Here is a 139260-nt window from a genome sequence, read left to right as displayed (position 1 = left end):
GGGAGAGGTTTCCACTCCCTTGTAAAAAAATGTTTCGTTCCCCTTCCCAACTGACGTAGGATCTCATAATCCACCCCCCTCCAGGGCTTAGTGTCTTCGCTGGCACACGCTCCCTTTTCTCCAATCGATGTTGGACCCCCAATCCACCCCCTTCAGGGCTCAGTGTCTTCGTTGGCACACGTTCTCTTTTCTCCAATCGATGTTGGACCCCTCAATCCACCCCCTTCGAAACCTAGAGTCCTTACTGGCACACCGTCTCGTGTCCACCCCCTTTAGAGCTCAACCTCCTCGCTAGCACATCGCCCAATGTCTGTCTCCGATACTATTACTTATAAGGGTGTAGAAACCTCTCTCTAGCATACTCGTTTTAAAAACCTTAGCGGTAGACTTGGGTTGTTACATCTACCTAGGTTGCGGGTCAAACAAAACGACCAACTCTCTCCCACTTTGTGTGCTTTTTCCTTCTACTCATTGCATTGTACTGCAGTACACGGGTGGTGAAGCCAAGCCCCACCATTTTTTTATCATTGCTTTAACCACTTAGAAAGTGATGAATTTTTTTTTACAGGGAATGCAATAGTTTTAAGTATTTAGTAACAGGGTCTCCATTTATGCCATGTTTCATAAAATATGGAAATGGTTGTGTTAAATAATCCTTCCATTCTAAATTTCAATTAAAGAATATGTAAAACATTTGATCAAAATTGTGGAAACCATATGAAAAGCTCGAAGACTATAGACAATGGTGACCGGTGTGACTATACGACGGGTACCGATATGGATATCGGTACAGACACCTCGCTAGGGAAGCTCGAATCCCTGTTAGGGGTCGAGTTACTTGCATAGGCATAATGCATTGTGACTTGCTCGCATCTTTGGAACACTCTAGCTAGCGAAGCAGCCTTTCTTCTTGCTCGCTTGGTACCGGTAAATAGGAGCATTTGGAGCAACCCAGCCAATGCAGGAGCCTTGAACACCTGCTCGGTCGTGGCAGCTCCGCCACTCCGGCATAACTCGAGCAAAGCTGCTACTGCGTTCTCTTTTCCTCTTGGTGTTCCACATCGCATCATTGCCATCAATCCTGCTACAGCTCTCTCGTCTTTACCGACTGCTTCAGCCCCTATCGGCTGTCGAACAACCAAGGCCAATGCACCTGCTGCTTCTTCAGCAACACCTTCATTCCCCAGTGCTTCTACGAGAGCTGTTACTGCCCCAGCGTCGATCATCCGAACGCAATTCTCCGTGTGAGTCGAGAGGTTAAATAAAGCTGTTACAGCATCCTTCTTTCCTCTTGGGGTACCATCTCTCAACAACCCTGCTAAGGCTTCAACTGCACCACCCTCCTCTGCTATTCTCTTCTTGTAGTCATGAACTGCAGAGAGGCTGAATAACGTAGCCGCAGCGTTTTCCCGTGCTTCGGTACTATGTCCAGATCTCAACACTTCGGTTATCGATCCTAAGCACCCTACCTCGCTCATAATCAAACTTTTGTTCTTGTCATATATTGAAAGGTTAAGCATAGCTGTTACAGAATTCTCCTGTGCTACTGGGTTTGGGGAAGTCAGCAACTTTTGAAGATGAGGGATGGCACCAGCTTCGGCAATGAAAGCGCGGTTTTCTTTCCCCGTTTTCGCCAACAAACGAATCTCCCGAGCAGCAATCGTCTTCGCATCCTGTGACCCAATTGATAACTGTTGAATAAGAATCATAGCTGTTGCTCGGTTGGCTTCGAGAGCAGCTCGTGTAGGTGAAGCCATTGCATAACTTTCTACAGATGCATCCATCCCCTCTGGTGGATCATAAGGAACTCCATGTGCTATACACCATTGCATGATCAAATTCCCTAACGCACGGTTCGGAGCGAGACGGGTATGGACGAGCATTTGCCCTGATTTCGGGCAAGTGTTGTGCCCTTCTTCCAACCATCTCGTGATCGAACTACGATCATATGTTTGACCTGTAGAAATGATCACTGGATCTTTCATCAAATCCAGAGATATTGGGCAGCAAAAATCCCTTGGAATTGTTAAGAACGTATCAGCAATCTCCTGCATAATCAAATTCTTCTTCAGCTTCTTCTGGTTTGCTGCTCCTGAATCAATATCATCTTCCTCGAATCCAAAGAGGAAAAACCTGCTATATCTCGTAAAAGCAACGAAACCGTTCAACACCGCTACGGTGGGCTCGACGTCGCCATCATGATTGACAATCTGCTCCTCCAGAAACTCAATTTCAGTTCTACAACTCTTCGCATTCCGAATCCCCAACTTATCCACGAAAAACTCCCTCAATTCCCTCTGATTTGGAAGCCGACCGTTCTCAAACTCGTCAAGAAACGAAAGGAAGCGAGTCCTCAACGTCTCGACGTGTTCATCGACGAACATCCTCGTCCTTCTCAATTGCTTCTGCAAAAGCTCAACCTGTTCTCTAACATCCACTCCTAATTCCACTTCCTCAAGAGGAAAAACATCTAAAAATGTCAATAACTCCAAATTCAAATCATTGAAATGCCCTGAAATCGTCTGGTTCTGAAGCAACAGCCATAACTTACTTGATTCAGAGCAATAATCAAGAAGTATTTTAGATCGATACAACAATAAATAAAGCTCTTTCAAACAGAGCAACGCAGTGTGAGGCAAAGTCGCATCAATATCCTTCAAGCAATCCAAAAATACGAGACAAACCTCAAGTTTCCTAATCAGAGATCGGGAATTTCTTCGCTGAAAGAAGAAAGACTTCTCTGAAAATCGCGAAACGAGCTCCGTCGCAACGATCCCTAGAGTTTGAACTAAGGCGACATTGGAGAGATCAACGGGAGCCAAAAACGCCTCCAACGATGGCGATCTCCTTCTTCGTAAAGACGAGAAAATCGCAGCAGCAGCCATAAATAATCCACCAACCCCCAAATTCTAGGGTTTCCAGAATAAAAAACAGACAACCGCAAATCAGAACTGAAAACTCAAAAATCTTCGAGGAGAAAGAAAAGGCTGAATCGAAATCAGAGTTGAAGGAGACGAAGAACTGTGATTTGTACAAAGGATACTCCAAAATCTGCGAGTTGTTGATCGTCTGAGAGTTGAAAAACGCTACGAGATTGAATTGGAATGGGAAGGGATTTTAAAAAATTAGAGTAAAGGAGGATTCCGCGTACGAGCAATGGAAGTGAGAAATTGTAAGAGCTTGGATGAGTTAGCAATGGCGGTCACCATTGGAGATTGATGTTCCAAAGGTTTGACGATAAATTTATGAGAGATTCTTGTCCATTCGTTCCTTCTTTTTCTTAATAACACCTTTGAAAAAAAAAAAACTATTTTCAAACTAACACAAATACCCAAAATTTGAATATCTAATTTCCGGGTCGAGATTACACCGATGCTCTGTAAATTATACTTAGTTTCTTTCTATTCAACATAGAACGGGATGAGACTTTCGGTCCCCATCTTCATCCTCACTGCCTATTTCAATAATGGACCGCTAGCAAGCTCGTTCTGATATTGGATGTAGTATATTGGAATCATGTTCTGATAAGTCTCCGTTTAACAGTCCCTAGCATAACTCATTTTACGTGCTTAGACCTGCCCAAGTAGAGCAACCCGAAAATAGAGGACAAGGAACAACGGTGCTTTACTCGATTGGGAGAGTGCTCGTAACGATTTAGGGTTTGAAAAGATTATAAAATATTATAATCAAAATAATAATGTTTTAAAATAAAAATATATATAATTATAACCCATAACCAATAAATTTTTTTTTAAAAATTCAAATTTTAATATTACAAAATTATTATTATAACGTGGGTAATATAATTATCGACCAATCAAATTTTTTCCTTCTCTCAATTAAATGAATATTTTTATTATATATATATATATATATATATATATATATTTTTTTTTATTGAATAAAATTTATTTCTTTATCTTATATTCTTCCTTTCACCTAACTTTTCTTTTAATGTGGGGAAAAAAATAGAGAAAAAAAGAAAAGGGAATTATATTTATATATAAATAAATAAATAAATAAATAAAAAGCGTTGACTAAGAGATATGGGGCCTAGGAGTTAGTGTGGTTGAGCTGGCCAATGGCATAAAATTTGTCGACAGGATGGGCCGGTGGGGACCACGACGCTCTTGGGTTGACTTCTAAATTAATTATTTTAATTTTATTTTATAATTTACATTTATAGCCTTTTCAGCTTTTCTTTTTTTATTTAATTTATTTTCCTTACGAAAACTCCTTTCCATATTACTTTTTTTTTTTTTCTCAAATCATTTTAATATTTTATAGGTAATGATTTTATAATATTTATATATATAGTTTTACAAAATATAATCTCATATTATTAAATATAATCAAACATTTACGGAACATAAACACGGTATCATACTGTTTTGAAAAAAAAATCTTACTGTAATGCTATAAAAGCAGTTCACAAGTGACTAACATAATTCAAAGGTCGCTCTCTTAGGTAACTCCAAGACTACTCTCTTTCATTAGTGACATTCAAACACGAGCATACTCACATGACATTCCCTTGTCTTCGACAACAATGCGACTTCGAGTGGTCCTCGTCTCTAAGGATGTTGCAATCACACACGATATAAGCTCTTCCTTATAGCAATGAAAATCTACTGTTTGACTACTGACAAGACCTATACGTAATGTCAAATATGACTCGTGACCAACCATAACAATTATTATATGTTTCGTTTATTATTCTGTAATCATCTTGATGCTACATTGTATTTTTATTTTATAGTTTGATATTAATAGTTTCCTCCTGTAATAAAAGCTATGGAAAAAGTATAGTTGAGATTGTATCATATCGTAGCAGCTATTTAATTGAAAGCTCATATTTGTACGATGGTCGACAAGAATCAAAATTCGAAGTGTACACGGGTAGAGTTGGCCTGAGTTTAAGAAAATTATTTAACTCAATCCAACTATACTTTTTCTTTTTAGGTTAGATTGTCGGGTTGTTTATTTAATTATCTCTTAAAAATATTACTTATTTACTGTGCATATTACGCTAATAACTAAAATTTCATAAAACTCAAATATCAATCAGAAATAATGTTTAAAGTACGGTAGAGTTGAGTTGGGTTGTAGCCTTGTTTTCAAGTTGGTTGGATCGACCAGACCAAAAAAAAATGTTAACCCACGAACGGTTTTGAATTTTTTTTGTTTTCAAAAAATTCAACCCAGCCTAAATTGAAAAAATTTACCTAACTTTTATGATCCCGGTTTCGGGTCATATGAATACCCTTTAACAAAACACTAATTTGAAAAAAATAAAAAAAAATAAAAAAAATTTGAAATCTTTTTATTTTTTATTTTGAAATTTGACTATTTTTTTAAGAAAAAAGATAATTTAAAAAGAAAAGGAAAAAGAAAAAAAAGGATAGTCAAGGAGTTAATGAAGAGTGAAGTATGGGAGGGGCAAGGGCGAAATATTCAAATTAAAAGGGTACAATAATAAATTTTTATTTTTCCCATTCCACGATAAGTTTGACTAGACTAACAGCCAATTAGAAGCTTCCACGTTTCAAATTCCTACCCGTCCACGTAGTTGCGTCTTGATCCGATAATTTTCTACCATTAGAAAAGCGCCACGTAGTATAATGTCAGCGGGAAACCCCAAAGTCAAAATCTTGCCGGCTGACGTCAGATATTAATTTTTTTAAAAAGAAAATAAACGCATGGGAACCCGTGCTTCTGACTGGACTCAATCAAATGACCTGTCGCCGTTGACTTTATTCTCGTTTTCAGATTGATGACGTGGCGTGATTCTATTTGGTTGTTGTTATCTAGCTGGCTAGGCTAACCCGTTGAGTCTATATTGGATTGGTAGATAAGCTTGGACTTCAACGAATGTTGTAGCTTATGGCCGGTAATAGTGCAAGGGTATTTTGGTCATTTTAACGAAGATTGAGAGAAAGTAGATGAAGTAAAGTGGTGATCTTGAGACTTCAACTTAAGTGGTCGCTTATGTCCGTTAATAGTGTGAGAATATTTTGGTCATTTTAACTCACGGTTGAGGAAAGTAGATGAGTAAACGTGTTGATCTTGAGACTTCAACAACTGTTGTCGCTTATGGCAATTAATCGTATGAGGGTATTTTAGTCATTTTGACTCAATATTTAGAGAAAGTAGATGAGTAAAAGTGTTGATCTTTTAGACTTCAACAAAGGTGGTCACTTGTGGCCCTTAATAATGTAAGGGTATTTTGGTCATTTTAACTCAAGATTGAAGAAACATAGATGAATAAAAGTGTTGATCTCGAGACTTCAACAAAGGTTATCGCTTCTAGGTGTTAATAGTATGAGGGTATTTTAGTCATTTAACTCAAGATTGAGAGAAAGTAGATGAGTAAAAATAAAGTAGCAAAGATGTCTATTCATTGAACATAGACACCAACACAAGAACAAACATAAACAAGAATTGCTTTGCTTGTGTTCATACTTCATGACCTTCAACATTTAGAATCAATTCTTGTTAAGTATATTTTAATCTTAAATTTGAATGAGAAAAATAAAAAATAAAAATAAAGTCGAGCTGAAGCACGAGCCGACCAAGGGACCTTCAAAACTATGGTAGATATATTATTTCCTGTGTTCATATTTTTATTTTAATGTATTTCTTTTACAAACAAAACGTTAGTTTACGTTAAATTACAAATTCAGTCTCTATGGTTTTGAGAAAATTAGAATTTAATCCTTAAGAAAGAAGCAGACACATTAGGGAAAGTTAATACTCGATCGACCCAGTTTAATTCTTCCAGATACCTTTGGAAGCATGATAGGACCATGATATCTTGTTTCTCGTTCGAGCCAACTTGTACGCAGCTCAACTATTCTCCCTGGACAACTTAAAAGATACTAAATTCTAGATAGATGGTCACGATGACCTAAATCAACTCGTGGTGGTTAAACCATGTAATATTTACGTGGTATTTATTGACCACTAGATACCAACTTGTGGTCGTTTTCTCTCTTCTACTTCTAATGGTATAAAACTATAAGGTACACTATAGTTGTAATAGAACAAGCCTATTGCCACCAGATATTGTCCTCTTTGGCTTTTTCTTTCGAGCTTCCTCTCAAGGTTTTAAAACACGTCTTCCAGGGAGAGTTTTTCATATCTTTATAAAAAAATGCTTCGTTCTTACTATCCAATCGATGTGGAATCCGAGCGTTCTTACGGGCACTTGTTCCCCTATCCAATCAATGTGGGATCCCACAATCCACTTCCATTTGGGACCCAGCGTCCATGCTGGTACTTGTTTCTCTCTCCAATCGACGTAGGATCTCACAATCCACCCCCTTCAGGGCCCAACATCCTCGCTGGCACACTGCCTGGTGTCTGACTCTAATACCATTTGTAACAGTCCAAACCCACCACTAGCAGATATTATCCTCGCTTAGCTTTCCCTTTTGGGTTTACCCTCAAGATTTTTAAAACGCGTCTACTAGGGAGATATTTCTACACCCTTATAAAGAATGCTTCGTTTCCCTCTCCAACCGATGTGGAATTTCATAATTCACCCCCCTTCGAGGCCGGCGTTCTCGTTGGCACTCGTTCCCCTCTCCAATTAACGTGAGATCTCACAGTCCACCTCCCTTTAGGGCTAACATCCTGTTGGCACTCATTCCTCTCTCCAATCGATGTGGGTTCTCACAATACTAGCTTCATCAATTCATTTCTTCTCGAACTTAGTTCAAAAGGCTATAACAAAAAAACTATTCACGAACAGATAAAAAAAAAAAACATAGAGACGTAACACAAACATATCGAAAAACGACATTCAAGTTGGTTAGTTCATCACTTCAAATTATAAGAATTCGTTACTTGAACGAAACTATTAAAGTGTGAATACATGAGAGACAAAACGTGAAAAAGGGAAACGCGTATTTGAATAAACAATAAAAGCAAAAACAAAAACAGACAAAAACACTTTGATTAGCATCTTTGTGTTCTCACTCTGCAAAAACAGACAAAAACATTCATGAAATTATGCCAAAACATATAGGAATCAACAAATTTTAATGAATTTGTGACCCTCCATCGTGTTTTTGACTACACAGTTTAGATTGCGTGAAGAATTTCATAGAACACTCAATGCTTTCATATCAGTAAGCAACCGATATAAGAATTTTGACCAATTGGATGAGTGAAAGTAACATGCACTCAAAATACTAAATCTTGACAACAACGTGATAAGAACCAAATGATTTACGGTAAAGTTGCAAATATAATATTGTCCTCTTTGGATTTTCCTTTTCAAGTTTTCTTTTAAGGTTTTTAAAACACGTCAGCCTCGGGAGAAGTTTCTACACTCTTGTAAGGAATGTTTCGTTCTCCTCTCCAACCGATGTGGGATCTCACAATCCACCCCCCTTCGAGATCCAATGTTCTCGCTAACACACCGCCTGGTGTCTGGCTCTAATAACATTTGTAACAGCTCAAACCCACCACGAGTAGATACTGTTCTCTTTGGGTTCTCCCTTTCAGATTTTCCTTTGTTTTTAAAACGAGTCAGCTAAGGAGAGGTTTTCACACCCGTGTAAGAAATGTTTTATTCTCTCCTTCAACCAAGGTTCAAAAGTTACCCTTCTTTTTTTTTTTTAACATTGCCCCATTCTGTAGACAATATGCTAAATGACATATAAAGTAGATGGAGTAAAAAGTTATATCTCATACAACTATATTTGGTAGATAGTTATATATAGTAGATCTGATAAAACTACATAGTGTAAGCTGAACCATAAATATATACCCTATGCACAGCTTTGAAATTGTAATTTCTATATTCTCTGTATTTTCTCCTACTGCACATATCTGTAGTCATCTTGAAATTGTAATTTTTATATTCTTTGTATTTTGTACATATCTGTAATCATCGATACAAAACCTTTAGCCAATATTTTACTTGCATTTCTCTATCCTGTTCTTTGTATTCATCTAGATCGAGTGTGTGCATTGTTGTACGATCTTAACATATTTCTCCCAACTTAAGGCATCAAAATGAAGATCAATCCATTGTGTTTTGAACATCTAATTTTTTTATGGAAGAAATATCTTAATCCAGTTTCAAATGGGCAGTTTATGATTGTGTGTTTTTTAATTTATAGTTCAACTATATTTGAGACTTGGACTTGGACTATTAGTATACCGACTCGATTTTCTAAAACTCTAAACTGGTTCGGGCTCGTTCATATTTTAAAGTGGAAGAACAAAAGCATGCAAAAAAAAAAAAAAAAAAATTCAATTTATTTAAAAGGAATAGAAAACTTCATAGCATCAAATCTACAAAACAAAACGAAAGAAAAGTCTAGAAAAATTCAAAATAAATAATGAAGAAGATACGAAGGTACAAATAATACATGCCGACGACCTTTCGTGGCAACTAATAGTTCTTCGAGTTTTGTGTCACAATCGCACCCTTGCAGCAGCGAGACAGTGATTATGTGGCACTTGTTCTAACCCAGCAAACAAATCAGTGTGAGTAATTCGGACTTCGCGGACAACGTCGGTGTATGTTCAAGCCTCGAGTCACATTTGAGAGAAATATTTTAGAAAAAGTGAGAAAGGAAATATGTTGAAAAAATCTGAAAGAAAGTATTGTTATAAGTTAAAAGTGAGTAAGCAACAACAACGACCTTGATAGCATATAACTTGGGTAGGAAGAATTGACAACTAGTCATATCCTCTTCTACATTTTGGAGCATTTTAGCCCTTGCGAGTGTAGACATGATTTCGATAAATATTCATACCAATAAGGTAACCCTAATCTTTAGCCCAATCATCCAAGCTTTTGTTGAAACAAGAACCTTGAATCAATTGCCTCCTTATACAAAATTCAGATCCAAGAGATATGACTAAAATTAGATTAACTCTTACGATCGAAGATCTAAAAGCAAGATTCGGAAACATTGTTCTAAATTGAGTCACTCCACAATCGAATTTGATCAAGACTTAATTGAATGGCTCGGATGCAATTCTACACAAGAATTGCTTGAAACTTAAAAATGACAAAATTGATGCTCAGATTTATAACTTAGAAATGACAAAATTGATGCTCAGATTTATAAGGGAAACGTCTGATCTGAATTACATTGATCCACCAATCTGATTTTTACCTAACATAGTGTGGGTATTTATAGTCTCCCGACAAAAGAACCAAAATTGAATCCCGATTCCCTTTAATCTCCACACAAGATCAAATTGACCATTTGACCCTTACAAACTTTATACCATTAAAAATAAAACTTTCTAACCAAGGTTGATGTGTTCAGTGGCTAAGGAGACAGATTTGAAATCAATTGTGCTTTGCCTGTGTAGGTTTGAACCTTGTTCTTGGCATTTTTGAATCTCTTGGCGTTGGATCGTGTAATAGGTCCATTTGGACCACCGTGATTCTTATCACATACACCCCTATTTTGACATAACTGAAACAGTAAAGGTCTATCTAAGATGATAGCATGTAAAAGAGGTTTGGAATCAGTATGCGATTATGAACAACCCATCTTAAACAAGCATGATCAGGACGTCATACATGCGGTTATAGACAACATGTCTTGGACAAGCATGACCGTGACACCCTACCATCAATAAGAGTATTTTTGAGATTTTTTTTAAAAATTTAAATTCGAGGATATATATAAAAATTTTAAGCTACCTCTCCCTCTCTTATTAATAATAAATTTATTGCTCTAAATGGTTGTAGGGACAATGGGACAATTTTGGAGCCTTTACTTTATGATTCCCTTACACAAAAGGCATTAAATTTCCATATATTTATGATTTGACATTCATATAAATAATAAAATGAATTTTTTTATTATCCCACAAAATATAAAATAGCTTTAATATGAACATAATCTTAATAATAAGAAATCTAACTTATTTGAAAATGATATATTTTTTTTAATATTTTTTAATAACTATTTATCAATTTTATTTTTATAAAATTCAAATGTTAACATTTTCCACGTTTTCATTTAACCCGTGACATGATCGGTCTCAACTAAAGTTGAGAATCTCTATTTAAACGAATCTCTATTTAAACGAAAAATGAAAAAGAGAGTGAAGAGAATTCTTTTTTTCTCATGAGCTAAACTTGGTCGAGGACGGGGATTATATTCTCCGTCCCTAGCCTCGTCCTAGTATCCATCATTTTTATATATAAAGCAAGTTTATTATTGGATTTATTATATTTTTTTTTATTTTTTGTTTATATATAAATTATATTGAAAATAGAAATTATCTCGATATAAAAACGAAGAACATGATTTTTCATAAATCTTTTCGACCCAAAAAAAATAAATGAAGAAGAAGGGATGGAGACGAGTAATACGTCTGTCCCACTCTTGTGGACATTTCTAATTACTACTAAGCTATATATACTCGAGCTATAAAATTATCAATTAAATAATTAAAACTCGAGAAATTCATCTAATTAATGTAGAGATATTCAAATTTTTTGTAATATTGTAAATAAAATAAATAAATAAAAAAAAGGGATAAATATTAATTGCTTGTTAAATAAGTCAACATGGTGTGTAATTGACGCAATTTTAATTACTTTATAGGAGGAGTCTAGTGGGGATCCAATTAATTAATGGAATGAGAATGAAACAAAGAAAATAAGATATTTTTTATTTATTAAGTATTAAGCTTCAAATTTTATAAAACTAAATTAAAATTAAAATTAAATTATTTAACTACGACGATACGTAACGAGTCAAAACAGACAATATCTGCTAGCAGCGGCCCGAATTGTTACAAATAGTATCAGAGCCGACACTGGGTGGTGTAGCAACAGTCCCTTAAGTGGGATGGATTGTGAGATCCCACATTGGTTTGAGAGGAGAACGAAACATTTCTTCTACAGGTTTGAAAACCTCTTCCTAGTAGACACGTTTTAAAGTTGTGAGGCTAACGACGATATGTAACAGACCAAAACAGACAATATCTGCTAGCGACAGCCCGAGCTGTTACAAATAGTATCAGAGCCAAACATTGGGCGGTGTGACAACAGTCCTCCAAGTGGGATGGATTGTGAGATCCCACATCGGTTGGAGGGGAGAACGAAACATTTCTTATAAGGGTTTGAAAACCTCTTCTCAGTAGACATGTTTTAAAGTCGTGAGACTAACAACGATACATAACAGACAATATCTGCTAGCGGCGGCCTAAGCTGTTACAAATAGTATTAGAGCCAGACATTGGACGATGTAGCAACAGTCCCCCAAGTGGGATGGATTGTGAGATCTCACGTGGGTTGGAGAGGAGAAAGAAATATTCCTGATAAGGGTTTGAAAACCTCTTCTCAATAGACATGTTTTAAAATCGTGAGGCTGACGACAATATGTAACGAACCAAAACGAACAATATCTGCTAATAGTGGATTTGAGTTGTCATGGTGCTCAAATCATATGATGAAAAATTATTACGTCGTGTTCCTCGAGGGGATGGATTCAAAATAATTCACCTATCTTAATCACGTATTAAGAGTTAAATAGACTAAGGATACGGATCGTAATTATTACATAGAACCTGCTCGTCTTGATTTTTATCGTTCTAAATATTAGAATTAATTTAGATGGAACAAAAATTATAATTAAATTGAATGATCAAAACTAAAAGGGTCTCTTTTTTTCTACACACTGATAACCCTAATCATAACACAAAATCCAATTCCCAAAATTTGATGAAAGAAAAAGAAGAAAAAAAATTACAAAATATGAAATAATGATTGGGTTTGTGTACTGTGGAAGCTGTTAATGGCCGACACCGGGGCTGGGGACGGAGCGGAGAATACGATCGCTGTCGTAATAAAAATAATAATGTCGGGGATGTGCGGCGGCGATGAGGCGGCGGCCACGGAGGAGCGTCTGGTCGGAGTGGATGGCATGGGCTTTCTGGCTGGGAGACGACGGCGGCGTGTGGCCTTTGGGGAGGGCGGCGAAGAAGAGGTTGTTGTTGTGAAGAAGAAGAAGAAGAAGAAGAAGAAGAAGAAGGAAGAAGATGAGCAATAGGGTTTTGTTGGTTGAAGCAGCCATGAAGAGAGAGCTTGGAGATGAACAAAATGTGTCAAAGTTCTTGACTACTTTTAAGTGGGGATGTTTTGTTTTTTTTTTTTTTTAATGATCTCGAGCTCTAGGTCTCGACAAATTCAAAATTTATAAAAATTAATTGATCGGTATAGTTTTTCTATATAGTTAGTCAAATTTTTAACGATATTTGCACCAATCAAACGAGTCGAAGAAGGGTGGAATAGTCGAGCTCCTCATCTTTAACATGACATGCTATTTAGCACCTGGTTGAGCGTCGAGCTGACCTATGTGTCAACCATTGGTGAAATTTTATGTTGGTAATGTTGTGTCCGGTATATAGAATGGTTTTCGGGAACTCTCTATGTGAGATTCCACACCATTTGGAGAGAGGAACAAGTGTTAGTGAGGACGCTGAGCCTCGAAAGGAGGTGTATTGTGGGATCTCACGTCGATTGAAGAGGGGAATGAAACATTCTTTATAAGGGTGCGGAAACCTCTCCCTACTAGATGCGTTTTAAAATCTTGAGGGGAAGCCCACAAGGGAAAGGCCAAAGAGGATTGCTAGTGGTAAGCTTTGGCGTTTTGGAGATCCCACATCGGTTGGGGAGGAGAACAAAGCATTATAAGGGTGTGAAAACCTCTCTCTAGCTCGAGAGGGAAAACCTAAAATGGACAATATCTGCTAGAGGTGGGCTTAGGCGTTTTATGTGAGATCCCACATCAGTTCGGGAGGAGAACAAAACATTTATAAAAGTGTGGAAACCTCTCCGTAGTATATCGTTTTAAAAACCTTAAAGGGAAGCTCGGAAAAGCCCAAAGAGGACAATATCTACTAAAACATTGAGAGGAAGTTCAAAAGGGAAAGCCCGGAAAGGGTAATATCTGCTAAGGTGGGTTGAGCTGTTACATACTATGAATACTCTAACTTCACAAATTTTTCTTAGACTCGATACGAATTAACCTGAATTCATTGACTTATGTATCGAAATGTGTTAGTCATAATAACATACCAATACGGGCTCTAAGCACATGTCCACAACTCGACCAGCTCATCTTCACATTTAACCGTACGTTAGTTTAGACTTCTTTTTTGCTTGAATAACACGTAACCATTGAGACGTGGGGCATTTGATTTAATTAACGTAAAGTAGAGAGTAGGGGGAAAAGAGTAATGTTTGGAGGATTTGGGGACATGTGATAGTGATAGAAGGATAGGGAAGATTTTTAAATTATATTATTTTTTGGTAAAATTATAAATCTTATTTTCAATTTTCAATTTCTAATATTTATTCTATTTTATAATTTTAAATTTTAATTAAAAACATTTTTTTTTATACTTTCAAAAATAAACTAACATTTAGTTTTACTTTTATTTATTTATATTTTTTTTTCATATTTGGTAGGTGTATTTATTTACTCAAAACTTTCCAATTTTACCTCAAAAATTAGAAGTAACTAAATATTTATCATATATTAGAGCCTCAATTAAGGAGATGTTGTTCGAGCCTCAATTAAGGAGATGTTGCTCGAGAGCTTCAGTGTAATGGCAAAAAAAAATAATAATAATAAAAAAAAAATAACTTGCACCAAAAAAGGGGAAGAGAGAAAAAGTCATCGAAAAATCGTGAGGAATTCGGGTGAAGAAGATGACCTCCTGAGTTAGATCCCGGATTGGGTACCCAACCGCTTATCCAATACATAACCTCTTAATCCACGACTCAAAATCAAGACTCGGCCCAACACCGCAACAGCCTAGACCAGTACCCTCGACCATAACCCACGACCCGCTGGCAACCAATCGTCGTGCCCAAAACCTGTAGTGGTCCAAACCTAAGGCTCGTAAACTTAGCCCAACCTTAGGGGCCGCGACCTGCGCCTTGACCTAGGTATGACCTACACATGCGTCAGTGTCTCATTGTGCCACGTGTCGCACCTACAACCAGCAGTTGCACACGCGCCAACGACTCGATTAGTATATGACATTTTTACTTTATGTCTTTCAATTTTTGTTGTTTTATTTAAAGATCTTCTAGAAAATATGCAAGTCCATGACTATGTTTTTATGATAAAGTTTTAAATGAAGTATTTCCACATAAAATGTCTATGATATGTATACAATAGCGACATTAGGTTAAGTATACATCTAGGGTTGTTACGTTGAAGTCTCACATTCACTGTTTCTAACATTAATACGCTGGAAAAGGTATCCTTGCCATTATTAATATTTATTGATAAGTGTGTACAAACCAGCGTTTGTAGTCCAACGGTTAGGATAATTGCCTTCCAAGCAATAGACCCGGGTTCGACTCCCGGCAAACGCATATTTTTCCTGTTTTTAGGCACACATCCATTAATTAATCTAATTAAACTTAATTTTTAAATAGAAGCCACAATTCATACCAGCGGCTTTACCAAGCAATAGACCCGGGTTATATTTAATTAAAATTAATTTTTAAAATGATAACCATTTACATATCAGCGTTTGTAGTCCAACGGTTAGGATAATTGCCTTCCAAGCAATAGACCCGGGTTCGACTCCCGGCAAACGCATATTTGTTTCCTTTTTGGCCCATAAGCATTAATTAAAATAATTAAACATAATTATTAATTGGTTATTGATAACTGTGTATATACCAGCGTTTGTAGTCCAACGGTTAGGATAATTGCCTTCCAAGCAATAGATCCGGGTTCGACTCCCGGCAAACGCATGTTTTTTTCCTTTTTGGCCCATAACCATTAATTAAAATAATTAAAATTAATTATTAATTAGTTATTGATAACTGTGCATATACTAGCGTTTGTAGTCCAACGGTTAGGATAATTGCCTTCCAAGCAATAGACCCGGGTTCGACTCCCGGCAAACGCATATTTGTTTCCTTTTTGGCCCATAAGCATTAATTAAAATAATTAAACATAATTATTAATTGGTTATTGATAACTGTGTATATACCAGCGTTTGTAGTCCAACGGTTAGGATAATTGCCTTCCAAGCAATAGATCCGGGTTCGACTCCCGGCAAACGCATGTTTTTTTCCTTTTTGGCCCATAACCATTAATTAAAATAATTAAAATTAATTATTAATTAGTTATTGATAACTGTGCATATACTAGCGTTTGTAGTCCAACGGTTAGGATAATTGCCTTCCAAGCAATAGACCCGGGTTCGACTCCCGGCAAACGCATGATTTCTTTTTTGCACACATCCATTAATGAATCTAATTAAACTTAATTTTTAATTAGAAGCCGCTTAATCCATAATTTTTTCTGCTCTTCCAGAAAGCGAGGGAAGGCTTCTAACGACTGTGTGGTCTATATTTGTTTCTAATTCGAAAATTATCATAAAAAGAGAACAGAATATGAATCGATATTTCTCAAACTTTCCCTTGTTTCTATCTCACTTGAAGAATGGAAATGGGCTGTGTTTGCCTCCAATTCTCATCTCAATCTTCGTCTTCCATCGTTCTAAAGGTGATCACATTTGAAGAAATTGATATCAATCTTTAATCTGATATACCCATGTCGATTATTCTCTAAATCCATCTTGATTTGCCCTTTTGCAGAGTACTACAACATCACCATCGCCCATTGGTCGAAGGAAGTTCTTGGTACCATCTATAATTTCTAATCCGTTCCTCCAAGTTTTCGGCGGAAATCACTCTTTGATCCATTTAAACATCTCAAAATCCTGCTCTGTGAGACTGTCACCCAAACCCATTTCTTCGGAGGCTTGGGATTTTGGTAGGTTTTTGAGAACGTTGTACTATTTCAACGGACCTCCATCTCCTGCTAAGGTTGGATTAGTTTCTTAATGTTATGGGTTTTGTTGAATTGATCGATTGACTGAATGTTTGTTCGTTAATGGTGAAGTTTTTTGAGTCTCTGATTGCTAAATTGTCGGGTCCATCTACGAACAAACCTGTTGAAGAAATGGAAACTTCTGGATTCATTCTTGTAGCTGGAGCAACGGGTGGTGTTGGTAGAAGGGTTGTTGATATCTTGAGGAAAAAAGGGTTGCCTGTTCGAGCTTTGGTATGTTATTAGCCTTGTTATTTGTTGAACTTTTGAGAAGAGATAGAAAAGTAGTGATGAGTTCTTTCTTTTTTTCTTGTTTTAAACAGATTTTCACGTTCTTTGTTGTTCATGAAACCTCTTTCAGGTTAGAAATGAAGAGAAAGCAAGAAAGATGCTAGGCCCTGATATTGACTTGGTCAGTTGTTGTAAATGCTTTTTGATTTATTGGTTATGCTTTTGCTCTTTGCTTTATAGTAAATTCATTGTGTTTTGGATGGTAATTGGTGAGCGAAATGAAAGTCTGTGCCAAGTAACTTAATCGACTCTGCTGTGAAGCGAATGGAAAAACATGTCTTAGGAAGTTGGATCATTAACTCTTAATCATTTGGCACTTCTTCAACCGTTTCCAAATGGTATGACTCACATAAACGTATAGTAGCGGCCCTAGCACACTCCTAGCAAATATTGTTCTCTTTGGGTTTTCCCTTTCAAGCTTCTCCTCAAGGTTTTTAAAACGGGTATGCTAGGGAGAGTTTTCCACACCTTTATAAAGAATGCTTTGTTCTCCTCCCCAACCGATGTGGGATCTCACAATCCACCCGCCTTCAAGGCTCAGCGTTCTCGATGGCACTCGTTCCCTCTCCAATCGATGTGGGACCCCCAATCCACCCTTCTTCGGGGCTCAGCGTCCTTGCTGGTACACCACCTTGTGTCCACCCCCCCTTCGGAGCTTAGCCTCTTTGCTGGCACATTGTCCGATGTCTGGCTATGATACCATTTGTTGTAACGGCCCAAGCCCACCGCTAGTAAATATTGTCCTCTTTGGGCTCTTTTTCAGGCTTCCCCTTGAGGTTTTTAAAACGCATCTGCTAGGGAGAGGTTTCCACACTTTTATGAAGAATGCTTCGTCCTCCTCCCCAATCGATGTGAGATCTCACAATTCACCCTCCTTCAAGGCCCAATGTCCTCTTTGGTACTCGTTCCCTTCTCCAATCGATGTAGGACCCCCCAATCCACCCCTTCTTCGGGGCCTAGCGTCCTTGCTGGCACACCGCCTCGTGTCCACCTGCCTTTGGGGCTTAGCCTCCCCCTGGCACATCGCCCAGGGAGAGGTTTCCACACCCTTATAAAAAATGCCTCGTTCTCCTCCCCAACCGATGTGGGATCTCACAGGTCACCCTCTTTTGGGGCCCAGCGTCCTTGCTAGCACTCGATTCATTCTCCAATCGATGTGGAATCCCTCAATCCACCCTCCTTCGGGGCCCAACGTCCTTGTTGGCATATTGCCTCGTGTCCACTCCCCTTCGGAGCTTAGCTTCCTTGCCAACACATCGCCTATGGAGAGGTTTCCACAACCTTATAAAGAATGCTTCGTCTCCTCTCCAACTGATGTGGGATCTCACAATCCACCCTCTTTCGGGGGCCCAGCATCCTCGCTGACACTCATTCCCTTCTCCAATCGATGTGGGATCTCCCGTTCTTGTTGGCACACCGCCTCGTGTTCACTCCCTTCAGGGTTAACCTCCTCGTAGGCACATCGCCCAGTGTTTGGCTCTGATACCATTTGTAATGACCCAAGCCCACCGTTAGTAGATATTGTCCTCTTTAGGCTTTTCCTTTCAAGTTCCCCTCAAGGCTTTTAAAACGCGTCTGCTGGGAAGAGATTTCCACACTCTTATAAAAAATGCTTCATTCTCCTCCCCAACCAATATGGGATCTCTGACGTATTATTTTTCTTCATTTCTCACTTCACATCAACCCGTGCTGTCAGATGTATCCTAATATCTCATTTAGCTAGATATAAATTTTAGCCATAAAACTGAACTTGTCTAAAAACCCAATAGCCATATACGATATGTTCACTAACGTGGAGCCGGGAGGAGCGGATATGCGAAATGATAGAAAATAAGTATACTAGATTTTGGTACTTCACAATAGGTAGTTTGTAATATTAAGAAATCACATTCTGCTTCTGGTTGGTTCATTCTTTAAATTATTTTCCTTCCCTTGGAATGTTAGATTGTTGGGGATGTTACAAAGGGGAGCACTTTGGCACCTCATAACTTTAAGGGAGTGAGGAAAGTTATTAATGCTGTCTCCGTCATTGTTGGGCCAAAGGAAGGAGACACTCCAGACAGAGCAAAGTATAGCCAAGTATGTATATGGCTGACTATGCGGTAGTTGTATTAATATTTTGAAGTAGCTCACCATTTTGTCAACTTCACAAACTTCTGGTTTAATCTGTATACTCGCCTTCCGACGGCTTTCTGATTCAATCTTTGATATGGTGCAGGGAGTCAAGTTCTTTGAACCCGAGGTGATGAACTAAATGTCCGAGTCAGATTTGAATTTGTTTCGGGAGTTGAACAAAATTTTAGTTTACTTGATCATGTGTTCTAGCCAATGTAAGAAATGATACTTACTGGCAAGATTATTTAATGGTGGACTAATGCAGATCAAAGGTGATTCACCAGAATTGGTGGAGTTTATTGGAATGCAAAATTTGATCAATGCTGTGAAAGCTAGCGTTGGACTCCGAGATGGGAAGTTACTTTTTGGATTTGAAGGTACTATTTTATTGAGTTTTTGGTGATTTTTTTCCTTTTCCTTTGCTTCTGTGTGGCACTTAGATTCTTGTGAGATCCCACATCGGTTGGAGAGGGGAACGAAACATTCCTTATAAGGGTGGAAACCTCTCCCTATGGACATGTTTTAAAACCTTGAGGGGAAGCCCGGAAGGGAAAGCCCAAAGAGGACAATATCTGCTAGCGGTGGGGTTAGGCTGTTACAAATGGTATTAGAGCCAGACATTGTCGGTGTGCTAGCGAGGACGCTGGGCTCTCAAGGGGGGTGGATTGTGAGATCCCACATCGGTTGGAGAGGGGAACGGAGCATTTCTTATAAGGGTGTGGAAACTTCTCCCTAGTGGATGCGTTTTAAAGCCTTGAGGGGAAGCCTGGAAGGGAAAGCCAAAGAGGACAATATCTGCTAGCGGTGGGGTTAGGCTGTTACAAATGGTATCAGAGCCAGACATTGTCGGTGTGCTAGCGAGGACGCTGGGCTCTCAAGGGGGGTGGATTGTGAGATCCCACATCGGTTGGAGAGGGGAACAAAGCATTTCTTATAAGGGTGTGGAAACTTCTCCCTAGTGGATGCGTTTTAAAGCCTTGAGGGGAAGCCTGGAAGGGAAAGCCAAAGAGGACAATATCTGTTAGCAGTGAGCTTAGGCTGTTACAATTCTTTATTACGATACGTATGGGATTAAAAATTCGAAGATTACTAGTACTGAGGGAAAGAAAAAAGTGAGTTACCCAATACGATGATTTTAGCAACAATGACGAATGCATGTGTATCATGTACCGAATGCAAGAAACATGTTCCACGAGTAATCGAGCTTTCTTTTTGTAATTCGCAGGCAATAATCTCAAAGAAATTCCTTGGGGTGCTTTAGATGACGTTGTAATGGGTGGAGTGAGTGAAAGTTCATTTCAAATTGACTTCAAAGGTGGCGAAAATGGTGGACCAACTGGAGTTTTTAAAGGTTTCTTCCATTAAGCCTTTAGACAGTGTACAAGTCCAAGATTACCTCACTGTTAATAGAATGAACACATTATGATCATGAATCTAACTTTGGATGCATATGCTTTAGGTGTTCTTTCAACTGCAAACAATGGTGGCTTTACTAGTGTTCGGACGCGGGTAATTTACATATTTTGAATATTTTCTTCGTCCGTGCTTTACATTCTCAGATATCTAAAACTAATGCAGTCGCCTCTTCTGTACCGAATGCTCGACGGTCATTCCTAAGTTAGGATTATGAAAACAATTGAAATAACTCTATAAAAGTCAGGGATTGGTGACAAAATCTTGTCTTACAGAACTTTTTTACCATTCATTTTATTTTTAAGCTTATTATGAATGAAATGTACTGTTCTTCCTCATAAGCTTGTCCTTCAAATGAGCCATTTCTGATCCTTGATCTTCTCCGAGTCTTTTGAATTAAGGTGGTTGCTCCCTTTCATTCCCCTATCTAATGTCATAGCTATTCCATTTTTTGTATTTATACAGAACTTTTCTGTACCAGAAGATCTTTCTGCTTATGATGGATTGGAATTGCGTCTCAAAGGCGATGGCCGTCGGTATAAACTGATCGTGCGCACCAGCACTGATTGGGATACTATTGGTTATACAGCCGGCTTCGACACTGTCAAAGGCCAATGGCAGTCTGTGAGTAACACCATTTGACCTTGATTGGGGCTTTTCTTTTACTAACAATCGAACTACCAATGACTGGTTATATTTCCCGTTTCCTCAGGTTCGTGTGCCATTTTCTTCTTTGAGGCCAATATTTCGAGCTCGAACTGTTGTAGATGCCCCACCTTTTGACCCTACAAATATTGTGTCACTGCAGGTAAGATTACTTTGTTAGGAATCACGACTCTCTACAATGGTATGATATCGTCCACTTTGAGCATAAGCTCTCGTGGATTTGTTTTTGGTTTTCCCAAAAGGCCTCATACCAATGAAGATGTATTTCTTACATATAATCTCATGATTAACCGCTTAATTAGTCGATGTGACTCCTCTTCCAACAATCCTCAACAATCCTCCCCTCGAACAAAGTACACTATAGAGCCTCCCCTGAGGCCTATGGAGCCCTGAATAAAATACACCCTTTGTTCGACACTTTGAGTCACTTTTGACTACACTTTCGAGGTTCACTACTTCTTTGTTCGACACTTGAGGATACTATTGACATGGCTAAGTTAAGGGCCTGACTCTAATACCATGGTAGGAATCACGACTCTCCACAATGGTATGATATTGTCCACTTTGAGCATAAGTTCTCATGAATTTGTTTTTTGTTTTACCAAAAGGTCTCGTACCAATGAAGATGTATTCCTTACTTATAATCTCATGATTAACTGCTTAATTAGCCGAATCCTCACCCTACTTTTCTCCTAGTTCATTCTCATTCTCATAATATTTTTCACACGCACTTCTGATGCACTGATAGTCATATGCAGCTCATGTTTAGCAAGTTTGAGTATGATGGGAAACTCAACCCAACTTTTGTAGAAGGTGCATTTCAGCTTCCATTATCAAGTATAAGGGCTTATATTAAAGATCCCATAACTCCCAGGTTTACCAAAATGCCATCTTTTAGAACTACTAAGCTGATTTCGATCTTTTCCGATTCTCTTACACGGTTCGTCTATCTGTTCGTCTACTTTAGGTTTGTGCATGTGAGTTCTGCTGGAGTCACACGACCTGATAGGCCAGGGCTCGATCTCAGCAAGCAACCTCCTGCCGTCCGATTGAATAAAGAATTGGATTTTATTCTTACATTCAAATTGAAGGTTTAAGACCAACTCTATTCATACAATCTTCCACACATTAGTTTCAGCTACTTTTTAGTTTTTATGTTTAGTTTCATTTCAATATTGGCCATTTCCTCTACAGGGAGAGGACTTAATTCGAGAAAGTGGAATTCCTTATGCAATTGTAAGACCTTGTGCGTTAACCGAGGAGCCCGCTGGTGCCGATCTCATTTTCGATCAAGGAGATAATATAACGGTATCACAACAGCAAATAAACAATGCCTAGAGTTTAGAGATACTGTCATTGATTTCTTATGAGAGTATTCTTTTCTTTTCGTGCAGGGAAAGATATCGAGGGAAGAGGTTGCTCGTATTTGCATCGCTGCTTTGGAAAGTCCGTATACGTGTGACAAAACATTCGAGGTAATACCCTCCCTCCATCCCTCCCTCTCTACTTTATTTTACTCTCGAGTGATAAAACAATCCTACTCTCCATTTAATCCCTTCATGATCTGTCTAATGTCCCTTTATTCTTCCCGTCCCGGGTGTTATGGTTGTTGAGGATTGTTGGGAGGGAGTGCCACATTAGCTAATTAAAGGAACGATCATGGGTTTATAAGTAAGGAATACATCTCCACTAGTAGGAGGCCTTTTGAAAAACCAAAAGCAAAGCCATAAGAGCTTATGCTCAAAGTGGACAATATCATACCATTGTGAACGTTCGTGGTTCCTAACAATGGTTCTAGCTATAGAATTAAAATACAGGTCCATTGACTTGTTTGTTCTTCATACGTAGAAAAAATTCCTGATGCCACTAATTTCATTGACCATAATAGAACAATAAATCACATTTTCACCCATTATTTTTCATTAGCACGTCTTAAGATCGTTTGGGACCGAGTCCAAACAAAATAACAAAAGTCCAAAAGATCGAGTCCCCCCTCCCTTCAGCCCCTAAGCGAACCGAAAAAAGGAAGAAAACGGCCAATGCCAGTGCATTAGGGGTAAGAATCTCTCTCTTTTCTGAAAGACAGCGTATTGAACCTGGGATTTTGATCATATAGCTGATCCATTGTAGTTAGCATTCAAGTTTTTAGCGATGTTCTTATTCATTTGCAGGTTAAAAGTGTGATTCCATTTAGTGAGCCATTCAGTGTGGACCCTGAGAATCCCCCCCCGGAAAAGGACTACAATATTTACTTCAAAACCTTGAAGGATGGTATTACTGGGAAAGAACTCCTTGAGAAAAGCCCTGCTCCTGTTTGAAACATGTATTATAGAGAGGAGGTAGAGTTCATTTTTGGTACACCAAATTTGGTAGGGGCTTTTAAATGGAAGATCTTGTCTGTAACTTTGTCTGTAACAGCCTTATTACTTTCTATGCATTCACAGCCACTTCTGTATATCAGGATTATCATTACTTAGTTAGCTATTGTGGCCATTTGGAATCTGTTTTGCATTGTTTACAATAGCAACTCGTCTGTGAAATCGTTGTCGATGAGTTGATAATCTTGGACGAGATAGGTTCGACAAGACTGCATGCCTTCTAGTAACTACTTTCTATAGATTTGAAGTGATTTTGTGGTTTTTCTCTGATAAAACATACCCACAAAGAGATTGTCACGTATATGACTTAACACTTGATTAGGGGTGTCTCGAACTTAGTAGACGACCAGATTCCTTATTCTTGTAATTTGTATAGTTATAGATCTCGATTCAATATAATATAGTTGTTACACTAGCTAGATTGTCACATACATGGCCGAGACTGAACTAGGAGCTGAATTAGGAGTGTCTCAATCATAGAGTGGATTTAATATACCATAGTTACAGTAGCTAGATTGTCACATATATATGGCTGAGACTGAATTAGGAGCGTCTCAATCGTAGAGTTGAAATGGAAAACTAAGACTCTTTATTGTTCTACAGGTATAAATCTCAATTCAATACACCATAGTTATAGTAGCTACCTTGTCACATACATGACTGAGACTTAATTCAGAGCTGAATTACGAACGTTTCCATCATAGAGTGGAAAACTAAGACTCTTTATTGTTCTACAACTATAGATCTCGATTCAATATACCATGGTTACAGTAGCTAAATTGTCACATACATGATTGAGACTCTACTGTTCTATAGCTACAGATCTCGATTCAGTACACTATAGTTACGATAGCTATAGCTACAGATCTCGATTCAGTACACTATAGTTACGACAGCTATAGCTGGATTGAAAGGTTTATATTAATGTTTCATTTACTTTTATATGATCCCACCACATTCCTCAAGCACATGAACGAAATAAATTCCATTAAGTCATGGTAGTTTTCACAAATTTGAAACCAAAAATCAAACCAAACTTGAAAGAAAACTCAAAAGCTTCAAACTTTTTCCCACCAACAAATTCCAAATTTATTTCCCTATGCTTTGGATGAGTGGCATGCAAAATGACAAAAATGACCTTACTTACCCAATGCAAGAAGCTAGAATAGTCTTGACAATGAGTCCATGACCAAGGACATGGACGTCAATTCAACAATTTGTAGAGCTCAAAATCCAAAGCGATTTCATAGGAATTCCAAAATTTGAAAAGGAGACGCATCGTCGTCCAGCCCAGCGCAGCGGCAAACACAGCGGTCTCTCCCATTTCCAACTCCCACTGTCTCGAAACAAGAGGAACAAAGAAAAGAACCCCCCAAAAAGCGCACACTCGCAGAGATCTGATCCAACCAAAGTTCTTCTTCTTGTTCTTCAGAAGGGGGACTGCGATGGCCGGCTACCGAGCTGAAGATGACTATGATTATCTCTTTAAGGTCGTTTTAATTGGAGATTCTGGTGTGGGTAAGTCTAATTTGCTCTCCAGGTTCACCAAAAACGAGTTTAGCCTCGAATCTAAGTCCACTATTGGGGTTGAGTTTGCTACTCGGAGCTTGAATGTTGATAGCAAGGTCGTCAAGGCCCAGATTTGGGATACTGCTGGCCAGGAAAGGTTCGTATATTTCCTCATCTTTGAACTCTGGCTTTTTCAAGATCTGGGTATTTCTTAATTTTGCTATATGTGGTTGTTGATGAACAGCTAATGTGGTTTTTGGATGATCTTACTGATGGCATTGTCTCTGTATTAGCTTTAATTGTATGAGTTAAATCATGTCTTTACTCATCCAATAAATCGGTTTTTTATGCATTGAACTGCAATGGTTGCTTACAAAATTAGTGGATCTAATGGAAGCTACTTAGAGTTGCTTGTATGGTTACGTTTCTGTAATTCTGTATGAAATGTTGAAGTGAAGTGACAGATTTTAGTATGACTTTTGGAAACATTTCATTAGTGGGATTTTCTTTTCACAATTGTAAATGACTGCCCTGTGTTCTAGAACAATTGTAATCGGATTTGGTAGTTCCCAAGCCCACCGCTAGTAGATATTATCCGCTTTGGCCCATTACGTATCGCTGTCTGTCTCACGGTTTTAAAACGCGTTTGCTAGAGAATGTTTTGTTCTTCTCTCCAACCGACGTAGGATCTCACAATCCACCCCACTTTAGGTTCCAGTATCCTTGCTGGCACTCATTGTCCTCTCTAACCGATGTGAGATCTCACAATCCACCCCCTTCGGGGCCCAGCGTCCTAAGTGGCCTACCGCTCGGTGCCTAGCTTTGATATTATTTGTAATAACCCAAATCCACCGCTAGTAGATATTGTCCTCTTTGGCTCGTAATGTATCGTCGTCAATTTGTAATAACCCAAATCCACCGCTAGTAGATATTGTCCTCTTTGGCTCGTAATGTATCGTCGTCAACCTCATGGTTTTAAAACACGTTTGATAGGGAGATGTTTCCACACCCTTCGTAATGTATCGTCGTCAACCTCATGGTTTTAAAACACGTTTGATAGGGAGATGTTTCCACACCCTTATAAAGAATGCTTCATTCCCCTCTCCAACCGATGTGGGATCTCACAATCCACCCCCTTCGGGGCCCAACGTCCTAAGTGGCCCACCGCTCGGTGCCTAGCTTTGATATCATTTGTAATAACCCAAATCCACCGCTAGTAGATATTGTCCTCTTTGGCTCGTAATGTATCGTCGTCAACCTCATGGTTTTAAAACACGTTTGATAGGGAGATGTTTCCACACCCTTATAAAGAATGCTTCATTCCCCTCTCCAACCGATGTGGGATCTCACAATCCACCCCCTTCGGGGCCCAACGTCCTAAGTGGCCCACCGCTCGGTGCCTAGCTTTGATATCATTTGTAATAACCCAAGTCCACCGCTAGTAGATATTGTCCTCTTTGGCTCGTAATGTATCGTCGTCAACCTCATGGTTTTAAAACACGTTTGATAGGGAGATGTTTCCACACCCTTATAAAGAATGCTTCATTCCCCTCTCCAACCGATGTGGGATCTCACAATCCACCCCCTTCAGGGCCCAACGTCCTAAGTGGCCCACCGCTCGGTGCCTAGCTTTGATATCATTTGTAATAACCCAAGTCCACCGCTAGTAGATATTGTCCTCTTTGGCTCGTAACGTATCATCGTCAACCTCATGATTTTAAAACACGTCTAATAGGAAGATGTTTCCACACCATTATAAAGAATGCTTCGTTCCCCTCTCCAACCGATGTGGGATCTCACAATCCACCCCCTTCGGGGTCTAGTATCCTAAGTGGCCCACTGCTAGGTGCCTAGCTCTGATATCATTTGTAATAACCCAAGTCCACTGCTAGTAGATATTGTCCTCTTTGGCCCGTTCTGTATCACCGTCAACCTCAAGTTTTAAAACACGTCTGATGAGAGGTTTCCACACCCTTATAAAGAATGTTTCGTTCCCCTCTCCAAGTGACGAGGGATCTCACAGAACTTGAGAAGGAGCCCAAGTTCTTGAAGAATGGTGATGCAAGTATGGTTAAGATGATTCTGATTCTTTTGTTCGTTATCTCGACAAACATAAGTTGATGCGCCTTTTCCGTCGTTATTGTTGCTGAGTTTAGTACTCTGCCATGGATTCTTCAAATCATGAACATTTTTATGTGCGAAAAGGCACATCAACTTATGTTCGTCGAGATAACAAATCCCGAGGCAAATGTGACTGTGCTTGCTTCACTCGTGATTTAGTACTTCATGTTGTGCTTGCTTCACGCTTTTCGTGAACTGACCATCTCGTTTGGGGCATAGGTATCGTGCAATAACCAGTGCATACTACCGAGGCGCTGTAGGTGCACTGCTCGTCTATGATGTCACACGACATTCCACTTTCGAAAACGTCGAGAGGTGGTTACGAGAGTTACGAGACCATACAGATCCCAACATCGTCGTCATGCTTGTTGGTAACAAATCAGATCTTCGACACCTGGTGGCAGTCTCAACAGAGGATGGAAAATCTTTTGCTGAGAAGGAGTCTCTGTATTACATGGAAACATCTGCACTTGAAGCAACCAACGTCGAGAACGCGTTCGCCGAAGTCCTCACTCAAATCTATCACATTGTAAGCAAGAAAGCCATGGAGGCTGGCGAGGACGCAGCTGCTGCTTCGGTTCCTTCGAAAGGAGAGAAAATCGACGTCGGTAAGGACGTTTCTGCTGTAAAGAAAGGCGGCTGCTGTTCGAGTTAGGCTTTTGATTTGCATATTTTTCTTATGAGCTCCATAGTTTAGTAGAAATTCTTCAGAGATGTGTTTTATAGGATATTGGTATTGCCTGGATTGGATTTTATCTACTTTCCAATATTTTTTATATTTTTTAGTCTGAAAATTTTAAGTTTGAGCTCAGAGAGAGCTTGATTTAAAGGATTGTTAGCATCAAATCTATTGATTTCATTTAGCTGTTGTGTTGATTCAGGTTCTTGTTTAACTCGATTGGTTTAGATAGCTCCGACCAACGAGTTGAAGGTTCGAGTTTTTCCGCTCCAAAATTTTTGTACCTTATTGATACGTTTAGAGGATCTAAGTCTTGAAAGTTTATACGCTTCGAGTGCATTAAACCTGTCTTAAAAAATTTTCAGGTATTCGTAGATACGTTGGTAAGGGTTTTAGTATTATTCCTCTCATGAATTGTAGTCGGACGTTTTTGTTTGTGAAATTTTAATTCTACTTTAAAGGAAATGCTTTGGATTCTTTAGAAATTTTCTCCCGTGTAGGATGTGAAGTTGGTAAAATAATTGTTTTATGTATGACGACACGTGTTTTATGGCTCCTACACGTACATGTGTATGATATGTTTCTAATATGATGTGTTATGTTATGTAATGCTACGATACGTCATGTCATGTTATGCTATAATATGTCATAATATGCTAACATATGTCATGTTATGCTATGTTATGCCATGATAAGCTATGCTAAGCATAAAAGTTCTGTCAAAATGTTGCATGTGTTTGCATTTTTCGACCCCAGTGGGTCAGACTCACCACAAAATATTTTTAAAGTACTCAAGTTATGTACTACTCTCGTACTTCAGTAAAGACAAACTTTTTATTTTTTATTTTTTTTAAGTTCACCGACCAACTTAAAAACTTATAATTAACTATTTTTTCTTACTTTTTCAACCTCTTTTTTTTAAGAATCCTCGAAAAACAAACTCCAAAAAAAAAAAAAACATTATATTATAATGGCTAAATTAATAAAAATACTCTTAACTTTTTTAAAATTTTGATAATATTATTCGACTTTCAAAAAAAGGTTAAAAAAAAAAAAAAAACTCTAATAGCTTCGTTATTTTAAAAAGGTATTTTAAAATTTTTTTTGAAAAATTCAAGGGTATTTATGAAACAAAGTATTAAGTTTTTTTCTTTCATTCAAAACTTGGGTGACGATATTCTTATTTTTATTTTTTTTTTTAAATTTAAGAATATTATTCAACGATATTTTTGATATAAAATATAAATTTCATTGATATATTTTTTTATAATTAATTTTATATTATGTATTGAAAATCCCCATCTTTATTTTAATTGAGAGATTTCAATCACATATTATATTATTTATTGAAAAGCCTACTCAACCACCTTTTATTTTATTTTATTTTATTTTCTTAATACCTAAGCATTTAGACCGTTGATGTTATTTTAATGTAATGATTTAATCCCTTGGAATATTTATAAAATATAGTTTCTTACACCTAATTTTCTAATAATTATAAATTTATAAAAAAAAGTCTTTGGGATTTTTATCTCAATTTTGACTCTTATAGGCTTTGGCCGCCTTCACATTTCCAGCCATTTATGGATAATTATTTTTATTCCTTAATTTGGTAATAAATACAAATTTTATAAATTCAATTAATTTATTAGCTTTTTTTTTTTTAATTAGTTTGATTTGAATGTAACCACTCCCATTTATTATATATATATATATAATTATTCGAAGATAATTTTTGCATTTTAATGGGTTTGATTTATTAAAACAAAAATTTGAATGAATGATGTAAATAAATTGAGCCCATCAAATTAAAATATTTTATGGTCAGATTAAGTTGGATTTGGTTGAATTCTATCGAGTTTGAATTAAAAAATATATTTTAATTTGAGTTTTTTTTTTATTAAAAAAAAAAGTGTATGCACAGATGTTCTTGTTGTTTTATTATCGTGGTCTTAACTCTTAATATTTTCTTTTATTATTTTTAAATTATCCGTTTTTTTTTGTTCTTTTATGTCGGCATTATTTGTTTTTCTTTATTAAAAATAGATTTATATTCTTAAGTTGTAGAAAAAAAAATTAAAATTTTAAAAAAGTTGGATTAAATTGTAAATTTAATACCAACCATTTAGCGAAAATTATAATTTAATTTCTACGATTTTAAAAGTTAAATTTTATTTTTTAGATTGAATAAAATTCATATAATATAGTTATAAATGTTTTATCAAACTCGTCGGATTTAATCATAAAAATTAAATTCTAATTTATTTTTCAAATAATAATGACCAAATTTTTAGTTTAAATTAACTTTTTAAAATTAAAAATGTCTATTAATTCTCGAATTTTAATAAATATTATTTAATTCTTTATCATTATTATTTTTTTTTAATAAAAGTTGTATGATATCTAATTCATTCTAATGCAACTAACTCCCATTTTTAATTATAATAATTTTTTTTCTAAAGAATTATAATTTAAATTTATATAATAATTAAATTTAAATTTATATATATATATATATATATATATATATATATATATATATATATCACAAGCATATAAATAAGAATTTATAATTTTCGATTTATTCGCTAAATTTTTTAAAATATTATTAATTAAAATAAGAATTTAGCCTTAGAATTAAATGAAGCAAGATTTTTTTTTTTTTCTTATAATGCAAATTCGTAAAATATATAGGAAGAAATAAATAAGTTTTAAAAAAAAAAAAACTTCCCGGCATCAATGGCGGACGATGGAGAAGTCCAGCTCATGTGGTGGTTCCGCACCAGGGAGTGATCCGCCGCTGCCCGGCAGCCGGTTGTTCATCCGCCGCCAATCCCCGGGCTCCGCCGTGCCGGAACACCAACGAACACTCCGGCAACTCCCCGAGATCCGCAAACAGTGAGTCGTCCACGTCATTATCTCCCATCGGAAAAAGCATTGCCACGTCACTTGAAATCGAATCTCCCAATCCACTCGAGCATCCAGAAAAAATGGAGTTCTCGAGAACAGTGGACGACGTCGTTTCCATTTCCCCGAACCAACTGAACTCGTCCCCCGTTATCAACGACTCCTCTCCCATATCCACGAACTTCTCTTCCACTTCCGGTTCCGGTTCTGGGTGAACCGGTACACTCTCCGGCGAACCGGGTTTCTCCACGGCGGCGGCTTGGTGGTGATTATTGATGTTTCTAGAAACTGGACCGGAGTGATTATGTTCACACGAATATGAAATCACCAACATGGTTGGATCAAGCCGATTCCTCTCTACTTGTTTCCTCGCCGGACATCCCTTTGAACTACTACACCTATAATACGCCCTAAAAAAAAATTGAAACTTTTAAAATTATAAGAATGTGAGATTCCACGTCAATTAGGTAGGAAAATGAAACATCGTTTACAAGGGTGTGAAAATCTAGCGGACGCATTTTAGGGGAAGCCCAAAAAGACAAATAAACGTTAGCGGTGGGCTTGAGATGTTACAAATGGTATTAGAGCTAGACACAGTTTGATGTGCGAGCGAGGAGGATGAGTCTCAGAGGGGTGGACATGAGGTGATGTGCCACGATGCTAGACCCTGAAAGGGGAGATGGTGGGGGTCCCACATCGATTGAAGAAAGGGACGAGTACTAGCAAGGATGCTGGACATTGAAGAGAATGAATTGTGAGATTCAACATCGGTTGGAAAGAGAATGAAACATTCCTCGTAAGAGCGTGGAAACCTCTCCCTACTAATCACATTTTAAAAACCTTGAGAAAAATCTCAAAACAGAAAGCACAAAACTGACAATATCTGCTCGTTGTAGATTTGGGCCCTTGTATATAAAAGATCAAATCGAAACGAAATATCGAAACCCAAATAAGAACAACCAAATTGAAACAAAACCCATATCATAAAATTTGAAATTGAGCTCACCTTGGATAAGGGGAGCCTTTGATGGGTTTTTGACCATACTTTCTCCAAGCCCAAGAATCAGGAGGAGGAGTAGTAGAACCAGAAGAATTCCTTGGGGTATCACCATTAATTCTCACCGACACCACTTTCTTCTTCATCCCTCTTCTACAAATCACATATACATAAATAAAGAAAAAAAATGAAACCCCATGGAATTAAGCAATTGGGTTAATCAAAATAGGAGCTGACCTGCCCTTCTTGGCGGCGGCGGCGGCGGCGGAAGTAGAAGGCGGAGAATCAGGGCCTTTCTCGTCGCTATCATCTAAGGGATCACCGGAATAGAATTGGTGGCGGTTGTTGTTGAAGGTGGCATCCATGTTATTACGGCGGCCGCCGGAGTAGCCACAGATGGGATGTTGTTTTTTTTAAGGTAATGGCTGCCGGAAAAGTTTACGATGAAGAAGAAGGAGGCGGAGGGGGAAATTAATGTGGTTTTTTGAGGAATTAAAAAAATGGGGTTTGGAGTTGACGAATATATTAGCGGAGGGACGTGCGATTATCTAATCTCTCTTCAATTTGGTGATATTATAATCCATAATTTGTCGCTATTTTGATTCTGACAAATAAGAACAAATTTCTATTTTTCAATTTCCATTTCATTAAAATTAATTTCATTTTTTTAATTAAAAAAATTTGGGGTTGGGAGGAAAATGATGGAGGCTTGTGGGGTCTTAATTCGGAGAATTGGGACTACATTACGAGAGCTGCACGGGTTGAATTGGGTTGGGTCAAATTTTTTTTTTTTTTTGGACCAACTCAAGATTTCAAGTTGGGTTGGATTAAGTTGTTTTTAAAAATTATTTACTGTACATGTTACAAAGCCAGTAGTGCGAAGCGACCATGCGTTGGATTATGACTGAACGCCTCTAAGTCAGAATCTGGGCTAGAAATGCTCCCATAGCTTGATTGCCGACCAGCATCGTATGACCGTTCGAAAAAATCGTATCTAGATCTGACCGACCAAAAATACCTCAAAATGTAGTATATAGGGGGTGACTAGTCTACATGGGCTGGGCATGGGGGTACCCTTATATCTTCTGCCACACCTTTTGGCGTGCTCCTGGCACCGGCCTATGGGCTCCCCATTCGACTCGTTTTGAAACACAGACCAAGGAGTTTGACATGAGTGCAAGTTAACGGGTGAGTAAACTTAGGTGTTTGGTCAATTAAGACAGCAGGACGGTGGTCATGGAAGTCGAAACCTACTAAGGAGTGTGTAACAACTCACCTGCCGAATCAACTAGCCTGATAGCTATAACTAAAATCTTATAAAATTCAAATATTAAATATTTAAGTCACAATATACCATTTAATATTAGTTATAAACATAAAAATAAGGTAAAGTTGGGTTGAGTTGTAACCCTATTTTGAGGTGTAAGGTAACGAACTTTTGAATTTTAAAAAATTCAACCCAACCCAAAGTGTAAAAATATAACTCAACCTAACCTTTATGGTTTGAATTGGATAATCCGAACTAATCGGATCATTGAGTCATACGAATACCTCTACTATGTTTGACGGTAAATAGTTTGATAACGAATTATGTAAAAAAGTAGATAATAAAGTACGAAAACTTGCTCTGTAAAAAAAAAAATTTCATAGAGGAAGTTTTATTGTACATGCATCAAATTAACGAACCAATACTATGTAATGCCTAATGCTCGAGATTTAGATGGGCCCAACATTTTCCTACTTCCCTTGAAACATGACCAATTTACATACTTATCTCGAGGTGCTTCTAAAATTGAAAACAATTCTCATAAACAAAGGCGAGTTATTTATGCATGCTTTTTTTTCTTACTAACACGCTTTCTAGAATTTTTTTTAATAATAGATCACTCAGTATAGAATTACTCTAAGCCAAACACGTTTAACTTTCAACTTATTACGATCGAGCCACTAAAACGAAATGTGCACCTTTTAAGTCTTTTTTAACCATTATTCTCGAAATTGCTCTCATTTGAACGTAGTTTTGGTTCGTTCATGTGTCACTTCTTTACTCAGATGTCACACAGGATGAATTGTTCCATACAAATTGCAATTTTATGAACCTAATCATTTGTTTGCTAAATTAATAAAAATACCTTTGAATTTTTCAAGTTCTCTCATAAATAATTTTAAACTTCCAAAAAATTTCAAAAATACTTAGTTTGGATACTTTCAAAATATTTAAAAAAATACTCTTCCATTTTCAAAAGTTTGGCTAATACTTATGAACTTTTATTTATAAAAAAAAAAACTTAAAAAATACTATTAAATTTTTTTAAAAAAATTTAAAAACATTTTTAATGTCGGTACCACGTTTCAAAATACTCGTGAATTTTTTAAAATAACATTAAAATATTTGTAGACAATCTATAAGGTGTCGATTTTTTTATAAAAGTAAAAAATGTTAATGTTACTTTCAAAATTTTATGGATAATTTTTACCATAGACTAATGGTAAAAGTATTTTTTTTAATTTTTTTTTAAAAAGCTGAAGGGTATTAATGCTTCTAAAGTTCAAGGGTATTTTTGAAACACAGGCAAAATACCATATATTCCTAAATTTTTAAAGAAAAACATAAAAATCAAATAAATACAAATAAGATTATAAAATTTTTAAAAGTCAAAACTATAAATTAACGAAAATATTAGTAATCTAATCAGGGGCAAATTGTGAAATTAGGCAATTTTCAAAATTGTTTGGCCAAAAATTTCAAAGATATTATATAATAATAAACATTGGAGTAAAGTTATGTATACTTTTAGCCGTAAATTAATCTTACAAGTAAACCATAATTAAATATAAGTAATTATGAAAGATAATGTTAATTTTATGTTAAAAAAAGTAGACTTTAAGCCACATTTAATTACCTTAACTACCCCTAACTTAAGGTAATTAAATATAACCTAAATTAATAAAAACATCCTTCAATTTTTCATTTTTCTTCCAAAGTTTTAATAATATCTTCAAATAAACTAAAAAAAATTTAAAAAATACTCTTAAATTATCCAAAAAAAACTAAAAAAATATTATTACCGTTTGTTTGGGACGGTTAATACTTCATTTTAAAAATATCCTTAAATTTTCCCAAATGTTTCAAATATACTGTACCAGTTTTCAAAAGTTTCATTTAATACTATTAAAAAAATTTAAAAAAAGACTTAAAAAATACCATTAAATGTTTTTAAAAAAATTTAAAAATACTTGAACAGTTGGTACTTGTTTCAAACATATTCATAAACTTTTGGAAATACATTAAAACGTTTGTAAATAATTTATGAGATGTGACGTTAATATTGATTTTTAAGGGTAATATTTAAACCTAATATTAATGGTAAATATATCTTTTAATTTTTTTAAAATGGGTTGAAAAGGGTATTAATGATTTTTTTTTTTAAGTTTTAAATTATTTTTTAAATAAAGAATTAACCAAAATTTATTATTAAAACTTTTGAAAAATTTATCCGTATTTTTTGACATTTTTTTAATTTAAAGTTTTTATAAATATTTTTTTTTAGATAAAGTACAAATTTCGAGAGTATTTTTATTAAATTAATTACAACTACCCTAATTAATTAAGGATTAATCACATGGTGTTGGCTACAATGAAGGAGAAGAGAGATTCTTCCAAAGAAGAATCTTTTATTTCATTGGCATAAATCTTAGTTGTAATATTAAACATAATTAATGAGCTTTTAAATGGTGCAATTAGCATAAAGATGAGTAACATTAGTATATATTTGTCACAATATTCACATATTTTTAAATCCTTAATCAAAATTATTTAAAAGAGTCAACTATAATGCGAACTACCATTACTATTGTTTAATGTGGCTCAAATCGAATAATAACACGTGGTTGTAGTCGTGGCAGATCCAAAACTTTATGATAACGACATGATTCATTTATATTAGGTTACGTTTTTAGAGAAATACCCGTCTTTGCTTCCTGTTTCAGTTATTATTCTCACAAAATTATAGATCTGTGAAAAATGTTCTATTAGACCGATTTTGTGTGTAATAAGTCCTACTTGCATCCTACCAACACGAGCCCTGCCAACATGGTCATATCACTTAGAAAAATTCTCCTGCATCCCCACAGGCCAACACGAGTTCTTCCAGCATGCTTTGTATTCACTCACAAAACTTAACCATGAAGTTTTTATGATTGGACCATTGAAAAAGAAGGTGCACCTCGATAGTATGAGTAGTGACCTTTTAAATCTTTATTAGCTTGTTTATCATTAGAACCGCTCTCATTTGGATATAGTACTCCTTCTTTACTCGGGTGTCATAAATAATAATTTAAGGAAACATAAACCGGTGCGTTAAAAAAATTATATAAATTTTTTTTCAAGACAATTTAATTTTTTTAAAAAATAAATGAAAAATGAAATAAGTGACAGAAATGAAAATGAAAATGAAAAAGCTTCTCGTTGTTGTCTGTGGACATCTCTAATAGTAGCGACTCTTGTGAACATGTCTGTTGTGGTGTCGATCTTAAGAGAGAGAAACCGTCAATCTAATTATTTTTTAATTAATGGATGCGTGAAGCAATCAATCAAAACCAATCATATAAATTAATTATATAGTTTGACTAGGTCGGATTAATACCAAATTCAAATCCCTTTGTTTTAATTAAAAACCCTAAACGGAATGGATCCATCTTGGAAATGGCACCCAATGGATTTAATTCAATAATCGACTTTTCTTCTACGCCATCCTTAATTGCTAAGTCATTTCTTAATTTTGTCCCTATTAGACATTAATATTATATTTATATTTTCATTATCGTACACAAAATAAAATCATTTTATATAATTTTGAAGATGAGCGCACGGGTTAAGACACGTACTCTCGATCGAAAATTCATAGGTTGAAGTTTGCAGCACTATGATTTACTCAAGTCTATGCGTTGTGTTGCCTTTCTCGCTTACCGTCTATAACATTGCTTTCAACCTTTCTTTTAATCTTACTTTGGAGCTCTCTTTCAAAAATCTATCTGCCTCTGTTATCTTAAAAACTTTATTCTCAAACCGAGCTAGAAACTTAAGCATACATCGTCAAGCTGTAGGCGAAGCAATTTTGAGTTGGCTGACTCACTTGGTCTTGAGAGTGAGTGTTGCACAATTACTTGTAAACGTTACGAGGAATGCGATTATGACATCTAGCACAGTCTTGATCCATTGGATCATTGTTGGGTCTGAATTAAATAAAGAAATGGGAAAATGTGATGTGATGTTCATGCAAAGACGCTCTAAGCTAAAAGGAAAAAGGAATTGAGACACCTCATAATACGAACGTTAAGGATGAAAGGAATTGTGCTAAATGCCCAACTCCTCACCTTAGCCTCGACACGTCGTTGAGGATCCCGCCAGATTCTAAGAGGCAGTCATCTTGCATGTCTTCAACAGATCTTACATGCATTAATGTGCAGGTTTCTCTTGTTTTACTAACCACATCTTTTCATTCTCAAACATATTTTACCATTGTTGTCACGGGAAGGTCATTATGATCATTACCATGTCCAAATTTTAAAAACAACATAGATGAATCAATGATGAACATACAACTACAAGAAGGAAGGCCAGTTAGTATACATCTACATCTATACATACATATATGATATACATACACTATTTATAAGATGTGGAAACCTTACCCTTATATATATATATATATATATATATGATATATATACAGGACAACGAAACACTATTTATAAGGGTGTGGAAACCTTTCCCAAGCATATACGTTTAAAAGCTTTGAGGGGAAGCCCGAGAAGGAAAGTCCAAAGAGGACAATATCTGCTAGCGGTGTGCTTGAACCGTTACAAATGGTATCAGAGCTAGACCTGGTGGTGGGGTCCCACATCGATGGGAGAAGGGAACAAGTGCTAGCTCGGACGTTGAGCCCCGAAATAGATTGTGAGAATTCATGTTGGTTGGGGAGGAGAACGAAACCCCTTAAGATATGGAGAACTTTCCCACGTAGTTACATTATATATATATAAATAAATGGGTTTGTAAATTGACATAAAATATACAGATGAGGTGAGAGTAGCATTATGAAGCAGATCTCCTTTTGACAGAGAATTCCATTTAATGAAGCTACCGATCGCCAAAGATGTGGCCGCCGCAGCCGCCGTCATTTGCGGCGGCGGAGGAGGAGGAGGTGGGTGATCTGTGTGTTAATGTCCTGCAATTCTGCTGCAACAGTTTGCCTTCTTAAGTAACAAGGTATGTGGGTTTGGTTTTTTCTTCTTTTCATTATTATTATTATTATTTTTGAAAAAATAAAAATAAAAAAACAATTACTGATTTAGAGTGGACTTTGTATAGCTTCCAAATGATTTAGCAATAATTAAAAATTATTATTGAAAAAACCAATATTAATTTTAAAATTCTCTTTTACTATTTAATAATAAAAATAAAAAAAGCATAATTAAATATGTTTTATTGGACAAAAAATATTTAAATTAAAAGGCATGTGAAACTCATCCTAATAAATTATTAAATTATTTTAATATTTTATATAATTGGTTGGGGAAGGCATCTTATTTATCATCTAAACAAATCTTCCATTTTTTTTGGTGAACTATGCTATATTGCTTTTTTCATCCTATTTTTAGAATATTTAGATCATATTTGAATCTAACATTCTTATTAATAATAATAATAATAATAATAATAATAATAATAATAATAATAATAAAATCTCGGGTTTGAAGGGTAGTCCTACTTGTTAATAAATGTTTCAAAACTACCGGTAAGAAATTTGATAGAATATTAGACAGAAAATCAACATAATAGCGATGGGGACATTGTGATGTGAGTAAGAAAAAAATATGTTAAAGAAACTATATTAATTTATGCGGAGGATAGTATTTTCTTTTAGTAGCGGTTCGGTAGGGGATGCAAGTGAATATTAGGGCTATTAGTGCAACTCCGAATTTCAAATTTTAGTTTGAATCTTGGATATGGAACGTTATATATGCTTTTCTAGACTATTACACTTTATTTTGTTTGGAATTTCTTGGGATTGTCGGGATGAAAAACTTAGTAGTATGATTTTTATTCTAAAAAATACCTAAATTCTTATCATAAAATTATTGGGTTTGACCTGTTAGGCTAGTGGTGATATTTTAACAATTCCTGTCGGACATAAGACATTATAGATTAATTTGAAAGAACGACATTTCATTTGGGCATGAGAAGTTACCGGCACTTTCCTAGATGAAGTTTAAAATAATGATATTCTATCACATCGACTTTTCATCCAACCTTTGAACCTATTTTGTAGATCAAAAAACTATATTCTATCTCATTGACTTTTCTTCCAATCTTTAGACCTATTTTCTAGATCAAAGTTAGTGTAAAAGTTGTTTCTTTGGGCTTTTACTCTCGGGCTTCCCCTCAAAATTTTAAAACGTATTTGACATGAAAAGATTTCTTTTGCTCTGATGTGAGATCTCATAATCTACCCCAAAGAAAATGTGTCTACTAGGGAAAGGTTTTCACATCCCTTCTCCAATCGACGTGGGATCTCACAATCCACCCCCTTGAGAGTCCAGCTTTCTCGCTGGCACACCGCCCGGTATCTGACTCTGATGATACCATTTATAACAGCTCTCAAGTTCACCGCTAGCAGATATTGTCCTCTTTAGACTTTTGTATTCGAGTTTCTCCTTAGAATGTTTCGTTTTTCACTCCAACGATAGGTTCTCACAGTTAATTTTAGAACATTTTGTAAGTGTAAACTAAACAAGAGTGAAGAATCGATTGGAAAGGTCCGTATATTCTTGGGATTTCTCATATGAATGAGATAAAAAGAACTAAAGAAGCATCTTCCTCAACTTTCCGACCATCTGCAGCACCAAGAACTTGGAGCCTCACAAATCCAGCCTGAAATATATGTCAGAACCGACGTGGGATCTCACAATCCATCCCCTTGAGGTCCCAATCCATCCCCTTGAGGTCCTGCGACCTCAGTGTCACTTGTTCCTTTCTCCAAGCTCACCGTTAGCAAATATTTTTCTCTTTGAGCTTTCTCTCCTGGGTTTCCCTTCAAAATTTTTAAATCGCGTATGTTAGGAAGAGGTTTTCACACCCTTATAAAAAATGATTTGTTCTCCACCACCAATGTGGGATCTCACACATCCTTTCAATGTAGTATCGGTAATTAATTCATATACCCTTTATGAGTCCCTAGACTTACTCATGTTCAACTAATGTAAAATCCTAATCTTTCAATTTTGTCTCGAGTAGATCTATGAATTTCAAAAATTGACGAATAAGTCAATGATTTATATTACGGCCGATAGCGAGGAGGCTGAGCCTTGAAGGGGGTAGACATGAGACGATGTGCTAGCAAGGACGCTAGGCTCGAAAGGGGGTAAATTTAGGGGTCCCACATCAATTGAAGAAGAGAATGAGTATCAGCAAGATGATGTCCTCGAAGGAGGTGGATTGTGAGATCCCATATCGGTTGGAGAGAAGAACGAAACATTCTTTATAAGGGTGTGAAAACCTCTCCTTACCCAACCCATTTTAAAAATCTTGAGGGGAATACTAAAATGGAAAGCCCAAAAAGACAATATCCACTGACTTTGAGCTTGTGGTGTTACAATTTATTAGACAAAACTTTAAAAGTTTAAAAATCCAGAGACCAAATAAGTACACGTTGAATGGAGAAAGAGAAGATTTGAAGAGACTCTACTCGACAAACGGTTCGATTATCGAACCATATTGTGATTGTTGTAGGTCCCACACTTTCATCCCCTCCATGTGTTGTTGAAGTTGTATGGGAGAGTAAATGGCAGGGCAATTCTCCTTTGGCAAAGAAACAAACAAATGCATTGTCATTAGCATTTGGAATGAATCAAATGAATGGTTTGATCATGTTCTTGCCAAAGGAGAATTACACTGTCATTCCTCAACCCCAACCCTATGATTTTGCTATCTCTTGGTGCACTCATGAGTAGCCTTTTAAATCCTCATGATCCGCACCTCCCCTTGGATATGCTAATGAAATAAACCAATGGCATAGAAGCATATGCCACTTTTGCTATTCCTTCAGTCCCTTTACTTCTTTTTGTCCATCATTTTCATTGCCATGAAGATTTAAGGTAAGAATATTCGAGATTAGGAACAAAGTTCTTGAGCCAAAGCTTTATCCATGTTTCAATCATTACACAAACTAAGCACCAAATTTCCCAAATCTTTTCTTCATCTGTCTCCTTCAAGCAGTGGAAGGATTGCTGAGTGGCTATCTAAGAAACTCATATATATCTCAGTGCAGATTAAGCCTAACCCTTCTACCCCGGCTTCGTGTAACGGTCCAGATCCACGCTACCAGATATTGTCCTTTTTGGGCTTTCCCTTTTGGGCTTCCCCTCAAGGCTTTAAAACGCGTATGCTAGAAAAGGTTTCCACATCTTTATAAAGGGTGTTTCGTTCTCCTCCCCAACCAATGTGAGACTCTCACACTTGGTCTAAAAAAATATCACTCAACTTTCAAAAGTTTCAATATGAACTTTAGAAAGTTTCAATATGAACTTTAAAAAATAGTTTGACGGTTAATTTTGGTTGGATACTGTTGATACTTTGTTTCAAAAAATATTTTCAACTGTGGAAAAGGTTTCAAAAATACCAATTTTAACTTTAAAAGTGTATTATGGTTTGACACGATACTTTATTTAAAAAATCAACATTATAGTTTGACATGATCAATTTTGCTTGTGGAGTGATTCAAATTTCAAATAAGTTTTTTTTGTCTTGAGATATTTGATCAACAAGGTAATCTAAATTTTACTTTCACTTGACGTGATTCTTTATCGTTTTGGGGTTTTTTGGTATTTTCGATTTAAAGGTCTTGTTCTTCAATAAGGTTGTTAGATCAATCTCTTAAGAGTAGGTACGGATTTTAGCATTTGTGATCCAGAGATTTGCATATCCACGAGAGTTCTTAAATCCAATTGGTTAAAATTTTCATATCATTAAAAGGAAATGAAATTTGTCCATTATGCTTCTTAACTCATGAACTTGTTCCTTTACGTTTCTTGTGTTTAGATTTGCATACTAGCCTCGTTCAAGTAAACTTACTCAAGCTATCTTGTAGAGTGATTTGAAATTGAGTTTAGAAACAAATTTTCTATATTTTTGATCAAATTATGTGAGATCTCATATCAGTTAGAGAGGTGAACAAAACATCCCTTAAAAGGGTGTGTAAATCTCTCCCTAACATACGCGGTTTAAAACATTAAGTGAAAGTCCGAAAGGGTAAACCCAAAGACGACAATACCTGCTCGCAATAGGCTTGTACTGTTACATATTGATCATTAAAGTAAATGTAGGGTTGATTCCTCGTCATTTTTAGAGTTCTTAAATATTTTAGATTTAAAGATCTTGTCCTTCGACAGACGGAATGATTTCAATTTTTTCTTCGTTTTTTATATTTACAACTCTTTCATAAGGCTGTTGATTAAAGACATGAAAAGGGCCAAAAGAAAAAGGTGGCCAAAGGGCAAAGAAAAGAAGCCAAGGGGCAGCATAACCCAAAGGCCAAAAGGAGGATAAGAATAAGAACTCATGAACAGAATATAGTGTTCTGTGTGACATAGTTGTTTTACTTGGTTGATTCTCATGATTTGTAAGTACAATTATTACAGTGACAGTAATAATATAAGGGTTGTGAGCTGCAACCAAAAGGGATTATTCCAAGAGCATATAATTTTATGTTTCTTGGCTTTACAAAGTGTTGAAATTCTTGCACCAAAAAAGTGGTCTGAAAGTATCACCTCTTCCTCCTTCCCTTTACTTTTTCTCTTTAAAAAGTGGATTACTTGAAGCGTTTTCGTAACCATCGTTTATATCGAAACTTTACGCGTATTTCGTCGTGAATTTGAATGAGAATACATTTGGTCATGGTAAAAAAAAAAAAAAAAAAACATAGTATGTTTTCGTGGAAATTGAGTAAATAGAATAAACAAGAGTAGTTAAATGAGTTATTGAAGGAAATTAAGTAAAATGAGAAGTGCGGAAAAATCAAAGAAATTGAGTAAATAGAATAAACAAGAGTAGTTAAATGAGTTATCGAAGGAAATTAAGTAAAATGAGAAGGGCGGAAAAATCAAAGAAATCAATAGAGAAAGGAGGCAATACGACGTTTGTAATAGCCCAAGCACACCGCTAGCAGATATTGTTCGCTTTAGCCCATTACGTATCGTTGTCAGTTTTCCGGTTTTAAAACAGGTCTGTTAGGGAGAGATTTAACACAAAGAAATGTTTTGTTCTCATTTCCAACCAATGTGGGATCTCACAATCTACACCCTTGGGGGCCAGCGTCCTCGCGAGCACACGACCTAGTGTCGGGCTCTATTACTATTTGTAACGGCCCAAGTTTACCACTAACAAATATTGTCTGCTTTTACTCGTTACGTATCACTATCAGCCTCACGTTTTCTAAAACACGTCTGTTAGGGAGAGATTTCAACACCTTTATAAGAAATGTTTTCTTCCCATTTCCAACGGACGTGAGATCTCACAATCTACCCCTTGGGGGTCAGCTTCCTTGCTAGCACACCACCCAGTATCTGGTTCTAATACCATTTGTAATAGTCCAAGTTTACCGCTAACAGATATTGTCTACTTTTGCCCGTTACATATCGTCATTAGCCTCACGTTTTCTAAAATACGTCTGTTAGGGAGAGATTTACACACCCTTATAAAAAAAATGTTTCGTTCTTCTCTCCAATCGATGTGGGATCTCACAACGTCCCAACGCTACAAAAAAACCAAAGAAAAAATATAGCTTCATGGTACTACATCGCAACAACACTATGCTAGCTAATGTGCGTAAAAATAGCACTAAAACTCGGCACACGTAAAAATGCTTACCACAAATATACGAATCAAGTTTTAATATAGTGTACAAATAATTACGAGTGTCATGTCATTAAAATTGGATTTACAAGTTAAATTTTATATAGTCTTGTTTATTTCATGTCTCCATTTCGAAAAAGGAAAATCCCGATTTCTAATCTCGAACACGATTTGGAACCGAGCCATGTGGTTGAATGATTTAGGGAAGTGGAGAGTTGAGAAGGGAATCTCATCCCCAAGTAGCATTATACTAATATACACATATTTCAAAGGGGTAGCATTGTGCTTGGAATATGCTGATCTCTCCACATCATCAACATTGGCGATGTGAAGGTTTGTTCAAAAGCTTTATATAGAGATGGAAGGTAATGAAAGAAAGTGCATTGAAATGAAGATGAACAATGAGCATGAAGTGCATTGGATGGATTTCTGGGCAATTACTCCATTGGCAGATGGTTTTTGATTAATGCCCAATCAACTTACTGCCAAAGGAGATTTGCCCCGTAATGCACCTATGCAAGTTACTCGATATAGGTGTCTCAATTGTTCAAGACTCGAGTCAAGACATAGGCAAGTTCTTTCTGTGATATCCCACGTTAGTTGGGGTGGAGAACGAAACACCCTTTATAATAGTGTGGAAACCTTTCACTAAAACTTTTAGGAGAAGTCCGGAAGGGAAAACCCAAAGAGAACAATATCTCCTAGTGGTGGGCTTGGGCCGTTAAAAATGGTATCAGAGCTAGACACCAGACTATGTGTGAGGTTGTTCCCCAAAGAGGGTAGACATGAGGCGGTGTGCCAGTAAGGATGTTGGGCCTCAATGGGGGTGGGGTGGATTTGGTGGTGGTCCCACATCAATTGGAGAAAGAACGAGTGCCAGCGAGGACGCTGGGCCCTAAAGGTGGGTGGATTGTGATATCCCACATTGGTCGGGGAGGAAAACGAAACGCCCTTTGTAGTGGTGTGGAAAGCTTTCCCTAGCATACGCGTTTTAAAGTCTTGAGGGGAAGCCCGGAAGGAAAAACCCAAAGAGAATAATATCTACTAGCGGTGGATCTAGACCATCAAATGCTCAATATACGTCTTCTAGACAAGGTATTTTGAAATTATTTATAAGCATGACTTTTTTTCTTCTTTAATATTTGTCTTTTGATGATGTAAATGCATTTGTTGGTATTTATGTCATAAAATTTGGTAATTAAATATTTATTTTTAATTATTTTATTTTCAATTTAATATTATGCATGATATAAAAAATTCAATATTATTAGTATAATGTTGAATAGTACGTGGTTGATATATATTAGGATCTATAGTACACGGATAATGTTGAGTGACTTGTCGTGGTCAAACTGTTGATACAATCCACTTTGTAGTTGTTACAAATGATTTGATTCTAATCGTTCATGTGAATACATGTGAGTGGAGGTATCCTATAATGAGTTTATACAAGACAACCACGAAATATTTAGTCTCTTTTTCTAAATCTGTTAATTGAGAATATTAATATTTCATAAGATGATCATATGTCACTCCATCTTAATATTGAGTCGGTTATGAATTCTTACCCGTGGTAGCTTGTCCTTTGATTTTCATGGGTGAGAATGACTTTCATAACTGATTCAATATGTCTATCATTTTGGAGACTTGACCATAACTGTATGTTCACGTGCATCGAGATACTTCCCCATTACTATGAGTACGGATGTGTACACTATGAGACTGAAATGACCATTTGTTTACTATGATACTACAAAGGTTGCTATTCCCCTTGGGTGTCCAACAACAGCCCATCAACGAGTGCTAGCACGACGAGCAGGTCCAAGGAGTGTGCGAACCCGCCTGATGGGCCCACGCTCGCACGTGTAAGTCGAGAAGTACTACACATCCAACTTAGCCCGGACTGAAAATCTGTCTAAGAGAATGAAATGATGCTTTAAATTATAGGTCTCACCATATTGCATGTGTTTGCATTTCATGACTCCAATAGTAAGATCACCTACTATATTTCTTAAAATACTCAAGTCATGTGCTACTCTTACATTTAAGGTAAAAGCAAGACACTCGTGTATGGGTGGCGGAGGCGACGCGTGAAGACCATGGAACCGGTGTTAGGGTAGCTGCATTCATGTTTATTTTGTAGCCCTTAGGTTAGATTAGGACATAGTGTTATTCTGGTTTCTTATATGTTTTTGGATTGATTTAAGGATTTTATTTTCAAACAGTTTAAGTTCATGGCATGATTTTTGGCTCGGGAGGGACTTAGTTTATGTTGACCGAATGACTTCATGTCCTTGTAACAGCCACGTTGACGTCATTTATTTAATTTCAACCATAAAGAAATTATTATTAAAATTCAACCTTGGTTTTTTAATTTTAAGGTTCAAGCAATCCTACACGCTTTTCTGACAATTATTTTTTAAAAAATCTCATCGAAAAAACGAGTGGAAATAAATGGTAAAAAGAATTAGGAAAAATAATTTTCATTATAATAAAAGTCATTTACATGTTTCATTTTACAATTATTGAGCTAAAATAAAATAAAATAAGGATTAAATTATTGATTTATTCAAGAGATTAAGGACTAATATAAATATTTTAAATGTTTAAATATATACAAAATGGAACCAATTTAAACGTTTTTAAAAGGAACCTAATGTGACACCCGTTCGTGTGATCCTAGTCGATGTGACACTCGAATAAAAGTGGGACCCATGAATGAATCAATACCACATCCGAATGAGAATGATCGTGAAAATAAATGATTAAAGAAAAAATTTAAAAGAATTTAAAGTCACGATTTATACTAAAAAGTCATTTCTTTTTTAGTGGTCAACCATAGGAACTTCATGGTTAAGCATTTACTCGGAGTAACTCTATGTTGAGTGACGTTTTAGGAGTTTTCCTTGGATGCATGTAAACGTGGACAGAGTATGTTGGAAAGACTCGTGTTGGTCTATAGATAGTTTTCACTCTTAAAAAGCGAAAAGTAAGTAACGTGACCATGTCGTAGAAGAATGTCGAGGTCATCCGGTGTCGAATTTAGATTCCTAACCCTGATCCGAATCCTGGGCATGAGATGTTTTGATCTAATTCAAGGAGCTAACGAAAACCCTAAAAGGAATAAACACTCTTCTTCAACTTGAAAATGAAAATTCTTCCTAATTCCTTACATCATTGTAACATTAAATTCCTCGTAGCCAACTCAAACATATAAATCTGTTAGGCAAACACCACATACATACGGACGTTCTTTTGTCTTTAAATAACTTTTATCGTTGTTGTCACGTAAAGGTTAAACGTATTATCCTTTTGAATTTCGACAACAACAAATGATGCATTAATTTTGATTGGTAGTTGAAAGGTTTGGTTTTTGAGTAATTTTGAAGCAATAAACCATCTAATTTCAAGTAATATTATATCATAACGCACAATATAATGTTATTATCATTTAATTTTATAAGAACCAAGTTTAAAAGTGTAATTTTTATATAAAATAGTAATGATTATTTTGTGATAAAATGAAATTGATTCGATTCGTAAAGTGACCTGAAGTTAATTCGTTTATCCTTGACTCAAACACTTTCAATAGTTATTAAGGATATTACGTTCATACTTAAGATCACGACGACGTAAAATAACTCTAAAAGCAAAATTAAATACTTTTATATGCTTAATTTAAAAAGTTAAAAATTTTAAAAATTAAATAGTTATAGAACAAAATCTAAATAATATTTTTATATCTCCCAAGTGGCCAACTTTTTCTTATGATAACTAGCATGAACTTTCAATAAAAAAAATTTAAGGTTCAAATTTTTGTTTGAGTGGAAAAACATATTTTGTAAGAGTGTTAATATGACCTAATAACTCGACCGCCTCGAATTATCTAAAAATAATGGAGGTTGAGCGGGGTTATTTTTTTTTTTGTCCAGACTGAATTGAATTTTTTAGAAATCAAAATTTGGGGTCACTTTGTAGGTTGACATTTTTTTATTGGGTCAACCCGACCAATAAGAAAATAGGGTTATAACCTAATCTAACCCTATCCTACTTATAAATTAGTATGAAGATTAAGAATATTTAAACGTTTATACCAATGTTAGTGATGTATTGTGACTTATGAATGTTTGATGTTTGAATTTTATAAGATTTTAGTTATTTACGTAACATGCATCATGGATAAGTGAGATTTCTTTTAAATAATTAAAAAAAAAACCGACAACCCAACCCAACTTAACTCGAATATAAAGAGTTTTGTCGGATTTACTTGTGAACTCTATCCGAATGGTTCATATCACCAACTCAATCAGGTCCAAAAACACATTCCTAAATGCAATAAATTAAGACAAATTCCACGCCATTTTACATGTGACGCCCACACAATTTACCCACACATACTTTCTTCGAAAATCAATGTAATTCAACGGAAATTTCTAGACACATCAATGTCTTTACCCTCTTCACATATAAAATCACATTCATTTGTCAAAAACCCAATTAACCAAACAACCCGACATAGAATCCTCTGTTCTCAGCCGCCATTGATGGACCTTGAGCAACTTCTAAATCTCTTCAATTCCGTCTGGTTTGAGCGTGAAATCTTCAACAACCACCCCTTTTCATCTAACCCCCAAAACCCACAACCAGAAAATCCCTTAAAAAACCCGCCGCCGCCGGAGGAGGAGGAGGAGGAGCCTTTCGTCCGACAGATTCGAACGAGGTCAATAAGCGAATACTTAGCCTCCAAATTGAGCTTTATGTCCAATTCCAACTCACCCAATTCAGTTCTGTTTTCGCCAAAGCTTCAAACGATGGCCGGAAACGAGTCGCCGGAGAACAGCCAGAGAGGAAATGAACGGCGGCCGGAAACAGAGTTGAGAATGAAGTGGTCGGAAAGTAAGAGCTTGTCGGAGCTGGAATTCGAGGAGCTAAAAGGGTTTATGGATATGGGATTTGTTTTCACGGAGGAGGATAAAGATTCTAGCTTGGCGTGGATTGTTCCGGCATTGAACAGAGGCCGGAAGGAAGGAGAAGAAGAGATGGGTGGGGAAATTTTGAGGCCTTATCTTTCGGAAGCTTGGGAAGCTATGGAGTTGAGGATGCCATTGATGAAGAAATGGAGGTTTCCTGGTAATGAGACTGATATGAAGGATAATCTCAAATGGTGGGCTCATGCAGTGGCTTCTACTGTTAGATGACATTACTTTCATTCATTGTTCTTCTTTTTCTTTGTAATTTCTTGGGTTTTTGTCTTAAATTTTGATCTTAGTTTCAAAGTCAATGTGAATATATTTTTGGAAATTATTGCTATTTATTTAGTGTATAGTTTTGAAGGAGTGAGGATTTATTCATATTCATATTCATATTCATAGAATATAGTTATGATTAGGGAGGAAATGGCATATGGGGAAATCAAAATAAGGTTAAATTTGAACATAATTAAGCGATAATTAGTATTGAGAGAGTAACGAGTGCCAGTAAAGACGTTGGGCACTGAAGGGGTTGGATTGTGAGATTTCACATCGATTGGAGAGAAGAACGAAACATTCTTTGTAAGGGTGTGGAAACCTCTCCCTAGGAGACACGTTCTAAAAATCTTGAGGGGAAGTGCGAAAGAGAGAGCTGAAAGAGGATAATATCTGTTAGTGGTGGGTCTAAGGGAAAGCTCAAAGAGGACAATATCTGTTACTCGTGGGTCTAGGAAAAGCTCAAAGAGAACAATATCTGTTACTCGTGGGTCTAGGAAAAGCTCAGGACAATATCGGCTAGTGGTGGGTCTAAGAGAAAGCTTAAAGAGGACAATATCTGGGTGAGTCGAGGGAAAGCAATATCTGTTAGTGGTGGGTCTAAGAGAAAGCTTAAAGATGACAATATTTGGGTGAGCTAGGAAAAGCTCAAAGAGGACAATATCTACTAGTGGTGGGTCTAAGGGAAAGCTCAAAGAGGACAATATCTGCAGTGGGTCCAAGGGAAAGCTCAAAGAGGACAATATTTACGGTGATTTCAAGGGAAAGCTCAAAGAGAACAATATCTACTAGTGGTGGGTTTGGGTTGTTATATTTAATATATACTCTTGACTGAGAAATGCTTAAAGAAAACGAAAGTTAATGCCTATACTAACAATGTGCACATTTTTTTTTCGTGGCTAGATCATAGATATTCCATGATTAAACGTATTTTACTTAGAACAATTCTATTTTAGGTGATCTCTTAGGAATTTTTCTGTAGTGCATGTGAGTGAAGGCAAAACATGTTAGAAGAACCCATGTTGATCTCTGGGGATAGTCTTCGCTTTTATGAAGCGAAGAGTAGGTAACATAACCATGTTGCACGAGATGTAGAGGAAAGGTGAGGCCATCAAGTGTCAAATCCTAGGCATAGGTGGTTATTTTTGTTGTACCAAAAATATCTCAAACTACTTCTTGAGTTTTGATGAGTTTGACGATCCTTCTTTTCTATGATGGGCTTCCTCGTTCCAACGTCTAGCATGAAGCAGCCTTCTCTGTTGTTGTACACAAACGAAAGAAAAAAAGAATAAAGGTCAACCCTCAATGGCGAGCTCACTCGACGATAGAGCAAATCCTCTTCAAGATGTAATGTTAAAAAGAAAGTAGATATATTGTTGGATTGTTTTTTTCAATTGAGCGTTTACATGAGATTTCACGTCAATTGGAGAGAGGGGAACAAAACATTTCTTAGTGTTAGATGAACACGACTCTCCACAATGGTATGATATTGTCCACTTTGAGCATAAGTTCTCATGACTTTGTTTTGAGTTCCCAAAAGGTAGAGTCTTATTCATCTAACATAGTATCAGAGTCATGCACTAAACTTAGTCATGCCAATAGAATTCTCAAATGTCAAACAAAGACTCCAAAAGAAAAGAAGTAGAGACTATGAAAGTCTCGCATTTGCTAATTTAGAGAATGATCATGGGTTTATAATCAAGGAATACTATCCCGTTGCTATGAGGCCTTCTAGGGAATCCTAAAGTAAAGTCATGACAGCTTATGCTCAAAGTGGACAATATCATGCCATTGTGGAGAGTCGTGTTCATCTAACACTTAAAAATGCTCAAAGTGGAATACTATCTCCGTTGGTACGAGACTTTTTTTTTTTTATTTTAATTTTAGTGATATTTTTTATTTTATGAAAGTGTTTTATTAATTTAGTTTATTTATATTTAAGAGCACGATATTCTCCCATTGCAAAAGTGGGGTCCCCCAAAAACGCGTAATAATTGTCTTTTTGCACGATTTTATTTCGACCGTTGGAGCATCTTTCCGTTTACTTTGACAGAGTTACTAACGGTCCTATCAAAAAGTCCATGGTTTCACGGCACAACAGAACAAAGACACCTACCTCAAAAGAACTACTCGTCACGGTTCACGGTAACGGTAACGACAGAATGGTATTTTAGTCATTTACCACAATCGATTTAAAAACTTGGTTATTAATTGTTTTAAAGCCCCATGGAATTTTCGGGCGTCAAGTACAATGGAAAGCCAACAGGTTATAGAGAGTTTAGATTCTCTCTGGTTCTTCGCCACCGTATTTACCAACAGAGCGCCGCCGCCGGTCGTCGAAAAGCTGGAAATTCCGGCTCAAAACGACGCCGTTGAGCCTCCCGGAGAAGAAATTTCGACACCCATTGTAGATGTGAGTTATGGTGTGAAGGAGATTTGTGAATGTTGGGTGGTTCAAGAGAGAATTAGAAATGAGAGGAAGAAGAAGGTGTGTGGCTATGAAGATAGTACAATTATGAAAGAACATATAAGATTGTGGGCTTATGCTGTGGCTTCTACTGTTAGATGAACAACATATGAAGGTTTAGTTTTGGGGTATTTATTTGAAGGGAGATTAAAATTACAAGATCTTGAATTCATGTATGAACTTGTCTTTTTGCTACACTTTCAAACATAACATTTGGAATAACATTTGTAATGTTTTTCTTTTCGACTCAGTTAGAAGATATTTGCTTTCTTACAATAGGTATCTTTCTATTTATTACTATTTTCATATCTTTCTAATTCACTTATTATAAATTGAGAACTTTCACACACCATTTAGGTGTGGTGGATTAAGCAAACATTCTTCGGGTATTTGGGCGCCGAAAACATACAGAATTCTCATGAGTGTTCCCATCGAAAACATACAAATCTTGAGAAACCTATCGACCTTCTGTAAAGATTTACCTTTGGAATCTGGGTGCCACACTGGCCTCTTCGCCAACCAAGTCGCCATCGCCCTTCTCGCCAAAATTGGCTTCTTCGCTCACTGTGGCGACTCTTTCGGCTTCAATATTGTCTTTGTTCTTTGCTCTAGGTTTCCCCCTTCTACTTCTTGAGTTAGAAATATAATCACCGGAGCCATGGCAGCATCGTTGTTGAGCGATGATCCCTTTTCATGGATTAGACATATTCTCGCTGAAGCCAAGGCAGCATTGCCGCTAAGCGTCGATCCCTCTACAGTTTTCGATGGCCAATAAAGTGTTTCTCTATGCCTTCTCCGAACTAGGTTGTTGACATTTTCACGAAAAGTGTTTTTCGACCTCTCTTTGAATTTCAAATCCAAGCTTCACGTTCGTTCAAATCCGACGCTTAGCTTACGGGAAGAGGAGGCGTTAAGGATATTTAATACCATTTAGGATAATTGTTATTAGTTATTAAGTAGAATAAGTTTAGAAAAATTGTTAGTCTTTTGTTTATGAAAATTGTTGGTTTTTTGGTTAGGAGGATTGTTAGTAGTTGCTAACTTGTGGATAAAATTTAGGAAATCGATTAGTGCTTTCTCTCCCATAAATAATCTTGAGAGGTAGGCTTTGTTTATAACAACATAGAGAATTGAGAAGCATAGTGCTTAAGGTTTTTTTTGTTCAAAGAAACTTTTCCCCAAATTTTTTTTCATGATTTTTTATTTGTTCGGCATATTTTGATTGTGGACCATATCCAACATTTGATATCGGAGCTAGGATGCTGAAACAAATGTCATTACCATATACAGTCACCGGATGAGATATGACAATGATAAAGAGTGGGAAGGAGGGGAGTATAACAATCTAGTACTTGTTACTCCCGAAAAGTAACTAGTAGCATGGTTGATAAAGATGTGTGTTAACTTACATATACAAAGTGTGTGGGATGTCATTGAGCTTGGTGATGACATTGGGGAGCGTAAGGATAGGATGACTCTTGCAGTCATCTACCAAGCAGTCTTGGAGGACGTTCTTCTCATGTTGGCAGAGAAAGACTTGACAAAGGCAGCATGAGAGACATTGCAAACTATGCATGTAGGTGTGAAACGTGTCAAGAAAGCAAAGGTGCAGGCCTTGAAGAGTGAGTTCGGTTATCTGCATGATGGATGATGAGTCAATAGACGACTTTGCCATAAAGTTGACGACAATCATTAGCGGTATCCGTTCGTTAGGCGATCTCCATCATCAATAAGTTCCTTCGAGCTGTCCCTCTAAGTTTTATGCAGATTGTTACCTTCATTGAGCAGTTCGATGACCTCACAAACATGTCGGTTGAAGAGGTTGTTGATCATCTTAAGGTCCATGAGGAGAGACTTCGTGGCTACAATGATAGAGAGAAGGAGAAACATCTATTACTCACACACGAGAAGTGACTTGCACAGACGAAAAAGAAAGATGCGGATCGATTCTTCCTTTTTAGGTACGAAAAGACATGAGATAGTCAGAAAAAGGAAAGTAAAGGTCATGGGTGTGGTCGTGGTCGTGGTCGCAGACGTCACAACTGAGGAGGTCATGACAATACCTCACAAACTCATGACAATGCCAACCACGGGAAGGATAAGAGCCTGCATTGATGTTGGTCAAGAAAATGGCCAACCCGTTGATACTCAATAAAGATAAGGTTATGACGAACCTACTCACAAATGAAGAATACCAAATGAAAACTAACATGTGGTACTAGCGAGAAGAGCGAACAACCACATGATCGGAGATCAAGCAAAGTTCAAGGAGCTTATGTTGGGATTTATACCCTTAAGCTCCTTAATTAATTGTTTAGTGTTTAACAATAATTTTTATTATGTTATTTGTAATTTAATTGTGACTTATTATATGAGAATTCAAGATGATTGATATATAAGAGAGTGTTCAAGTAATAACCTAAAAGGTCTATAGTATATGGATAAAGATGCGTGCCTTATTTTGGTAACATTATTGATACGACCCATTTTGCAATCGTTATAAATGATTTGATTCAAATCGTTCATGTTGAGACATGTAAGTGAGGGTATCTTATAAAATGTAAGTGCGGGTCTGAGAATTGGGAAGGAGATGAGAAAGAAGAATATATTCTCGGTCCCCAGCCTCAACTCTATTTATTTAAACAGAGAAATCTCTCGGCACTTCCTCCCCCATTAAAAAAAAAATTCTCCATATTAATAACTAAAATCTCATAAAGTTCAAATATCAAACATTTACAAGTTACAAAGTATCACTTACAAATGTTATTTTCGTCGATTAGCTTTCTTGCCATACTTATTTGATTTCCTTCGCAAATTCTTGTGTTGTAACCCTGTTTTCATGTTGATTAGATCGACTTAACCAAAAAAATATATCAACCCAGCAAATCGACTTGAATTTTTCAGTTCTAAAAAATTCGACTAATCCAAGCAAGAAAAAAGATCTGACCCAACCCAACCCAACCTAACCTAATCTTTATAGGTTTGATTGGATAGTTCAAGTTGGTCGAATTATCAGATCATATGAACACGAACACCCCTAGAAAAAGAGGGAGAATGCAAAAAAAGAGCTACGATTTACATCATACATAAAAATGTACTCACTTGCCTCTCCCAACGTTGGGATGAGAACCCATGATTTGATATGCTAGCTTGAATGTCTAGATCATGCCGGAAAAAAAAAAGTGAACACAATGCTCGCTCTCATTGAGAGTTGAACTCAAGACCTCCCGCTTACTAAACAAGTACTCTAACCAACTGAGCTATGAGAGATACTTCAAAGCCAAAAAGTACCAATATTAGAATCGTCAAATGAACAAACACCTAAACAACCATATCTTAGGATTCTGATGCCACGAAAACTTTAGTTAAAAAAAAAAAACGTTCAAAACCTATGCTCTTGTTGAGAGTCGAACTCAAGACCTCTCGCTTAGGAAACAAGTGCTCTAACCAACTGAGCTACAAGAGCCACTTGAATAATTAGACATATCAAACATTGAATCGATAAACAAACGATACCATGTTAACTTTATGAAAGGAAAAAAGAAAAACGACTATTGTATTATGAAATAGATATTTAAGAGACTCTAATCAAATAAAGTCCAATATAATTTAACATTATCAAAACAGATTAATGTTAAACTTAGCGTGTATTTTATATAAGTAGTAAATAATCCATTTCTTCCATTTATGACAGAGAACCATGCTCTCGTTGAGAGTTGAGTTCAAGATCTCCCGTTTACTAAACAAGTGCTCTTTCAGTTACAAAATAGATGCTTTCTCAATTGAACTGTAAGAGCCACTTGAAAAAAAAACATGCCCAGTTGGGATGGAGAAATCCTTAAGGTTCTTATACCATCGTAACTTTATTATGATGGAGAAATCATCTAGACCATCCCAAGCATTGGTTGGGATGGAGACCCGAAACCTAAATAAAGTTCAGCACCTAACCAAATCTAACTCAACTCTTTATTTTTTTGGGTTTGGTTGAGTTGGGTTGTGTTAGGAACAAAGTTTTGAGTTCTCGAGTCTCGGACCGTGACTAAAAAAGATGGAATAAAAGATAAAAATATGATAAAATTTAAATAAAATATGATGATTAAAAAAGTCCGATAAAATTTAAATAAAATACAATAAAAGTATAATAAATTCAATTATAAGAAGATGTTATTCAAAATATTACAAACGGGGAAACAAGTTTGGAATGTAACTATAAAACAAAATACAAAAGACTCCAATATGTAAAAATAAACTGACACTCTAGAATCGTCCCCTTTGTGACTGCACAGCTCTAGAATGTTCCTTCACCTCGATTGGTAACCTGTGAACACCTGAAAAATAAAGAGGAAAGAGGGTTAGTATAAAAATACTCAATAAACAACCTGGTTGCAGGCTCTCATCGCATCCATGACCTAGTAGGTGACCACGTGCTTTACTCCGGGCTCTTGGTGTATTGCTCTTATTGTGCATAGTTTGTGGTAGCGTGCTTAGTCTATGCAGCGGTAACCGATATCCGATGTTGAGGTGCTACCTCAACAAACACTCTCTAACAAGTGGGAAAAATGGTGAGTGCTAACCTGTTTGTCATCCATGGGAGGTAGTTTACGAACCCATCCCACAAGTCATCTAGTCGCCCAAAGTTGGGGGCGCTATCCCCTTTATGTGCTAGCAATGCTAACTATCTGCATAGTTGGCGTCCTCCCACAAGACGGATCCAGCAAAACTCTCTCTCAGGTCACACAAGCCTAGCTCGACGATACCGTACTGAAGCGGAAAGAGAGGTAGAAACTCTGCAACATTGTACCAACTGCTATCAGCCTACATGTTACCTTTATTTTTCTCCAAGGTTCTCATTGTGGTCTTCTAGGTCTTTAGGACGTCTAGGTAAATCTCATCTCTCGTTCCCATGATCAGGCTAAACCAATCTCTGAATACACATAGGTCTAAACCACTAATAAAAGTTAGAATTTAATTTAGGGTCAAAAATCGAAATGAAACATATGCTCTTGTTGAGATTTAAACTCAAGACATCTCACTTATGACACAATTGCTCCAACTAACTGAGCTACAAGGCCACTTGAAGAAGAAGATATATCAAACATGGAAGGACAACCAAACAAATACTATGAAAAGTATAAGAAAAGTAGCCAATAATCAAGTTCTTAGAATAATGCTCTTGTTTAGAGTTCAACTCAAGAAGTCTCACTTACTAAGTAAGTACTCTAACGGACTGAGCTACGAGAGCCACTTAAAAAAAAGGACATCAAAAGCTGAAACGACAATCAAACAAAGACTATAAAACGTAAGAAAAATAGCCAATAGTCAATTTCATAGAATAGAAACCTTTGCCCTTGTTAAGAGTTGAAATCAAAACCTCTTGCTTACGAATCTAACCAACTACGCTACAAGATAGACATATGAGACACTAAAACGACAACTGCTTACTAAATAGGTGCTCTAATCAACTGAGCTACAAGAGCCACTTAAAATTAAAAACATACCAATTTTTGAATTGCTAAACGAATAAACACCCATAAGAATAATAAGCAAAACACTATATAAGTTCATTTTGTTTTAGGGACTAAAATTGAATGGAAACCTTTGCTCTTGTTGAGAGTTGAACTCAAGACCTCTCACTTACAAAAACAAGCCTAAACACAATGATGAGAGTTGAACTCAAGACCTCTCGCTTACTAAAGCGGTGCTCTAACCAACTGAGCTATGAAAGCAACATGATATTATAAATATACCAATTCTAGAATCACCACACGAATGAACACCCAAACAAACATATCTTAGTACCGTAAAAACTTTAGTAAGGAAAAGGGGAAGAGTTGCAAAAGACTACTTCGGTTTACGCTATACATAGAATTGTATCATAAAATACAAACCAAAGAGACATACGAGAAAAATTAAATTGTATTATTTACACATGCTCTTGTTGAGAGTTGAACTTAAGACCTCTCACTTACGAAACAAGTGCTCTAACCAATTGAGCTACAAGAGCCACTAGAATATTAAAACATATCGAACATTGAAACCACAAAAAAAACACTCGACACAACATGGTTATGCTCTCATTTTGAAAGTTGAACTTGAAACTAAAATCATACCAATTCTAGAATTGCCAAACGAATAAATACCCAAGCAAACATATCTTAGGTTCAGACTGCTTCGATTTACACGGTACATAGAATTGTATCATAAAATACAAACCAACATGTTTTATTTGCACATATTTATAGTCTTTAAACTTTTATCTAACTCTTGAAGTATGCATTTTCAAACACAAACACATCCACACATTGCTCTTATTGAGAGTTGAACTCAAGACCTCCCGCTTACTAAACGGGTGCTCTAACCAACTGAGCTATAAGAGCTATTTGCACAAAAATGTATCAATCACAAAAACACTAAACAAACAAACACCAAAAACAATTCAAGAATTTACATGAGTATCAATGAGATTCAAGACATGTCCGAGTGACCTGATCTTACCAACTTAAGGGGCAGACAACAATCACTAAACAAACAAACACCAAAAACAATTCAAGAATATTACATAAGTATCAATGAGATTCAAGACATGTCCAAGTGACCCGATCTTACCAACAAAAATGTATCAATCACAAAATCACTAAACAAACAAACACCAAAAACAATTCAAGAATATTACATGAGTATCAATGAGATTCAAGACATGTCCGAGTGACCCGATCTTACCAACTTAAGGGGCAGACAACAATCACTAAACAAACAAACACCAAAAACAATTCAAGAATATTACATAAGTATCAATGAGATTCAAGAGACATGTCCAAGTGACCCGATCTTACCAACTTAAGGGGCAGACAACAATGTCCTTTATCTAGATTGAGTGTGAGTTACTACTTTAGAACACAATGCTCTTATTGAGAGTTAAACTCAAGACCTCCCGCTTACTAAACGGGTGCTCTAACCAACTGAGCTATAAGAGCTGCTTATAACAAAGAAACGTAACAATCATAAAATCGTCAAACACGAATGAGAACAATAAACAAACCGCTAATCAAGAATATTAATACAAGCATCATAGTTTGAAAGTTGAATGACGAACAAAGATATTAAAAGATTAGAAACCAAATGAATTTATAGAATGGAACTTAAGACCTCTCGCCTACGAAACAAGTGCTCTAACCAACTAAGCTACAAGAGCTACTTGAAAAATAAGACATATTTGTAATAGCCCAAAAAATAATAATAATAAACAAATAAAAATAATTATAAAAAAATAGTTAAAAGAGGATAGTAATAATAAATAAATAAATAAATAAATAAACAAAAAATCAATCTTTCCCCCACTTCTCTCTACTCACCTCTCATCCCTTCCCACAATTATCTCTGGTGAACCCATTTTTACCGGAGAAGGAGAACGTTTACAAAAGGAAACAGAAAAACAACAATAGTCAGATTTACTTGAGGAAAAAAAATGAAAATGACCTTTACCTAGTTGAGATTCACGGGAGATTTACATGAAGACAAATCTAATTAATAAGATATATACAGCCAATTATAGTTAGATCTTCATTAAATTATTACAATGGTTTAGCTTTGAGGGTTTAGGGTTTAGATTAGTAATATTAGATTAAATTTATATTAGCCAAATTAATAGATTAAAAATAGAATGACCAACAAAATTTGTGAACATAAGAAAGATTTGGAAATAGGAATTCACTCCAAATTTGGAATACATGAGAATAAAGATTAAGAGGTAACAAAGTAAATACAGATAAAAAAAAGGAAGATTCAGAAATTAAAAACTACAACTAAAGATAGAGAGAAAAGTAAATATAGAGGGCAGTAGAGTGCGTAATAACTTGAAATAACTCTATCTAATCCTTTTTATACCACAGTAACCATGGAAAATAAGATTTTTAATAAAAATATAATTATAGATATATAACAATAAATTAGGGAAATAATTTTATAGAGTTCATAACTTGAAACTAATGTCATGGGTTCACACAGATTGACTTGGATTTCAAGGACAAAGTTGAACATTCATTAAGGATATATTCGTGACAACAACTTAAGCTGACCAGGTACGTGGCCTTACTATCGGCATGGTTATATTTGATGTTGACACGTGCTTGTGGTTCTGCAAATGTCGTATATACTGATACGTGTGAATTATCTGTGAATCGGTATGCTTATATTATGTTTATGTTATGTTATAATATGTGAATTGTATGATAATAATTATGGTACGATGTGTTCGAGGATATGTTTGAGATAGGATACGAGAAGGATGCACAAAACGAAATGTAACGATACGAGTAAGATACGTTCATGAAACGTTAAGGTTAGGTTACATACCGGAGTGCTATGGATAGGGGAGAATGATGAAAGAATATGGTTAGGATATGGGTAGAAAGAGATAAGTTTGTGATAGATTGATAGAACGATAGCGTTATGATACGTTCCTGTGATGATATAACTAAGGTACATTCACGTAACGATATGACTGTGATAGGTATAAGCACGTTAAGGCTATGTTAAGTTAGAGAACGATATAAGCACGAAATGTTTACGACATGACATGTTTATGATACAATATATTGTGATGTGATGTGTTATGTTTAGATTATTTTGTGTGACCATTGGGGTAATTGTGGTATGAATTGCACATTATGAAATGACATGTTAAAAGCATGGAACGTTATGTTATGTTTTCTAAATTGTATGTATACAACATGTATGAATGACATGATATCACAATAAATGAAATGAAATGTAATCCCGTTAGAATTATGTATGATACGTAAATGAGAAATGACATGTTAAGCATGAAAGATGATAGGGGGTTATATTCATTAATGATAAAAGTAAAAATATTGGGGACCTCATGCATTATGTGTGCTCATGCATTTGGGGGATACCTCTATTCCATCACGAGGGTACGGACTCATACATTCAATGGCAGGACAACGATCATTATGTTTTGCATAGGGCTGCCGTGATGGTTACTAGTTCTAACGGGTGTCCGGCCTAAGGAGCTCTCAAAGTATGCTCGCCCGACAAGAAAAGTGGCCAGCGATGTGCGAACTGACTGGTGAGCCCATACTCGCACGTATGGCTGTGTGTAGAGTATATGGTACATGTCCAAATTACCCATTAGGACAGCACCGTAGGAAAATAGATTGAAAGGATAGGTCCCGTTATTACATTCGCATGTTCTTGCATTTAACCCCAATAGTGGGGTCACTTAGTGAGTATTTCTTTAAATACTCAAGCCATGTGCTACTACATTTTTCAGGTTAATGCAAGACATTCTTGTACGGCTGACGACGGCATCACAACTCGAGACCATAGCACATGCATAGGATAGTGGTATTTATTTTCTTAGACTTAGGCTAGAATAGGATGTTTTGAACTTAAACGCTTAATTATTTTATTTAGTCTTTTGTTGTGTCGTTTTAAAGGTGTTTTCGAAACACGTAAGTCCATGACTGTGTTTTAAGATAAAGGTTATGTTTTACGGAATTTAAATGAAATCTTCTGCATTCAACGTTTATGCTACGTATACAGTAGCGACCATAAATTAAGTAGAAAATTTCGGGATAGTAGGCAACCATAAATTAAGTAGAAAATTTCGGGGTCGTTATAGTTGGTATCAAAGCTCTAAGTTACAGATCTTGTAGACTAGCGAATTTTTACACCAATGACTGTGTCATAATTGACTACGTTATTGTTAGTTAATACGAGTTGAAAATTTAAAAAAAAATATGTTAGGTAGAAACTTTCCGCAATTATGGAAGATTAGTGATGCCTTTCCATTAAGGGTTATAGGAACTAACCCTTCAAATGTCGGGCTTGTTAAATGAACACAATGCTCTGCTATGATTGAGAGTTGGACTCAAGACCTCCCGCTTACTAAACATGTACTCTAACCAACTAAGCTATGAAAGCAACATGAAATTATAAACATACCAATTCTAGAATTGTCAAACGAGTAAACACCCAAACAAACATATCTTAGGGCTCTGGTGAAAACTTTAGCAAGGAAAAGGGGAAGAGAATGCAAGAGACTACTTCGGTTCGATACATAGAATTGTTTCATAAAATACAAACCAAAGAGACATTTATACAAACGAGAAAAACAAGGAAAATATTAATTTATATTTATGAGATAAAACCAAATCCATAGAATTGTATCATAAAATACAAACTGAAGAGACATATGAGAAAAATTAAATTATATTAAAACCTATGTTCTTGTTGAGAGTTGAACTCAAGACCTCTCGCTTACGAAACAAGTGCTCTAACCAACTGAGCTACAAGAACCACTTGAATAATATGACATATCGAACACTGAAACGACAAACAAAAAAATACTCCTATGTTCTTGTTGAGAGTTGAACTCAAGATCTCTCGCTTACGAAACAAGTGCTCTAACCAACTGAGCTACAAGAACCACTTGAATAATATGACATATCGAACACTGAAACGACAAACAAAAAAATACTCGAACTCTCTTTTATCTTAGGTGGGAAAATTGTATTATGAAAAATACATACCTAGGAGATCTATTTTATCACACCACGAATTTTAAGGTATCAAATGATCGGGAGTGACTCAAATTAAGGTATCAAATGATCGAGAGTGACTCAAAGGAACACTCACTGCTCTTATTGAGAGTTGAACTCAAGACCTCCCGCTTACTAAACGGGTGCTCTAACCAACTGAGCTATAAGAGCTACTTATAAACAAAAACGTAACAATCATAGAATCGTCAAACACGAATGAGAACAATAAACTAGAAACCAAATGAATTTATGTTCGTGTTGAGAATTGAACTTAAGACCTCTCACTTATGAAACAAATGCTCTAACCAACTGAGCTACAAAAACCATTTGAAAAATAACCTTTGTAATTGTCCAAAATAAATAAATAAAATCATAAATAATGAAATAAATAAACAAATAAAAAAAATTATAAAAAAAATAGTTAAAAGATGATAATAATAATAAATAAACAAAAACACAAATCATCTCTCCCCCACTTCTCTCTACTAACCTTTCATCCCTTCCCACAATTATCAACAGAAAAACAACAATTGTCCGATTTAGGAAAAAATGAAAATAACCTTTATCCAGTTGAGATTTAGGTGAGGATAGATCTCATCAATAAGATATATATTAAATCTTCATTTTCTTTATCTTATTTTTTTTTAGAAATCACAGTCAATTATAGTTAGATTTTCATTAAATTATTACATTGGTTTAGCTTTGAGTTAGAAACTAAATGTCAATCATTTATAAGAATTCTAGTAAATCACATCAGATTAGTAATATTATATTAAATTTATATCAGTAGCCAAATGAATAAATTAAAAATAGAATAACCAAGAAAATTTGTAAACATAAAACACTGAGATAAGGAAAAATTTGGAAACAGGGATCCACTCGAAATTTGGAATACATAAGAACAAAGATTAAAAGGCAACGGAGTAAATACAGATAAAAAAAGAAGATTCAGGAATTAAAAATCACAAACTAAATATAAAGAGAAAAGTAAATTCACAGAATAACTTGAAATAATTCTATCTACTCCTCTTTATACAACCGTAACCATGGAAAATAAGATTTTTAATAAAAATATAATTATAGGTGTATAACATTTCAAGGCTTTTAAAATGGAGCAATGTAAATTAGATAAATAATTTTATAGAGTTCAAACTTGAAACTAATATCATGCGCTCACATAGGTTGACTTGGATTTCAAAGATAGTCGATCTTTCATTAAGGATATATTCGTGACAACAACTTAAACTGACCAGGTAAGTGGCCTTACTATCGGCATGGTGATATTTGATGTTGACACGTGCCTGTGGTTCTGCACGTGTCATATATACTGATATGTGTGAATTATCTGTGAATCGGTATGCTTATATTATGTTTATGTTATGCTATAGTATGTGAATTGTATGATAATAATTATGGTACGATGTGTTCAAGGATATGTTTGAGATAGGATACGAGAAGGATGCACAAAATGAAATGTAACGATAGGAGTAAGATACGTTCATGAAACGTTAAGGTTAGATTACATACCGGAGTGCTATGGATAGAGGAGATTGATGAAAGAATATGGTTAGGATATGGGTAGAAAGTGATAGGTTTGTGATAGATTGATAGAACGATAGCGTTAGCATACGTTCCTGTGATGATATGATTAAGGTACATTCACATAACGATATGACTGTGATAGGTATAAGAACGTTAAGGCTATGATAAGTTAGAGAACGATAAGACCACGAAATGTTTACGACATGACATGTTTATGATACGATATATTGTGATGTGATGTGTTTATGTTTAGATTGTTTTGTGTGACCATTGAGGTAATTATTGTATGAATTGCACGTTATGAAATGACCTGTTAAAAGCATGGAGCGTTATATTATGTTTTCTAAATTGTATGTATACAACATGCTATGAATGACATGATATCATGATAAATGAAATGGAATGTAATCCTTTTAGGATTATGTATGATATATAGAGTGAAAAATGAGAAATAACATGTTAAGCATCAAAGATGATAGCGGGATTATATTCATTAATGATAAAAGTAAAAATATTGGGGACCTCATGCATTTGGGGGATACCCCTATTCCATCACGAGGGTACGGACTCGTACATCCAATGGTAAGACAACAATTATTATGTTTTGCATAGCACTGTCGTGACGGTTACTAGTTCTAACGGGTGTCCGGCCTAAGAAGCTCTCAGAGTATGCTCGCTCGACAAGGAAAGTGGCCAGCGATGTGCGAACTGACTGGTGAGCCCATACTCGCACGTATGAGCAGTATATGGTACATGTCCAAATTACCCATTAGGACAGCACGTAGGAAAATAGATTGAAAGGATAGGTCCCGTCATTACATTCGCATGTTCTTGCATTTAAACCCAATAGTGGGGTCACTTAGTGAGTATTTCTTTAAATACTCAAGCCATGTGCTACTATATTTTTCAGGTTATGGCAAGACATTCTTGTACAGCTGACGACGACATCACAACTCGAGACCATAACACATGCATAGGATAGTAGTATTTATTTTCTTAGACTTAGGCTAGGATAGTAGTATTTATTTTCTTAGACTTAGGCTAGAATAGGATGTTTTGAACTTAAACGCTTAATTATTTTATTTAGTCTTTTGTTGTGTTGTTTTAAAGGTGTTTTCGAAACACGTAAGTCCATGACTGTGTTTTAAGATAAAAGTTATGTTTTACGGAATTTAAATGAAATCTTCTGCATTCAATGTTTATGGTACGTATACAGCGACCTTGAAAATTTCAGAATTTTTACACCAATGACGGTGTTAGCTGAATTCTAAATTTATTATAATGTATGTAGAAACTTTCCTGCCTTAATACAAAATAAGTAATACAATTATGAAAGTTGTGAGGTGATTTAAATTAAAAGTATCGAGCCGGGAGTGATGCCTTTCCTCCCGCTTACTAAACGGGTGCTCTAACCAACTGAGCTATGAGAGCAACATGAAATTATATAGATACCAATTCTAGAATCGCCAAATAAGTAAACACCCAAACAAACATATCTTAGGGCTCTGGTGAAAACTTTAGTAAGGAAAAGGGGAAGAGTTGCAAAGACTACTTCGGTTTACACTATACATAGAATTATATCATAAAATACTTATTGAGAGTTGAACTCAAGACCTCCCACTTACTAAAGTGGTGCTCTAACCAACTGAACTATAAGAGCTACTTGTACAAAAATGTATCAATTACAAAATCACTAAACAAACGAACACCCAAAACCAAATGAATTTACCATGTCACTTACTAAACTGGTGCTCTAACCAACTAAACTATAAGAACTACTTACAAGCAAAAAGTAGTAAAATTAGCAAACAAACACTGAATTTTCTATGCTTTTGTTGAGAGTTGAACTCAAGACCTTTTGCTTACAAAACAAGTGCTCTAACCAACTGAGCAACAAAAACTACTTGGAAAAGAGGACGTATCGAACGCTGAAACGACAACCAAATAAATACTCGAACACTCTTAAGTTTCTGATACCATGTTAACTTTATGAAAGAAAAACAGAAAACCAAACCCCTAATTGTCGTAGGCATTCACTGGACGACGACACGTGGTGCACTTAATTCTTTGTTCGACATGGCCAAGTTTAGGGCATGACTCTAATATCATGTTAGAAATCACAGATCTCCACAATGGTATGATATAGTCCACTTGAACATAGGCTCTCATGGTTTTGCTTTAGCCTTCCCAAAATGTCTCATTGTCAATGGAGATCTATTCCTTACTTATAAACCCATGATCTTTCTCTAAATTAGTCAGTGTGGGACAACCTTCCAACAATCCCAACATTGGGGCATCATAATAGTTACTAAGCTCATCGAATCAAAGTTGATAAATCTTTTCAATTTATTATTTTTTTTTTATAAATTCAAGAGTTAATTTTAAGTTTTGAAATGGATGAAAGTAGCCCTCCCGCTTACTAAACGGGTAACGGGTATCCTAACCAATTGATCTATAAAAGCTACTCATAAGCAAAAACGTAACCAACCCTAATCAAGAATATTAATACAAGCATGATAATTTTAAAGTTGAATGACAAACAGAGATTTTAAAATATTAGAGAAACCACATAAATCTATGCTCTTGCTCTTGTTGAGAGTTGAACTCAAAGACCTCTCGCTTACGAAACAAGTGCTCTAACCAACTAAGCTACAAAAGCCACTTGAAAAATAAGATATATCGAACGCTGAAACAACAACAAAAAAAATACTCAAACATTATCTTAGGTTTCTGATACCATGTAAACTTTATGAAAGGAAAAGAAAAAAATTTCTATTTTAGTCATCAATATATAAACCCCTAGCTCTTGTATGATGAAGAAGAACTTTGCCTAAGGTGGAAGTCATAAAGAGACAAATTATTTGATAATCAATCTTGAACTTAAAATGGTAGACAATGCGCTCTTATCAAGAGTAGAACTCAAGACCTCCCACTTACTAAAGTGGTGCTCTAACCATAAGAGCTACTTATAAACAAAAGCGTACCAATCATAGAATCCCCAAACAAACACACAAGACAATCAACAAAGATTTTAAAATATTGGATACTAAATGAACTTATGCTCTTGTTGAGAGTTGAACCCAAGACCTCTCACTTACGAAACAAGTGTTCTAACCGACTGAGCTACAAGAGCAACTTGAAAAAAAGACTATTGAATGCTGAAACGACAACTTAGGTTCACATTGTATGTAAAATTGTATTATGAAATACATATCTAAGAGACCTATTTATAGTATGAGAAAAACAAGTGTCATGATGTGACTGAGAAGTACAACGTATCATCCAACACACTAAGAAGAGTGTGCATGAAAGCCAAGCATGACATGAGTAAGATTAGAGACAACAATATCATCAGAGTGTGAGAGATAGACTTGAAAGTCACCGATTTGGGCCTAAGCCGTAACTTCAAAAGTTAGGGTTCCGACATGAGTTTCAACATGCAATAATAGAGTTAAGTTTGTATATATAAAATATTAAAACTCACCAAATTTGGTGTCAATCAGACACCAGACAAAAGCTCTATGAGATAAAATGCGAAAATGACGTCTACTCCCGCTAGAAGTAAAATGTCTCAGGATGTACAATAGGAGGAGACATGGTGTCAACTCTCCACCAACCCTAGGCCTCATGGCCTAAGTGAGCAATCTCATGGTACATATGGGTGTCATGGTTTGAGTGAATGTTGCAAGACGAGCGTCTTAGGCATCTTCTTTTAAGAATGGACTTTCGAGGACAAAACGGGTGTGCCGACATTGCATCCTAGACCTTAAATCGAAAGTTGGTATATAAGGTCATTCTTCGACCCAGTAAGTAGAAATGTCTCGACATGGATATGGGAGAGTTCATGCCTCTATATTGCTTGGATTGATGGATGTTTGGGACGTCCCAATTATGAAGTTGACTCATGGATAGGTTCTGAATAAACATGTCTGAGCGAACAGCAAAAGTTGATGATGACATGTCGAGGCCCGAGAAAGCATCATGAAGCATCAATGGGATTTGAGAGTTCCCAATTAGCCCTATACGAGCTGTATTGATCTGATAAACAATGTAATGCCCTAGTACGTGCTAAAACCCTTTGGTAAGCTTTGGTTATTTTTTTGACGAAGAGTCCAAACACATCTAAAACAAGTTTCAAAAGAAAGCACAAGCATGTAGCCCGTGTTATTGAGAATCAAGATAGTGAAACAAGTTTATTTAAGAATCCAATGCTCTTATTGAGATTTGAACTCAAGACCTCCCACTTACTAAACAAGTGCTCTAACCACCTGAGCTATAAGAGCTACTCATAAACAAAAAGTAGCAATCACATAATGACCAAACAAAAAAACACCCAAGACCAAATTTGAAAGTTGAATGACAAGCATAGATTTTAAAAGATTAAAAACCAAATGAATCAATGCTCTTGTTGAGAGTTGAACTCAAGACCTCTCGCTTACGAAACAAGTACTCTAACCAACTGAGCTACAAGAGCCACTTGAAATCTAGGACATATTGGACGTTCAGACCACAAACAAACAAATACTCGAATCCTTTAGATCTTAAGTTTCTGATACCATGTTAATTTTATGAAAGGAAAGGGGGAAAAAACAACCAGGATTTACATTGTATGTAAAATTGTATTATGAAATACATTCCTAAGAGACCTATTTAAAATATAAGAACAACTAACCGAGAAATCCATGAATCGGGATCCTAATGCATATAGATATACAAATGGTCCAATGGGAGCAAGAATTTCCAGCAACATTTCATTTCTGAGCAAAAAAGTCATCTTCATTTTCAAGTAGTGTTAACTCGATTATGTATTAATCAATATTCAATTGATCGGTCTAAGGTTATCGATAAAAAAAGATTTGTCTAAGTCACTTCGTTTCTTTTTGTCCAAGTTTCTTCTCTTTTTGTCTAGCTCACTTTAATCGGGTGTTACTACGTATATAAATTATCTAGATTGAGTGTGAGTAGTGCAATCCCAATAGAGTGACGCATATGGCAGAACGAAACTTAGTTTCCACATGACTTGTGTTCGATAGATGAAGAAGAACCTTATCTAAGGTTCAACAAAATCATAAAGAGACACAAAAAAGTAAAATGGGGTTTGAGTTCTCCTTAAGGCCTAGTTATATATGAATATAAGTCATGATGTCACACGGTTGAAAATGTAAGATCGTGACACTCAACGTTTCAGCCTCCTAATAAGCGACTTGTTGCCGTAGCACAGTAGCAACCGACTGATTCGTTCAGGTGCAAAGAGGCAATAGTGTTAGAGGCTCCATCTAGACGACTAAGATGCTACAAAGGCACTACCACGTGCTGCATTACGTCCCATGACCATCTTGGCATCGTCCTACTTTAGGTGAGGTTCTATCTCCATCTTCCATTAGTGCAACGCATCAATCGAAAAGAATACGTGTAGCACGTTGCAACAAAAGCTTGATTCTAGCCGTCCCCACCATTTTTCCAGCCAATAGTGTTTCTTTCCACTGATCATTTATTGGGTCTAGCCCTAGTTGGGTGACGGGGATCGTCACCAACACAGTTCCTGATCTGGGTTGATTGTGTTCGCGGGGTTGCTTTCTCATGGAAAAGGGTTGGTGCAAAATCGTCCTCCGCCCAACCAAATCTTTGCTTCCACTTCCCGCAAGCATTCAAATCCGTCTGTAACACAGAGTTTGCTTCTCATCTCCTCTTCCTCACTCTGCAGATGCCTGAAACCAACTTCCCAACCTCTCATCTTTTCAACCACTACCCTCCAATGCTTTCACCGCCCTCTCCCAAACATCGGTTCCGTTCATCTGGGTTCTTCGTTTTCCATATAAAATCACCCACAAACCCTAATTCAAGGCCTGCTAGAGTCATTTTTGATTTGGGGTTGCAGAATCAAGGCAATCCAAGGGACTGACTGGCTTGTGAGTATCAGAATGATGGTTTCTGATATCCCGATTTGCCACACTTGTGGTGAGCAAGTCGGAGTTGATACCAATGGAGAGGTTTTCGTTGCTTGCCATGAGTGCCAATTTCCCATTTGCAAAGTCTGCGTTCAGTATGATATCAAGGAAGGCCGCAATGTTTGCTTGCGGTGTGGCTCGCCATTTGACAGTATTTTCTCATCACTGAACTTGAATTTCATTTTGATCTGAATATTATCAGTGATTCTTGTATTTCCAGTTGTTGAGTTTGTTTGCATGATCTGAGTGTTCAGAGAATTTACTGATGGATGATACAAAGACATCAGGAAATCAACACACCATGGCATCTCATCTCAGTCATTCTCAGGTAAATTTTGTTTTGTCAGCTTCATTCACTTGTTAGTTGTGACCAGTTACAAGTATTCACTGTTTTTTTGTTCTTGATTAGGATGTTGGAGTTCATGCTAGACATGTCAGTAGCGTATCAACTGTGGATAGTGGTAATTAATATAGATTTTGTTACTCACGTTGGGATTCTTTCATGTTGTTCCTGTTCTTGATAATCTTTTCTTGTTTTGTGAAGAATTGAATGATGAATCTGGGAACCCAATTTGGAAGAACAGAGTAGAGAGTTGGAAGGATAAGAAGAACAAAAAGAAAAGGTCTACTGTGAAGACAGAACAAGAAGCTCAAGTTCCACCCCAACAACAAATGGAAGAGAAGCAGTAAGTACAAGGATGTTTGGTTTATTTAATGTAATTTGTATTGTAAGAATTTAATGGTCAGACCTGTCATGTTGCTTTAACATTTTGAACGCATGATTGGAGCAAAAATGTAGCAAAAATGTAATAACTTAAGCCTACCACTGGCAGATATTGTCCTCTTTGGACTTTCCCTTTCAGACTTGTTTTTAAAACGTGTCTTCTAGGGAGAGGTTTTCACACCCTTATAAAGATGTTTCGTTCTCCTCCCCAATCGATGTGGGATCTCACAATCCACCCCTTCGAGGCCCTGCGTCCTCGCTGACATTCGTTCCATTCTCCAATCCATGTGGGACCCCCCAGTCCACCTCCCTTCGGGGCCCAACGTCCTTCCTGGCACACCCCCTCGTGTCCACCCCCTTCGGGGCTCAGCATCCTCGCTGGCACATCGTCCGGTGTCGGCTCTGGTACCATTTGTAACAGTCCAAGCCCATTGCTAGCAAATATCGTCTTCTTTGGGCTTTCCCTTCTGGACTTCCTTCAAGGTTTTTAAAACGCGTCTTCTAGGGAGAGGTTTCTACATCCTTATAAAAGAATGTTTCGTTTTCCTCCCCAACCGATGTGGTATCTCACAAAAAACCTGGTTTTTGTGTATTGATGGCCTTTTCTATGCTTCATATCGGTACAAGTTCTTGGTTAGAGAAGGCTCAAAATTTCATTCTTCTAATGATATGGTAATTAGTCATTACACTTACGAAAATGTGGTTTTTGTTCTTCCAGGATTTCAGAGGAGGCTGTAGTTACACACTCATTTTCGTCAGTTTATCCGATTCCGTCGAGCAGATTAACACCATACAGAATAGTGATAATCATGCGATTGATCATTCTAGGTCTTTTCTTTCAATATAGGATTACAAATCCTGTTGATAGTGCTTTTGGTCTATGGCTCACTTCTATCATATGTGAAATCTGGTTCGCCTTCTCCTGGGTGTTGGATCAGTTCCCTAAATGGTTTCCTGTCTGCAGGGACACATTTATTGACAGATTATCAGCCAGGTAGGAGCAAGAAACCAAAACTTAGGAACCCCTCTTTCTGTTGAGGATTATTGGGATTGGGAGTGTCCCACATTGGTTAATTTAGTGGAAGATCATGGGTTTATAAGTGAGGAATACTATCTTCATTGGTATGAGGCCTTTTGGGGAAGCCCAAAGCAAAGCCATGAGAGCTTATGCTCAAAGTGGACAATATCATACCATTGTGGAGAGTCGTGATTCCTAACATGGTATCAGAGCCATGCCCTAAACCTAACCATGCCAATAGAATCCTCAAATATCGAACAAAGAATGGCGAGCCTCGAAGGTGTAGTCAAAAGTGACTAAAGTGTCGAACAAATGGTGTACTTTGTTCGAGGGCTCCAGAGAAGGAGTCGAGCCTCAATTAAGGGGAGGCTATTCGAGGCTCCATAAGCCTCAGGGGAGGCTTATAGTGTGCTTTGTTCGAGGGGAGGATTGTTGAGGATTATTGGGATTGGGAGTGTCCCACATTGGTTAATTTAGTGGAAGATCATGGGTTTATAAGTGAGGAATACTATCTTCATTGGTATGAGGCCTTTTGGGGAAGCCCAAAGCAAAGCCATGAGAGCTTATGCTCAAAGTGGACAATATCATACCATTGTGGAGAGTCGTGATTCCTAACACTTTCTACTTTGCAGCTTCTGATACGGTATTCATTGTGTTCATCCATTTCTATGTCAGGTTTGAAAGAGAGGGAGAACCTTCCCAGCTTGCTGCTGTGGATTTTTTTGTGAGTACCGTTGATCCTTTGAAAGAACCTCCTCTAATCACTGCGAATACCGTGCTTTCAATCCTTGCTGTGGACTATCCTGTCGATAAAGTCTCCTGCTATGTGTCCGATGACGGTGCAGCTATGCTCACATTTGAATCTCTAGTTGAAACAGCTGACTTTGCAAGGAAATGGGTTCCATTCTGCAAAAAATTCTCCATTGAACCTCGAGCTCCTGAGTTTTACTTCTCCCAGAAAATAGACTATTTGAAAGATAAAGTACAACCTTCTTTTGTAAAGGAACGTAGAGCTATGAAAGTAAGAACTCCAAGCTTCCTCTAACATTCCGCTCGTTTTTTTAGTAGTTCCCATGACTGAGTGACTTGTTAGATTTGAATTTTATAAATATGTCATATAGGGTGAGATCACACATCGGTTGGAGAAGGGAACGAAACATTCCTTATAAGGGTGTGGAAACCTCTCCCTAACAGACGCGTTTTAAAATCGTGAGGCTGATAGTGCTACATAATGAGCTTAAAGCAGACAATATCTGTTAGCGGTGGGCTTTGGTTGTTATAAATGGTATTAGAGCCAGACACCGAACGGTGTGCCAACGAGGTCGTTGGGCCCCCAAGGGAGGTGGATTGTGAGACCCACTTCGGTTGGAGATGGGAACTAAGCATTCCCTATAAGGGTGTGGAAACCTCTCCCTAACATACGCGTTTTAAAATCATGAGACTGACGGCGATACGTAATGGGCTAAAGCGGACAATATTTGCTAGCTGTGGGCTTGGGCTGTTACATATAGTATATCAATTGTCACAAACAGTTACTTAACAATTAGTCTGCTAAATCATTGCAGAGAGCTTATGAAGAGTTTAAAGTACGAGTCAATGCTTTGGTGGCAAAGGCTCAAAAAACACCTGATGAAGGCTGGTCCATGCAAGATGGAACAGCTTGGCCAGGAAACAATCCACGTGATCACCCTGGAATGATTCAGGTTAAAAACTATTCATTCGATTCCGATATTCTACTTACAGAGAAGAATATTCACTTGAAAATTTGAATCAAATGTTCAAACGTAGAGGATGAATCATTTCAGGTTTTTCTTGGAAATACCGGCGCCCATGACGTAGAGGGAAATGAACTTCCTCGACTAGTCTACGTCTCCAGAGAGAAGAGGCCTGGTTACCAGCATCACAAAAAAGCTGGTGCTGAAAATGCTCTGGTACCCATTTATCTATCACATTTTATTTGTTGCAGGCACATCAAAGTTGTATACTCAAATCTTTGTCCTTAAACAGGTAAGGGTATCTGCAGTCCTCACAAATGCCCCCTTCATTCTTAACCTTGACTGTGATCACTATGTTAACAATAGTCAAGCTATACGTGAGGCAATGTGTTTCTTGATGGACCCACAAGTTGGCCGAGATGTATGCTATGTTCAATTTCCTCAGAGGTTTGATGGCATTGATCGAAGTGATCGATATGCCAATCGCAACACGGTTTTCTTCGATGTGAGTTTGAAGTTAGTTTTATTGTCTTGAAACATACATGATCATTCTATCCAATCCTTTACCGAAGAATATTGAACATAATTTTCCATGCTTCAGAAGCATCCGAGCTCTTAGTGCTAGATAGTGTGTATGCCAAAATGTTTGCCGAATAGATGTCGAAACGTACTTATACTATATCAGTTATGTGAGATCCCACACCAGTTGAAGAGGGGAACAAAGCATCCCTTGTAAGGGTGTGGAAACCTCTCCCTAACAAACGCGTTTTAAAACCGTGAGGCTGATGGCGATACGTAACAGGCCAAAGCGGACAATATTTGCTAGCAGTGAGCTTGGGCTGTTACAAATGGTATTAGAGCCAAACACTGGGCGGTGTGCCAGTGAGGACGTTGGACTCCCAAGGGGAGTGGATTGTGAGATCCCACATCAGTTGGAGAGGGGAACAAAGTATCTTTTGTAAGGGTGTGGTAACCTCTCCGAAACAGACGCGTTTTAAAACCATGAGGCTGATGGCGATACGTAACGGGCCAAAGTGGTGAGCTTCGGCGGTTACAAGTTAAGCTTGATCCCGATCCCTGCATTAGTTAGTCTTCAGGCTCATCAGTTTTGAGGATCTTCATTTTTGTTTCAGGTGAACATGAAAGGATTGGATGGCATCCAGGGACCAGTTTATGTTGGTACAGGTTGTGTTTTCAATAGACAGGCACTCTATGGCTACGGACCTCCTTCCATGCCTAGCTTATCTAAGACATCCTCGTCATCTTGCTCTTGGTGTGGCTGCTGCTCTTGCTGCTGCCCTTCCAAGAAGATCTCAAAAGATCAGACTGAGATTCAGAGAGATGCAAAAAGAGAAGAGCTTGATGCTGCAATCTTTAACCTCAGGGAAATAGATAGTAAGTCTAATCTAATCTTGGTGGAATTGGGTATTAGAAATTTAAGGCACTAGTTCTCTGAATGGCTTAGAATTTAAATTTGGCTTTGTTCTACAGATTATGATGAGTATGAGAGATCAATGCTGATTTCTCAACTGAGCTTTGAGAAAACTTTCGGATTGTCGTCTGTGTTTATCGAGTCTACGCTAATGGAAAATGGAGGAGTAGCAGAATCTGCAAATCCGTCGACTTTGATCAAGGAAGCAATTCATGTCATTAGCTGTGGTTATGAAGAGAAGTCCGCTTGGGGAAAAGAGGTATTGGTTTTAGTTCATATGTGAAAATTATTGAAATATTATGTGAGATCTCACGTCGGTTGGGGGGAGAACGATGCATCTTTTATAAGGGTGTGGAAATCTCTCCCTAACAGACACGTTTTAAAAATCTTGAGGGGAAGCCCGAAAGGAAAAACCCAAAGAGGACAATATCTGGTAGCAGTGGGCTTGGGTCGTTACAAATGGTATCAAAGCCAGACACCGGACAATGTATCAGTGGGGAGGCGAAACCTTGAAGGAGGGTGGACACGAGGCGGTGTGCCAGCAAAGATGCTGGGCCCTAAAAGGGGGTGAATTTGGGGGTCGAGAAGGAAATGAGTGCCAATGAGGATGCTAGAGGCCCCGAAGGGGGTGGATTGTGAGATCCCATATTGGTTGGGAGGAAAACAAAACATTCTTTATAAGGGTGTGGAAACCTCTCCCTAGCGGACCGTGTTTTAAAAATCTTGAGGCGAACCCTGAAAGGAAAAAGCCCAAAGAGGACAATGTCTACTAGCAGGGGGCTTTGGCCGTTACAAATTGTATAGATCCAGACATCGGACGATGTGCCAGTGAGAAGGCTGAGCCCCGAAGGGGGGTGGACACAAGGCGGTGTGCCAGCAAGGATGCTGGGCCCCGAAGGGGAGTGGATTGTGAGATCTCACATAGGTTAGGTAGGAGAACGAAACATTCTTTATGAAGGGTGTGGAAACCTCTCCCTAGTAGACGCGTTTTAAAAACCTTGAGAAGAACCTCAAAGGGAAAAACCCAAAGAGAACAATATTTACTAGCGATGGGCTCAAGACCGCTACCTATTATCTCTCTCTTTTACTTAAATCTGTAGTGTAGTCAATATTTTGTGAACCCTTGTGAACATGTTTTTGGGTTGCGGCTTTGCTTTTCAGATTGGTTGGATATATGGGTCAGTGACTGAGGATATCTTAACGGGTTTCAAGATGCATTGCCGAGGGTGGAGGTCCATCTACTGCATGCCATTTAGGCCAGCATTCAAAGGGTCCGCACCAATTAACCTTTCTGATCGTCTGCACCAAGTTCTTCGATGGGCACTTGGATCTGTTGAGATTTTTCTCAGCAGACACTGTCCATTATGGTATGGATTTGCAGGCGGCCGCCTCAAATGGCTCCAAAGAATGGCTTACATAAACACCATTGTCTATCCCTTCACCTCGCTCCCTCTTGTTGCTTACTGCTCATTGCCTGCAATCTGCCTGCTCACAGGAAAGTTCATCATTCCAACGGTAAATATCTCTACCTTCCTAGATTTGTTTGTAAAATCTTCAAATAGAATTGTGTTCCTTATCTCTTCCACATCGTTCAGCTCTCGAACCTAGCAAGTACCCTTTTTCTCGGTCTCTTCTTGTCCATCATTCTCACGAGTGTCCTCGAGCTGCGTTGGAGTGGTGTTAGCATCGAAGATATATGGCGTAACGAGCAATTCTGGGTCATAGGAGGCGTCTCGGCACATCTCTTTGCTGTCTTCCAAGGTTTCCTAAAGATGTTAGCTGGTGTCGACACCAACTTCACGGTTACAGCAAAGGCAGCTGAGGACACCGAGTTTGGAGAGCTTTACATGGTGAAATGGACAACACTTTTGATCCCTCCGACAACCCTTATCGTCATCAACCTAGTCGGTGTCGTTGCGGGATTTTCTGATGCATTAAATGGTGGATATGAAGCATGGGGTCCTCTTTTTGGCAAGGTATTCTTTGCGTTTTGGGTGATTTTTCATCTCTATCCATTCCTCAAAGGTCTCATGGGTCGCCAGAATAGGACTCCAACCATTGTTGTTCTTTGGTCAGTGCTGTTGGCCTCAGTTTTCTCACTTGTTTGGGTGAAGATTAACCCATTTGTGAACCAGGTTGACAGTACAACCGTTGCACAAAGCTGCATTGCTATAGATTGTTGATTAGTTTTGAAGAAATTTACCTAAAATCTTCAATTCCTCGTCGAAGGCTCGTTGTCGTCGTGATTGTTTATACTTTATGGCACAGTTTGTAATCAAAGTATACCGATTTGCTTGAATGTGTATGAATGTTTTGGCTCACTCGTTATATTGTTTTAGTTTGTAAGAACATTTTAGTCATTTTAGACTCCTTGTTGTTGTCGTGATTGTTTATACTTTATGGCACTGTTTTAGATCAAAACATACCAATTCATTGGCTGTTGTTTTAGTTTTTAAGGATATTTTAGTCATTTTAGACTCATCATCGTTGGGATTGTTTATACTTTATGATACAGTTTGAGATCAAAACATACCAATTCACTTTAATATGTATGAAAGTTTTGGCTCACTCGCTTCAGCTGGCGTGATGTGAAATCCCACATCGTAGAAGAGAACAAATCATTTCATAACGGTAGAAATTTCTCTTTAATAGACACGTTTTAAACTTATGAAGCGACACGTTTTAAACTTATGAAGCTGGACAATAAAGAATTGAATGAATTCATCGAGCTTAATCCCAGCAATTGGCATCTGATTGAATGTATTGACAGCTTCACTACAACGCCATACATCTGATATCCAGCTATCACCACAGCTTCACTACAACGCCATACATCTGATATCCAGCTATCACCACTGTCCATGAGACAAGGTCCTTGTCGGGTTGAAATTCTGGGAGCTGCAATGAAGCTCCATGACATTTTTAAGATCACCCACTTCACAAAACTCCATGCCGTTTCGAATTAGGTTTGACAAAGATGAAAGAACGCCGAAATTTCAAGCTCACTAAGCCAAGATGATAGTGCCCTGCCGGAGATATCCAGAACATCGGAGGGGTTCTGCTATCAGTACCATCTTTTGCCGCAAATCCCAGTAAGAAACGGCAAAAACGGTGATGAATTTCCGCTATTAACCAAATAGCGGTAGCAATAATGGCGACAAATCAAAAGAAACGACGAACACTGAGATAGCCACGTGGGAGCACGAGATTCAGAAGCTTGTGGACAGCCCACATTATAACACACCCATACATTACACCTTGTGGATCAGATCCAGTTTGAACATTCATAGAATTCCATTTTTCTGGGAAAAATCAAATGGAAGCAGTAGTTCTTCAGTCTCGAACCCTAATCCGTTTCCCCAATTTGGTCTCTTTCACCAGGAGGAGACCCATTTTCACTTTGAAAGGTATGAATCTCCACATTCTATCAGATTCCCAGAAAAACCCATCTAGAATTCTTGTGTATTTCACGAGCTGAGGGATTAATTTTTATGCAGCTTGTTGAATTTGGCAGAGATTGCAGATGGGTATCGTAGCAAGAGCATTCAATTGGCTGTTTCAAGCAATGGAAACGATGGAAAAACAGGGCATCAGCCTGTTCGTAGAAGCTCTGCGCCTGGAAGAACAAGGAAGAATGTGTCATCCTTGAGAAAAACAGATACCCATAAGAATGAAGACATGAAAAAACCCAAATCAAATAACCAGGAGGAAATAATTGCTCTCTTTAGGAAGATACAGACTTCCATTGCTGAGGAAGCTGCAAGCTCCATTGATGAAAATTCTAACAAGGATGAAGATGGAACTGAGTCTATTTTGGAGGCTCTTACTGAATCAAGGAAGCAAGTAAAAGGTAATTTCTTGATTGTCTCATCTGGTGCATTCGTGAGAAATTTGACCCACCTTTGAATCCATCAATGCATCTTGCAAGAACTAAAGTCATGAACATAAACATCCCTTTTGTGGTATACAAGAACCTTGATGATAAGTTACCAATATGGCTCCTGAACCATTGTTGTAAGTTGTCATGAAGTATAGGTTCATGCATCTTCGGTTTAAGATTGTTGGGAGTGAGTCTCACATTGGTTAATTTAGGGAATGATCATGGGTTTATAAGTAGGAATACATCTTCATTGGACAGAGACCTTTTGGAAAAATCAAAAGTAAAACCATGAGAGCTTATGCTCAAAGTGGACAATATCATATCATTATGGAGGCTCGTGATTCCTAACATGGTATCAGAGTCATGTCTTTAACTTAGCCATGTCAATAGAATCTTCAATGTCAAACAAAGAAGTTGTGAGTCTCGAAGGTATAGTCAAAAGTGACCAAGTGTCGAACAAAAGGTGAACTCTATTCGAGTACTCCAGAGAAAGAGTCGAGCCTCGATTAAGGAGAGGTTGTTCGAGGGCTCCATAGGTCTCATGAGAAGCTTATAGTGTATTTTGTTCGAGGGGAGGATTGTTGGGAGTGAGTCCCACATTGGCTAATCTAGGGAATGATCGTGGGTTTCATTGATATGAGGTCTTTTAGGGAAGCCCAAAGCAAAGTCATGAAAGCTTAAGCTCAAAGTGGATAATATAATACCATTGTGGAGAGTCGTGATTCCTAACCTCTCATGTGCATATATTGGCATTTAGTTGGTTCATAACTCTCATTGTTTGGTTCATAACCCTTTTGGTTCATCTTCTATTTTGATACACGAATCATCTTGATTCATGTATGACATTAACGTTTCTATGTCATATAAAGGGTTGTCTAGGATGGTCGAGATGCATCGAGTTTGTTTGTTTGAGTATTATTTTGTATTTGTTGAGTGACATTTAGGAAGAACTTTGTCGAGAGACTTTATAGTGTGAAAGTGTAAGATATACACTTCGTAAACACTTTGATTATTGAGATTAGTTGCTACCCGTGGATGTAGGGAAATTTCTTTTCTCCGAACCAAGTAAATTTTTGTGTCTCTTTGTTCAACTTCTGTTAGTGGGTGTGTGAGTGCGATCGTTCTCACTTCCACTTACGTTACAACAAAAATATTGTGTTCTTACCTTGTGAAAACACGGCGTCACTCTATGACTGAATGAATTGTGCATTATAACTTGGTATGGACAGGCAAAACTTTAAAGAATGCAGGAGTTAAAGGGCTGAGAAGAACAGGCACATCTGAAGCTGCTGCAGAATTCAAGTTAGTACGGCCACCGTCTAACTTTGTGAAGAGATCACCAATCCCATCGCCGGCAGGAGGAAATGGTACGCATCTTACAGTGGAGAATATGAAACTTAAAGAGCTGAAAGCAGTTGCAAAATCTAGAGGAATTAAGGGATACTCCAAGTTGAAGAAAAATGAGCTGCTGGAACTGCTGACATCTTAAACCATGGCAGACCATTTTGGGTACAAATTCATGGAGCTGAACAACACCAGTCATCACAGTAAATCATTGGTCGTTTGTGTTCTTCTTGTTGCTTTTCCTTTTGTGTTCCTCGTTCTATTCGTTTCACGTGTTTTCGTTACAAAATTACAAGTTTGGACCATAACATTCAAAAGCGTATGTCCATACATTGAATCTATAACGATGCTCTAGAGTATAAGACATTGTTTGATATTGTGAGATCCTAGATCGGTTGGAGAGGGAAACGAATCATTCTTTATAAAGGTGTGGAAATCTATTACCAGTAGATGAGTTTAATAAACCTTGAGGGGAAGCCCGATAGGAAAAGCCCAAATAGGACTGAGACCACTTGTCACAATCGCACTTTTGATGGTAGTAGACTTGCGATTGTGCGATACTCACTTCCCAGCAATAAGTGAGCTAAGTCAATTCGTTCTTGTGTCGCTTACAGCCAAGTGATGTATGCTCGAGCTTTTGGCCCTAGTTTAAGAAGAAAGTTTTAGAAAATGGGGTAGAGAGATTTCGAAAAAGAGTTTTGAAAGCAAGATTTGAAAGATTGAAATTGGTGTTATATGTGATGCAAGCAGAAAGACAACAACAACGGCTTACAGCATATAACTATTGGGTAGGGAGAATATCTACTAGTAGTGGGTTTGAACTGTTACAAATAGTATTAGAGCTAGACACCGGGTCATGTGCCAACAAGCGCAATGGGTCTCAAAGGGAGGTGGATTGGGAGTCTCACATCGATTGAAGAAGGTAACGAGTGCCAACGAGAACACTGGTCCCAAAGGAAAGGAGTGGATTGTGAGATTCCAGGGAAGGGCAACAAAACGTTCTTTATAAGGATATGAAAATCTCTCTCTAATAAACACATTTTATAACCCTTGAAGGGAAGCCCGAAAGAGAATCTGGGTTTGGACTGTTACAAATAGTATTAGAGATAGACACCAGGCCATGTGCCAGCAACGAGGCTAAACTCCAAATAGAGGTGGACACCAAACAGTATGCTAGCAAGGGCAATGGGCCCCAAAGGGAGGTGAACGAGTGCCAACGAGAACACTGACCATAAGGGAGGGGGAATGGGGATTGTGAGATTCCACATCAGTTGGGGAGGACGAAACGTTCTTTATAAGGGTATGCAAATCTTTCTCTAATACACGCATTTTAAAACCCTTGAAGGGAAAGCCCAAAAAGAACAATATCTACTAGCAGTGGACTTGAGCCGTTACAACTTCACACAATAATTACCCATTTAACTCGTTCGTTCATTCGTGAGAAAGGAGGTGGTTTGTGAATGTTTCACGTACACAATATGTTGGATGGGTGAGTGAAAGTAATGAATATCAGATGCATCAAAACATCATTCTCTCCTGGTTTTCTACCCCTCTTTTCAAAGAACAAACAAATCTAAACTACAAAAATTTCACTGATTAAAAAAAACCAACAGACAATACAGATCTCTCCTTCCAAGACTAAGTTGTGGCTTTATGGCTTTATTACTTACCACTCAAAACTGGGAAGACAAGGATGCCATGCCGCTGCTCATGCTCTGCCATTGACATGTCTTAGTTCTTTCTTTACACCCTCTCTCCATTCAAGAATCTTCTCAGCCTGATACTCATTTTGTTTGCCATCTCTCTCTCTGCTGGTGCAGCAAGCAAGCAAACGTTGTTCTTTCCTGTGTATCATCCTTCTTCAAGATGGAGGGAAGAAGCGGTTTAGATTAAAAGGAAGAGTATAGAACTCTTCATTCCTGGCGTCTCCCTTGAATGTCCTGAACTTAACCCACCATGGCATTCCCCTATCTCTAGCACTGTCTTTGTAGTCAAGTGTGTTATCCAAGAACACTGCAACAATGAGAGCTACTGATGGCGGGGAGAAGAAGATGGTGTTTAAGAAGTCGTTGAACTGAACATCGAGACGAAAAATCGTGTCAGAATTGAAAGAAATGGTTAGAGAGTTCATGTTTTTGGATAAAGTTAGCTCACAAACTCACCCATCCAGCGTTGGTGTGAGCAGGACCATGGAAAGCCTTTGCAGTGTACTCCCTAAAGTAATCAGGCACAGACAAACCCAAGAACAATGCTACACCAGTTATGAACAGATTCCTCATTGAATTCATGTTTGTGAATTGCAGAAATGATAACCCCACGGAGGCTGAGAAAGAGATATTGATTAACAAACATTCCATTTCCAGAGATACACAAAATGATTCTCATTGTGATATCAACTCACCAACAAGACCAAACAAGACACAGTAAACAGCTGCAAATATGGTGAAGGGTATTGAAGCAAACAATGCACCAAATTTCCCTGCAGGAAGTTGAAGAGTCCAATATGATGAACTTGAGCAAGAAAAGATGCAATGTTACATTGTTTAGTAATGGCTGCTCACCTAGAATTGAGAAGAATATCATGAATCCAGCTGAAATCTGGATAACCCTTCGGCTACCGACACGAGTACTTCCAAGCAGCCCAACGTTTTCTCTGTATTAACATTCAATCAGAAAACTTGTATCCAATGACACAATGCAAGAAGGAGAAGCCATTGATAAGCTTACACCGACACAGTTGATCCAGACAGTGTTCCAAACAGACCACTCAGAAGAATCCCAATTCCCTGCCAACCGATGCCTCGACTCAGAACATGAGCTGGAGGCGGGGTTGCGCTTGCTAAGCGTGAGGCTGCCTTAAACGCTGCGGTCGACTGCAATACGACGATATGTTATCCATATTACTCTTTCAAGTTATTATATATTGCTAGAGTAGGGAAAAGTACCTCAATCAAAGATACCATGACTGCAGCCATCATCCCAAAGGCATGGCCAGCATCAAAAGTTGGAGCACCCCATTGAAGAGGGTATGGAATCTTAATCCTGAACGATGGTATGGGAGAAAAAGGGTAAGTTCTCTTATATCTTTTGATATCAACAAGTGAAAATGAGACCAAGTTTAGATATCAACCATGGAGCAGAAGAAATGAGGTTGGCCCTATCAGTTCTACAATTGATTTGAGTTAATTCTGGGCGATGTTTGTATGCACCACTGGCTGTCAAGAGATGTGCATACGCCCATATCACCGTGACAGATATAAGAAGCGCGAAGCGTTCGAGTATCGGAAGTTGCCTAGTATGAAAGCCTTTGAGATACTGCAAAAAGAAGCAAATGGACATGAAAAACAAGACTTTAATAGGTGTTGTTTTGCAGTAGAATGATATCTAAGCACCACCTGTGAGAAGGCTATGAAGAGTATAAGCATAGGAATGCCAATTTCCACGCATCTTCCAACCTGGGTATGAATTTCAATGGTCATAAATTCATAAAGACACACACATACACACACACACAGACAACCAAAATCTAAGTATACCACTGGGAAGCCTCTGTCAAACAAACCAAAGCCTACAAGTGCTATCACAGGAACCATTCCAAGAGGACTGAAGAACCTGAAATGAATGATGAACTTCCTTTCATTAACATTTAGTTTGAAATAGATTCAGTGATGTCTTAATTCTTAAGAAAGTTCTACCTGGAACAAATAGCCCACAACTGGCTATATCCCAAGATAATCTGTATGCTTGATGACACAATTAGAGCGCCTTGAACTGCTTTCATTGTGCTTAGAAATCTCTGTAGAAGCAACACGATTGGAGACAAATGGAAAAGTTAAGAACAGAAACAAATATCGAAATGGGTTACTGACCAAATGGGGGTCCTCGATTCTTGCTAAAGAAGAGTCATGAATGATGGAAATGATCGGAACCATAAAGGCATAAGAGCCGCCGATAACAGTCGGCAATCTTGTTCCAAACAGGGTTTGTAAAAGCGTATTGATCCCTTCAACGAAAAGCAGAGTCTGCACCACTCTTACTTTATCGCCCTGAAACAGAGTTTCAAACCCCATTTTCAAAAAACACACAGAGAAGCAGAAAAGCATATTGAAATGGGGAATATGGAACGTTTTCTCACATCATCGCCGCCCATTAAAGGAACAAGAAAAGAAGGGATCATCACAGCAGTACCCAACGCCAGAATGTAGTGCTGAAACCCCAAAGCTATGGCTTCCCCTGTTTTCAGCCATTAACATCAACAAACAACAATGATTACCAGCTCAGAAGAAAAACATCAACCAGTTGATTTAAAGGAGTAGTATTACCCCAAGATGGGTTAGAATCAATACAATACTCCAAGCCCTGAAGTTGATCCATCGGTGGATGGCTAATCTCCTCTGGTTTTGGAGCTTCCATTACTCACAAAACCCACTTCGCAAACTTCCAATATGCAAAAATCCCAAATGGGGTTATGGTAAAATAACCAAAACGTCAAAGGAAAGAAGAAAAATCCCAAGCCAGGCGCTCTCGTTTGAAACAAAACTTGAACAAAAACAGAGAAAACGAGAAGAACAATGGAAAAAGCAGAGGAGTGGGACTGAAATTAAAAAGTTACAGAAGAGAGAGAATCAGCCAAGTTGAGGGCTGAATGCAGAGAGAGAGAGAGAGAGAGAGAGAGAGAGGGAAACACACAGAGTTGCCGCCCATTAGCAACAAGCGAGCAAGCGAGCGAGAGGCTTTTTGAGGTATTCACCCATTTTTCCGCCAGACTTGCGAAAACGCCCGTTGTATTTTTTGACATTCCCGAAACTACCCTCCTAAGAACTGCCAAACTCAAATGTTACCGTTGCCCACTCAACCTCTTCTTCATCTTCCTTATAATAAATAAATAAATTAAATGTGCAGTCATTCTGTACCTAAAAAATAACAAAAAAAAAAAAACAGACAATTAAATTATTAAATGTTCCAGAATTATTAAATTCCTGGTCTGATATTTCAATTTCCCTTCAGACAACTTTATTTTAATGCACCAAATTTTGGTCAATCAAAAGGACAACTAAAAATTAATTAATGATGTCGAACACCTTAGAATCTAGATACACGATTAGATATACGAATCCATTCGGTAAGATTCTATATTAGTTGGAGAGGATAACGAAACATTTTTTATAAGAGTGTGAAAACTTCTCTAGCATAGGTGTTTTAAAAACCTTAAGGGAAAGCTCGAGAAAAAAAGTTTAAAGAGGACAATATTTGCTAGCAGTGGTTTTGGGTGTTACACATTCTCTATAAATTTTTAATATATTTTATTTTTTAAAATTTAATGTTCATCTAACATTAATATTTTGATATGATATGATCAGGGTCGCCTTTATTTCGCTCGACATAATTATAAAAAGACATTGTTTTGTAAGAATATAATACAAATTAGGGGTAGGAAATAGTGGGAATCATGTGGTCAACATTTATCTTTTTACTTGTTTTCTCTTTTTTCTCTTTTTATTAGATGCGATGATTGGAATAAAGGGGAATCTAAAATTAAGATTTTTAACGATGAAAATTTGGATTATGTTATGCACTAATTAGAACTCGAAACTCGAAACTTGTTATATTTATGAATGGTTATCCATTTTAAAAAAATTTGAGAATATTATTGAAACTTTTAAAAGTTTAAGAATTTTTCCGACAACAAAATATAAGGTCATTTTTATTAATCTAGCCTAAAAATAAACTCTCTCGACAATAAATTCAAAATTGGGGACATGAGTACCAATAAATTTGGTAGTATCACCATCATAGTCAACTTTATTCAATAAACCACATTAAATGCAATAAATGGATGACATAAATACATATGAACATCCATAAAGTAGGATTCTTTTGCCCAAAATGTAATGAAACCAATTTTAAGTTTTGGGTTATTTTGTCTTCGTACTTTTAAAAGATGTCATTTTTAGTTTTACGGTGAGTAAAAATTGGTTTTATTTCGAGCATTTTTAGTGATGATTCATGTTAGTGGAGAATCTGCTTCTGGGTCGTCGTTCTGTTGTGTCTAGTAATCTACTTCTTGTCGAACCCCCTTTCTTCTCGATCCACAAAGACACAGTTTTCTTAGAGAGAGTCCCTTGTATCACTTTTTATGGCGAACAAAAATGAGGAGCTGAAATTCCTCTAGAAACTCGATCTCCATTTTTATATGAAATGAGTGATTTATAAATGAAAAAGGAGCTTAAGGGTTAAGGATGGATACAATTATTTTAGCAATGAAAAGTGAAGAGAAAATAAAAAAGGGAAAAATAAATAAATAAAATAAAATAAAAATAGTAAAAGAGAAAAAAGAAAAGGAAAATGAGGAATCAAGTAGGATTCAGAAGTCTGACTAGACACCAATGTCCTGCAGCTTCGAAATGGCTGCCTTTTCTTTTTCCTTTTTTTTTTCTTTTTTTTTTCTCTCTTTATTGTTTGTATTTATTACAAAATCTACCTATAAACAAGTTGTTTGAATTCACTAATGGCCCTGTACATACATATGTCCCGCTCCCGTGAGGGAAGTCGAGAATATAATCTTGTCTTTGAACCCTTTTATCTAACAAGTAAAAAATGTTCTCCACTCCCTCCCTATTTCCCGTCTAAATAGAGAATCCTCTCCCCATTTAGGACAGATCCCTACGAGCTCGCGTGTAAAATGGACATCTCTACATATATGACAAGCTTTTATCTTTGATTCTTTATAAACACTTTCACTAATAAATTATTTAGATGCTATGGAAAAGCTAAAATAATTCTTTTTCGATGTCCTATGACCAATTGGTGAGATTTGAATTAGATCATTATACCTATAATCAAAATTATAGAAGTATAGAGACGAAACTAAAATGACGGGGAGAAAGGGTCAATATAAAAGGGAAAATGGATGTAAGTTTTCAAGAGAAACTATCAACCTCTCTCAGAACTAAGAGCTAGTCTTTACATGCAACCATGGGACAAATCTTTAGCTTCACATGCCATCTCTTTCTTTTCTCTCTCTCTCTATGAAAAGAAGACAAGTTGTGTTCCATTCCAAAAGCAACTGTGCAGAAAAGCAGTTTTAAGGAAAAAGGTTAGCAAAGAGGGTGCAAAAACACATAAATCCACTTCTACCAGCTAGCAAGCACACCTATTTTAGTCTGGGAGAATAGACAGTTTTCTTCGCCTTCCAATTCCAAGGAATCCTATATCCTCGAGAGTCGAGTTAAGGTGAAAAAAGAAAATAAACACAACAGTTCTTGGATGCCAATGGCTTACCTTTTCAAGCTGACCCACGTACTTGTGTTGAAAATATGCAACCACCTGCAAGAAAAAAGAGATACTCAAACATTATAATTACAAACCAACCCATCTCTTCTAATCAAGGAAGAACATTTCTTTTTCCACCATGATTGTTTTGGACAACTTTCCTACAAGCCCCGGTTCCTAAGTTGAAACATAAGCAAGTTTTGGGCTAATTTGGAACAAAAGGCAAAGGATGGGGGCCAAGGTGGGGTAGGAGGTTTATTCCTTCGCGATTCTTTAGGGGAGGGTAACTTTCGGCAAACATGGATCGAGAAGAATTAAAGGCTGATGGTATTGACTTTAAGGCATTCGGTGATGTTTGGTAGTGTGTGAGATGATTTAGTGAAGACACCTAGAATCAGGCTTTGATTGTGGGGCTTATAATTGCTTGGAAATTTGGCTGTTTGTAGGGTTGAAGATCGAGGGGCGTGGGGAAAAGGATAGGACAGAAGCTGTAAGGCAAAGACGTCACTGTCTCAATATGGCCAACTCCTATAATAGAGGATCATTTGTCAATTTTTTCACTGACTTGATGGTTATCAGACATGGATTTTGTACATCTACGTAGCTCTAGGGTTTCTGATTTCCTCTCTCCTCTTTTTGTTTTTCTCATTGGAGGGAATCCACCTACAAAGGCAAAAAGATAACAGAATACAGATAAACCAAGGCTGAACATTGTGCACAAAAATACCTTCAGCTTCATATCCTAGGGAAGTAGCATGGAAGTCAGCTAATGGTTTGGAAATTTAAACCTTAAGCTAACTAAACTTCTAACAAGTGAGCAATCACTAAAGATCTCATTAATACTACGCAATAGAGAGAGAGAGAGAGAGAGAGAGAGAGAGAGAGAGAGAGAGAGAGAATCTATTAAAAGTTACCATGTACTTGATGTGCAGCAAATTTTTCCCCCTCATGAAACTCATACAAAAATATCTTCCTCCATCGTTTGGCGAAATTTGTTTGCCCCTGGATAATCTTTACAAGTCAAGGAGATTGATGAAAAAAGAGAGTTTCAAGCAATATTGCACCTTCAAAAGAAACTAACGGTAACTGACGTATTACATTTTCATTCTGACCGTATATATGGTTAGAGTCACAGATATAAAGCTACAATGTGGCCATTTCCCAAGCCTTTCAAAATGGTTTAGAACTAAATGTTATGGAACAGAATTCATAGCTCTTAGGATCTTCTATCCAACTTTCTCTCACTGGATCTTTTTTCTTCAGCCTCTCGCCGTCTCTGTTGCCTGTCAACAGGAATGATGCACATCAACATTGAACTTTCAGATACAACTAAAAGTTGGCACTCTTATTGTTTCTAAGATATCGCCAAGGCGGTACGATATTTATGATTAAAACAACCAAAATCGACGTAATCTTCTCAAAAACAGTACACAAAACTTACGCAAAAGCCATGTATCCAGAGCCAACATTAGCAGAAGATAGTAAAGCTGTATGAGCACTAGCTGCATCTGAGCCACCAGAAATTACTGGGTTTCTTCTATCACCATCTACCTGATATGAATTAAACAAATACTTAGCAATACAGTATACATTGCTGATATGAACAACTACATGGTGGTAAGGCATCACCTTATCCCATTTTGATTTTTTGTTTTGTCTTCCATCCCTAGGAATGGCATCAGATGCAGAAGCTGCTGAATGTAGACCACTACCAACGATAGCCGAAACACCTGTAAAAGGAATAGACAGAAAAACACTATAAGAAGAATAAATCACAATCAGAAAGAGACTAAAGCACTACTGGTATGAACCTGAAAAAGGTATATTTAATTTAGGAGCATTCACAACTGTACCACCAGGTTGTGTTCCTCCTGAAACAAACTCCATCTTCGGACTTTTCTTCCTTTCCAGCTCCTTCCTCTCCATCTCACGTTTCATGTCAGCCTCTATAACAAAATAGGCAACTTCAGAAATAACATTTGAATTTGATAATAAGCGCATGTAAATAATGCAGTTGTTTGTACTTCGCAATATGATCTCCAGTCTCTACCACCACATACTAAATTTGCATCTTGCAAACGGGTAAAAGTAGAACATGCAGAGAATATGGATCAACGTAAATGCTTACTCATGAGAGGAGAAAGACAAATGCTGTCAATTCTGCAAATTTTAGATCTTCGATAACTCTAAATGTCAAAAGATGCCTAATCAGACCGTTCATGATGGCAGAAGCATTACAGTATGGCAGCCAGAATTACTGTAATAACATCTTGAGTGATCTTTTCAACTTGTCAAGGTTACTTAATATGTTTTATTTTATTTTATTTTATTGTAAAAAACACGACCTGACTAGTTTAATTTAAGGTACTATTTAAAAAATGTCATGAATAACCAAGAGCATGTGACTTTTTGATGAATGATAAGGAGAGACACGAGGAAGATATACAGAAGGAATTGTCAATGACCTATTTCATTATAGTAGTCACTTTTATCATATCCATGCGGGTCAAACACATCCTTACTGAAGCAAGACCCAATCTGGTCAATATCTTGATACCTCACAGCATGTAATAAGAAATCAGGATTCCGGTAGTCCTTTCTATTGCGTACTTCAGCATTGAAGCTTTTTCCAGCTTTCTTATACTCAAGAAACTTATTGATTTTCCTCTGCATGTAAAATAAAATAAACAATCAATAAAAATAAGTGACAAGAATATCAATTTATACCCCTAAACTTTGAAGGTTGAATCAATTAAAACCTCAAACTAATAATTGTATCAATTTAAATTTTAAACCTTTAGGAGTGAATCAACTTAGACCATTCATTAGTAATTTAAAACTATTTTTACTTAGTTCCATTTAAAATCAACTCAAAATCACCTACATAAAACTATTCTTCTCCCAAAGTCCTATCAAAACAGTAAGAAAAATGTAATATCCAGGTTTAATTTTTTTTTTTTTTTTAAAGGAAAAGAGTACAGTCGTCGGCCGTACCTTGCCGGCCATAGAGTGCGTGTGAGGAAGGTGAATACACGCCAAACAACCGTTTATCTGTCGGATTTTGAGAGGACTGGAGAGTTTGGGACGTTTTAAAGCTAGATCAAGGGTTAATTAGAGGAGAAGCTCAAAATAAAGGAGTTTTAGTAATTGAAGTTGGTGGAGAAAACCTATCTTTGCTAGAGAGTTTTGAATTCCTGGGCAGCCAGAGGTCCAAATCATTTGAGGATTGAAGGGTTTCATTCATGGAACTGTGGGCTTGAGCGAGGTTGAACCAATTTGGGCAAAAAGACACGTGAAGGGGAAGACCATATTTGAGCTCGAGGGTAAGACCATGGGTCTTCCGTTTGAACTTTACCAAGAAAATTCGTACTCAAACACTAACGATTTCTCACAAATCTTGGACCTATAGATTCGTGTCAGTGAGCTTTATAACTTTGAAGAAGGGCTCAAGACGAGGTCAAGCAAGGAGATTGGAACTGGAAATGTAAGTTACGGTTTTGGGTTTTTGAGAAACTTCAACAGACAACACTCCCTTAACTCCAAACAAAACTTCATGGTTATTGAACCATTGAACTTGGCTCAAAGAAAACTCCAACTTTGCTGAAGGGAGCAGACACCCTTCGGGCTTGTAGCACGAGAACGGAACAAGAAGAAACAAATCGAGGGAGACTCATGGCTGGAGGTTGAAGACAACCGGTCCAATTGGACCACTCCAATTGAACTACTTTACTCATTTTTGCACGATTTGGCCTATTAGGAGTTTTCCAGTTAATTTCTTTGTAGTGAACTTCTCTGGTCAATAGGAGCCTGTAGTACTTTTATGAGTTAGTAGAACTAGGTTAAACCCTGTAAATGCATGAACCCTACGAGAAATATAAGAGTCTTGTGGGTGTGGTTAGAGGGTCTCCAACCAATCCCTAATCCTGAACTTGCTCGGATGAGAACAAGGGACCACATAGGTAAATGAGTGTTGGCTAGATTGAGAGTCGTAACCTCCTTTAACGCTGCTTACATTATGTGGCCTACTAGGGGATGCCAACTAAACCAGACTAAAGAATTTAATAATAGTGTCCATAATGGTATGACGAGAACGATAAGCTAGAAGATGACGAGGTTGCACCCAGAAAGCCTAGTCATAGGTCTATGATGATGACGACGATGAAAGGATCTAGTAGAACATTTAGTCAAGATACCTTAGAACCCCGAGAACAAACTACGAGAGTTGACGGCTCAGATAGGAACAAAATATGAGAGTTGACAGCTCAGATAGGGCTAAGAAAAGAGAACTTGCGACCGCACCATGACCCTAAGTTGAGCTTAGGTAAACAAAGTAAACATGGGCTATAGCCTAGGAAACGTTGTAACTTAGAAATGAACTCCTTAGTCCGAATAAGTCGTCGAACGAACGAATGAACCAATAACAATAAGACTTAAAAATAAACTAAGAACTACAAGCATGCAACTAATTGAGTGTTTTTATACTCATCCATGCAACTTCAATCTTTTTCAGATGAAAGCCAGAAGGAGCAGCTGAGGAATCAATGCACACGAGCTGTGGGGATATAGGGGATGAGACAGATCGATGTCTTGTTTTCGCAGATTTTATGTATTTGATTTGATCGTTGTTTTTTCTTGAATTTCCTTAAATGCATGCACATTTAAAATTTTATAAATTATTGTGTATTTTCAAAATACTTCACGTCAGTTAGTGACAATATGTGGCTCGAGTCTCTTGAAAAGTGTGTCATTACAAGAAATTACCATGTCATTCTTTCAAAATAAGTAGGAAAAAAAAGAAGAATACGAGAGAATGAAAAGCCACTCATATTAGTGAAAGATCAATATTATCTATTTGATTATGACATTTCACTCTAATTTACAATAAATCATGCATAAGGAAGTTTTATACATGTGAATGTTTTGCTTTAATGATTTCAAAACGAAATTCTCATAGAGGGTCTAAATTGATTAGCTTGTGAAAGTTTAGAGTTTATACCATAGTTTTTTCCCCTAAAAAAGATTAGGCCCTGAATTATTGCATCCTGCAGACCTAAAAAAATCATCCTGCACTAAAACTTCTACTTGTAAAGTCCCTGTGTGCATGCACATCCTAAATTTTTCTCCTATCAGAGGGCCAAAGAACAAGAACCAAACCCATCAAGGTCATAAACCAAGTCACACATAATCACCAACGAAGAATACCTTCAGTTCACCAACATGTCAACACATTCTAACCCCGTACCCTGCCCGTGGCATTAATAAACAACTCAGGCTATTGATTTGAAAACCCAAGAAATGGTTAAATATATTCCATGGGTATCAACTGCTTTATGTTTCTTATCAAAAACTAGATCGACATTCAAGAGTGCATACCATTTGGGGAAAACAATTAAAAGCTCTTCAGAACATAAGTAGTCATTATATCAGAAATGAAGCTTACTTGCAGCTCCTCTGAGCATTTGTCTTTTGGTGGTGGCGGAAGAAACTTGTCCAAAGGATCGATATCTTTTTTCTCCTCTTCAACAGTTTCCTCAACTTTTTCAGTTTCAGATTCCAGTATCATGTTGTTCATTGAACCAGAATGTGGTGATTCAGAAATTTGAGGAGTGGCTAAATTGTTTGGTGTTGGAACTCTTACAGTCCCGGGAGATGTTCTATCAAAATCACCTGCATCATAAAAATTAAAAAAGTAAAATAAAGTAATCAAGGAGGAGGAAAAAGGAGAAGTGACCATAATCAACACAAGACATTGCTACCTGAAGATAGTAATTGGATGTTAAATCTTCAATATTTATCAAACATCAAGAAATCATCCCAAAATAATTAACCTTGAGGAATAAAAGACTTAACACAACAAACCCCAGAGCCAATCAAATAACTCTGCCTAGCATATATGATTATGATACATGAAAGGGTAAACAAAATCCTACACCTTGCTAGTCTTTTGAAGATATACTAATTTTTCGGCCAACATGCTGTAGAGCCTTTAGATCCTGAAATAGCCAACATCCTAAGCTTCCACCCTTTTCCAGTAATGATTGTGGTACACCATTAAGGACATGTTACAATATGATCACGAGAGTGTCAACCTTATTGCACTTCCAACACAAGGCAAGGCCATACAAAAACGATTTCATGATACCATTCACCAAACGAAGTTTACAAATGAGAAGGAAAATCCAGATTTTCATAAGACAGGAAATTATATAAAATAACATGGATGAACGGCTAAACAAATAAGGATTGATGGTAGTACGAAGTTTTCTAGAGCAGACGAGTATTAACTATGCGCTTGGAGCATTGTTAGATTATAAAAATGAGAAGAAGCAAAGTAAATTTTCACTATTAAAAGAATCATACAAACCATTGGTGCCTAAAAGCTCATCGCCAAATGTGACACGACCAGATTCTTCAATTTCTCCATCCTGTATGTAAACAGACGAATGCAAAATTATTTTCACTAAAAGATTTCTCACGGATGGGCTGCCTTAATTCCCATAAAAGCTAAACTTAACAAACATCTACAGCAACAGAACAACGTGGAACCGCCCATCTTAGTTCGACGCTATATTGATTGATTGATTGATTTATTTTCCAGTTCTTTGAAATGTACAATACGCATTCCACTAGAACTTTAGCCAGCGTGCTTACCACCAAACAAACAGAGATGATGTAAGTACCTCAGCCTCTGGAGACATTGCGGCTTCGTCGTGACCGTAATCAACTATCGCAAGCGTCCCCCTTCTTCTACCAGAATTATCTTGTAATAGCATTGGCGACGTTGAAACCACAGCCTGGGGAGGCTGCGGAGTGGAAGACCCGAATTTGAGCTTATCTGGAGTGAAATTTTCATCATCAACCGGCGGCGTCGAATCATTAGCAGATTCACTGACAATCATTCTGTCGCTGTTTACAGCCGACTCTTCTTCTGCAACCCTAACTCCATAATCATCGTCTCCTCCCTCTTCTTGCCTCTGCTGCTGCAGTTCACTGTCTTCTTCTTCTTCTTCTACATCTTCAACGTCTTCCATCTCATCGTCCTCGTCATTATACATCGAGAGTAAAGCTATCCCTTCGGATTCTTTCTTCTTCGATGCCATGAGAGCTTCGATTCAAGGTACCCGGCAGGAAATGGTTCAACGACAAAGAAATTGGACTATGAAATCGGAAGTCGGATCTCAATTGAATCCAGACAGCTTGGGATTTTGAATCAAATGTCGATGCTAGGGAGAAGGGTTTTCGGTTTCCCGGGTGGGCGATGCCGGTAAAATTGAACGAAACATCATACATGGACCAAAACATCATACATGGGCCAAAAGCCTGGTTTGAAATTGGGCTGGTCCAAAAGCCTGGTTTGAACTTGGGCTGGGCCAAAAGCCTGGTTTGAACTTGGGCTGGGCCAAAATCCTGGTTTGAAGTGGGCTTACACAATAAAAGCCCAATTAAGATTGGACCCCATCCCTCATTTCCCTAGGCTAAAAAATGCTTATAAGTTTCCCCTCTTTTTTTCCTTTAATACTTGGGTTAGAGATATTTATTTACCCTACACGGCAAGGTCCGTGTGGACCCGCCTTAAACGGAGTGAAAAATCTCGACTAAATAGAGAACGAAAAGAGTAGAGAGAGATTTATAATAGTTATATAAACGGGACCAAAGACAGGGATTGTATTCCTCATCCCCGTCCTTGCCCAATTCTTAGATCCTTGCAACAGCTTTTTTACCTAAGAGTGGCACATGGTTTGAGTATTTTAAGAAATACTCAATAAATGACCCTACTACTGGAGTTAGGGAATGCAAACACATACAATCATGAATAAGAACCTATCATTTAAAATCACAATCTCTTAAGTGGCCTCCAGTCCGGACAAATTGGATGTGTAGTACTTCCCTACATACAACCCACATGAAAATAAATACAACTAACCTATGCAGATTTCATGGTCTTTGGTACAGTTAGGCGTCATCGCACCAAAGACCATGGAATCTACATAGGGTAGTTACCTGTATTTTCATAGATCTTAGACTAGTATAGGACATTGTTATGTTGATATTTCATTTGTATTATTTTAAGACCCTTTCGTAAACGTATAAGTCCATGACATTGTTTTATGAAGTTGTCTTAAATGAATGTCTCCGCATAAAGAAGTTACGTAGTAGTGACTCTAAGCCCCTAGAAAATCAAATTTGGTAAGATCAGACGATGATCCAATAAGATTAGTCGAAATGCACATAAACTTGTTCGAATACTCACGGGTCTCGAAGAAAAAAATATTGATACGAGGTATTGGATAACCTAATAAATAATAGTAATTGGATGATGATGGAGGGCATTATGGGAAGAAGAGACAAACAATTAGTGGGATTCTATTCTCTGCCCTCACAACTCATTTTTCCACTTTTTTTTTTATTTTATTATTATTATTTCCTTAATTCTCTTTTTTCTATACAATTAATATTTTTTAATGACCCTCAAAAAAACAAAATAAATTCTTAAAAGCTGGGTCAAGAATGGATTTTCTCGAGGGCATTTTCGTCCTTTTGATACACAGTGGCATTGTTCGTAATTTCCCGATGAGATGAGGACAGTTTAGTCAATTGAGAGTTATATTCACACGAGTCCGCTCTAGGTGGGATGTATGTCCTGGAGCAGCCCTCGGACCTGCTGCATTGTAGGCCGTTTCAACGCCGTCTCCGCCGTACACAGATACGCCACACGGAGGCTTTCCACCATTTCCGATTCACCGCCGCCGAGCCGTAGTCTGGGATCTATGGCATCTAAAGCTTTTCCCTCTCTTACCATCCTTCTTACTCCGACCACCGTGTCGGCACTTCCCGGCATCCCCGTCAAAAGCTCCATCAACACCACTCCGAAGCAGTACACGTCTTTCTCCACTCCGCCGCAGTTGTCCCCGCCGACATGTCGGAACCCAAACCCGCCAATCCGAGGCTCGAAGTCGTCGGCCAACAAAATGTTGGACGTCACCAAATGCCCGTGGATGATTGGTTTGGATCTGGCGTGGTGGAGATACGCTAACCCACGTGCGATCCCGACGGCGATGCGGTGGCGTGTTAGCCAACCCAGCTTCTCCGGTGACGATAAAAGAGATACACTAGAGTGGTTGTTGTTGTTGATCTCCCACGTGTCGGTGCTCCAATCCTCCACGTTGGGCTGGCCGGTGGGTAGCTCGTGAAGCCACCGGTGGAGGTCGCCGTTCGCCATGAACTCGTACAACACCAATTTCTCTTTACCTGAAATTGAAGAACAGGACACAGAAATTAACAAAAACATTAATGAGCTCTGACGGTTTTCGGATTATATGTATGTATGGTTAGAAATTTCGATTTGTATTGTACATTTTATTCGACATTTAATTACTTTTGAGTATACTTTAGAAGCTCAGAACTTTTTTTGTTCCACGGTTAAGCTAAAAGGTTCTCTCCCAACGATCCTCAACTAACCTCCCCTTAATTGAGGCTCGACTCCTTCTCTGGAGCTCTCGAACAATCTCCCTTTAATCAAGACTCGACTCCTCTCGGCCCTCAAACAAAGTCCTCTCCTCGAATAGTTTTCTCTTAATCGAGGCTCGATTCTTTCTCTGGAGCCCTCGAATAGCATCTCCCTTAATCGAGGCTCGACTCCTTCTCTGGAGCCCTTAAACAACCTCTCCTTAATCAAGGCTCAATTCCTTCTTTGGAACCCTCGAACAAAGTCCTCCCCTTGAATAGTTTCCCCTTAATCGAGGCTCGACTCCTTCTCTGGAACTCTCAAACAGCCTCCCCTAATCGAGGCTCGACTCCTTCTCCGGAACCCTTGAACAAAGTCCTCCCCTCGAACAGCCTCCCCTAAATCGAGACTCGACTCCTTCTCTATAGCCCTCGAACAACCTCTCCTTAATCGAGGCTTGACTCCTTCTCTGAAACTCTGGAAGAAAGTCCTCCCCTCCAACAACATCTCCATAATTGAAGTTCAACTCTTTCTTCGTTCGAAATTTGAGAATTCTATTGACATGACTAAGTTAAAGGCATGACTCTAATACCATGTTAGGAATCACGACTCTTCATAATGATATGATATTGTCCACTTTGAACATAAACTCTCTCGTAGTTTTCCTTTGAGCTTCTCACAATGTCTCCTACTAGTGAATCTATGATCATATCCTAAATTAGATAAGACTCCGTCATTCATACACAGACACGATAAAACATACCTGCAATGCAGTAACCAAAGAGCGGCAACAAATTGGGATGTTTGAGAGCCGAAAGCTCCTCGAACGTGGCTACAGCCCCATCGCGATGAACGGAGCTACCAGATTCAAGGACTTTGATTACCACATGGATATCGCCGGGAAGGACGGCTCGGTAAACAGGGCCACACCTGCCCTCTGCAAGAAGGGACTCTTTACCGAAATGCGCCGTAGCAGCCATCAGATCCTTGAAGGTGAGACTAATCAATGGCTTCTCGAACAACACAACCGGAGCTGAAGATGGTTCCTTAATGTCAGCAATCCAGGAGGATCCAGACTCTGTCCCGAAAGCGAACGGCCCAGATTTCTCCATCTTGAACTGAACTTGGACGGGCGTAGAAATTGCCCATTTGTTCTTTTCCCTCATCATTCTCTTTCGTCTCCACCATAGCCACATCATTACAACAGCCGACGCTAAAAACAAACCCCCTGCCCCAGCCGACACCGCTACAACCAGAGCCTTCGCTTTCGATTCGGGTTCGCCTTTTTTCACTGATTCCTTAATGGGTTTGTGTGAATGGATGGTATTGTTCCTCGGGACGGCTCTGTCTCTGGCTCTGTCTCCGGCGTGGGTATTAATATGAACTGAAGTAATCCCAGTTTGAACGAACGCAGATTTCCCAAATTTCTTATAGTTTTCGGAGCTAACCACTCCCTTAAACTTGTTTACCGAAACATTCAAGAACTTCAATCGATCAAGCGGAGGAAAATCCGCCGGAAAATCACCGTTCATGGAGTTTCCCGACACGTCTAAATACTCAAGCGAATGAAGAACAGAGATGGGTTTCAAATTTCCAGAGATATTACACTTCGAAACAGCCAAATGCGTTAGATTCCTAACCTTCCCCAACCCAGAAGGGAGAAACCGCAGATTATTCCGGGAGAGATCCAGAATTTCCAGCCGCGAAAAAACAGAGAGCCGAACAGAGTTAGAGAATCTATTGCTAGAAAGATTAAGAACCCTAATCGAAGAAGAAAACCCATTACTAAAATTAGATTTAAACCCAACATTTCCTCCAAATCGATTGCCGGAAAGATCGACACGAACCAAACTCGGTACGCCCCAGAGCCAATTCGGAACAGAGCCTTCCAGCGAGTTACGGGAAAGATCAATGGAGCGTAAGTGAGTCAAGTTTCGTAGAAACCTCCAAGAAATAATTCCGGTGAGATTCTTGAAGGGGAGGTTGATTTCTTCAATGGCGCAGTGGGTGGAGTTCAGGGAGTTGACGAAAACCCAGGAGAGGTTGAAGCCGGAGACAGAGTTGAAAGCTCTGGAAACGAATTGTCTGTCGGTGGTGTTGCAGGCAGCGTCGGCGGTGGAAGCAATCAGCGCCGTGAGAATCAGAATCCGGCAAAAACGGAAAGGTTCCATTTCGAGCTATCTCCCTCAGGAGCTGTCGTTGATGGAGAGGTGCATTTTTATGGAAAGAAGTGAAGTGGGAGAGGGGTAAGTGGGGAAGGCCATAGAATAAGGGATGAAATGGAGGCGACTGATTTTTTTAATTAATAAAATATATAATGTTGGAATAGGTGGGAATTTTATTATTAATTTTTTAAATAACATATATAAATTATTTTTATTTTAATTGCCCCTTCATGAATAACCCTTAGTAAGTCACATCACATGTAAAAACTCCAATATTTCAAATATAAAATAGGTAGTGCATATCATATATATATATATATATATATATATAAATATAATTTGCGAGGCTCGAAATTATATTCTCCGACTATTTTCGTCTCACATTGATTGGAATTTGAATTATAGGTGGAGTAGCTCTTGTAACAGCTCAAACCCACCACTAGCATATATTGTCCGCTTTGACCCGTTACGTATCGTCGTCAGCCTCACGATTTTAAAAAACGTCTATTGAGAAGAGATTTCCACACTCTTATAGGGAATGTGGTTCCCCTGGTGGGCAAGCGTCCTCGCTGGTACAGTACTTGGTGTTTAGCTCTAATACTATTTGTAACTGCTGAAGTCCACCTTTAATAGATGTGGTCTGTTTTTGGCCTCTTATAACCGTCAGTTTCATGATTTTAAAATGCATCTGCTGGAGAAAAGTTCTCACCCTTGTGAGGGATGTTTCATTATTCTCTCCAACGAATATGGTATCTTACAACTCTTTTCTTGAACGTGGTAAACCATATTCCCTCATTCCCTTCTTTCTGTAGGTCTGTTTGCTCCCGAATCAAAAACTATATTTCCTGACATATTAAACGAATTTAAACTATTTTCGTGAACATAGAAATTGAAATATCTCAAATATTTCTGGTTGAATTTTTTATAAATTTAATATTTATAAAAAAAAATGATATTATTGGCCATTAATATTTTGGGTATATGTAACCACTAAATTTAATAATTTTAATTATATGAATACTTTAATCATTTTAATTAAGTTCGTTTATAGAATTAATGAAGTACTTTAATAAAATAATTAATTAATTTTAATTAATTAAAGAGAGGAATTTGAAATATATATATTTAAATGAAATTAAAATGAATGGTAATGATGGCTGTAACAGTCAACGAGGAAGTCTGACTTAATTGTTCGTCAAACGGCAGCAGCGCAGACCACGGGACAGTGATGCCATGATTTACATCGAAATTCTATAAAAAAAAAAATTAATTAATTAATTTAAAAATCTTTTATGAATTTTTATGTTTGGTCAACCTAAATTTCACTGGTTGGATAGAGCTTTACCATGGATCTCTATTACGACTGATCAAGGTCTACGATGTTTTTGTTCGACATACGAAGATTCTATCTACATGACTAAGTTACAAACATGACTTTGATACTACTTATTCGGGACTTGTTCGAATCGAGAACGTTTGGGGCATGTAACAACTTAAGTCCACCACTAATAGATATTATTTGTTTTGGCTCGTTACGTATCGTTTTCAGCCTCATGGTTTTAAAACATATTTGTTAGGAAGAAGTCTTCATACCCTTACAAGAAATGTTTCGTTCTTCTCTCAACCCGATGTGACTTTACGAGGCCGACCAAGAAAATTTGGGCATTGACGCTCGGTAAGTCTTTTATACTTTATTATCTAGGTGTTGAATTAAAAATGTGAATTGGCGTCTTAATTTGACTAATTGGTTGTATTTTATTTACATGTGGGGTCCAAATGGATATTAAGATTTTATTATGAACAATGTCAAAATAATAATAATAATTATTATTATTATTATAAAGAGAAATAAAGCGAAAAAAATAATAATAATGAAAAAAATGAGAGGTCGTTAGATGTGAAGGCGAAAAGCCTCCGCGTATTCTCCATCATTACCAAATTTATTTATTTATATTTTCAATTTTGAAATATAATTAAAAAAACAATTTAATAAAATGTTTTATTCCATATATTCACAATGGATTGTTATTTTCTTCCTTTCATATTGAATTTGTATATTTAATAATTTATTCACACGAATGAACCAAGATCATATCTGAATGAGAGCGATCTTGAAAATAGGACGACAAATTTATTTATTTTTAAATAATTAAAATTTAAGTGTGTTTTGCTTGGAGTAATTCTATGTTAGATCATCTCTCGAAAATTTGTGAGTGAAGACAAAACATGTCAAAATGTTTTGTTGGTCTGTCATAATAATCTTCCCTTTTAGAAGCAAAAAGTAAGTAATGTAATCATGTCTAAGAGAATGTCAGGGCCATAAATGGACGAAACTTAATATTACATGACGATCCATTTATTATTATCATTTTTATTGTCCTTTTGTACTCTACATTTCAAGCTTCCCCTCAAGGTTTTTAAAACGTAATGTTAGGGAGAGCTTTCACACCCTTATAAAAAAAAATGTTGTGTTCCGCTCTCCAACTGATATGAGATCTCACAATCCACTCGAGGCCCAGTGTTCTTGCTAGCATACCGCTCGGTGTCTACCCTTTTCAGCAATCAGCGTCTAGTATCTGACTTTGATACCATTTGTAACAGCCAAAGCTCACCTCCAGCAGATAATTTTTTCTGGACTTTGTCACATTTGTACACCAAGTATGAAGTATAGAGATTTAAATCTCCGACCTCTGAGAGAGAAGTACATGTGAAGGATTGTTGAGTCTGACGAATATGATTTCATCCATAAGAGGCCAAACACAAACTCTAAGAGAAAAGTGTTTGGTTTTGGTGACCCACTCACTATTTCCTATGGATGTTGAAGTTGGCGAAACAACTTATTCCTCAAATCACACACTAAAAACGCCTCATTTTCACCTACTCTCTCCCACTCACTATTTCCTTTGGAGACTTTAAGGATTAGTTGAATTACAATCACTCTCTCCCACATACTTCCAAATCAAAATTCCAACCTCTCGATCGAGTCTCACTTATCTTTTCGGATAGATTCGTCTCGTTTTGAAGTATTTTCATCCAATCTCTCGATCGAGTCTCACTTATCTTTTCGGATAGATTCGTCTCGTTTTGAATGATTTTGAAAATACTGTGTGAATTAATAAAAATTTGATTCGTTATTTGGTTGTAACGATCCATGTCCAAGATTCGAAATTCAAGCACATGATGACCTTGACATTCCCCTATGACATGATCTGACAACAGGAAGTCACCCAACATAAGATTGCTCCAAACAAAATACGTTCAATTGAGTTTTTATGTCTGAACCATCGAAAAAAAAGGTGCACCTTATTGGTATAAATAATAATTTTCAATTTTTTGTGGTCGATGTTATATATAATATAATATATTATATATATAATATAGTGGAGCTGAATAGAGAGCTAGATGCATGATTAGGCCTGCTTTCCCCCGACTCTCTCTGCATTAAGATAAGGCCGAAAGAAAAATTCGCAGACTTACCTCGAGTTCTTGGTGGAAATGAACGATCTTTCGCCCAATCTACTTCAGACAGATTCAATATTCACCTCTGGTGGATACTCCACGACGGATTTCAACCACTCAACCCGAATCAATCGAATCCCCTTTTCTTTCTCCTATTTTTTTCTTCTTTCTTCTCCGAATCCTAACTTCTCTATCTCTTTCCCATTTCTTTTCTTTTCTTGCACGTCTGGTCCGAGAAGAACCATACCCCTGAAGTTGGTAAGTGGGGGCAAAATCCTCGTCGACTTCGACCTGAATTTTCCAATTTTTAGATATTTTTTAATTTTGTTTTTCCTAGTTCTCTCGAGGTATCTCGAGCACTTTTCACTTCTACATCTCTTCGAAATTCACACGTTAAAATAAAGGCCATTAAAACAAAATTAGGTACTTAGATTAACTCCATTAATGGCTCATAATTATTGTTAGATCCATAATAATCCCCGACAAGCTTATCTCTTCCAACCTTAAACTTCACTAAACCAACAAACATTTAATCATTAAGCATCTCAACAAGCCTCATGTTCTTATTTTGATTCACACAAAACAAAACCAATAATGAGAATTGAATGTCTTTTAGGCTGTAAACAAACACTCTAATTACAAACCAACTAAAAAGTAAATCACCTTCCCCTGTTTCACACATGGACACGACATATTCACGGATAACACCATCAAAATCCCACGAACAAGAACATGAACATGAACAAGAACATGAACAAGAACAAGGCCAAACGACTTTACAAGTTCTTTTCGTTCTTCATCTATTATGGATTTGGAGCTGCGGCTGCGGCGGCTGCGGCTGCTGTTGTTGTTGTTGCTGTTGTTGCTGCTCGTTTCCTTCCCAAGCCCACACGATGTCCTTAAGGCAAGGCTTCATGTCTTTGTTATAAAATTGCTTGTATTCCAAGGTGTCTCCTGCAGTTTTCTTGACCTCCACCACAAAAAAAGAAGGTGTCACTTCAAATATCTCAGCATCAATACCCAACTGCCCTTTTCTTCCTTGTTTACTTCCCTGGAGTTTCACCATCCCATCTTTCTTCATCACTTTGAACCTCTCCATCTCTGCTATCTCTTCAAACTTCGACACGATCGTCGATGCTGGTTTCGTCGTAGTGAACCGTGTCGGTGGCCTCTCATTCATATCATTCTCAAACAAACCTGACAGATCAAAACCTTGTGAGAGGGATATGATATCAAATGCATTGAAGGAATTAGTTCTTGTTGGTGGCCTTCCACTCTCAATGCTGCTGTTACTAACAGAGCTTCCCTCGTCTAAAGCGACCTCGACATCGCTTATAGACGAGACGTCGCCTTTGATTTGAAGGGGTTTTGGAGCCGCTACATTTGCCTTGAAACCCTTTTTGAACCAGGAATTTTCCATGAGTGTGGCCATGTTTATTCTTGTGAAAGGACATGGATTGAGGATTCTTGAGAGGAGCTTGCGAGCTTCTGGGGGAAACCATTGAGGGCATTTGAATTCTCCTCTGGTGATTTTTTTGTACATTTCCATTAGATTTTGTTCGTTGAAAGGGAGATAACCAGCTAGAAGAACAAACAGGACAACCCCAGATGACCAAATATCAGCTTTAGCTCCATCATAACCTTTTAAGATTAACCAGAAAAACAGAAACTTGTCAATGGAAATCATCAAGAAAAATAACCAATCTTAATGAAAATCAAACGTACCAAACATCATGGATTAGGGAGGAGAATGAAAGACTGGAAAAACTTCTCTCGAGCAGATGCGTTTTAAAAACTTTGAGGGAAAACCCGAAAAGGAAAGCAGAGAGAGGACAATATCTGATAGCGGTGGGCTTAGACTTTTACAGTTGGTATGAGAGCCTTAGACCGGACGATGAGCTAGCGAGAAGGTTGAGCCCCGGAAGGGGTGGACATGAGGTGATGTGCCAGCAAGGATGTTGGATCCGATGGGGTAGGTTTGGTGGGGTCCCACATTGATTGGAGAAGGGAACGAGTGCCAACGAGGACGTTGGCCCTGAAGGGAGTGGATTGTGAAATCACACATTGGTTGAGGAGGAGAACGAAACACTATTTATAAAGGTGGGAAAACCTGTGCTAGTAGAGGAGAAACTTGAGGCGATATGCCAGCAACAACGCTGGCTCCAAAGAGAGGTGGATTTGGTTGAAGTCTCACATCGATTGGAGAAGGAAACGAGTGCCAAAGAGGACGTTGAGCCCAAAGAGGGTGGATTGTAAGATCCCACACCGGTTGGGAGGAGAACGGAGCACTCTTTATAAAGGTGAGAAAACCTCTCCCTAGTAGAAGGGAAACTCGAAAGAGAAAACCTAGAAAGGACAATATCTGCTAGTGGTGGGCTTGGATTGTTACAGCTGGTATCAGAGCCATACACCAAACGATGTGCCAACGAGGAGGCTGAGCTCCGAAGGAGGTGGGCATGAGGCAATGTGCCAGCAACGACGCTGGCCCCAAAGAGGGGTGGATTTGGTTGGAATTCCACATCGGTTGGAGAAGAGAACGAGTGTCAACGAGGAGACTAGCCCCGAAGGAGGTGGATTGTAAGATCCCACACTGGTTGGGAGGAGAACAAAACACCATTTATAAAGGTGAGAAACCTCTCCCTATCTGACACGTTTCAAACACCTTGAGGAGAAACTCGAAAGGAAAAACTCAGATTTGCCAGCGGTGAACTTAAACGGTTACGGATCTAGATGAAATCAAAGCAAAAGACAAACCTTTTTTGTTGATGACTTCAGGGGCGACATAAGCAGGGGTACCACAAGTGGTATGAAGAAGCCCATCTTGGCGTCTAGACTCAGCCAAAGCACTCAACCCAAAATCCGAAATCTTAAGATTCCCAAACTCATCAAGAAGGAGATTCTCAGGCTTGATATCTCTATGATACACACCACGGCTATGACAATAATCAACAGCACCAATGAGCTGCTGAAAGTACTTACGAGCAGCATCTTCCTTGAGCTTCCCTCGAGCCACTTTGTTAAAAAGCTCCCCACCTTTGACAAACTCCATGGCAAAATAGATCTTGGTCTTGCTAGCCATCACCTCATAGAGCTGCACCACATTAGGATGGCGGACAAGGCGCATCACAGAGATTTCCCTCTTGATTTGATCGATCAACCCACCACGCAGTACTTTCTCTTTATCAATAATCTTAATCGCCACGCTCTGGCCTGACTTGAGATTACGAGCATGGTAGACTTTCGCGAAAGTTCCCTGTCCAAGAAGCCTCCCAAGCTCATATCTTTGCATTAAAATGGTACCCTTTTTCTCCATTTACAAGGAGAAGAAGAGGAACACGAAGAAAAAAAAAACACACACACACACAAAACAAAAAACAGGGGAAAACAGGGGAAAAACAGGGGAAAAACAGAGATACAGAAAGAGGAAAGAAGAACAGAGTTAAATAAGGAGAGAAAGGGAAAAGGGAAGAGGTTTAGAAGAAGAATTTGGTAAGTGACAGAGAAATTTAGATGTTTTTGTGGCTGAGAATTGGAAGGGGTAACAGAAATACCAGAAGGGTGACCCAGTAAAATTCAGCTTTGCCTAAAAGTGGGATTCAATATCGATATCGACGTATCGATATCATCGATATCAATTTCAAATTGGTTGAACTGAAGGGGTATCAAATCTAATCCATTTGAGTGTCAAGAAAAGTAGTGAAAAAGGCTTTGGGGGCCAAATTGGAGAGTGAAATGGTGACAAGTGGCTAAGTGGGGTTTGGAAATGGATCTATTTTGAGCCACAAATCAAGTGGTTGTAAGAGAATTTATAAGTTGGGTATCATAAAACCATCCAAAACCATCCATTATGTTTGTCAATGTATCTGTAAGATTCTTAATTTTGATATCAATTTCTTGGCTCTATAATTATTAGGACAAAACTAGGTTCATGATTATAAGACTATTATGCAAGGTTCATTATTCTATGATTAGATTATAATTAAAGTATCGTGAAAAAAAAAACGGTACTTTCATTAAGATTTTCGGTGAGACCCTACATTAGTTGGAGAGAGTAACCGTACATTTTTGTGAGGGTGTGGAAACATTTTCGTGGCAGACGTGTTTTAAAAACCTTGAGAGAAACCCAAAAAAGGAAATCCTAAAGGGGATAAAATAGGCTAATAGTGGGTTTGAGCTATTATAAATGATATTAGAGTTAGACACAGAACAATGTGCTAGTGAGGACGCTGAGCCCTGAATGAGGTAGATATCGAGCGTGTGTTAACGAAGACGTTGAGCCCTGAAGGGAGTGGATTGTAAGATCCTAGATTAATTGGATAGAAGAACAAGTGTCAACGAAGACACTGGGCCCAAAGATAAGGGTGTGGAAACCTCTCCCTAACGTACTTGTTTTAAAAATCTTAAAGAGAAAGTCCCAATAATTCATTTATAATAATTTTTTTTCTCGAGTCCTTCAATTAATTCCATCATAACCGTTAGTTAGTTAATTGAGGATAATTGTAACATGTGACAAAATTTGTTGTCATATGTACAAATACAAATAAAAACAAAATATTTAGTAGTGAATATATTTATAAATGAATGGAATTAAATTAAAATTAATTAAAATTAAAATTATTATATTTTTAAAAGTAAATAAGCATGATAGATGTCAGACTAAATTATTACAAATATATATAATTTTTGTAATTATTGATATATATATATATATATATATTTTGAATCAGATTCAAATACATTGAATTTATATTAAATATTTAATATTTAATTTATAAAATATAATAAATATTTTTTATATATATTTAATATTCATAATTTAAGAATATTTATGGATTAATTAGGCTTTCTTAGATCTTGATAAAAATTAAGACTATTTATTATTATTATTTTAAATAAAATATAATCATTAAAACATTTGTTTATTTATTTTAAAGTTGAATTTTAATATATATTTTTAAAAAGTATAAAATTTTATTTTTAATCATGAAATTATATAAAATTGTATCATAATTAAAAAAATTATTAACAAATTTAAATTATTTTAATAATTTATGAATCAATTCAATCCATAACATTTTTATTTATTTGAATACAACCCGACCACACGGTAATTAGGATTCAAATCATTTTTTTTTTTTTTTGAAGGTATGAAATTATTTAATTTAAAGATAATTTAAAATTAATTAGAAAGAAAAAGGAAATTTTGTTGGAAAGGAAAAGAAACAAAAATCAGGTGGCGTGAACGTGGGGTTGGGTAGTTGATTGGACTAGAAACAGCGGCGTAGATGCGTGTCTTTCTTCCAATTACACAAGTTTCTCGTCCACTTATTAGCTCGAGTCTCGAACATATTCTTACCGTTAGTTTATGAATGGTTATGAAACATTATTCAATTTAAAAAGTTTCATTAATATCCTTTAATTGTCACAATTCAAGTGAGTTAAGCCTATTCGTTCTCGTGTCGTCTATGTATGCTCGAGCTTCTGCCCTTGGTTTAAGAAGAAAGTTTTAGAAAACGGGGCAGAGAGATTTCGAAAACAGAGTTTTAAAAGCAAGATTTGAGAAATTAAAATTGGTGTTATATGACAACGACTTACTGCATGTAACTATCGGGCATGGAGAAATTAAAATATTTAAAATGATCTTTTTACTGGTCGTTCTATGTTTAAAAAATGTCTATGAAATTTTAAAAGTATCATTATCACACTTTAGTTCTATAAAAAAAGATATACGGTTAAAAGAATTTTTACCATCAATATATGGACGAAGATCATTTATTGACATCTTATAGATTATATCCAAACTTTTTAACGTTACTTTTGAAAGTTTATGAGTATATTTTGAAACGTGGTACTAAACGGTAAAAATATTTTTGAATTTTTTTTAAAAAAATTCAAAGATGTTTTTAAAGTTTGTAAACGAAAGTTTAAGGGGGAGCAAGGAGCCCGAGTATTCTTGAACTTTTTTTTTTAAGTTGAAAGGGTATTTTTGATATATCTTTAAAAGTTCAATCATTCATGTATCATTGATCGGTAGGGAGATTTTTATTTCTAGTCTTTTCGTTTCCGTACCATAAAAATTCGAAATATAAAATCATTGGAATAGTAGTATTCATTGTTATTTGATTTGATACATTGTGGTCAGTAACATTGTTGAATTGAGCCCTCGGTAAACAAAAGCCTACATAGTAGTTCCAATGCTACACCTTCAATCACTCGGCCATCTCTCCTACAGAATGATTATGGCCTAGAAACCGAGTTAATAGGGAGTCATTCATATTCAATTTTTTTTTTATAGGTAGTTTTTTTGATAGGCACGTCCAACCAATTCGAACCCTCGGTATTATTGAAATTTTTCAAAATTTGAAGGTATTTTTATTAATTTGATTTATTTTTCTAATATTTGGAAATAACTTTTCAAATATTTGATTTTAAATCTTAATTCAACCTATAAAAATAAATAATCAAATGTTTATATTTTTATTAAAATTAAAAATTTAAAGTAATGATATGATTCAATCTAAAATACGAGATCTCATGTTGATTGAAGAGGAGAACCAAACATTCTTATCATGAATGAAAAAACCATGAAATAGACATGACAAGTAAAGAACAAAAGCTACTAACAATATCTATTATATGCTATTTGAATGGTTACGAATGGTATCAAAATCAGATATAGGGTAGAATCAAACATTTTTATATGGGTGTGAAAATCTATACATATCAAACTTGTTTTAAAACCGCGAGCGTAATAAGATCCTATCCAATCTTATCTAATCCAAAACCGAAGAAGGCAGCGGGCAGCGGGCAGCGGGCAGATTCCTCGTCAACTTGGCCGTCAAATTCCAAGCTTTATCCTACACAAAAAAATATATATATAAAAAAAAAAAAATAATGGTTTTTGAAGCAGCAACTGTATAGGAATTCACCGCCTTCTATATTAGTCCAAATCCCAAATACCCAAGAACAGAGCTTTTGAAGTCATGGGTTCGAGCCTATAAATTTGCATACCCCATGGAATTAAAAATAAAATACCCAAAGCGACACCCCATGGACGACGGCGAAGCCCTGGAAGCCACGCACCAGCACCGCTCCCGCTGCTGCTTCCAAGAATGGATGCAACTCCAGCGCCAAGACCTAACCCTCCTCCTCGAATCCATTCACAACACCCACAACGACGACCAATCCAGAACCCTCATCCGCAATTGCCTCGCGCACTTCGAGGATTACATAACCAATCGCAGGCGCTTCGCGGAGGAGGACGCCTTCCCATTCTTCGCACCCACATGGTGCACGTCGTTAGAGAATTCCTTGCTCTGGATTGCAGGGTGTCGGCCATCGATTTTCATACGGTTGTTGTATGCGTTAAGTGGGTGTGAAGTGGACGCGAGGTTGGGCGAGTGGTTGGAAGGGATTAGAGGGGAGAGTGGGAATCATCATCTCCATGTGGGGAATTTGTCGGCGAGTCAGTTGGTGCGTGTGAATGGGCTGCATATGAGGACGGTGCGAGCAGAGGAGAGGCAGGGGAGGGAGATGGCGAGCTGTCAGGAGGAGCCGGCGGATGAGCCGATTGCGGTGATTGTGAATGAGATGGAGGGGGTGGTGGGGGAGGAGGTGGGGGAGGCGGCGGAGAGGGCTTTGAAGGAGCATGAGAGGGAGATGAGGAGGATGATGGAGAAGGCGGATGAGTTGAGGTTGAAGACGATTAAGGAGGTTATGGAGATTTTGGAGCCGGTTCAGGCGGTGGAGTTTTTGGTGGCGAGTAAGAAGCTTCATCTCTCGTTGCATCAATGGGGGAAACGCCGAGATGAGAGGCATGGGAGAAGATGTTGATTTTAGTTTAGATTTTGGTGTTTGTTTTGATTTGTTCTTTACTTTTGTTGTTCTTCTTGTTCTTGTGGGAAGAACTTGTTTGGTTGTGTTGTTAGCAAACGGTGGGTTCTTGCATATGGGCTTGTCGATTTGCCACCGACTTGACTTGTTTTTAAATCGTAGTGAGATTTGGGGTCGAAGAAGGCATACACACCTCTAAAATAGAACTTAAAATCGTATCTTGACTTTAGACTCTATTTTCGATTTTGGTGGAGTCAATCCTCCGATGGTTGGCTCGTGTTGGCTCCATCTAGGTAGGGAGGCTCTCTTCAACACCATATTGACTCTCAAGTTACTTATTTAGCTCGAGTTGGACTTTTGGATGCTTTCTTGTTATTTTCGGCTAGGGCTGTTATGACCGTTGTAGTAGGAGAGTTTAAGTTGAGTATGACTATTGTTTAGCCAATTTATATTATTTTGAGTGTTTTGGATTAGATTATGCAATTTGAGGGGCAAATTTTTGTAATATTATTGTAAACTGTGATGTTCACTCCGCTATTTACCTTGTGAAAGAATAAATAAGTTTCGGAGTGAAGGAGTTTATCTCGTTCAATCAGTCAAAAGTGAACGAGTTTACCGAGTTTACTGTTCAAGAAAGGAGAAGATCAAGAATAAAACACCTAGTTACCGAGTTCAATCAGGGAAGGGAATATCGGTTCAGGGGAAAGAGAATAAATAAGGAGTCTTGACTTGAAACACTTCCTTTTACAATTAAAGAGATAGTGGAAGAAGGAAGAATCGTCCCGGTGAAATTGGAATTTAATGAGTAGAATCAGGCTAGAACCAGAATTTGTTAGTAGCTTTGACTTAGGTCAACCATGGGTTCTACTGTTGGATGTCTATGGGCTTGGTTAGATGACTATACGTTGTATGAATGACACGTACTCTATGACCTTTGCATGTGTCATACTTTATGATGTTATGGTGTATGATTTGTGTTATGTTATATGTAATGATTTATGGTATGATATGAACTCTGTTATATGATGCATTAACCTTTATACGTTATGTTGCATGTTCATACTATGACTATGAAATATTGGTATGTTATGTATGTTAACTATGAAAGATATGTCAACACTATGTCATGAAAATAAATAGAGGTATGACTTGCATCATAAGTATGTACTATGATTTAAAACTACGAGGTATCATGCATTTTGTATGTTATGTGAATAAAAATACTTTATCGTTATGATTAGTATAGACGCGTATATCATGATATTATACACGCTCCTTTCCCTCCGTAATCTTTGGTAGCGTGAGGGTGTACTAGCCCATAGTCAGGCCTATAGGGTACGTATATGAGCATGCCTCATGGGTCTATGTGCACGTGCATGGGCTGTGTGTAAAGAAATACTACACATCCAACCCTACCTAGACTCAAAAGTAAAAACAGAGTTTTATGAAAAGACAAGTCTCACCGTAATCACATGTGATTACATTTTCGGACTCAACAATTGACTGCTCTTAAATACTCACGTGTTACTTGGAAAGACCATTACATTTTTTAAAATTTCAAAAACACTTTTAAATTTTTTGAAAAAGAATTTTAAAAAATATACGTTAGTACAACATTTCAAAAATATTTATGATACGAGATGTTTTCGTTAATAATAATTAAACTTTTTTTTAAAGACATTCGATCTAAAAAACAAAATTTATTTTACGTTTATAATATCTTCTAATATATATTTGATGGTAGAAATTGATTTCACATATAATATAACAATTTGATTAAGCTTTATCAATTAAATATGTATATTATGTTATAAATTTCATATAATTATTATTATTTAAAATATCATTTAATTTATACTATATTATGGATTTGGACTTGAACCTTTGTATTTGAGCGGGCTTAGATGGGCCGGCCCAGTTCAACGTGGATTTGATTTAAGTGCTCCAATTTAACATATTGGTAGTAAACTTTCAATTACATTCAATTATTGGTCGGTCAATTTTGTTAGGTTGACCTTGTTCAATTTGTTCGAGTACGGATAAGTATGTTCATTTAATCTGCGAGGTTGGGCTCCATGAGGACTTGCTCTGGATCAGCGGAAAATTTAAACGAGAGATGAGAGAGAGTGAGGAGAGGATTCTCTACATTAGTAGAAAGGGACGAGTTGTTTAGCTTAGAGAAATGTATCCTGCTCCCTCCTCGTTTCTGGTTTAAATGATTATTTCTCATACGCTGTGATATGATAAGGAATGAATACAAGGGGAATAAGATTCGGATTACCTTGTTGATCGAATATCTCAAGGCAAGAACATTGTTTGAGATTCGAATCACTCCACAAGCAAGATCGATCATGTCTAGCTTGAATGATTCTTGTTGATCAAATATCTCAACGCAAGAACACTTGATTGAGATTCGAATCACTCCACAAGCAAGATTGATCATGTCGAGCTTGAATGATTCTACATGCAACCTAAACTACATAGAATTGCAAAGAAACTTAGCCATTGGCTAAAGAAGAGCACAAATGTTCTTTTACTCTATTTTCCAAGTCTCCTTACAAATACAACATACATGCCTTTATATAGCCATGAAACTATTAAAGTAAAGGCATTCCAAAAGTTGTAACATTCATACTTAATGAACATAATTAGCCATTATGTAAATGTAACATAAAGTAAATAAAATGTCTTAAAATACAATAACTCTAAATTACTCTAAAGTGTAACCCACCCAAAATTTGTAACAATCAAACTTCATTTTTTTTCAATGTGGCATGAATTGAAACATCTTTTGATAATTTCAACCGTATTTTCTCAAGATCTTCATTGTATGATTGATGTCTCTGGATTCATATCACGCTGTAATATAAACCAAAACAATGGTTATTTCTCACAAGCTGTCATATGAAACAAGACATCTCAACCCTACAATATTAATGTATACTATACTAAGAAGAATTATTTGAGAGGGAGCTTTCTTTATTCTTATCAGTTACACACATATATGGATAATTAAAAACTACATTTGAGGGGTTTCATTAATTATTATACTTTTTATTTACTTTGAGTTAGGTTTACAATTGTGGCTAATTATGTTAGTAGGTTACAAACTCTTAAAAAAATGTATCTTGTCAGGTCCGGGCAGGTCAGGGATTCGTCTTGAGGTTATAGAAATCATATATGTTATATTTGTAGATGAGATTTAAAAATGTGTTCAAATTGAGTTTAGATTGCATGTTTAGAATCAAGCTTGACATTGCATGTTTAGAATCATGTTTAGAATCATTTAAGCAAGACTATGAAGTGACACATAATCAATCTTGCTTGTGAAGTCGACTGTGAAGTGATTCGAATCTCAAACAAGTGTTTTTGCTTGACATAATCAATCTTACTTGTGAAGTCAATCAAGCTTGTAACGATTACTTTTGACGTTGTGACCTCCGTAAATGTACATGTAACATTAAAATTGTGATGATTGCCCTCATCTACCTTCTTATTTCAACCATAACAACACTACTATAACTTTTCAAAAACGTTTCAAAACTACCTTCAAAATACATATGAATTACGATGTTGAACGAAAATATTGATGTAGCAAATCATAGTTCTTTCGTGCTTAACCTAGACAAACTTTTTCATCACTATCACGTGCTTGAGGTCACCAACATCTCAATCTTTGAAACAAATGGAGCAAAGTAGACAAGGATACATATGATCGACTGTTCGGTGTAATGTAAGCGGAGAGTTCAGGAGAAAACACTAACAAAAGAAGTAATGTACATAACTCAAAGAAGGGTTCGGAACGAGCTAAACAAGTTGATACAACACAAAGACAAAGACAATGACAGACAAAGACAAGGGTGTAGCAGCAAAACTTGGAGGGTTGTCTAATAAATCTAGTAAAAGGGGGAGTTTTTAACAAATTTATGTATTATTTCACTCCATTTGAGATGTATTTTTGTGTATTAGAATGTTACATCCCAAAGTTTGATAAAATAAAGATTACACAACCAAGTAAGTAACAAAGAAAAGGAAAACAAAAGGCATCCCCCACTTCACAAACTCCAAATCCACACCCTTACTGATATATCAGCCATAAGCTATATAAGACATTGTGGGAAAAGAATTTGAATCAAATGAATAGTGAGGGGCTTTGCTTACATCAAAACAACAGAAAAATAAAAGGGAACAGGAGAAAAACAAGAAAGGGGTTGGGTTTCCATGTGTTGATGAGGCTGAGAGACCAAAGCAAATGAACAGCACAGGGGAGAGCAGGAGGAGGATCCAGAGTTTGAAACAGGCTATCCTTTGTATTTAGATATTAACACACACACAAAAAGAAAAAAAAAACATACTATACTTGCAACAATGGAGACAGAAGGAGACACGCCACTGCTGTTCTTCTTCTTCTTCTTTGTTTTCTTCTTTGTCGTTGTCGTTGTCGTCGTCGTCGTCGTCTTCTTCAAGTAGCCTCCACTGATAAGATCTCCAGTTCAGCCCACCAGAGGGGAGAAAGCCTTGGAACGGATTGGTCCGGTGACAATCCTATCACTTCTCGTAGTTTGGCAGCGATGTCTTTCATTGTTGGTCTCATCCTTGGATCTGATTTGATGCAATCTTGTATCACCTCACAGATCACGTCCAGCTCGTTGTTTTTGAACGATTTCAGACTTTGATCAATCATGTAGCTTATACTCCTCTTGTCATTTAGAAACTCTGAAGCCTGCAATGTTTATAAACAGATAAGAGTTGAATAGGAGTTGTTGTTGTTGTTGTTTCAGTTTCTTGAGCGTTTGGAGTATATTCTGAACCTACCCAGTTCACAAGGGGCCCTTGTTCCTCTGTGTATGGCAGCTTTCCTGAGATGATTTCAAGCAACAATACTCCGAAACTGTACACGTTTGACTCTGGATCCGCGAGGGGCGGTAACTCAGAATGCTCGTTATCGTGGTCGCCTGTGTTGTTATATTTCGATACCCCATTTGATAAGAAAATTATCTCTGCAATCTGCAGGATTATGGGAGATCATACGATATGAACGACGGTTTCGAATTATGATCAAATCAGGCAAATGGGAGTGTTTATATGTACCTTGGCAGCATAATCATCAGTTAAATAAATAGCTGTTGATGTGAGATTTGTATGTGCCACTGGGGGATTTAGATCATGATGCATATACTGAAGGCAATATGCTGTTCCCATAATTATTCTCATCCTTGAAGCCCAGTCAAGATGTTCAACTTCTTTAACTGATCAACAAAAGAGTTACATTTATGTTAGTATTATAAATTAGAGCCTCAAATACTGAAACGACTTGCATTCCATAGTCGTTCTCTACCGTGCAGGTGCTCGAAAAGAGTTCCGTTTGGAGCGTACTCGAACACCATCATCCTAGTAAAGGGTTCTTCCTCCTCACAGTAGCCAAGAAGATTAACAAAATTCTTGTGGTTGATCCGTGACAATGTATCGATCTGCACCCAAAGCGAATTGGAGGAATAAGGTTTTAGTCGAATCTTCGAGTTCCATCGAGGGAGAGGGTGAAGGGAAAAGAAAACGAAAACGAAAACCTTTTTCCGATAGGTTTGCTCCGAACTCTTTGACCAATCCTTAGAGGAAGTCACTGAGACTGATGCAACAGCAATTTCCACTCCACTTGATAGTGTTCCTTTGTAGATAGTGCTACAATCAAAAGTGTCAATAATGTTGCTGAAATCCTCACAGGCTACTTCCAATTCTGGTCGATTCAATTTCGGTGCACCTAGTAAGAAAAACGAACACAATTCAGTCCCCTCGGCACGAAAAGTAAACCAACTACGCGTAGTTATAGCTTTCTGGCACTCATGAATCAAAATACCTGTTATGAATGCTTTCTGCAACTGCCCACTCAATCCAGTCTTCCAAGGACCAATAGTCGTGACGCCTCGGCTTCGGCACATGCAGAAGATTATGGTAGCCAAAATAAGTGATAAAGATACACCTCCAATTATGATTGCATACTTCCAGAAATGTCCAGAAGGATTATCAATTCCATGAGTTGGCAGTGTATCCGAGGGTTGCGATGAGGTATTCTCTGGTAGAGGTTGGGAAAGAGGCGCTGGTTCGGGCGGAGGAGGTTCCTTTTTAGGTTTATTTGGTACAGCAGGGAAAGTACCACTACTTCTAGGACTTGTAACAGTATAGACCGAGTCCGAAGAGGGCAATACAATGCTAGAAGGAACAGCTGCAAGGTTGGTTGATTCATCGAGCAGCTTACGCCGATGAGTATTGACAAGATTCTGTACAGTGTCATCCACATCTTGTGGAACAGAACCTGCTTAAATTCATATCTTATAAGTAATCATTCCCCATTTTCAAGAATGGAAGTTTTCAAAAGTTCTGAACTCACTAGGGAGATTATCATCGTTATTTTCCTTAAGGTCAGACTGAGAGTCCTTCTCAAGCTTGAGCCTTGAAAGAGAAACAAACAATTTCAACAATCGAACAAGAAACGTTTCTGCTATAACAATGCAAGGACGAGTTAAAAGATGAATCGCGTTCTATTACTACGTACAGTGAGTTTGGCATGGTGCTGAGGTATCGAACGTATGCGTTATCCTCACTTGCAGAAGTATCTAAACTTTTCATATAGATGGGATTTCTCTGCCAGATGCTACCCCATTAAAGGAGCAGATAAAATGTTAACACGTCGAAGACTTTCCATGAACGTTCGACAAGTATAAGAAAAAGTCATTTGAATGAGAGTTCATACCAGTGCCCATGCTTTCTATTTACACTGCCACCTTCAACATCCCATAAAAATACAAGGTTATCATCGAACTGTAATTCGTACAGAGAGCTGAGATTCTGAAGCTCTGATGGGACACTGCCTTCAAATTCATTGTCACAAAGGAACCTGAGATTATGAACAGAGAACAAAATCAGTCCCTGACGCGGAGTTCGGGCAAACTCTCGATATAAAAACTATGTGTTGACGTTAAAGCTTACAAGTATTTTAGATTGGAGATCCTGCTTATTTCTGCAGGAATTGTTCCACTAAAGTTATTTTCCCTCAAATCCAACAACTCCAAATGTGTTAGTCCTTCGATTTCACGAGGAATGGTGCCATAGAAACCATTCTTATAGAGAATACTGTCAATGCATAAAGAGTTTTTAAGTTAATGGCCCAAGTTCTTTAAAAGAATCACTTAATGATAGTAACACAAAAGCTTACAGTGATCGTAAATGAATAAGTCTCCCGAGTTCTGGGGTCAGAGTCCCTTTTAACATAAGGCCACTCAGATTCCTACGAAATGTCGAGATGAAACGTCAAAATTTCACTATCACATGGAACAAACAAAAGACATAATCTACCTAACCACAACATAGCATTATCGTCAACCTAAACAAAGATTTGAATCCGCCCACCCATAGTTATCGAGCTCAAAACAAAACGAAATGAAACGAAACAGAGTACTATTGGAACTCAGCATCATGAATAAAATCATCCATGGGTTTATTTTAAAGAGCTACATCAAGTATAACAAGGTTGTTGAAAATGGAGAGCATACAGGGTGTGGACTTCACCACCAACGCAATGAATACGAGACCATCTGCAAGGATCATTCTCATTTGGATTCCAATCATCCAAAGCATCATGAGGATCATAAGTTACTTGAGAACGGAATGCCAACAGCGCCAATCCTAAACTCGCGACAATGAAATCATCCACAAGGCATAGACATGAAATTAATCTCAATTTGTGGGGGGGAAAAACAAAGAAAAGGTACAAAAAACAAGATTTACCTTCATCATTAAGTGAGAAACAAACTTCAATACCGAAAACAACAATCAAAGCTAAGAAAGTTGAGAACCGAAATGCTATCGGGATACATCCATCCCCCATCGCTTGGTGATCACAATGCAGCAGAGGCCAATAGCCGCAGAGCTATGCAACAGACTACACAAAATCGCCAGGGTTTTCTATACAAACGACCTCGTTGCAAACACTCGTAACCAGAAACAAATATCGATTGGAACTTCGTATGGAATTAGGCTAAGCTAAGAAAAAACCTATGTTACAATTGCATTTGAATTCAAAAGGGCTGCCAGGACCAGCAACCGTATAAGGATTCCTCATCTTTGATTCTTAAATCAGTTCCACAATCCCTTTTCCGGTAAGAAGTTCATTACCCAGCTCAGCAAGACTAAATCCACAGAAATCCCTGAATATAATCCAATCTAAGCTCAAGCGTCAGAGATTTCACAAAATAAGATCAACAGAACAATGGATCATACAAAATTTTCAGAATAAGGGAATACCCTCCTCATCAAGCAAGCAAACAATATAAAATACAAAAGGAAGCGAATGAAAGAAAGAGTAAATACCTTGAAGAATGGGAAGAAAAAAAGGTGCAGAAGAATCTGTCCGTATGGGAAGCTGATCGAGATGTAAATTCTTTTTTTTGTTTTTTGTTTTTTTGTATAAGGGTCGTCAAAATGGGGGGGGGAAATGTAAAATTAGAAGCCCACAAAGAGAATGTGGTATGAATCTTTGTAAGGAAGAAGAAACGTAGGTGGGTGGATCTATTAAGCTACAGAAAAAAACAAGGAATGTTGAGACGAAAGGCAGCAAAGAAAAAGAAAGAAGGAGATGAAATATAATGAAGAAAGGTTTATTTTTCTATTACTGCCCCTTCAGGATGATCTCAGAGCACTTTCTCTTCGACCATCTTCTGGGTCTCTACCAGGTCTCTGTTTCTGTTTCCGTCTCTCTGTTTTTCTGTCTCTCTGTTTTTCTGTCTTCTGTTTCTCTCTCCTTACCAGCTTCTTGTTTTCCCTTTCTCCTCCACCTTTCTCTCTCCAATCCCTTTGCACCAAGCCGGGATTGATTTTTTTTCGTAAAAAAAAATCATCAAAATTAGTGAATAATTATATATAATTAAGAGGGAGAATATTAATTTCTTTGGATGTGGCGTGGTTAAACCGTTGAGAGTTGAAAACACTATCCGTTTCTGTCATTCGGCGGCACAGAGACAGAGAGAGACAGAGACAGAGAGAGAGAGTGGAAATCGATGATGAGTGGCTTAGAGGGTCCCCATTTCCGTCGTAAACGGACGCGCTTTCATCTTCATCTTCTTATTTTTAATTTAATTTGTTCCGTTGACCAAGCCTTCCTTTCTCTCTCCTTCCTTCCCTTCTTTTCGTGCCTGCCTCTCTCTCTCTCCCTCTCTCTTACCCAATCAATCTTCATTTTACAGCAAACTTACTATATTCCCTCGATAGATTATCTAGGACCTTCGTCCAACGACTGTGATTTTGCCACCTCTACATTCCCATTTTTCTGTTTGTTTTCTCAAGAAAAACCAAAACAGAGCAAACCCCATCTCCAAAAATTACACCTTTTTTTCCCCTTTTATCAGAGCTATAAATGAAGGGTTGAGAATCGTGTATTGGGTTTGTTTTTTCTATAGGACCCATCTTCCAGAACCGGGAAAAAATTACACCTTTTTCCCTTTATCAGAGCTGTAAAAACAGAGTGAGAATCGTGTCAAACGAAACTGTAATTCTACAGCATATTTGAAAGTTGGATAGGCTGCTGGAAGGTTGTCATTCAAGAACATTAAGTCTAACTTTTGGCTCTAGTAATTCCGGGCTTGTTGTTTGTCTCTATCAGGCTTACCAAAACCCAGAGCTTTGAAGATAAGAAAAATACAGGTTATTGATGTCACAAATACAATCAAAGTCAGAAACTTGATGTAACGAAACTAAGTGCTCAATCAAGAAAAGAAAAAGAAAAAATTAAACCCATTTGAATTCGTTTTCTTGATCCTGACTTTGAAGGTTGCAGTGCAAGAAAGAAAGAAAAAAGAAAAGATATAGCATCCTGTTATGTCTCTATCCAAAATCTACACGTCTCTGTAGTTAAGAATTCATTATTGAGCTTTCAAGCTCAACTTTTCTGAATACTTATATTTAAACCTTCCTATCATTTAAATAATCCTTGATTTTCCTGCTTGAATCATGGGTTGAAAAACTCAAATTTTATATTGCTGGGTTCAGAGAAACGTAGACATTGATGTTAAAAGGCATTACTTTTGAAGGGTAGATGGCGATGACTGTTAAAAAGTGAATGAAAATGCTTGAGAGTGACAGAGAAAAAGAGGGCTCAAACAACAGTTTATGAAGAAACTTTCATTCTCAGAAATTTCTTAAAATATATAACTTTTACTTCAAATATACAGTGCAATTACCTCACATCTATGTTGATTCCTAGGCTGCTGTATACGGAATTCATTCTGTGAATATGAATGTTTCCTCCGCTATGCCCCTACATGTCTTCACATAAAGATCAGAAGACATAGAAGGAAAAGGGAAGCTCAAATCGTCTCCTAACTTATTCAAAAAAAAATTTGAGGAAAGGAAGTACAAACCATGCTAATGTATGAACTTTTACACAAAACCAATCAATCAACCTGAGTGTTGAAATTCTCTGCTGTTGAGTGCTGTGAAACAGGAGGATTTAATTCCTGAAAAGACCGATAAACAAAGAGAATTAGTCGGTTTCTTTGGAAGCAATGAATTTGTTACCATATATGTTTGAAAGTTCATGACATTACCTCGGAGTATCGAACATGATCGTGATGCGAATTTGTAGATTTTACAATGGTTTCCCACTTGGTGCTGGCTGATGTCCTAGGACACTGCAGCTTGTGATGAAACTTGTTTCCAAGATTTGATCCAGCAAGTAACTTTTTCGAGGAAACCGAAGGGAGAGTACACCAGAGCCAAGACTCAGAAGGCGACTTTGGTAGAGGTGGAGGTTGAGACGATATCACAGAAGTTACTTCGACACTTGCCGGATCTTCTACTTTTACTAGCTGAAAATTGGCCGTGGAGTATTCACCTTGATCAGCAGAGCCCACATTAGAGTATCCAGAAAGATCTTCTTTGTAAAGTCCATGTCCCATTTTGGAGTCATCATCAATGGCGTCTTTGTTTGTAGATTCTGCGGCTTCACACTGCAACTTCCCGTCTTCAATCAGAGTCAAGCACTTTACTTCTGGGAAAGAAGGTTCCACAGTGATAGTTCCTTCTGTCACTCTGGTCTCATTTGTTGTTTCATTGTTCCAACTAGCATGATCAACCATTTCATTGGCATCCAAAAGGCTTGAATTCAATGGAGGAGTTAGTTCAACAACGCTTGCAGTATCTATGTAGAGTGTCTTCTCAATCAGGGTACTCGCCGTGTCAACTCCATGTTTAGTTGCTTGAATGGATCGTCTATCACGAACGTTAGTATTACCTTTAAAGTTGGAGATAGTCTCGACGTCTTTAGGAACTACAAGCGACTGCTTCCTACTAGGAGACCATGATGCTTCATTCCGGAAGGGAGAAGCCGTCCTCGAATGCCTAAAGGGAGAAGATCTACCTCTCATTTGCAGGTCGGTGGAGGAAGGAAAATGTTTTGGTTCACCAATCCACTTATTTTTTACCTCCTGCAGCTTAGGTGATCCAGCAGCATCCCAAGCATGCTGTAAGAAGTAAAATTTATCAGCAATTATACTTGTATAGGAAGCAAATGGGAAGAACAAAATTAAATGAAGAGTAACCTTGTTGATCTTTTGGCTATGTGAATGATGCATTGTTCTGCTCGATTCCCTAACTTCATTAGTGATAGAAATGGGCGACTCCGTCCTGATTCTCATCCCAGGCACAGGACTAAGAAAGCCCAAAGCGTTTTTGAAGCATATATTGGGTATTAGACCACAACCTCTAGCTGATATATTACCTGGATTGTCATATTCATCATCCACAGAGTCACTTTCTCCATCTACTTCATGTACTTCATCTCTGCAATACCGAAGTAACAGGGTAGACTCGAGTTGTTTAAGCGGAGACATCCTCCTATTCTCAGACGGCATCGTCTTAACTTGCCTAGGTTGCTCAACTGCTATAGGTTGCTTCTTTAAGGAATACTTAGCAGGCTCCAAAACCATTGCCTTGGCAGCAGGTAAGAAGCGACTCATCATGAAATCTCGAGTTTGAGGATCTGTTTGGAAAGTTCGACCGTTGTATCCACTTAGACCACTCACACTACAGTTGTTAATAGAGAATGAACCAGTGAGGGACAGTGTTTCGCGTGCATCAGAGAAATCATCATCATCATCATTCTCAGATACCAAGCTCCTCGTCTCACTAGCTTTCGTTGACTCTAATCTAACAACAACGGCATTTGAAGAATTAGCTTCACACTCGTTTTGATAACAAGCTTCCATTTCCAAAGCCCTCCCAAAGGAAAGTCCAGGACTAGAACAAGTCCTCTCAGGAGGCAGATGAACCTCAGGTGAAGCTGAGCCACTACCATTCTTAGCTCTTCCTGGAATTTGCTCCCAATGGAAGGGAACTGCAACTGGTTCTGTTACTTCCTCTAAATTGAATGGCGGTCGAGAAACTCGAAAGCTACTCCGTCTACTAAGCTGGGAATCTTCAGGTTTCTTTTCATTCACTTTAACTAAAGAACTTGATGCCTTGGAAAATCGCCTCACAGACATGAGAGGTGCATTAAAATTGAGTTTTCTTTCCTCCATTGCGTCCCCAACCAACAAGAACAACGGGAAGAAAATTTAACTATTGAAGTAAGGTTCACTAACACCGCAAATAAACCTAATCCGATAAACCCTTTTGCTAGTCTACGATTGCAAGTCTTCAGCAGTGAAACACGACCCAAATCAATGATCTAATATGAAAGAAAATTCATCCACAAACTTGAGAAAGGGGTAATCCAGAAATTCCGATGAATCAAACATCCAAATCCCCAAAATTAAGCGAACCCCAGATAAGAATGTGCAGTAACAACTCCTAAAAGTTAATCAAAATGCGAAAACAAACACAAAAGAGAAAAATCAATAGAAGCGATTCATAGACAGCGTTAAACCCATACGAAAACAGAACAGCAGCACATTTTACAGAGAACCCAGCAAGAAAAAAGGGTTCATAAACGATGGCGTGTAGCAAGGGAAAACGAGTAAATGAAAAGGAAATCAGTGACTTATTGTGCGCCAAATTGAGCGCATCATCTTCATGTTGCTTTACGCCGATTGTGGCTTCAATTTGTCAGGCTCCCGCTGCATTCAAAGCTCTTAGTGGGATCAGAAGAAGAAATACAGTTGATGAGGGTCTTCCAAAAAGTGGAGGCAAAGCGGGAGGAGAGAAGAATTGATAGCGCACTTTCTTGGCTGCGCGCTCCACGTACCTTCGTACAATCACTGTCTCTTTGGTTTACAATTTTGAGCCGTTCGTATGATCGTTTATTCATTCCAATACAAATACAGAATCATCTTCAATAATTGAATTCTTTCATTTAAAGCTTTAAATTACCGTTAAAAAGCACCCTTCCAATACACCCTCCTTTCAAAAAAAAAAAAAAAAAAATTAAAATTAAAAATTTAAAATATTTAAAAAATAACTTTGATTTTTTTTTTTAATATTTAACGATAGTTATGTCTTAAAAAGTAAAATTAATACTCTTAATTTTTTTAAAAAAAAAATTAAAATATCTTTTTTCTAAGGTTAATATCTTCAAAATTACACAGAGAAATGATATATAAAAGGTGAATAGACGATTTTCATTCATATATTAATAAGATTTTTTTTAAAACAAAATTTATAATATTGTTTTAAAATATTAATGGATTTTCTAAATACGTTATAATGTATTTTACCTTTTTAAAAAATTGAAGGATATTATTTAAACTTTTTTAAAGGTTAAAAATATTTTTAAGATAGGATACAAAAAATTATTAAATTATTTATTTATTTTTCAAAACAAATAAGTTTTTATTAATAATAAATTACGCATTAATTAGTTAATAATATTTCAAATATATTTAATTAATTGAGATTAGTTAAATGAAGTTGGTAGAAAAACTATTTTTCAATGATATAACTAATTATTTATGGTTAGTATATTGTTTATTAAATTATATTTTCTTCTATTATTAACTAAATTTAATGGATTCAAATTAAATTTATAATTAATAATATAGGACTATAATTAATTATATAATTTATTAAAATTAATTAATTATTCTATAATATTAAATAAACAATCATATATTTACTTAATTCATTTTCTGATAAAATTGTAATAAATTAACGTAATTAAAGATATTTATTAACATTGTTAATTACTTAATTTTAGCATTAGTTAAATTAAGTACAATTATTCATTTGTTAATAATATTTATAATCAACTCTTCAATTAAAATGATTATTTTATTATTGACTAATTATACTTTGAATTAAATTTAATTATTTAATTATTTAATTATTTAATCTATTAAAATTATGTAAGGTTATCTACATTCATTTTATAAAATAAATACAAAAATAATTTATTGATAACTTTTAATAATGATCTCGTATTCCCGAACATATTATTCTCGAGAATATATGAAAAATTAAACGTTACGACTCTTAAGAAAAAAATTACACAACTACCCTTAAACTACGAGATTTGTTGCAACGAATTTCTATCGTAACAATAGTTCCTTTTTAAATAATTATTAGATTACTTTTTATTTAATAGTGTTATAAATCATATGTAACAACCGAGATCCATTGCTAGCAGATATTGTCCTCTTTAGGCTTTCTCTTTCGAGCTTCCCTTCAAAGCTTTAAAACGCGTCTTCTAGGGGAAGGTTTTCACACCCTTATATATGGTGATTTGTTCTCCTCCCCGACCAACGTGGGAAATCACAATCCACCCCCCTTCGGAGCCCAGCGTCCTCGCTAGCACTCTTTCCTTCCTCCCAATCGACGTGAAACTGCTCCCAAATCCACCTCCTTTGGGGAACAGCGAGAAGGCTAGCACATCGTCTGGTGTCTGACTTTGATACCATTTGTAATGACCCAGATCCACCGCTAGCAGATATTGTCCTTTTTGGGCTGTGATATCCCACGTTCGTTGGGGAGGAGAACAAATCAACATTTATACGGGTGTAAAAATCTTCCCCTAGAAGACGCGTTTTAAGCCTTGAGGGAAGCCCAAAAGAAAAGGCACAAAAAGGACAATATCTGCTAGCGGTGGATCTGACCCGTTATTATTGTATTGTCATAATATCAATATTCTAATTAATATTGTGTAAATGTAGTTGATAGCGCTAGAAGCCTAGCCCAATCCATTTCAATCCAAGCCCAGTAGCTCATCTCCCTAAATTCATAAGCCCAGCCCAACTACCTTCATCCCATAGCATAGCACCAGCCCAGTCCAATGTACGACTGGGCTCGGCTCGGTCAACGATCATCGGTCAACTCCCTAGTCAACCGTATTGACACTAATTATTCCTTTTGATTCTAATTTTAATATTCCTTTACCCATCCTAGCTAATTTCACCTGAGTTTTCATTTAAAGAGACATAATTATAACATTTTTACTGAATTAAAGAGTGATTGCACAATTTTAACTTAATTATACGAGATATAACGTCTTAGATAACGTCTTAGATGAACACGTTATAGTCCACTTTGAGCATAAGCTCTCATGGCTTTGCTGCTTATTAGTCAATGTGGGACTTTCATCAAACACCTCCTCTCGAAAAAAGTACGCCTCCCCTTAATCGAGACTTGACGATCGGTTTTCTTTTGGAGTCTTAGTCATTTTTTACTATGTCTTCGAGGTTGGAGGTTCGACTCCTTTTCTTTTGGAGTCCTTATTCAACATTTGAGGATTCTATTAACATAGCTAAGTTTAGGGCATGACTCTGATATCATATTAGATAAACATGACTCTTCACAATGGTATGATCTTGTCCACTATGCTCATGATGAATGGAGATAGTATTACAAATGATGTGGAACCTTCATCCATCCTAACAAACTTTTCTTATGAATGTTAGGCATACTTGAAACTAATATTTAAACAACGAGACGTTTTGTATGCATTTCCTAAACTCGACGATTTCGTGTAAAAATTAATTTGTATTTTTATAAATGAAAATGCATTAGGGTATTTTAATTGTGATATAATTTGGTTGAAAATGAAAAAAAGAATTAAAAGAATTTAATATAGTTTTTAATTCATTAGAGAATTTGAAAGATGATAATGACAAGCTGGAAATTTCTAGATTAAAAAAAAAAAAAAAAAAAGCAACCGACCTAACACAGGAAAGTGCAACAGAACGAAGAGGGTGAGTCGCGGTTCAGCGAATGGTCTCAGCAACACGAGCCAACCACTTGAGGTTACATTTGATTATGGTATCAGCGAACAAAACGGTGTCTTCTTTGCTACTCCCGGACGGAACATCCACCACATACGACTCCACCACCACCGTCTTCCTTCCTCCACCCTCCGCCTCCTCCGGCGCCACCTCATGTAAAGTGGTGGTGGAACGGTAATTGAGGAGCTGGTGGTCCCCGCCAATGATGGTAAAGACCATGAGATGGGCATCATCATCGAGGCGGTCGAGGCGCTCCACGCTAGTGTTGGCAGGCATGCCAGTGACGACGAGGAGCTCCCTTATGGTGCCGACACCACCGTCGCCATCGCGGATGATGCAGGTCTTGACGAATTGCTTGTAGGCTTGGGGGTAGTCGAAGCGGCGGACGATGGACCAGACTAGAGGGAGAGGGGCGTGAACCAATTGAACCACGCGGGAGGTGCATTGGTTGGGGTATAGAGTGGGGGAGTGGTAGAGGCGCAGCATTGAGTCTGTGCTTGCCTTATTGACACTCTGGATGCCGTTTTCGCTGCCGTTGCAATTCATTTCAACAACTGAATCTGATGGATCAGTACTGTTTTGTTTTTATTTACTCAAATTAAGGTTTTTTCTTTTTTAAATCTATAAAAGATTGTGTTTTTGGTCGGTTAAGGTTTGGGGACAAATTGGGCGTGTGTGGGTTTTGAAGGCGGCGTGTGTTTGTATTACTTTCAACCTAACCCAATAATGCCACCATCATTACGTCAAATCTTTTAGTTACCAAATTTTGGATGGGGAACCAAACCTTCTTTATAAGTGTGTGAAAATCTCTCTTTCGTTTCGAAACCTTGAGGGAAAGTCAGGAGATGACAATATCTGCTAATGGTGGGCTTGGACCATTACAAATGGTAGGAAAGCTAGACACTGAGCAATGTGGCAGCGAAATGGCTGAGCCCTGAAGGGAGTGGATTGGGAGGTCCCACGTCGATTGGAGAGGGAACGAATGTCGTCAAAGACGCTAGACCCTAAAGGGGGTGGATTGTGAGATTCCCACATCAGTTGGAGAGAGGAGAACGAAACATTTTTTATAAAAATGTGAAAACCTGTATGTAGTAGATGTGTTTTAAAACCTTGAGGGAAAGTTCGATAATATCTACTAGCAGTGAGCTTAAATTCTTACACTTAGAAGATTGGATACCAATTGGATTGAATACAAATTTAATCAAAATGGATTCAATATAAATTTTGCGAGCCAATATGAATTTTTATGACATAAATTTTAACAATCGAGTGCTATTTGATTGTCGTATTATGGTTCTTGATTTTATTGACTCGAATGCCTTTTGGCATAATTTTAAGGGTCGTAAAAATGCTTATAACCCTTGAAATATTCCTAGGCACGTTCTCTACTATTCTTAGTCTTCAAAAAGTTCTATATATATACGACGAGTAATCTCTTATCTAAGCATCGAATTGATCTATACACTATTTCCTTCTGTTAATCTTTATGTTATAATATCAACCAATCTTATTTTTGTACCTTGTCATTCGAAACCAAGTAGTTTCACGATTTTCTTTCTTGTTTAACAGGTAAAAATTTACTTCGGCAAAATGGATCACTTGACGAATTGACCTGTCTAAACATGTCGAGATTTATAAAGATTTTATTAGGGATATAATTTTGTTTTAAATTTATAATTTAACCAACAAAATAATAATATGTATTTATGAAATAAGCAGAGCGTAGGAAGAGCCAAGTCAGCAAGTGAGTCAATGACGACGTGGCAGACTCAAAATGTATTTTGCAGGTAATTGAGACGCGTGTGGAAATGACGGAGTCGGCTTATTGCAATTTAGGAAATGAATAAGGAATTGGAGTTGGACGGTGACGGTGACGGTGACGGTGGCTTCGGAAACTGGGCCGGATCCATACAATTTGGGCCCGACAAATGTGCTCTTTTGTTAGGCTTCTATTCTATTTTATTATTATTTTTATTCATTTTGACGTATTTCTAATTTATTTTTTCTTTTTTGAATAAATAAAATAAAAATAAGAAATTCATTCATCCTATGTCAGTAGCTAACACCCGTACGTCCCACTTTGCTGCAGATCTAGCAGAAAGGACGAGCCGAAGGGTCATGACGATCATTAGCAGGATAAGAGAGCATGCCACCTTGAGAACGATCACGACCACAATCCTTACACCCACGGTTCTTCTGCTGACCACCACGACCAACGTAATTGACCAAAGATCCAGGATTTAGCTGAAGTTGAGCGTGGTGTTGTAGTTGGCGAACTTCAAACGCTTTTAGATGTGCAAACACATCATCAGACGACTTCACTCTTAGTAGTCAGAGTCAACATCCCCCAAGGCAGAACTGGCTGCTACCACCCCTTTAATCTTGCGAAAATAATCTACAGATTACGATTCACCACTCAACTCAATATTCTATTTTTGGGTTCGATTGATCGGTAAGTTGTTAAATTTTTTATTCAAAAAAATTAATAAGTTATATTAATAATTAAAATTTTATAAAACTTAAATATAAATTTGGATCGACTTGAGGATGGACATTTTTTTTTTGTCCAATCAACCCAACAAACCCAAAAATAGTATTATAACTCAACCCTACCTTATTTTAAAGATTAAAAATATTTGGTGTTTGTAACCGATGTTAATATAGTACGACCGTACTTAGAAAATTATTTTTTGGTATTGTTCAAAATTTTAATTAAGGATGTACAAGAGACATCCAATAAAATTGGAACGACACAAAGAAAATTAACGGGACTCTGTAAGGATGGCACACGTAAATCAAGAAATGGTATTAAAGCAGTACTTGAATAAAGGACGAATTAAGGTGGAAGTTTGTAGGCATGCGACATCTGAATAAAGGATATGTACAAGAATAAACTAAAATCACAACGATCTTGAGCATAAGATGACTAAAAAGACTAAAAAAATTGAAAGTTATGTCTTATATGAACAAAATACATCTTCCTTTCCGATGGCTCAATAGTAGAGATTCCAAAGTTAAATGTATTTTGTATGAGATTCCACATTGGTTGGAAAAGAGAACGAAACATTCCTTATAAGAGTATGAAAACTTCTACCTAGCAGACATATTTGAAGTCGTGAGGCTGACGACGATACATAACAGGTCAAAGTAAACAATATCTACTAGTAGTGGACTTGAGCTGTTACAATGATATTAGAGCTAGACATCTCCATCTCCTATCTTAACCTAATAAATGACGAGTGGGAGCATAATTTGGTTCTAGGGTTTTAATCGTCTTTTATCTTCTTTTTATCGTTAATCTATATTCATTGGTATTGGATTCAAAAGATTAGCGCATTGTTCGAGGTGATCTCTAGGAGTACGATGTTGATGAACTAAGTGAGAAGTGAGAAGTGAGAACCGAGAATCTCCCTGATCTTTTGTAAGAGTCCAAGCCCACCGCTAGCCGATATTGTTCTCTTTAGGTTTTCCCTTATGAGATTCCCTTCAAGCTTGATTTTAAAATCGCGTCTGCTACGGAGAGGTTTCCATACTCTTATAAGGAATGCTTAAGATCCACCCCTTTGGCAAGGGCTAGCATCTGCACTGATACACCGTCTGATGTCTAGCTCTGATACCATTTATAATTAGATATTGTCCTCTTTGAGCTTTCCCTTATGAGTTTCCCCTAAAGGTTAAGATTTTAAAACGCACATCATTATAAAAAATGCTTATAATATACCCCCTTTGGCAAGAGTCCAGCGTCCTCACCTGCACACTGCCCGATGTCTGGCTCTGATATGATCATTTGTAAATAGATGTTGTCTTCTTAGGGTATTCCTTTTTGAGTTTCCCCTCAAGGTTCAGATTTTAAAACTCGTCTATTAGGGAGAGGTTTTCACACCCTTATAACGAATGCTTACAATTCACCCCCTCGGGGGCTAGTGTCCTTGTTGGCACACTGCATGGTATCTGACTCTAATACCATTTGTAATAGCTAAAACCCACCACTAGCAAATATTGTCTGTTTTGGCCCGGACATTCTTTTCTGAGTCTTCCCTGAAGGTTAAGCTTTTAAAATGAGTTTATTGGGAAGAGGTTCCATACCCTTATAATGAATGCTTACAATCCATCCCTTAGGGGCTAGCGTCCTCGCTGGCACACCACATGATATCTGGCTCTAATACAATTTATAACAACTCAAACCCATCACTAGCAGGTATTGCCTACTTTAGCCCGTTACATATCGTCATCTACCTCACGATTTTAAAATGCATTCGTTAAAGAGAAGTTTCCACATTCTTAAAAAGAATGTTTCATTCCATTCTTCAACCGATGTGAGATCTGACAAACATATTATTATTATTGTAGAATTTGATATGTTATTCACATGGTGGTGTTGGTTGGGATATCTAAAGATGATGAACATAAAGATTTGGTGTGTTGGAATGAGGAAGCAATCAGAAATCGACATTTGTCGCATCCGGATGAAATGAAGCAATGGGTTCACTTCATTGGTAACCCCTCCAAAGCTATGCTCCCAAAACCCTAAGTTATTGAACTTCTTGAGAGATAAAGAGAAGGGCCTTGATTAAGGGGAGACATACTTTGTTCGAGGGAGGTGTTGGATGAAAGTCCCACATCGGCTAATTTAGGGAATGATCATGAGTTTATAATCAAGGAATATTACCTTTATTATTTTGAAGTCGTTTGTTCGACATTTGAGGATTCTATTGACATGGCTAAGTTTATGACATGACTCTGATACCATGTTAGATGAACACGACCCTTCACAATGGTATGGTATTGTCCACTTTGAGCATGAGCTCTTATGGTTTTGCTTTGGGCTTCCCAAAAAGGCTTCATACTAATGGAGGCCTCACTTACAGAGTATTTGCGAGTCGCCCGGTTCTATCTAAAAACCGGCTTTTTTTTTTTTTTAATCACAAAAGCATATACATATATATATATATATATATATGTTTGTATGTATGTATATATCATTATAATTAAATTTCATTAATTTCTTTTTTTTTTTTTTTCAAAAAGAAATGTTCGTATACCTCTTTTCCAGTTTTACCAGATTGTGAAAAAGAATGCGGTAATTAAATTAGTTACTGTGGTTAATTATATTTATTTAAAAATATGTATTATATCACCATCCCAATCCCGTCATATTTGGAAGTGATTTTAGAATTTGTAATTTTAATAAAATAATTTGTTTATAACTTTATTATTTATATAATCATTTTAATGTTTGATTTTACAATTTTAAATGTAATTTTAATACCATATAAAAGAAATGCTAAATTAATAAAAATATTATAAATTTTTGTACTTTATCTACAAAAAAATATATTTATTTATTTTTTCATATATTTTGTTTAAAATATATTCTTAAATTTTGAAAAAAAAAAATTAAAAATATTTTTAACTTTTAAAAATATTAAAAAATATTAAAAATACCCTAGAATTAATATATGAATAAATGGTTAACATTATATTTAAAAATTATCCATAAACTTTCAAAATTACATTAAAAAAAATTGGAAATAATTTATGAAAAGTAAATAGACCGTCTTTACCCATATATTTACGTTAAGAATTTTGTTTAATTTTTTTAATTTATAAAAGTAAATAATATTATTACTACTTTTAAATTTATTTTAGAGATATATGGTTAAACATAATACTAATTATAAAAATACTTTTATTAATAAAAAATTTTAAAGTTGTGGAATATTTTTAAAAGTAGTATTAAATTTTTAAAAATTTAAAAATATTTTTTTAATAATAATATTTTTATTAATCCAAAATAATTGAAACATTAAAAAAAAAAAAAAAAAAAAGAAAATCCGTCGACGACCACAGGGTTACCGGACGGCCCATAAAAAGAAACTGAGAGAGAGAGAGAGAGAGAGAGAGAGAGAGAAGTCGTCGACGACCGGCCACGCGCTTGTGTAGTGAGATCCCACGTGAACCCTCTCCGTTTCGGAAATCCCACTTCCCCGCTGTCCAGGCCGCAGTCTTCCCGCCAGTCAGCGACCCCACCCCCCCTTCACCGCCCCTTTTCCTGTTGGGCCCAAGCTTCCGACTAAACCATGACCCATTTCCCTCCCGGCCCGCTTCCTTTTCGGTTTCCTCTCCCCGGCGATATCATCGTCTCCACCGCTCCACTCACCACCCCTCACCTCTTTATCTCTTCTCATGGCGGATCTCACCCCTTCCTCTTCCATCTCCCGCCAGGTTCCCATTCGTGAGGACTGTTGGACCGAGGACGCTACCTCCACTCTCATCGACGCTTGGGGTCGCCGCTTTCTCGATCTCAATCGCGGCAATCTCCGGCAGAAGGACTGGCTGGATGTTGCTGATTCTGTCAACGCTCTCCATGGCCTTACTAAGAAAACCTATCGCTCCGATGTTCAGTGTAAGAACCGGATCGATACCGTTAAGAAGAAGTACAAGACCGAGGCGGCTAGGGTTTCTTCTTCCCGCGGGAGTTTTGTTTCATCTTGGCCGTTTTATGGTCGCCTTCACGAATTGATTGGACCTTCGGCTTTTCCTAGGTCGTTTCGGAAGATGCCTCCACCAGCTTCGGCTGCGGCTGCGGCTGAGGCTGTCATCGCCGTGTCTCGTAAGCGGCCTGCCGCAGCCATGGATGTGGGGGTTTTCCGGAGGAACTACTCGGCTATGGCTGCTGCTGCTGCGGCGGCTGCATTGACCGAGGATGAAGATGAAGAGGAGGAGAGAGTGAGCGAGGAGGAGGAGGAGGAGGAGGAGGAGGCGGAAGGGGAGGGGATGAGTAGGTTGGCTAGAGCAATTCAAAGGTTTGGGGAGGTGTATGAATCAGTGGAGGCTGAGAAGGTGCGACAGATGGTGGAATTGGAGAAGCAGAGGATGCAATTTGCTAAGGATTTGGAGGTGCAGCGGATGCATATGTTCATGGAGACTCAGGTTCAGCTTGAGAAGATTAAGCGAGGGAAGAAGAAATCGACTCCCAGTGGTAAGGCCATGGAAACTTTTTGCTCTATATTTCCATTGAAATTTCCTTTACTTTCTTCATGAAGCTGAAGATCTAACTGTTACTGATTCAATATAGAGCTTGTATTTTGATGTGGGTTGTGATGATATGGCCTTGGTTATGATGCATTTCTATATGCCCAACTCTTAATGATCTAGAGAAATATGTGAATTGAATCTCTAACTTGTAAGGCTGTTCTACATATTAGGGAGACAAAAGTATTGCAAATCTTCTGGTTTTAGGTGTTTGTGTTTTGGTAAATCCATCTTTTGAGTATTGAAATTTGTTGTAACCGCTCAAGCCCACCGCTAGCAGATATTGTCCTATTTGAGCTTTTCCTTCCAACCTTCAAAGTTTTTGTGTATACTAGGGAGAGGTTTCCACACCATTTGGGCTTTTTCTTACGGGCTTCCCCTCAAGGTTTTTAAAACGCGTATGCTAGGGAGATGTTTTCACACCCTTGTACAAAAAATGTTTTGTTCTCCTCCCAACCAATGTGGGATCTCACAATTCACCCCCCTTTAGGGTTCAGAGTCCTTGTTGGCACTCGTTCCCTTCTCCAATTTATGTGGGACCCCCGATCCACCTCATATGGAGCCCAACATTTTTGCTGACACACTGCCGCATGTTTACCCCCCCTTTGAGGCTCAGCCTCCTCGCTAGCACATCGGTGTCTAGCTTTGGTACCATTTGTAACAACCCAAGCCCACCGCTAGCAGATACTGTTCTCTTTGAGCTTTTCCTTCCAGGCTTCCTCTCAAGGTTCTTAAAACGCATCTGTTAGGGGGAGGTTTCCACACCCTTATAAATAATAATGTTTCGTGGCAGGAATTTTGGATAGTTTAATATACACATTTCAGTTACTCTTGACAAACAGTCTTGCAAAGGGTTTCTCTTCCTTGTTTCAAACAGATAATGGGTGCCTAGGAACAATGTTTCATTCCTTTTCGTGATTTTAAGAATATTGGAGTATAACAACCTCACTTGCATAGGATTTGTTCTATAGGTCGTACAGTTGGGTCCATGAGTTCGAAAGAATTTTGGATTACAGGGCTGATCCTAAGTAATCATAAACCACCAAGTGGAGCACAAGTTCTTGTCTATTTTATATAATGCAAATTGCTTTACATAGTCCTTCGATTCATGTTTTGAACTGGAAATTCTCTCTGATTATAAAATTTCTTCTTAAAACTCAAAGCTGCTTCTAGCCTGACTTTATTTGGGCTTGGAATGTTTGTGGAGGATTTCTCCAAGGTCTTGTACGCAAGCCTCTAGGTGAAAAGCTTAATGAATAATTTGGAGTCTGATTTTTTCTTGTGGATTAATGGCAAATGGTCATGATGGGGGTGGCACTAACTGATATCGTGGCTATCAACAAGAAAAAGGAAAAACATACCTAAATAATTAATTCCTTCCTCATGATTGTACTATTGGATCATGTAGTGTCTTATATCCCATTCGGTTTCCTCTGAAGATTATGAAACCAATTCTCTGCTTGAGTATGATGTAAATGAAATTTATGTTCTTAAAGGAATATAAGATATCAGATGCATTTCTTGAAATCTACGGTCAATTTGCAGCCCAAGTCCACCGCTAGCAGCTATTGTCCTCTTTAAGTTTTCCCTTTAGGCCTTCTCTTATGGATTTCCCCTCAAGGTTTGAGTTTCCTCTCAAGGTTTTAAAACGCATCTGCTAGGAAGAGGTTTCCACAGCCTTATAAAGAATATAAAGAATGTTTTGTTCTCTTCTTCAACCGATATAGGATCTTACAATCCACCCCCTTAGGGGCCAGCGTCCTCGCTGGCACACAGCCTGGTGTCTGGCATTGATACCATTTATAACAACCCAACCCCACCGCTAGCCGATATTGTCATTTTTGGGTGTTTCCTTATGGGCTTCCCTTCAAAGTTTTAAAACGCGTCAGCTAGGGAGAGTTTTTCATATAAAGAATGTTTATGTTCTCCTTTCCAACCGACGTGGGATCTCACATCATATTTTCAGAAAACTACCTTTTCTAATAAACGGCTATAGTATTATGGACAGACATTCCAAAAGAGTCATAATAATTTCTCAAAGGGAACAAGGTCACAAAAGTTATGGGATACGAAATTTGTCACATTTACTTGGTAGTTTGTAGTTACATTATTGTATAGGAAACAAAGTGCTTGGTTATAAAACACTACGTTAATTGCTCGTTTACTTGTTGCATTTGAAGTGGCAAAATTTGAAACGACTGGTTCGTGTGCTTTTGCTGATACAAATGAAAACTTGGCAATGCATTGACGTTGTTTGAAATCAAAGGTTGTTTTTTCTGATGCAGATATGTAAAGTAACAGAAACTTCACAAGGTACATACACATGGAAGCTGAGGAGATTACATAATACCAACCAAAATGAAAAGGAAAGAAAAAGAAGGGAGAATTGTATCCCTTTCCCTTTCCTCTGCTTGTAGAGAAGTTGGGCTAACTGCTGTAATCAACGTTTAGATGTTTAGCTAATTCAAGACAAACCTTTATCTTCTTCTACTTTGAAACTTAGCGTGGCGGATAATTCAGCTTCTTTTAATCTTGTTTTAAACTTTGATTAGGAAAGCTAATCAATATCTTGAGTTGATTAAGTGCGTATGGAAACTTTCAAGCTTTCAATTCATTTGGGTCCTAATTTTTTTATTAGGTGATTTGTTCTTGGACACGGCTAAGTTAGGAACGTGTTTCAGTATACTATTTGTTAGAGACAAGGGAGCCTCGATATCTCTCTCCATTATGACATTATGAAGTATGCTCATGCTTGCATCTAATTGAGGTATCACCATAGGAGTCCTTAGATCTGACTCTACATATTTTGCTATCACACTCTAATCGGCCTCGATCAGGTGGGTCAAGGAGTTCGTTGACCTCATTCTTTATAATCCCTCGGTGTAGCTAAAGTAGTGTGGTCGAGGTGCTTTTTGATTTGGTATTCTGTTCAAATAAAGAACATTTATTCTTTTCTACATTTCTACTATGAATTAGGTTAAAGATAAACTAGACTAGGTTAAATTAGGATGATGCGAGCCGAGGGTATGCACGACTTGTGCCCACTTGGTAGGCTACACCTATGGTTGAGATCGATGAATTGTATTTGGGCTTTGACCAAAATACTTCTCTTCTCCTTTATACCTCATGACTCAATCCTTTTGTATTGGCTCGAATTTTGTCCCACCTAACAAGCGTGGAAACATGATCTATTAAGTCGCTTTTAAATGGAATGATAACTTTTTCAGTAGTCATCCAACGTAGCAGAACTTTCACCAGAACATATTTAATTAGCTGCCGAGTTATGATGACAACCCGCGTCAATATATATATATATATATATATATATATATATATATATATATATATTAACCACTAATTAGAGAAAATTGGACAATAGAAATGACAATTTTGATGTATAGTCTAATTAAAAAGTGAACTTACAAGCCATGAGGCATTTAAAAAAAAAAAAAAAATTAAAATGGCTTGCTAACCTAGCTTTTGCTACAATACTTTGCTAAACTTTTTATTCTCTATTTCTTTATATAATTATTTTTATCAGATAGAAAACCCTTCGACTCATTCCACATTTACACGTTCGTTCTCGGCTGATCCCTTGCTTTCTTATCCTGAAATTAAGAAAATTAAATAAATAAAAAACCTTAAAAACAACATGTTGATGTTCATAGATAAGGTTATTAAAGATCATTCAGCATCCAAATGGTAGGAATTACGGATAATTGAACTGAACGTCTATATAGAAAGTAAATTCAATTCAGAAATGAAATAAAAGTCAAGTAGGAATGAATGTACATAAACAGACAACCTAAAATTTTGGGTTGGGTTGGTGATTTGAGCAACCGGAATAAGGTACCCAACTCAACTCAAATCTCTATTTTTGGGTTGGGTTGGGTTAGGTTTTCGGGGTTTTTTTTTTAATTATTAAAAAAAATCTTACTTATCGACTATACATATTTTATTAATAACTAAAATCTCATAAACCTCAAATATCTAACATTCATAAGTCACAATACTCACTAACATCCGTTACAAACATTAAATATTCTTAATTTTCTTAATAATCTTAAAAATATATTAGAGTAGAGTTGAATCGGAACTCTATTTTTAGGTTGGCCGGATTAACCCAACCAAAAAATGTCCACTGGTGAACGATAAACAAACAAAAAAAAATCTAACTAACCCAACCAGGAGTAGTCCAAGTTAATTCGATTCTTGAGTCATATGCGCAGACTAAAATCAAAGTTCAAATTTCGAGACCCGAAAAGGGTTCATTTTAACGGTATCCTAAAGTTCCAAATGAAGATATTAATCTCAAAACATTAAAGAAATGAAAAGAAAAATAACGAATAAGAACCGAACACGTGCCGATCTTGGGTTCAATGTAATTTCATCCATCTATGAAACTAATTAATATTATTTATAAGACCAAAATAATAATTAACACATAGCTGTCAGTAATTAAGCTTTAATGCAAACACTAAACACAAAAAAGGAAAATTAAATCTTTAATTAAGCAACAACCATTTCTAAATATTATGTTAAGATTAGTCCTAAGATAAGATATAGCAATGAAGATTAAGGAACAATTAATTCAATCAACATGCACTAATTAATTCTGTTTAGCTCCAAATCCTCAACTGTACAAGAATCTAATGTTAATGGTTAAGGAGGCTTTTATAATCTAAACCATAAAATTAGAATATCTTGAGAAAATAAAAGGTGTACCCAAATCTATATAAATCTATATATATATATATATATATATATATATATATATAACAGAAGAACGAACGACTCGGTTATGGTCGATGTTTTTCAATGAGGAATATTCAAATTTGATAAGAAACTATTCCTAGAGAGTTTTCACTCTCGGGTCTGTGAGATCCCACATCGGTTGAAAAGAGGAACGAAACATTTCTTATAAAGGTGTAAAAACCTCTTCTTACTAGACAGGTTTTAAAATTGTGAGGTTGACGGCGATATGTAATGGGCCAAAGCAGACAATGTCAGCTAACGGTGGGCTTAGGCTGTTACAGAACAATTTTTGGATCATTTTTCATAAGGGTATCATTAATAAAATATTTTTGTTTTTCGACCGAGTGTCACTGAGACGTTTAGAGACACTTTGAGTTAAGGGCATGAACGATGAGTATAGTTTCTATCTCCAACCCCGTTTAGCAAACAAGAACCCCACAAAACTTTGACACATATGTTTAGTAAAAGACCATTCCTAGAGAGTTTCGCTCTCGGACTTGTGAGATCTCACATTGGTTGGAAAGGGGAACAAAACATTCCTTACAAAAGTGTAGAAATCTCTCCCTATCAGAAGTATTTTAAAATCGTGAGGTTGACAATCAGAAGTATTTTAAAATTGTGAGGTTGACAACGATACGTAACAGACCAAAACCAACCATCTCTATTAGTAGTGGGCTTGGATGCGGAATGTTGAGAGCAACTTCGAGACACAAACCCCATCAACAAACATCCCATGCATGAATGTATAATGGCCATTCCATCCATGCATGGGGCGCACAAAATCCCACACAAGCCCAAAAAAAAAAAAAACCCCTAAAAGTTGAGAATTTAAATGAAGTTTTTAATTAACTCAATAAAAAAAAAAAAAAAAAAAACAGTTCTTTCTTTTTCTTGTTTCTTTGTTTGCAAAAAACAAGGTTTTTTTTTTTTTGTGTTTTTTTGTAATGGATAACATGTTCTTATTACCAAATCTCCAAAATTTTAGGGTTTTCTGAAAATGGGTTATTAGGGTTAGCTTAATTTGATTCAATAAATTATGGGTTTTACTCAATAATCTTCAAGGAAGCTTAAGTGAAAGATTCAAATCAATTATTGAATTAAAAATTAAATCTTTGAAGTAAAAAAAAAAAAAAAAATACCAGGAGTTGCAGAACAGTGATTTGAATCAAGCAAGATGCTTCATGGGTTGGTTGTTGTTATTGTTGTTCCCGCCGCCGCCGCCGCCAGCGCCGTCGTCATTAGCCTTGAATTGAGCTCTTTTCCTCTTCTTTTTCTTGTACGGAATCCCTCTAGCTTTAGCTTGACACTCCTTAACTTCCCTCAAATACACACGAATTGCTCCATTTCCAAAAGGGTTTGATTCCGGCGAACCGCCGTGC

General features: G+C 37.2%; 16 protein-coding genes and 18 non-coding genes across 46 annotated transcripts in view; 13 read left to right on the top strand and 21 right to left on the bottom strand.

Annotated features, from left to right (window-relative positions):
- Positions 1-619: 619 nt before the first annotated feature.
- LOC111457220 (U-box domain-containing protein 17-like) lies at positions 620-3323 on the bottom strand. Its single transcript, XM_023099411.1, has 2 exons — positions 3023-3323; positions 620-2909 (listed from the first exon to the last, which is right to left on the bottom strand). Exon 2 carries the CDS (start codon positions 2883-2885, stop codon positions 759-761), a length of 2127 nt encoding a protein of 708 aa, XP_022955179.1. The 5' UTR covers positions 2886-2909; positions 3023-3323; the 3' UTR covers positions 620-758.
- Positions 3324-15307: 11984 nt separating this feature from the next.
- On the top strand, positions 15308-15379 carry TRNAG-UCC. The gene has a single exon. It is a non-coding gene; the product is annotated as a tRNA-Gly (tRNA).
- A 157-nt stretch (positions 15380-15536) lies between these two features.
- Positions 15537-15608, top strand: TRNAG-UCC. Its single transcript has one exon. It is a non-coding gene; the product is annotated as a tRNA-Gly (tRNA).
- Positions 15609-15694: 86 nt separating this feature from the next.
- TRNAG-UCC lies at positions 15695-15766 on the top strand. Its single transcript has one exon. It is a non-coding gene; the product is annotated as a tRNA-Gly (tRNA).
- Positions 15767-15852: 86 nt separating this feature from the next.
- TRNAG-UCC lies at positions 15853-15924 on the top strand. Its single transcript has one exon. It is a non-coding gene; the product is annotated as a tRNA-Gly (tRNA).
- Positions 15925-16010: 86 nt separating this feature from the next.
- Positions 16011-16082, top strand: TRNAG-UCC. The gene has a single exon. It is a non-coding gene; the product is annotated as a tRNA-Gly (tRNA).
- An 86-nt stretch (positions 16083-16168) lies between these two features.
- TRNAG-UCC lies at positions 16169-16240 on the top strand. The gene has a single exon. It is a non-coding gene; the product is annotated as a tRNA-Gly (tRNA).
- Positions 16241-16349: 109 nt separating this feature from the next.
- LOC111457021 lies at positions 16350-23889 on the top strand. The gene is made up of 16 exons (XM_023099131.1): positions 16350-16526; positions 16619-16849; positions 16926-17087; positions 17215-17265; positions 19089-19223; positions 19363-19386; positions 19525-19636; positions 20485-20610; positions 20719-20768; positions 21138-21296; positions 21385-21480; positions 22097-22212; positions 22306-22429; positions 22533-22646; positions 22733-22813; positions 23510-23889. The coding sequence occupies exons 1-16, from the start codon at positions 16464-16466 to the stop codon at positions 23654-23656; spliced, it is 1791 nt and encodes a 596-aa protein (XP_022954899.1). The 5' UTR covers positions 16350-16463; the 3' UTR covers positions 23657-23889.
- A 796-nt stretch (positions 23890-24685) lies between these two features.
- Positions 24686-28208, top strand: LOC111457023 (ras-related protein RABA1c). Its single transcript, XM_023099133.1, has 2 exons — positions 24686-25382; positions 27566-28208. Exons 1-2 carry the CDS (start codon positions 25162-25164, stop codon positions 27999-28001), a joined length of 657 nt encoding a protein of 218 aa, XP_022954901.1. The 5' UTR covers positions 24686-25161; the 3' UTR covers positions 28002-28208.
- A 2527-nt stretch (positions 28209-30735) lies between these two features.
- LOC111457022 (probable WRKY transcription factor 65) lies at positions 30736-32475 on the bottom strand. The gene is made up of 3 exons (XM_023099132.1): positions 32167-32475; positions 31939-32082; positions 30736-31342 (listed from the first exon to the last, which is right to left on the bottom strand). The coding sequence occupies exons 1-3, from the start codon at positions 32292-32294 to the stop codon at positions 30790-30792; spliced, it is 825 nt and encodes a 274-aa protein (XP_022954900.1). The 5' UTR covers positions 32295-32475; the 3' UTR covers positions 30736-30789.
- A 15813-nt stretch (positions 32476-48288) lies between these two features.
- On the top strand, positions 48289-49041 carry LOC111456711. The gene has a single exon (XM_023098679.1). The coding sequence runs from the start codon at positions 48289-48291 to the stop codon at positions 49039-49041; it is 753 nt and encodes a 250-aa protein (XP_022954447.1).
- A 5711-nt stretch (positions 49042-54752) lies between these two features.
- On the bottom strand, positions 54753-54826 carry TRNAT-AGU. The gene has a single exon. It is a non-coding gene; the product is annotated as a tRNA-Thr (tRNA).
- A 122-nt stretch (positions 54827-54948) lies between these two features.
- Positions 54949-55022, bottom strand: TRNAR-CCU. Its single transcript has one exon. It is a non-coding gene; the product is annotated as a tRNA-Arg (tRNA).
- A 2837-nt stretch (positions 55023-57859) lies between these two features.
- TRNAT-AGU lies at positions 57860-57933 on the bottom strand. The gene has a single exon. It is a non-coding gene; the product is annotated as a tRNA-Thr (tRNA).
- Positions 57934-58456: 523 nt separating this feature from the next.
- Positions 58457-58530, bottom strand: TRNAT-AGU. Its single transcript has one exon. It is a non-coding gene; the product is annotated as a tRNA-Thr (tRNA).
- Positions 58531-61802: 3272 nt separating this feature from the next.
- Positions 61803-61876, bottom strand: TRNAT-CGU. Its single transcript has one exon. It is a non-coding gene; the product is annotated as a tRNA-Thr (tRNA).
- A 56-nt stretch (positions 61877-61932) lies between these two features.
- TRNAT-CGU lies at positions 61933-62006 on the bottom strand. The gene has a single exon. It is a non-coding gene; the product is annotated as a tRNA-Thr (tRNA).
- A 209-nt stretch (positions 62007-62215) lies between these two features.
- Positions 62216-62289, bottom strand: TRNAT-AGU. Its single transcript has one exon. It is a non-coding gene; the product is annotated as a tRNA-Thr (tRNA).
- A 3198-nt stretch (positions 62290-65487) lies between these two features.
- On the bottom strand, positions 65488-65561 carry TRNAT-UGU. Its single transcript has one exon. It is a non-coding gene; the product is annotated as a tRNA-Thr (tRNA).
- A 683-nt stretch (positions 65562-66244) lies between these two features.
- Positions 66245-66319, bottom strand: TRNAT-CGU. Its single transcript has one exon. It is a non-coding gene; the product is annotated as a tRNA-Thr (tRNA).
- Positions 66320-66719: 400 nt separating this feature from the next.
- On the bottom strand, positions 66720-66793 carry TRNAT-CGU. Its single transcript has one exon. It is a non-coding gene; the product is annotated as a tRNA-Thr (tRNA).
- A 1076-nt stretch (positions 66794-67869) lies between these two features.
- Positions 67870-67943, bottom strand: TRNAT-AGU. Its single transcript has one exon. It is a non-coding gene; the product is annotated as a tRNA-Thr (tRNA).
- A 117-nt stretch (positions 67944-68060) lies between these two features.
- Positions 68061-68134, bottom strand: TRNAT-CGU. Its single transcript has one exon. It is a non-coding gene; the product is annotated as a tRNA-Thr (tRNA).
- A 1005-nt stretch (positions 68135-69139) lies between these two features.
- LOC111456907 (cellulose synthase A catalytic subunit 8 [UDP-forming]) lies at positions 69140-76835 on the top strand. 2 transcript variants are annotated; one of them, XM_023098970.1, is made up of 13 exons: positions 69140-69759; positions 69856-69936; positions 70018-70069; positions 70153-70294; positions 71051-71326; positions 72026-72371; positions 72916-73053; positions 73156-73281; positions 73358-73570; positions 74199-74460; positions 74557-74756; positions 75659-76012; positions 76093-76835. In XM_023098970.1, exons 1-13 carry the CDS (start codon positions 69643-69645, stop codon positions 76678-76680), a joined length of 2895 nt encoding a protein of 964 aa, XP_022954738.1. In that variant the 5' UTR covers positions 69140-69642; the 3' UTR covers positions 76681-76835. The 2 variants fall into 2 exon arrangements, with proteins under 2 accessions (XP_022954738.1, XP_022954737.1); XM_023098969.1 differs by having other exon boundaries at positions 69141-69759; positions 69863-69936.
- A 794-nt stretch (positions 76836-77629) lies between these two features.
- On the top strand, positions 77630-80107 carry LOC111456710 (the record flags this gene model as incomplete). Its single annotated transcript, XM_023098677.1, has 3 exons — positions 77630-77904; positions 77995-78347; positions 79607-80107. Coding segments are annotated over 3 exons (888 nt in total), but the record flags the coding sequence as incomplete, so codon positions are not given.
- A 960-nt stretch (positions 80108-81067) lies between these two features.
- LOC111457267 (nucleobase-ascorbate transporter 2) lies at positions 81068-84556 on the bottom strand. The gene is made up of 13 exons (XM_023099483.1): positions 84044-84556; positions 83857-83954; positions 83591-83767; positions 83417-83517; positions 83258-83333; positions 83117-83176; positions 82852-83036; positions 82667-82763; positions 82449-82594; positions 82283-82374; positions 82123-82200; positions 81884-82044; positions 81068-81795 (listed from the first exon to the last, which is right to left on the bottom strand). Exons 1-13 carry the CDS (start codon positions 84132-84134, stop codon positions 81583-81585), a joined length of 1575 nt encoding a protein of 524 aa, XP_022955251.1. The 5' UTR covers positions 84135-84556; the 3' UTR covers positions 81068-81582.
- A 2040-nt stretch (positions 84557-86596) lies between these two features.
- Positions 86597-94267, bottom strand: LOC111457234 (DNA ligase 1-like). Of its 7 annotated transcripts, none has more exons than XR_002712889.1 (11): positions 93674-94265; positions 93358-93418; positions 92434-92660; positions 89459-89660; positions 88805-88939; positions 88623-88723; positions 88435-88544; positions 88092-88276; positions 87908-88004; positions 86875-87047; positions 86597-86787 (listed from the first exon to the last, which is right to left on the bottom strand). XR_002712889.1 is itself a non-coding variant. In XM_023099424.1 (8 exons), exons 1-8 carry the CDS (start codon positions 94091-94093, stop codon positions 88210-88212), a joined length of 1281 nt encoding a protein of 426 aa, XP_022955192.1. In that variant the 5' UTR covers positions 94094-94266; the 3' UTR covers positions 87921-88209. The 7 variants fall into 7 exon arrangements, 3 of the variants coding, with proteins under 3 accessions (XP_022955192.1, XP_022955193.1, XP_022955191.1); XR_002712890.1 differs by having other exon boundaries at positions 87908-87995; XR_002712892.1 differs by lacking the exons at positions 86597-86787; positions 86875-87047 and having other exon boundaries at positions 87921-88276; positions 88435-88540; positions 88847-88939; positions 93674-94267.
- Positions 94268-95480: 1213 nt separating this feature from the next.
- LOC111457300 (calmodulin-binding receptor kinase CaMRLK-like) lies at positions 95481-98724 on the bottom strand. Its single transcript, XM_023099528.1, has 2 exons — positions 97202-98724; positions 95481-96242 (listed from the first exon to the last, which is right to left on the bottom strand). The coding sequence occupies exons 1-2, from the start codon at positions 98607-98609 to the stop codon at positions 95617-95619; spliced, it is 2034 nt and encodes a 677-aa protein (XP_022955296.1). The 5' UTR covers positions 98610-98724; the 3' UTR covers positions 95481-95616.
- A 3847-nt stretch (positions 98725-102571) lies between these two features.
- LOC111456750 (CBL-interacting serine/threonine-protein kinase 20-like) lies at positions 102572-105473 on the bottom strand. Its single transcript, XM_023098734.1, has 2 exons — positions 104817-105473; positions 102572-103703 (listed from the first exon to the last, which is right to left on the bottom strand). The coding sequence occupies exons 1-2, from the start codon at positions 105373-105375 to the stop codon at positions 102859-102861; spliced, it is 1404 nt and encodes a 467-aa protein (XP_022954502.1). The 5' UTR covers positions 105376-105473; the 3' UTR covers positions 102572-102858.
- A 3639-nt stretch (positions 105474-109112) lies between these two features.
- Positions 109113-109895, top strand: LOC111456709 (protein DOG1-like 1). The gene has a single exon (XM_023098676.1). The coding sequence runs from the start codon at positions 109113-109115 to the stop codon at positions 109893-109895; it is 783 nt and encodes a 260-aa protein (XP_022954444.1).
- A 3913-nt stretch (positions 109896-113808) lies between these two features.
- LOC111456890 (protein MALE DISCOVERER 2) lies at positions 113809-123161 on the bottom strand. Of its 6 annotated transcripts, none has more exons than XM_023098946.1 (14): positions 120125-120321; positions 117678-118096; positions 117443-117575; positions 117106-117177; positions 116880-117023; positions 116644-116787; positions 116446-116544; positions 116281-116342; positions 115750-116205; positions 115463-115653; positions 115234-115366; positions 114987-115144; positions 114711-114902; positions 113809-114618 (listed from the first exon to the last, which is right to left on the bottom strand). In XM_023098946.1, the coding sequence occupies exons 2-14, from the start codon at positions 117775-117777 to the stop codon at positions 114358-114360; spliced, it is 2145 nt and encodes a 714-aa protein (XP_022954714.1). In that variant the 5' UTR covers positions 117778-118096; positions 120125-120321; the 3' UTR covers positions 113809-114357. The 6 variants fall into 6 exon arrangements, 3 of the variants coding, with proteins under 3 accessions (XP_022954714.1, XP_022954716.1, XP_022954715.1); XM_023098948.1 differs by lacking the exon at positions 120125-120321 and adding an exon at positions 118260-120104 and having other exon boundaries at positions 117678-118112; XM_023098947.1 differs by lacking the exon at positions 120125-120321 and adding an exon at positions 118260-120104.
- A 2869-nt stretch (positions 123162-126030) lies between these two features.
- LOC111456708 (abscisic acid receptor PYL12-like) lies at positions 126031-126637 on the bottom strand. The gene has a single exon (XM_023098675.1). It carries the CDS (start codon positions 126635-126637, stop codon positions 126074-126076), a length of 564 nt encoding a protein of 187 aa, XP_022954443.1. The 3' UTR covers positions 126031-126073.
- A 5326-nt stretch (positions 126638-131963) lies between these two features.
- Positions 131964-135740, top strand: LOC111457133 (trihelix transcription factor ASIL2-like). The gene is made up of 2 exons (XM_023099289.1): positions 131964-133073; positions 135412-135740. Exons 1-2 carry the CDS (start codon positions 132278-132280, stop codon positions 135417-135419), a joined length of 804 nt encoding a protein of 267 aa, XP_022955057.1. The 5' UTR covers positions 131964-132277; the 3' UTR covers positions 135420-135740.
- A 754-nt stretch (positions 135741-136494) lies between these two features.
- Positions 136495-139260, bottom strand: part of LOC111457135 (protein LIGHT-DEPENDENT SHORT HYPOCOTYLS 10-like) — a 3252-nt gene continuing 486 nt past the window's right edge. The window contains exons 1-2 of the mRNA XM_023099290.1: positions 139021-139260; positions 136495-136734 (exon numbers count right to left, since the gene is read on the bottom strand). The exon at positions 139021-139260 is cut by the window's right edge and continues 486 nt beyond it. Coding sequence (XP_022955058.1) covers positions 139047-139260 — 214 coding nt within the window. The 3' untranslated portion in view covers positions 136495-136734; positions 139021-139046. The remainder of the gene's footprint in view (positions 136735-139020) is intronic.

The sequence above is a fragment of the Cucurbita moschata genome, unplaced genomic scaffold, assembly GCF_002738365.1.
Source record: "Cucurbita moschata cultivar Rifu unplaced genomic scaffold, Cmos_1.0 Cmo_Scf00019, whole genome shotgun sequence".
NCBI classification, from domain to species: Eukaryota; Viridiplantae; Streptophyta; class Magnoliopsida; order Cucurbitales; family Cucurbitaceae; genus Cucurbita; species Cucurbita moschata.
This window is presented reverse-complemented; position numbering and strand designations above follow the sequence as displayed.

Coding starts and splice junctions, on each gene's coding strand:
- LOC111456709 (XM_023098676.1), top strand. CDS start 109,113: ATGGACGACGGCGAAGCCCTGGAAGCCACGCACCAGCACCGCTCCCGC.
- LOC111457022 (XM_023099132.1), bottom strand. CDS start 32,294: ATGGATGCCACCTTCAACAACAACCGCCACCAATTCTATTCCGGTGAT. Junction 32,083..32,166: donor GCCGCCGCCAAGAAGGGCAG/GTCAGCTCCTAT, acceptor TGTGATTTGTAG/AAGAGGGATGAAGAAGAAAG. Junction 31,343..31,938: donor AAAGGCTCCCCTTATCCAAG/GTGAGCTCAATT, acceptor ATTTTTTTTTAG/GGCGTATTATAGGTGTAGTA.
- LOC111457023 (XM_023099133.1), top strand. CDS start 25,162: ATGGCCGGCTACCGAGCTGAAGATGACTATGATTATCTCTTTAAGGTC. Junction 25,383..27,565: donor GATACTGCTGGCCAGGAAAG/GTTCGTATATTT, acceptor TTTGGGGCATAG/GTATCGTGCAATAACCAGTG.
- LOC111457234 (XM_023099423.1), bottom strand. CDS start 94,093: ATGGCATCGAAGAAGAAAGAATCCGAAGGGATAGCTTTACTCTCGATG. Junction 89,661..92,433: donor AATGCTCAGAGGAGCTGCAA/GTAAGCTTCATT, acceptor TTTTACATGCAG/AGGAAAATCAATAAGTTTCT. Junction 88,724..88,804: donor ATTAAATATACCTTTTTCAG/GTTCATACCAGT, acceptor TTCCTTTTACAG/GTGTTTCGGCTATCGTTGGT.
- LOC111457267 (XM_023099483.1), bottom strand. CDS start 84,134: ATGGAAGCTCCAAAACCAGAGGAGATTAGCCATCCACCGATGGATCAA. Junction 82,764..82,851: donor CTCATTTCTTCTGCTCCATG/GTTGATATCTAA, acceptor ACCATCGTTCAG/GATTAAGATTCCATACCCTC. Junction 82,201..82,282: donor GATATTCTTCTCAATTCTAG/GTGAGCAGCCAT, acceptor AACTTCCTGCAG/GGAAATTTGGTGCATTGTTT.
- LOC111457021 (XM_023099131.1), top strand. CDS start 16,464: ATGGAAATGGGCTGTGTTTGCCTCCAATTCTCATCTCAATCTTCGTCT. Junction 20,769..21,137: donor TTACTAGTGTTCGGACGCGG/GTAATTTACATA, acceptor GTATTTATACAG/AACTTTTCTGTACCAGAAGA. Junction 22,814..23,509: donor CGTGTGACAAAACATTCGAG/GTAATACCCTCC, acceptor ATTCATTTGCAG/GTTAAAAGTGTGATTCCATT.
- LOC111456890 (XM_023098946.1), bottom strand. CDS start 117,777: ATGGGGGATGGATGTATCCCGATAGCATTTCGGTTCTCAACTTTCTTA. Junction 115,367..115,462: donor AGCAAACCTATCGGAAAAAG/GTTTTCGTTTTC, acceptor CTTTGGGTGCAG/ATCGATACATTGTCACGGAT. Junction 114,903..114,986: donor CTGATGATTATGCTGCCAAG/GTACATATAAAC, acceptor ATAATCCTGCAG/ATTGCAGAGATAATTTTCTT.
- LOC111457220 (XM_023099411.1), bottom strand. CDS start 2,885: ATGGCTGCTGCTGCGATTTTCTCGTCTTTACGAAGAAGGAGATCGCCA.
- LOC111456750 (XM_023098734.1), bottom strand. CDS start 105,375: ATGGAGAAAAAGGGTACCATTTTAATGCAAAGATATGAGCTTGGGAGG. Junction 103,704..104,816: donor TGAAGTCATCAACAAAAAAG/GTTTGTCTTTTG, acceptor TAATCTTAAAAG/GTTATGATGGAGCTAAAGCT.
- LOC111457300 (XM_023099528.1), bottom strand. CDS start 98,609: ATGGAACCTTTCCGTTTTTGCCGGATTCTGATTCTCACGGCGCTGATT. Junction 96,243..97,201: donor CTTTGGTTACTGCATTGCAG/GTATGTTTTATC, acceptor CTTCAATTTCAG/GTAAAGAGAAATTGGTGTTG.
- LOC111456708 (XM_023098675.1), bottom strand. CDS start 126,637: ATGAATTGCAACGGCAGCGAAAACGGCATCCAGAGTGTCAATAAGGCA.
- LOC111457133 (XM_023099289.1), top strand. CDS start 132,278: ATGGCGGATCTCACCCCTTCCTCTTCCATCTCCCGCCAGGTTCCCATT.
- LOC111456711 (XM_023098679.1), top strand. CDS start 48,289: ATGTCTTTACCCTCTTCACATATAAAATCACATTCATTTGTCAAAAAC.
- LOC111456907 (XM_023098969.1), top strand. CDS start 69,582: ATGATGGTTTCTGATATCCCGATTTGCCACACTTGTGGTGAGCAAGTC. Junction 72,372..72,915: donor AGGAACGTAGAGCTATGAAA/GTAAGAACTCCA, acceptor AAATCATTGCAG/AGAGCTTATGAAGAGTTTAA. Junction 73,571..74,198: donor GCAACACGGTTTTCTTCGAT/GTGAGTTTGAAG, acceptor TTTTTGTTTCAG/GTGAACATGAAAGGATTGGA.